The 144,179-nt window shown below is 36.3% G+C and overlaps 11 protein-coding genes across 25 annotated transcripts; 8 read left to right on the forward strand and 3 right to left on the reverse strand.

Moving 5' to 3' along the window:
• The first annotated feature begins 3,569 nt into the window (after positions 1–3,569).
• Positions 3,570–5,016, forward strand: LOC138901232 (uncharacterized). Its single transcript, XM_070188993.1, has 3 exons — positions 3,570–3,674; positions 3,765–4,542; positions 4,919–5,016. Exons 1-3 carry the CDS (start codon positions 3,570–3,572, stop codon positions 5,014–5,016), a joined length of 981 nt encoding a protein of 326 aa, XP_070045094.1.
• Positions 5,017–14,314: 9,298 nt separating this feature from the next.
• LOC104105429 (non-specific lipid transfer protein GPI-anchored 31) lies at positions 14,315–16,692 on the forward strand. Its single transcript, XM_009613729.4, has 3 exons — positions 14,315–14,769; positions 14,959–14,985; positions 16,284–16,692. Exons 1-3 carry the CDS (start codon positions 14,415–14,417, stop codon positions 16,460–16,462), a joined length of 561 nt encoding a protein of 186 aa, XP_009612024.1. The 5' UTR covers positions 14,315–14,414; the 3' UTR covers positions 16,463–16,692.
• Positions 16,693–17,650: 958 nt separating this feature from the next.
• LOC104105427 (uncharacterized) lies at positions 17,651–21,124 on the forward strand. Of its 12 annotated transcripts, none has more exons than XM_070177779.1 (4): positions 17,651–18,317; positions 19,210–19,334; positions 19,443–20,026; positions 20,132–21,124. In XM_070177779.1, the coding sequence occupies exon 4, from the start codon at positions 20,171–20,173 to the stop codon at positions 20,861–20,863; it is 693 nt and encodes a 230-aa protein (XP_070033880.1). In that variant the 5' UTR covers positions 17,651–18,317; positions 19,210–19,334; positions 19,443–20,026; positions 20,132–20,170; the 3' UTR covers positions 20,864–21,124. The 12 variants fall into 12 exon arrangements, with proteins under 12 accessions (XP_070033880.1, XP_009612019.1, XP_070033867.1 ...); XM_009613724.4 differs by having other exon boundaries at positions 19,756–20,026; XM_070177766.1 differs by having other exon boundaries at positions 17,651–19,668; positions 19,756–20,026.
• LOC117279039 (uncharacterized) lies at positions 19,119–19,628 on the forward strand. Its single transcript, XM_033658474.1, has 2 exons — positions 19,119–19,334; positions 19,443–19,628. Exons 1-2 carry the CDS (start codon positions 19,119–19,121, stop codon positions 19,626–19,628), a joined length of 402 nt encoding a protein of 133 aa, XP_033514365.1.
• A 3,953-nt stretch (positions 21,125–25,077) lies between the features above and the next one.
• Positions 25,078–28,182, reverse strand: LOC104105424 (protein SODIUM POTASSIUM ROOT DEFECTIVE 2-like). The gene is made up of 3 exons (XM_009613721.3): positions 26,297–28,182; positions 26,120–26,195; positions 25,078–25,556 (listed from the first exon to the last, which is right to left on the reverse strand). The coding sequence occupies exons 1-3, from the start codon at positions 26,666–26,668 to the stop codon at positions 25,438–25,440; spliced, it is 567 nt and encodes a 188-aa protein (XP_009612016.1). The 5' UTR covers positions 26,669–28,182; the 3' UTR covers positions 25,078–25,437.
• A 134-nt stretch (positions 28,183–28,316) lies between these two features.
• On the reverse strand, positions 28,317–32,634 carry LOC104105426 (uncharacterized). The gene is made up of 6 exons (XM_009613722.4): positions 32,246–32,634; positions 31,865–32,126; positions 31,120–31,255; positions 29,430–29,521; positions 28,618–28,741; positions 28,317–28,544 (listed from the first exon to the last, which is right to left on the reverse strand). The coding sequence occupies exons 1-6, from the start codon at positions 32,331–32,333 to the stop codon at positions 28,476–28,478; spliced, it is 771 nt and encodes a 256-aa protein (XP_009612017.1). The 5' UTR covers positions 32,334–32,634; the 3' UTR covers positions 28,317–28,475.
• Positions 32,635–37,390: 4,756 nt separating this feature from the next.
• Positions 37,391–39,822, forward strand: LOC104105423 (F-box/kelch-repeat protein At1g22040). Of its 3 annotated transcripts, XM_009613719.4 has the most exons (3): positions 37,391–37,577; positions 38,026–38,090; positions 38,175–39,822. In XM_009613719.4, exon 3 carries the CDS (start codon positions 38,237–38,239, stop codon positions 39,653–39,655), a length of 1,419 nt encoding a protein of 472 aa, XP_009612014.1. In that variant the 5' UTR covers positions 37,391–37,577; positions 38,026–38,090; positions 38,175–38,236; the 3' UTR covers positions 39,656–39,822. The 3 variants fall into 3 exon arrangements, with proteins under 3 accessions (XP_009612014.1, XP_009612013.1, XP_009612015.1); XM_009613718.4 differs by lacking the exon at positions 38,026–38,090; XM_009613720.2 differs by lacking the exons at positions 37,391–37,577; positions 38,026–38,090 and adding an exon at positions 37,578–37,718.
• A 310-nt stretch (positions 39,823–40,132) lies between these two features.
• LOC104105422 (BRASSINOSTEROID INSENSITIVE 1-associated receptor kinase 1-like) lies at positions 40,133–51,946 on the reverse strand. Its single transcript, XM_009613717.4, has 11 exons — positions 51,697–51,946; positions 50,938–51,070; positions 50,777–50,848; positions 47,038–47,181; positions 45,974–46,045; positions 45,806–45,877; positions 45,646–45,719; positions 43,803–43,937; positions 43,374–43,715; positions 42,261–42,655; positions 40,133–40,761 (listed from the first exon to the last, which is right to left on the reverse strand). The coding sequence occupies exons 1-11, from the start codon at positions 51,788–51,790 to the stop codon at positions 40,447–40,449; spliced, it is 1,848 nt and encodes a 615-aa protein (XP_009612012.1). The 5' UTR covers positions 51,791–51,946; the 3' UTR covers positions 40,133–40,446.
• A 24,102-nt stretch (positions 51,947–76,048) lies between these two features.
• On the forward strand, positions 76,049–80,794 carry LOC104105421 (beta-xylosidase/alpha-L-arabinofuranosidase 2-like). Its single transcript, XM_009613716.4, has 7 exons — positions 76,049–76,586; positions 77,702–77,989; positions 78,074–78,243; positions 78,340–78,437; positions 78,562–78,912; positions 79,068–79,484; positions 80,013–80,794. Exons 1-7 carry the CDS (start codon positions 76,149–76,151, stop codon positions 80,585–80,587), a joined length of 2,337 nt encoding a protein of 778 aa, XP_009612011.1. The 5' UTR covers positions 76,049–76,148; the 3' UTR covers positions 80,588–80,794.
• Positions 80,795–93,438: 12,644 nt separating this feature from the next.
• Positions 93,439–94,554, forward strand: LOC138901343 (uncharacterized). The gene has a single exon (XM_070189122.1). It carries the CDS (start codon positions 93,439–93,441, stop codon positions 94,552–94,554), a length of 1,116 nt encoding a protein of 371 aa, XP_070045223.1.
• Positions 94,555–121,226: 26,672 nt separating this feature from the next.
• LOC104084522 (uncharacterized) lies at positions 121,227–126,080 on the forward strand. Of its 2 annotated transcripts, none has more exons than XM_018766791.3 (3): positions 121,227–121,439; positions 123,699–123,862; positions 123,961–126,080. In XM_018766791.3, exon 3 carries the CDS (start codon positions 124,016–124,018, stop codon positions 125,918–125,920), a length of 1,905 nt encoding a protein of 634 aa, XP_018622307.1. In that variant the 5' UTR covers positions 121,227–121,439; positions 123,699–123,862; positions 123,961–124,015; the 3' UTR covers positions 125,921–126,080. The 2 variants fall into 2 exon arrangements, with proteins under 2 accessions (XP_018622307.1, XP_009586701.1); XM_009588406.4 differs by having other exon boundaries at positions 121,228–121,439; positions 124,032–126,080.
• The last annotated feature ends 18,099 nt before the right edge of the window (positions 126,081–144,179 follow it).

Below are 144,179 nucleotides of genomic sequence, written 5' to 3' on the forward strand. Positions count from 1 at the left end.
GAAAAGTGATCTCGGACTCAAGATTACGCACCCATAGGGACTTTGTCCTTCGATGATGAGGATGCAGAAGGAGTCATCCAACCTTATAACGATGCGCTGTAATATCCGTACTCATGAATAAAACTAAAATTAAGCGTGTGTTAATCGATCCAGGTAGCTCGGCCAACATCATCAGATTGAAGGTCGTAGAATATCTCAGCCTGCAGGACCAGATCATACCCGCAACTCTGGTTCTAAACGAATTCAATATGGCATGTGAAACCACCAAATGCGAGATAATCTTACCAATAAACGTGGCCAGAACCATCCAAGAAACAAAGTTTCACGTGATCGAATGCAATATGAGATACAACGCCCTTTTCGGAAGGCCATGGATCCACAACATGAGAGTTGTACCTTTGACCCTATACCAGGTCCTCAAATTCCCAACATCGAGAGGTGTCAAAACAGTGTACGGAGAACAACCGGTCGCAAAGGAAATGTTCGTCGTCGAGGAAGCAAAATCAATATCCTCGCCTTCGCCGATAAAGGGATCAGGCTCAGAAGGAGAACGGAACACCAAATAGCAATCATAGATATCGGCTTCGACCCAGCCAGATAATCAGAAGATCGAAGAAGATGATGATCAAAGGATCCCTCGATCCTTCGTGATCCCCGATGATTCCGACGCCACCAAATCAACAGTTGAGGACCTAGAGCAAGTCATACTAATCGAGCACTAGCCCGAACGAAAGGTATACCTGGGAACGGGGTTGAGCCCCGAACTCAGGAAGAAACTTGTTCGATTTCTTATCGATAACATTGATTGTTTTGCCTGGTCCCATTTAGATATAATAGGGATCCCATCGGACATAACGACGCATCGGCTAAGCTTGGACCCTAGGTTCAGACCGGTAAAGCAAAAAAGAAGACCCCAGTCCGAGCAAAAGCACGCATTCATAAAGGACAAGGTAACCAAACTTCTCAAGATAGGGTCCATTCGGGAGGTGAAATATCCCGAATGGTTAGCCAATGTGGTTGTAGTGCCTAAAAAGGGGAACAAAATTAGAATGTGTGCGGACTATAAGGATCTGAACAAAGCATGCCCCAAAGATTCATTTTCGCTGCCCAACATCGATCGCATGATCGATGCCACGGCCGGTCACGAGATCCTCACTTTTCTCGATGCCTATTCCGGGTATAATCAAATCCAGATAAACCCGGAGGACCAGGAAAAGACTTCATTTGTCACCAAATATGGAACATATTGTTATAATGTGATGCCCTTCAGGCTAAAAAATGCGGGGGCTACTTACCAACGCCTAGTAAATAAAATGTTCGAAGAACAAATAGGTAAATCAATGGAAATTTATATTGATGATATGCTAGTTAAGTCCATGCGCTCAGAGGCCCATTTGGCCCATTTGCAGGAAATGTTCGAGATTTTGAGAAAATACAATATGAAGCTCAACCCCGAAAAATGTGCTTTCGGGGTTGGTTCGGGAAAGTTCCTAGGCTTCATGGTGTCAAATCGGGGAATCGAGATTAACCCCGACAAAATCAAGGCCATCGAAGACATCACCATCGTGGACAGCGTGAAAGTTGTACAAAGACTAACGGGACGGATTGCAGCCTTAGGCCGATTCATTTCGAGTTCGTCAGATCGAAGTCACAAATTTTTCTCTCTACTCAAAAAGAAGAACGATTTCGCTTGGACCCCGGAATGCCAACAAGCATTGGAGGAACTAAAACGATATCTATCGAGCCCACCACTACTTCACACTCCAAAAACGGACGAAAAACTTTGTTTGTACTTGGCAGTATCGGAAATCGCCGTAAGTGGTGTCCTAGTTCGAGAAGAGCAAGGTACGCAATTTCCCGTTTATTATATAAGTCAGACCTTAGGAGAAGCAGAAACTAGATATCCGCACCTAGAAAAATTGGCACTTGCACTAATAAGCGCCTCTAGAAAGTTAAGACCGTACTTTCAATGTTACCCCATATGCGTATTAACCATTTATTCACTTCGTAATATTTTGCACAAGCCCGAACTATCAGGACGGTTGGCCAAATGGGCCGTCGAACTCAGTGGGTACGATATCGAATATCAACCCTGTACGACCATCAAGTCTCAAATTTTAGCAGACTTCGTGGCCGATTTCATGACAACCCTCGTACCTGAAGTCAAAAAAGAACTCTTGTTGAAATCGGGTACATCATCGGGAGTATGGATCCTTTTTACAGATGGGGCTTCGAACGTGAAGGGGTCCGATTTGGGCATAGTTTTGAAACCACCCACGGGTAACACTATTAGGTAACTTCCAAATCACCAATGTGATGCTCACCTTGCTTGAGCAACGTGGTTTCTTCACTGGTGCTCCAACTCAAAATGCTCACAAACATTTAAAGAGGTTTGTGGATACCTGTTGGGGGAGCAAGCAAACAAATGTCTCCGAGGATGCATTGAGGCTAAGGCTTTTTCCCTTAACTCTATGGGGGAAAGCTTTAGATTGGTTGGAACGATTACCGAACCATTCCATTCATACTTGGGATGAGTTGGCGGAAAAATTCATTGCTAAGCTCTTATCTCCTATACACATGGCTATACTTTGAGATGAGATTTTGGCATTTAAGCAAGAGCCGAATGAACCACTACACGAGATATGGGAGCGCTATAGAACAATGGTTAAGGAATATCCCAATAACGATATGACGGAAAACATGATTCAATAAATCTTCTATCATGGGATTAACACAACCAACCAATGTGTAGTGAATCAACTAGCCGGTGGGAACTTTATGACTACGCCTTATGCGGAGGCGTGTGAGATTTTGGATGAGATGGAGGAAATGTCATCGGCTTGGCAATCCCGGCCAATGTTCCTCAAGGTGACCCCAATATGATCCACCTTCATAAAGAATTGCAAAACCATGGGCAAACCATTGCCGAATTGACAACTACCATGACTCAAATAGCAAAAGTGTAACTAAATCAAGTGCAAAATCCTAAGCAGGTCAATGCTATGGAAGGAGTGAACATGATGGTGAACAAGTGGAGGACCAATGGTCCACAAGTGCAAAATCGAGTGGAGAACTATGTGTAAGAATATGGTAGTTTTGAGAAAGATGATTCCTATAATGAACAAGAAGAAGAAATGCAATATGTGAAAAAATTTCAAGGGCAAAGAAACAATTTCCAAGGCCCAAGCCAACAACAATAGCGACCTCAAAACAATCAAGGCAATTGGAATTCTAACAATTAAGGAAATTGGAGTGGTGACAACAATCAAGGGAATTGTCATAACAACAACAATCAAAAAAATTGGAGTGGAAACAACCAAGGAAATTGTGGAGGTAATAATCAAGGCAAATGGAATAACAATCAAGGAAACCGGGGGTTGGGTTTTCAAAGGCCCCCAAAGTACCAACAATCAAGCAACACACCTTCTTATCCTTCCCATGCTTCGGGTTCTTCAAACAATGATATAGGGAATATTGAGAATTTATTCAAGCAAATGATGGAAAAGAATGCCGATTCGGATTCCCAACTTGCCTCACACAATACATTAATCCGCAACCTAAAAGTTCAAATGGGGCAAATCTCTCAAGCTTTAAATTCTCGTCCTAAGGGGGCACTACCAAGTGACACCGTGGTAAACCCAAAGGGTGGAAACAACATGGGGCATGCCATGGAGGTTATCGCAAGAAGTGAAATAGGTGGAAATGCACCCACCTCAAGTCAAAGGCAACTTGTTGATGATGATCAAGTGTTGCACGAAGAGTAGATCCCGAATAATGTGGTTCAACCTAATGATGAAGTTCGGATTGATATTGATGATAGTGTGGAAGAGACTCAAGATGAGGTGAAGCCATCTAGGGAAAATATTATTGACATGCCGAAGCCGATAGTGCAAAAGGCTAAGGCACAATTGCCTAAAACTCCACCTCCATACCCTCAAAGAATTGACAAGAAAAACGGTGAGAATCAATTCAAGAAGTTCATTCACATGATGAAGAGTCTCTCAATCAATGTGCCGTTAGTTGAAGATTTGGAACAAATGCCCGATTATGAAAACTTTATGAAGGATCTTGTAACAAAGAAGAGGTCAATGAATTTTGAGACCATCAAAGTCACTCATCAAGTGAGTGCAATTGTACATTCAATGGCTCCTAAGTTGGAGGATCCCGGTGCTTTCACGATTCCTTGTACAATTAGAAATGTCGAGTTTCCTAAATCTCTTTGTGATCTTGGGGCAAGTATCAATTTGATGCCCTATTCGGTTTTCAAAACTTTGGGAATCGGGAAACCAAGACCCACCTCTATAAGATTGCAAATGACCGATCGTACCATGAAGAGGCCTTTGGGTGTAATTGAAGCTATTTTAGTTCGTGTTGATAAATTTATTCTTCCGACGGATTTTGTCATTCTGGATTGTGAGGTTGATTATGAAGTACCGATTATTTTTGTGATACCTTTCCTTGCTACGGGTAAGGCTCTTTGTGATGTTAAAGCCGGAGAACTCATTTTCCGGGTTGATGATGAAAAATTGATATTCCATGTGTGTAAGTCCATGAGGCAACCAAATAGCAATGAGGTGTTTTTTGTGTGGAATTAGTAACCGATATTATTGTTGATGAAACATGTACTACAATCAATGTTGGTGATATGTTAGAGGCCGTCTTGCTCAACTTTGATGACGACGAGATGGATGGCTTCAAGAAAAATCTGAATTCTTTGCAGGGAATGAGGTCGTACAACTTTGCACCCCGAAAATTATCCTTGGATCTTGAAAATGGGACAACTCCTCCGACAAAGCCTTCTATTGAAGAGCATCCTACCTTGGAGTTGAAGCCATTGCCTCCATATCTTTGGTATGAATTTCTTGGTCCTTGTTCTACTTTACCGATTATTTTTTCCTCTTGTTTGACTAACATGCAGGTAGATTCCACATTGGCGGTGCTACAAAAGAGGAAAAAGGTTATTGCTTGGACCTTGGAGAATATTCGGGGGATAAGGACCACCTTTTGCATGCATAAGATTAAGTTGGAAGATGGTGCAAAATTATCCATTGAACATCAAAGGAGACTCAATGAGACTATGCAAAAAGTTATCAAAAAGGAGATTATCAAGTGGTTAGATGTTGGGGTTGTCTACCCCATCTCCGATAGTTCGTAAACTTCTCCGGTTTAATTTGTCCTAGAAGGGGGGCATGACGGTGGTCATCAATGACAATAATAAGTTTATTCCTACAAGAATGGTGACCGGTTGGAGGGTATGCATGGATTATCGCAAGCTCAACAAAGTCACAAGGAAGGATCACTTTCCACTTCCTTTCATATATCAAATGCTCGATAAATTGACCGGCCATGCTTTCTATTGCTTTCTTGATGGGAACTCGGGATACAACCAAATTCTCATTGCTCTGGAAGATCAAGAGAAAACAACATTTACATGTCCCTATAGTATTTTCGCTTTCAAGCGGATACCATTTGGGTTGTGCAATGCACCGGTGACTTTTCAAAGGTGTATGGTGGTTATTTTCAGGGACATAATGGAGGACTACCTTGAAGTTTTCATGGATGACTTATCGGTGGTTGGAGATTCTTTTGATGATTGTCTTGCAAATTTGGACAAAGTGTTGGCAGATATGAAGAAACAAATTTGGTGCTCAATTGGGAGAAATGCCATTTCATGGTCGAGGAAGGCATTGTACTTGGCCACAAAATCTCAAGAATTGAAATTTAATTTGATAAAGCAAAGATTGAGGTGATTTCTAAACTTCCGCCTCCAACTTTGGTGAAGGGTGTGTGGAGTTTCTTAGGCCATGCGGGTTTTTACCTGCGCTTCATCAACGACTTCTCTAAGGTGGGGAACCCGTTGTGCAATCTTCTTGAGAAGGATACTAATTTTAACTTCAATGATGATTGCATGAGGGCTTTAGAATTGTTGAAGCTCAAGTTGACAACTACTCCCATCATCACCGCTCCAAATTGGAGTGTACCTTTTGAACTCATGTGTGATGCAAGTGACATAGCGGTTGGGGCTATATTGGGGTAACACGTCAACAAAATTTTTCATCCGGTCTACTACGCTAGTGTGACATCTAATTTTTGCCCCACATAGGAAATTACTCCTAAAAATAATCCAAAAATAATTTTAATTATTTTTATGAATTTTAGAAGTTTTTCTTTATTTATTTTGTATTTATTCTCATTGTTTATGCATGTTAGGAATATCGTAAATCATAAAATCATAAAAATATTCATTTTGTACCAAAAACTCTCGAGATCGGTAATCGAAGGAGGTCACGTCGAGATAAATTCTACAAGCTTAACCTGGGATTGGAGAAATAAGTATATTGAATACTTAAAGAGCGGAAAGCTCCCATCGGACCCAAAAGACTCTAGGGCCCTACGGACTAAAGTTGCTCGATTCACGTTGGCTTCAGATGGAACGCTATATCGAAGGACATTTGATGGACCGCTGGCAGTATGCTTGGGTCCGGGAGGTACCGATTACATCCTATGGGAAATGCACGAGGGCACTTGTGGGAATCACTCCGGTGCCGATACATTAGTTCGAAAAATAATCAGAGCAAGGTATTATTGGACCGATATGGGCAAAGACTCGAAGGAATTTGTTCGTAAATGTGACAAATGTCAAAGGTTTGCGCCAATGATCCATCAACTCGGAGAGCAACTTCACTCAGTCCTATCCACATGGCCGTTCATGAAATAGGGAATGGATATCGTCGTCCCTCTGCCATCGACCCCAGGTAAAGCCAAATTCATTTTATTTATGACTGACTATGTTTCTAAATAGGTTGAAGCACAGGCGTTCGAGAAAATAAAAGAGAAAGAAGTTATAGACTTTATTTGGGATCATATCGTATGCCGATTCGGGATAACCACCGAAATAGTATGTGACAATGGGAAATAATTCGTTGGCAGTAAAGTAACAAAATTCCTCGAAGATCACAAAATAAGAAGGATACTATCAACACCATACCACCTCAGTGGGAACGGGCAGGCCGAATCAATGAACAAAACTATCATTCAAAACCTAAAGAAGAGGTTGAACGATGCTAAAGGAAAATGGAGAGAAATCCTGCCCGATGTCCTTTGGGCATATCGGACAACATCAAAATCTAGTACGTGGGCGACCCCATTCTCCTTAGTATATGGGTCCGAAGAATCGATACCATATAAAGTCGGTGAACCCAGTACAAGATTTCGATTCACGATGGAAGAATCAAATACGAGGCTATGAATACCAGCCTCGAATTATCGGACGAAAGATGAGAAGATGTTCTCGTTTGATTGGCCACCCAAATGCAGCGAATCGAAAGATATTATAATCGAAGAACCAAGCTCTGTCATTTCAAGCCTGGGGACTTAGTGTTAAGAAAAGTCACCATCAATACACGAAATTCGAACGAAGGAAAACTAGGACCAAATTGGGAAGGTCCATATCAGGTTCTCAAGAATGTCGAAAAGGGATCGTACAGGCTCGGCATTATAAACGGCAAACAGCTATTAAGCAGTTGGAATGTGTCACATCTAAAGCGATACTACTGCTAAGGTACGACCCTTCCATATTCATTTATATTTCAAAACTGACCCCTGCAGAAGTCCGAACAAGAGCTAAGATGGACCCATCGCTTGAAAGCACGCGTTGCACTCTTTTTCCCTTAGACCGGTTTTATCCCAAATGGGTTTTTCGGCAAGGTTTTTAATGAGGCAATCAACGATCGTGCTGCACTTACAACAAGTATCCTAGATCTACGTACAATCGACCTCGAATAGTAGGGGGCATTAGCCCTCAAATATATCAAGTTCTGATACAAGAAAGTTATTTCGCAACAACGGGGTTCCAGTAGGAAACGTTGTAAGAGCCAAAATGGTCAAAACGAACCATGCTCATGTAGTTGGCCCGAACCCAGACGCGATATCTTATATCCAAGAAAAATTCTTCTATTTGGAGATTTATTATGCAATCAGAATTAAGATAAACACGGGCTACATTACTTCGAGTTCGAATCATTCACTCGACGACTAAAGCCTACGGGCGACTTTCATTTCGAGTTCGAGCAAGCACTCACTCGACCATTACGCCCACGGGCTATATTACTTCGAGTTCAAATCATTCACTAGACGACTACAGCCTACGGGCTACTTTTATTTTGAGTTCGAGCAAGCACTCACTCGACCATTACGCCCACGGGCTACATTACTTCGAGTTCGAATCATTCACTCGACGACTAAAGCCTACGGGCTACTTTCATTTCGAGTTCGAGCAAGCACTCACTCGACCATTACGCCCACGGGCTACATTACTTCGAGTTCGAATCATTTAATCGATGACTAAAGCCTATGAGCTACTTTCATTTCGAGTTCGAACAAGCACTCACTCGACCATTACGCCCACGGGCTATATTACTTCGAGTTCGAATCATTCACTCGACGACTAAAGCCTACGGGCTACTTTAATTTCGAGTTCGAGCAAGCACTCACTCTACCATTACGCCCACGGGCTACATTACTTCAAGTTCGAATCATTCACTCGACGACGAAAGCCTGCAAGCTACTTTCATTTCGAGTTCGAGCAAGCACTCACTTGACCATTACGCCCACGAGATACATTACTTCGAGTTCGAATCATTCACTCGACGACTAAGCCTACGGGCTACTTTTATTTCGAGTTAGAGCAAGCACTCACTCGACCATTACACCCACGAGCTACATTACTTCGAGTTCGAATCATTCACTCGATGACTAAAGCCTACGGACTACTTTTATTTCGAGTTCGAGCAAGCACTCACTCAACCGTTACGCCCACAGGCTACATTACTTCGAGTTCGAATCATTCACTCGACGACTAAAGCCTACGAGCTACTTCCATTTCGAGATCGAGCAAGCACTCACTCGAACATTACGCCCACGAGCTATATTACTTCGAGTTCGAATCATTCACTCGACGACTAAAGCCTACGGGCTACTTTTAATTCGAGTTCGAGCAAGCACTCACTCGACTATTATGCCTACGGATTATATTTCTTCGAGTTCGAATCATTGACTCAACTAGTAAGCCTAAGGGTTACGTTACTTCGAACAATCAATCATAGAGACTACGAAGTCCAAATTTGATTGAATTGTTAAGATCCTTGTGAAAACATTTGTAAGGCACATATAAAGTCTTCACAAATCGGCCAAGTTGTCTATATACAAAGATTTCTACATGATTGATTACAAACGTAAAAACATTATGAACTACGCTTCCTGATCATCCTCAGGGGCGTTTGCTTCTCTGTCAGGCTCTTCCCCATCCTCGGATCCGCTCTTGCTACCGTCATCATCATCATCATCGCCATCAGAAGCCAAGGCTTCAGCTTCAGCTTCGAGCTCTTTAGCCTTTTTTATTTCTTCAGTAAGGTCGAAACCTCGAGCGTGTATCTCCTCGAGGGTCTCCCTCTGAGACCTACATTTAGCAAGTTCGGATATCTAATGTGCTCGAGTGTCGGCAGTATCCGTCGCCTCTCGTGCCTCCATCTGAGCAGCCTCGGCATCAGCCCGATACACGACAATGGACTTATCCGCCAAGATTTTCGACGACTCAACCTCCGCATTGGTTTCAGCAAGCCGAGCTTCAAGCTCCTCGATCCTCTAGCTTGAGTCGAACCCTTTTGCTTAACGTTTTGAAGCTGAACATCGGCCGATAATAAGTTGGTCAAAATGATCTCTTTTTCCGCAGCCAGGTGGTCAATAGTCTCCTTCCACCGATTACATTCAGCTTTGATTTGATCAACTTCCTCCCGAAGTGACCCGATCTTTTCAACCTTTTGCTGCAGCTGAGACAATGAAGGGTTAACTTCCACAGTCGATTCAAACCCATACTTTAACAGAACGAGGCTTACCTGCTTATCAAGTTCGGCCTCTTCTTCACGAGCCTTAGCCAAATCCGATTGGAGGTCCTTTATAGCCTCGTCCTTTAGGCTGCAAAGAAGCCGCAGGGCGTCTCTCTCCCCCAAGACCTTCTGAAGCTCGACCTCACACTGGCTAAGGTCGACTCGAAACCTACTAATGGCCTGCACAGTAGGGAAAGAACACGAGTCAAGTTCGGAAAAGAACAAAGAAACCAAGTATAGTAAAATCATTACCCGAGTAATGAAACGTTGGGCCTCTTCTAGTAGAAGAGAAACGTCCCCAATATCGGAAGCATCATAGACTCCAGTAAAGCAATCCCGAAAGGGATCTCCTACACTAGAGCCTCTGCCTATATCGGGGGTCTTCAATTCTCGAGCTTCCTTTAACGCCTCCTCAGAAAAGGTAGGAAGGGAAGGCGAATGACTCGCTGTCATAGCCCCAAGCGAATCGCTCGGGGCGTTCCGATCAAGACTCGGGATCCCGGGGCCAACCCCAACCGGTACAGCCGCCATCGGCTCAGGAGCTTTGGTGACCTCGATAGCTCTCGCAGATCGGATCACCAAAGCCGAGGCACCGCCTTCTTCTTCTTCTTCTTCTTCTTCTTCTTCTTCGTCTTCTTCTTCTCTCAGTCGTTGGACCGAGTCAATCGGAAAAGCAATTGCCTTCCTCCTCACCCTTCGAGTTTTGGGCTTGGGACCCTCTGACCGAGAGGCAGCTTTTCGCTTCTTGTCTTTCCCCGGTTTCGGGACCGGGGACTTGGTTCCTTCTTCACCGTTCGAAGGCCTCAAAGCGGCGTCCTTGGTTACACCTGCATGAAAGGAAATCGGTAACGAGTGGAGCATAAAGAACACTTCGAAGGAAATGAGAAGTAAAACCTTACTGTGGTTCTTAGCCTCCTATTTACCTTTTGCCAAATCACGCCAAGCGCGTTCGGCATAAGATGAAGTCGAGGCTAACTTCCGAACCCAATCCTCGAGGTCGGGCACCGCTTGTGCCATCCAAGGGGAAGTTGTATATCGGGAAGAGGCATCAGAAAAAATCGGGAAAGGATACGAAAAGCAACGTCTTATGAGAACCACTTACGGTCGAAATTCCATTCCTCGGGGAACGACATCTTCTCTTCCGAAATAAGTTCATGGGTCCTCACCCGAATATAACGTCCCATCCAACCCCGATCTTTGTCTTCGTCGATGCTCGACATCAAAGCCTTCGATTCCCGATGATGAAGTTTGATTAATCCTCGAAAGATTTGAGGCCAATACAACAGTATGAGGTGATTCAGGGAAAAATCCAGCCCCCCGACTTTGATGGAGAAGAAGCGGAGTAGGATTACTATACGCCATAGTGATGGATGAATTTGACCGAGAGTGACCTGACATCTTTTGCATAAATCAATGATCAAAGGGTCAACCGGACCCAATGTGAAGGGATAAGTGTAAACACTTAAAACCCCCTCCACATGGGTGATGACGCTCTCTTCGGGGGATGGAATTTGCAACACAACCTCGGAACCCCAGTTGCAGTCTTTTCTAACGGCCTCGAGATGACCCTCCGTTATAGAGCACATGTACATCGACACGTGCTAGCATCGACCCGGGACAGATGAAGGATTCTCAACCTTAAAATCGATCTTCAGAGTACACGGCCCGGGAACGTAGTCATAGGTGGACGGCTCCACCGGCGCCTTGTCGCCGGACGACCGTGAAGAAGAAGCTTTTTTCCTTCTGAGATATAGTTTTCGAAGTTTTGGCCATTGATATGAGAGGAAGAAAGACAAAGAAAAGTGAAAAATTGACGACACCAAAACTCTGGTGTAGATGGCTTTACAAGCGACGAGATAGAAATAAAAGATAAGAAAATTTGGGGGAGTGAATGCGTAAAAGTGGTAAATGTTAGATGGAAGAGTTATTTATAGGCTCGCATCATGACAGTTCTATATCAGAGGTGGCCGACCTCCATCCCACAAGCATTAAATACCTTGAAAGGCTAAATCGATGGGACAACTATCACATACGTCATAATCGATCCCTGTTAAAACGTCAGCTTATAACTCGATCGAACCGCCAAAAATCACATCGATTCTCACCTTATCCTCCGTGAGAAACGAGAGGACTATATGTATACGGTCGAAATAGATTTCGACCTTCCCACGTTCGATCGAGTTCAAGTAGTATGAAGTCGGAGTGGAATTTTGGGAGTGAGCTCCGAAGTCAGTACTAACGAGCCTCGAGTCCGAAGGCTGCTCGAGGAGTCGGCTCGATAACCTTATCGAGCCCGTGACCGAATCGATCCGCAAGGCATTGCTTTGAGGTCGGAAATGCGCGACGCTCATCCCGAAGGTCGAACTCGAGCCAAGACCGAAGGGCTCGACCTAGTAACGAGTTCGAGCTAGTATCGAGCTCACAGACAAGAATCGTTGCAACCGCACCAAGAGAGAGAATCTTGGCGGGAATCGAGGAAGAGACAAATCATCATGGGTCCTCCACTATATGTTTTATTTTATTATTTTTTGTAATGACCCTCTACTATAAAGGGGGAATCCTTGTAAGCTATGGAAGAAGACACAGAATAGATTGGAACAAAAAAGATCTTTTCTCAGATATAAAGATATCTCCTTGTGTTTGTTTTACTTCATCTTATTCATTCTTTTTGTTCATCACTCCCATTCTCATAGCCAAAATACTTGTATTGTTATCTTTGTATCAAAGGATATTACGTATCCTTAGAACCATATATAAATTTAACATTATCCGATTTTTTGGGTAAACATAAATCAAAATTTCCGCCGCATAATATCTGGCAGCGTATTAGGAAAATCCAAAAAATATTCCTACTTTTAAAAAGTGTGAGTGTTAGAAATCATTTCTTCCCATCCATGTTTTCAATTACAAATTCTGTAGAAGAAAAAAGTTATTGTTGGGCGTCAATTTAGGCCTAAAGCGTCTCGCTCATTTTTTCAAATCAAATGTAAAAGAAACTAGACTAACTATATTTTTAATAGTAATTTTATCCTATAAAAAAATTGAGCATGTAACATCATTAGTAGGATTTGCATGCCTAGAAACTTTGCTTGGTCTTTTTGAGGAGACAGTTATCAAAGCCGAAGCCATTTTTGACAGAAACGTGTAATATAGGGAGGGCATTTTCTCTTAATTAGCTGTCTCCAAATATTCCTTACCCTTTAACGCATGAATTGAGCTATTTTTTCATCGTATCTCATGTCTCCAGCATTATTTGCAAGGAGAGCATTAGAAAAAATTAAACAATGGTTAGTGAAGTTTGGCCTAACAGTTACCAAATAAAGATCACTCCGCTGAAATCAAAATTAACAAAGCTTTGATTATACTTCACAAGGTAAGAATAAGATTGCGTATATACATTCTCTCTAAATTCTACTGGTGGGATACGGGGTCTGTTATTGTCAGCTGAAATCAAAATATTTCTGCTTCTAATATGAACCTGTTTCCAATTCATATCTTGGTACTTTCACTATTAATGAGTGTTAGAGTTAATTAATTTGTTGCTAAATACAAGAGGCTTTGGCCTTTTCAGCGAAATTCTAGGGATATGCGGCGTTTCCTTTGCTTTATTATTAGCCGTTGGGAAAGTCCGGCGGAGTTCTTCCACCTTTTAATCAATGTGGTCCCCAAAATAAGGGCTCGTGGGTCATATTTAAACGTTTGCTACTACTATTGAAATATTATGGGTCCGAATATTCACATAATCATAGTCAAGAGAGAGAAATTTAAATCTCCCTCCCAAAGTCGTTGCGAAAAAAATAATAATCGGACTATGAATTGACATAAATCTTCACTTTCACATTGCTGATTTAAAATCAAATTAGATATTAAACAAAGTTAAAAAAAAAAAAAAAAATCTCAGGTGGACAACTAAAGTAGCCGAGAGAGGACAAATTAGTAGTGTGATTAGTTCAAATCTTAACGCTCTCATGATAATTACTGTCCAACTGATTATCTGATAATGTCTATCTCCATTAGTAGTTACGCGCCAAGAGAGTATATCGAAAAACTAAAATCTGATTGGCAAATTCAAACTAAAATATTTTGTAAATCGTACTCACGAAATTTAGCAAGTTCTTCACAATCAAAACGTGATAAGAGATTCAAATCTAAATAGAGTCCTATCCAATATAAACTTCATAAAAATCAAGATTTCAAAATTAAACAATCTCCCAAAACATTGTTAATTAAAGTCGAATTAAAAGATAAGCAACACAAAAAAGATAACAAGGGAAAAAGGTAATAGACATTTAATAGGGTTCAGTAGAAGAGGACACATTAATTTAGGATTCTATACCACGTGTCCTTCATGCTCACATCATGACCCGACCCAAATCCAACTTGACGCGTACCCGCCCCATTATCTTTTTACCCAATTTATACCCTCACTCCAACCTTTTCCTCTGCATTCTTCTGCAACACAAAAACAGAAAAGTTCCCAAAACTTTCTCCATTTCTTCATCAACCACAGCTTTTCTGTTTTCTCAAAAAATGGCTTCCAAAATGAACTCATTCGCTCTTTTTTGCCTTGTTTTAATGTGGGCTTTTTCCTCTACAAGTGTAGAATCAGCATCTCACCAGTCGGCGCCTGCTCCAGCGGTGGACTGCAACAACTTGGTACTGAACTTGGCTGACTGTTTGTCATTTGTTACAAATGGTAGTACAGAGAAGAAGCCACAGGGTACTTGCTGTTCAGGCTTGAAAATGGTGTTGAAAACTGACGCTGAGTGTCTCTGTGAGGGTTTCAAAAACAGCGCTCAGTTGGGAGTTGTTCTTAATGTCACTAAGGCTATGGCTCTTCCTGCTGCTTGCCATGTCTCTGCTCCTTCTGTTAGCAACTGTGGATGTGAGTTTTCCTTATAAACATTTTTTTTTGGGGTTTTTCCGTTGGATTTTTATTAGAAAAAAATTTTCCCTAGCATTTGTGTGCTTTCTATTTCCGACGAATAATCAGATTTTTAACTTAAAATTTATGTAATATTGAAAATATTTGGAGATTGTAATCGTATTTTTTTGTTTTTTTGTATTTGTACAGTGGGTACTGACACTGGAGCTGCCCCTGGTACGTACAGATCTGGCTTATAGTAGTGGTTATTTTTTAGAATTCTTTTTTATGCGGGTTTGACTGTGGTCTTTTTGTTTGGGTTAAATGATTTCTGCAACGTGTTTAAATTAGTTTAAGTATCACGTAACATTCTTAATATTTGTAGACAAAAAAATATAATCTGATGAGTGCTAGGTTAATTGCTAGATCTTGACCTCTAGTTGAATACCCTGTAATCTAACTAATTTGCGCGCCGCCCCCCCCCCCCCCCCCCCCCAAAAAAAAAAGCCCCTCTTCCAATTTTTCGAGATGTAGATGGATAAAGATAAGGAAAGATGGCAATTATTGTTTGAGAACATTTTGTTCCTCATTATTTTGTGCATATTCTTGTTTTATTAGTATACTGTTCACGTGATGTGGTCGTGAGGACTCAAATGTTAAAAATCTATACAGTACATTCAATTGAACGTCTGTTTTGCATAAATCCTAATTCCAAATTTCATCTTCAACAATTGGGTAGACTATAAGATGCAATTTATCTGCTTTAGGTTAGATGCAATATATATAACTATAAAAAATGAATATATGGGAGTGCATTTTGGTTCTATGAAAGGTATGTTTTTTTGTTGTTAATTATTCTCCACGGGAGGTGGTCATAGTGTAGGAGTATAATGAGTTTATCTGCTTCTGCTACACGTTTTCCTTATGATTTGATTTATTAATGGGTAAGCAACATTCAGTTTAAGCTGAACAAACATGCCGAAATGAAAAAATATTTTTCTAGTAAGTGCAGTCTTACGATGTTTGACATTGTAAATTTTGGTTTTCTCCATGCTAACCCACTATAATCCCATTAGTGGAGTCTGGGGAGGATAGTGTGTACGCAGACCTACCCCACCCTGGGGTAAAAAGTGTTTCCGATAGAGCCCCGACTACCTCCCTCCAAGAACTCCCCACCTTGCTCTTGGGTGACTCGAACTCACAACCTCTTGGTTGGAAATGGAAGGTGCTCACCAATAGAGCAACCCACTCTTGTCCCGTAGAGGGGCTTAAATCACTTTTTTTAAACGAGTTGGAGGTGTCTAGATGAAACTTCGTATAGTAGAGGGGCTGGATGACAAAACGGTGCAAGCATGACCATCTATTTGGCTATTAGACCTTTTAATTGGCTGAAACCATGAGAATGTTGCATTTCCTATCTAGAAAGATCAAACGTATTTAGTTTACTATGGATGATGAAGTATAACAATTTGTCATATTGTACCAAGTGTAAGAACAGTTGGCAGTGGATTTAATTCTTTAATTTTCTGGTGCAGCTCTTTCTCCAATTGCCGTATCACCTACCACGTCAGCGGCAGTTGCTCCAACCACTGCCGAAGGTGCTAGTGAAGTTGCTCCGGCACCGGCTCCAGGAAGCTCTGATTCTACTACACTTGGTCTATCCATTGGGCAATTGGTTCTGACCGTAATGGCTGTAGCTTTCTGTTGGTTCTAAACATATTCTAGGATTGTGGTTTTTTGCTGGTTCTAAGCACATTTTAGGATGGCGTTTTGCGGGGAAACAACGGAGATATTGTTGTGGCGTTTTGTTATTGAACCTTTATTGGGTGCACTCTAATTCTATAAGTAGAGGTAGGCAATTTATGAGACCAGCGTAAATAGTGATGACACTGCAGTGTCACTTGTTTTTGTCATGAGTTTTTTATTTGGATGATTTCTCTTTTATTTTCGTTTGTGTTTCATTTAAATTGGTTCTCGATTATTATTGCCCAAAAGAGACTTTTACAAGTGTCCCAGTAAAATGGAGTAGTTTTTGCCTCTGTTTTAAAAGGCGTTTTTTGGGCGAGCCCCGGGGCGAGGCGCACCAAAAACGCCCCGGGGCGATGGTGCGGGGCGAGAGTCTCAAAAGGCGTACGCCCGGGCGTTCGGGGCACATTTTTTTAGTAAGGAGTAAGTCCAGAGATTTTTTCAAATTAAAACAAAATTTGTTAAATTAATAGTTCATATAATATCCAAATTCTCAAAAGTCAGTTTGGTAATTACTCAAAAGGTTTAAAAATGAACTCAAAAGTATTAATTTAAAAGTAAAGACTTTTTTTTTATTGATTTAAGCCTTAATTCATGGGTTTTTCAAATTTTTATCTTGTCCGCTAGTCTTTTAATATCTCCCAAAGAGAACTACATTTTTTTTCATATCAGCAAATTCAAAGTTCAAATTGTAGGCTAATCATCCTTTTTGTGCATACATATATATATATTTTGATTAGTTTTTTGTGGGGATGGAGCACACATATATAAAGTTTTCTTTAATTTTTATGCAATTTTACATGTTTATAAATATTAATTGTCATTATATTATTTTATAAAATATTAAAAATTAAATACCTATGGGGCTTATGCCCCGCTGAAGTATATGTAAAACATCCCGTTTTACGCCCACGCGTTTTAAAACATTGGTTTTTGGTGATGAGAACTGATATTTCGACCTGGAATACCACTTAATTTAAAGCGGGCAATGCTTGGTTATTTACTTGATGTTGGTGCTTTTCCTCTCTCCTTTTGACCTTTGTCTTTTTATTATAGCAACGTGTATGGTGAAAGTTTATTGTTCCCTACTTTTCTTGTGGGGTTTCACAAGCTTTTTATGGACTGGACCCTTGTATTGTCACTGAAGCTTGGTACTCCTTCAGTTTGCTTTTTCATGCATAAGTGAAAGTCCACTTTTCCTAGCTTTTCTGGCGAAGATTTACTATATATGTTGGTTTGGTTCCCGTATTTTTTCTCTGAATATGACTAAGTCAGGATCCTTTTCATGTACTGGACCTCAGCAGTTTGCTTGCACAGGACAATGGTCCAGCAGAATCTGCATCTGTTTGCAGGACTATTCGGAGAGTCCTGGAAAAAGTAGCTCTGACTCGTGGACTTGACTGTATTAGATTACTTTTGTTGTTACCTTTAGGGGTCGTTTGGTATAAAGTATAAGTAAAAATAATGCTGGTATAAAAATTTAATAATATTTTATACCTTGTTTGGTTACCAAATCTGATATAAGTTATCTCGGTATTAAAATTAATACCAGGATAACTTATACCTTCTCAGTAGGTGGGATAACTAATGCTGAGATTATTATCCCCCAACAAAATAGCGAAATTACCAAAATAGCCCTAAAGGTCCTCAAACTTTTTTTCTACATCACTTTTCCCATTCTTTACCCAACATTGGTAAAGCAATGCCTCTACAAATTTCTCTGCTCTTGGGAAAGATTTCTTCTCTTCTTTGGATGCAAAAGCTATGTTGTAGTGATTGAAGAACAACTTTGACATTATCTTCCATTTTGCTTTTCTCACAAGGTTAAAACTTCTATCAAAACCTATTTCTCTTATTCTTTCTTGTTATCATTTATAAGTTCTCTGTTGCATAATTTGGGTACAGTCTTCTTCTCTACCAAAATAGTAAAAATCTGAACTCTTTTATGAATGTTACGTAATTATTTTGCTGAATTTTATTTAGCAAATAATTGAGGAAAATCATAGCCTTTCAAACTCAATATGTAGTGCCGAAAGAGCCGAAATATATGAAAGAGTACTAGCTATATGTGAAAGAGCTGTAATATGTGAAAATCACAGTTGTGGATTGTCCTCTGCCATTTATTAGCCCTTCTCTCTTTATGTTGATGATGAAATCTTAGTTTAGCATCTTTCCAAATATTCGTTGGGTTCATTTGTTTCTCTTTATGTGCTTGAAAATTATAAACTTTTACTCTCAGATTCCTTTTTCTAATTGAATTTTTTTGTATATTAATTCTTTTCATTTTTGTAATGGAAAAATTAGCTTTTCTTATAGATCATCAACTATTGTCCGATATTGAATGCGTTATTATCCTTGAGGAGATATTGTGCCAACAATTTCTTGTTGTGTTTATATTTCTTTTCATGACTATTTATGGTCAATCTATAAAAAGACAACATAGAAATAGGCGTGTGATTAGGTACCGTATGAGTGTTCGAATTCCTAAAATTATGTCTCATTTGAATTGTATCATACATGACAATGATATTGCATGTACTGATAAGTTAAGAATGGATAGAAATTCCTTTCACACTTTAGTTCTCTTAACTAAGGAAATTGGAGGTTAAACTGATAGTAAAAATATGTCAAGTAGTGAAAAGTTAGCAATGTTTTTAAATATCTTGGCTCATTATGAGAAGAATATATCAATTAAGGTTGACTATGTTAGATCAGGTTGGAGCGTAAGTCAAGCTTTCAATGAATGCCTGAGAGTTGTTCTCAGACTAGCTCCATTGTTACTTGTTAATCCCAAACCAGTGCTTGAAGATGAGATTGAAGATCAATGGAGATGGTTTAAGGTATGTGAAATTTCTTTTGAGCATCTATTAATTTATGTAAAACTAAAAAAAATATAATCATACGAAAAGAAATTAAAAGTTTGAGATAATCTATAATTGATTTTATAGGGATGTCTAGGTGCACTGGATGGTACTTTCATTCAAATTAGAGTTCTATCCGAGTACAAACCAAGATACAAAACAAGAAAGGGAGAAATAGCAACTAATGTACTAGGAGTTTGTGATAGAAATTTTAATTTTACTTATGTATTACCTGGTTGGGAAGGATCAGCTACCGATGGTCGTGTATTATGAGATGCTATAGTGCGAACGAATGGTTTGAAAATCCCTGAGGGTATGCCATACGTATGCTTATACACTCAAGTTATATCATAAAAAGAATGCTACATAAAAGTAACGAAATTTTATGTTTATATCATAGGAAATTATTATTTGTGCGATGGAGGATATACAAATGGAAACAGTTTTCTTTCACCTTAGAGAGGGTATAGATATTGGTTAAGGGATTGGAAAGGTGACAATCTGCCACCTCGAAGTCGAGAAGATCTTTTCAATATGAAGCATGCTAGGGCTCATGGAAGATATGTTATTAAAGCATAAGTTTATTAAAGAGTCGAAGTGGTCTGGGGTTTTAATATAGTGATGGAACCATAATTGTTGACGATCCAAAATATTGGGATGAATTTATAAAGGTAATTTATACTTTGCTTAAGTTATTAGAATATTGTTACTTCATATAAGAATTTTCCTGAGTTCGCATCATAGTTTATAACTGACGCATATTTTTTTCTAAATAGATCCAAAAGCAAAAAAGCATGAAAACTAAGAAATAACCAATGTTTGAGGATTGGGAAGAAATTTTTGGCAAGGATAGAGCGACGGGAGAGTTCGCTGAGGGGCTGCTAAATACTGTTGAGGATATTCTAAGGAGTCAAGCTTCAGGACTTTCTAATGACATGAGCATAGGATGGCCTATTGATGTTGATGAAGAAGAAGATGATGATGTTGGTGATGGACCTAATATAGCTACTGGTGAAGCTGAAAATGCTTATGCTGGACCTAGTTTTACTGGAGCATCTGAAAAGGAAGATGCTAGAGCATCTGAACATGAATGTGCTGGAGCATCTGAAAATGAACATGCAGGATTCCAAAAAAATCATAAACAAGGTGAGCATGCTAATAGGTCCTATTATAATTTCAATGAAAAAGAGAAAAGAAAAAGGGCTGTGGAGGATTCTAGTGAGACATTTCTTAAGGGTGTGACAGAAGTTATGAAAAACTTTATTGAAAGTCAAGATAAAAGAATGGGTGTCTTGATTGATAAGATTGGGGATTATGACCAATCCGATATTCGTGGTAAAATTTATTGCATCCTTGAATCTCCCGCATTTGAGTTATACTCTGTACAAAAACGTATCAAAGCTACAATGATTCTCTGTGAAGATGTCAAAAAGATAAAATTATTTTTACGTATGGGTGAACTTGAACGCCAAACAATGATGTTCATGATTGTCAATGGTAAACTTTGAAGTATGGTAAAGTTGTGTATATGTGGTGGCACTAGTTTGATAGTTTTTGCTCGACTAACAACTTTAAAGTTAAACTGTAGTGCTATTTTTGGTATCTCGGGTTATGTCCATACTCTTTTGTTTATGACTGATGGGCACGAGGATGCTATATTTTTTGTGTAACTAATGTCTATTAAATAACTTAACTCTAGTGTAAATGTTAAGTGTATATGTAATTATATTACTATTATGACAATTCTTCAATTTCTCTCTTTAGCTTAACTATGTTTTTGATGCCTCTAAATTCTATAGTTTTGGTTATGTCTTTCTGGCCAACTTGTGGATCTTGTTTTAAACCTCTGATGTGGAATCACAATACATTCCACGAAAATTGAGAAGACCAAGAAATCAGTAGTATTATACATGCCAATTAGCTATCTTACATCTGAAGGAAACATGGATTAAAGTTAGGAAGAAGATTTAGAAGAAGAAATGAGCAGATATATTTCAAACAATTGAAAACTAGAGCCTCAAAAAACTATTTAATACTTGTTGATGTAAGAATTGAAAATTGACGTATGTCAATTGGATAAAGGAGTAAGAAGATGGAGGCTAAATAAGATATGGGGTATTTTTGTAAACAAATAATTTCTTCTTAGAAATTATGCAATGCATGTCATTTTTAATACAACATACCAAACAGTGGATAGAAAACAATCACAGCATAACTAATCCCAACATAACTTATCCTAGCATAAGAGATATTCAAACCAAATGACCCCTTAGTTATTTTTTTATAGTGGTGATATATGAGTTAATTTGTGTGTACTTCGATTGTTTTATTCGGTATTTGCGCTAGGAAGAAATTAGTTTTCAATGTTTGTACTCATTTTGTTAACCGTTAGGCCACATACTTCATTGATCGTGTTAGATTAGTAGATATCTAAAGAAGGAAGCACTTGGATTTGCCTAAGAAGACAACTAGGCATACTTTAAAGTGAAATTACCAGCTATGTCCATTTATAAGTAGCTCATTATGAAAATTGGCCAATTCATAAAATATTACTAATATTAGCCAATTAACTATCTGTAGCAAAAAAGGTCAAATTTTTGCTTTTTTTTGAGTCGGTATTATTAGAATAGATTGGGTACATCTTAAGGAGCTTGAATCTCAGTTTTGGGATGATTTGGTGAAGTTTTGAAATGGTTTGAATTGAAAATTCGAAGTAAAAACTGAACATGAAAAAAAAATGATGTGTATCACATTGTGTATTATTTGTGTATCACATATGTATCATATTTGTATCAATTATGTATCACATGTATACCCGTATGTGAGATACATGCGTGATACATGTGTCGCAGAAGAATTTTTTTAACTCGATTTAATTACGAATTTTGATACAAAACCAGTCCAAATCACCTCTAATCTTCCTCAAATTTTGTATATTGACTTATCTATATGTTTTCAATGAATTTCAACTATACCCATTAAAAAAGTTTCTTTTTTGCTTAGATTTTTGGAATATTGTATTTAGTTTTTTTGTATTTCATCACATTATTTTCTACCTCATCCATGAAATTTCCTTTCCATCTTGCATCTAATGTTGCTAATCACGCTTAAAAATATGGAAGGAGATTTTTGCATATGATTCTTTGAGAGAAAGAACCTTATTTATCTGGTTTTTCAATTTTTATATGTGCTTGGCTAGTTTTGGTAAGTGTATGACTAATGACTAGAGGTTGGTAAGTTGAGACTTATTTGGGACATTTGTGTAAAAATTTTTTAATTTCCTTAACGGCTTAGATTAGTTCTTTGATGTCGGTTCTATTATTTTAATCATAATAAAAAGAAGAAAAAATGACTCTCTATAGCCCCTCAAAATTTTAATAGCACATACTTTTTTCTATTGACACGAAATGTCCCTCCAGCCCAAACATATTACAACTAATAGCCTGAAATATCTATTTTGTATAATTTTTGTATAGTGACAATTTATTTTGTATAATGACAGTCTATTGCATATAAATTGTATAGTGACAGTCTATTTAGTATATTTTTTGTATAGTGACAGTCTATTTTGTATATACCTTCCACCACCTTCCTGCCTTGTACCCTACCACTTATCAAGACATAACTGAAAAATCAAATGACCAATTGCATATCTGAATTAAAAAGTTATAACCAGAATTCTATTCTTCCTTTCATAAGTTTCCTTTTCTTGTAAGCCAAAAAAGATTATAGCTTGTCAAGAAAATAATGGAAACAATTGTATGTCCCTCACAAAATTTGCCAATTGGAAACATTGATGATTGATGTAATTCTCCTTAATTCATACTTCCTATATTTTTAGTGGGAGTATTATTTATTGACACTAAAACTCAAAATTTTTGCAAAAGGAAAATAATGTAATTCTTTGGGCTATTAATTTTGGCCGACAAAGAGCATCTTTAGAAATGAGGAATTTACATAGAATAAAACCTTTCTAACATTTATTTAAGTTTCCTACAACTGCTTTGATAAAATTACATATAATACAATTTATTTTAAAATTTACAAGTTTTCATATTCCTAATATATATCTATTGAGATTATCTCACCTAAAATATATCATAATATCTCTCTCTTAAGATTCTCTCTCATCAAAAAGTATCTATCATATTAATTTTTCCCTAATTTCTCCATTAATGTATTGTATATTGTATATTTCTTGTACAAAATATATATATATATATATATATATATACAAACACTGGACTGGAAAAAAAATATCATTAATAAATATACTACACAGAGTATAATATATATATCATGTATATATTAAACAATATATAATATTATATTATAAAAGATTTGGGAAAACAGGGTTTTGCGTTGACAGGGAGGTGAAGAAGAATCAAATTTGGGGAATCCTTTGAGATTTCTGGATGGTGTATAGCATAGGAGTTCTAATAGAGAGAAATAATTTCGTAAAAAAATTTAAAACTAACAAAGAAATATTTCTTTTGGTAAGGATATGATATGATTGATGCATAATACAAGGGGATATGGTTTGATTGATGCATAATACACGGATAATTAAGGCAAATGGTTGCTTATAGTGGTAATCAATATTAATAAATTGGAGAATTTTTAAGGACAAATAAGGATACGTTTCAAAATATGATTCCCCATTAATAGGTAGTCCATCATATTTTTAGAGTGTATCTTTTATATTTTGTTGTAGAATTTATAATTCTAATACAAGTTGTAGATTATAGAATATTTTATAAATTCCTAAGTAACTACCAAAATTTCCCTTTAGAAATTTGCCGAAAAGAGGTCATGCGAAGAAGAAAAAGTTACTGAAGTAATACTACAAGATTGGGACCAGAAGATATATAGAAAGAATCCAAGGAAAACTAAATGGGAAAAGTGCAAAAAAATTGTTAGTGTTGTCTTCGGCCAATCAGGTGTTTGTGGGTCAGATGTATAATTCGGTGGCTAGCCACTAGGTTACTTTTGAGCTATAAAATATATAATGTAATTTTAGACTACCGAGTATTATAAATTTGACCCGAATGACTATGAATAAATTTTGCTCAAACAAAGAGAAGTCCTTAAAACATAAGGTGAAGTGCATGCATATGTGAATGGGCTTGCTGATTCAGCCTACATCTTCCTACTCTATCTATCATTAAAATTAGGAGGATAGGTTGACCTCTTAACTTTGACGCCACAAAGTTCAATCTAAAAGGAATGTGATTGTTGATCAAAATGCCTCTGCTACGTTGTAGACGTCTCAAGCTTTCCCATCTGCTAAATTTTTGGTGGATAGAGTTACAACAATCGGCTGGGAACAAACTAGTACAGGGTACCATCGACATAAAAAAATAAAAACAAAAAGTTGTGAATTCCTGACCACTAGGATATTACTAGGCTCAAAGACAGGATTGCATATCATTCTCCCAGGGTCAGTTCAAATATATTCCTTTGATTGCACCTATGATACATTTAATGGATAACTCATCATCTAATTACATTGAATTTTGTTGCACTCAAATTGCAATATGAAAATGTACATGAAGTTAACTTGATTTCTCGGTTAATGTTTTCAAGCACTAGAGAGATTGAAAAAGTTCCAATACAATGTAACTAAATTCAGTGTCTTAAATAGGATATCGTCAACACAACTCCAAATATAGCTTCAAACTGAATGCAAGAGCGAGCTAAGAAAAATTGGGAGTTGTCTATATTGTATTAATCTGTAAATTCTCATTTCATTTCTTGAGAGAAACTGAAAAAATAAGGTTAAGTTTGGTGTAATGGTGGACAAAAAAAATTAAAATTAAAAAAAGCTGGCTCAAGTTTTGTATAGGCCAAAGATATCAGCATCAATACTGGCATTGTTCACATGATAGCATTTTAACAATTTTCCACAGCTGACCTTTTCAAAGATGGGACCATAGGATTTAAACATACTACCTAAATAGAAAGTAAATACAAAAATACTTTTGAGGTTTCTTTTTGGCTACTTCTTTTAAACACATTAACAAGTCTTTCTCTCCTGTTCATGTATGCACTTCTCTTCTTCTTCTTCTTCAACAACTATTATTCAGGGCCAAAATTCAGCTCTTTTCACTTTCGATATGCTTTCCAACACACCAACAGGTGACACGTGTCCCATCACAGTTACCCTTTTGCTATCCAAGTCTATGCTGAAAGATGTCACCCCTGCTAATTCAAAATAACTCGAAATCAAACCATTCCCTTTAATAATAATATTTAAATTATATACCTTGCACATCAATTTAGTCGGCTATAACAGCATTTTGGAAGATAAGGTCATATGTAGTAATCATGAAAGGTTAATCTTTGACGAAATACAATTTATTATGGTCATTATTGGACATGATTGCTCATACTATCATAGAAAAGCAGTAGGTAAAAGAAAATTCTTGAAATTGCAAGGGCATGCAAATTGTGCAACTGCTTCGTTATATATAATGGAAAAATTGTAAGTCTTCTGCTTCAAGTTGAAACCTTTTAAGAATATTCAATGTAGCTCGTGATCTTTCTTGGTGACATTATTAATCATTGTCTCCAAAAATAAAAATAAAAAAACCTGGAAAAAGTAATAATGCTATCTAAACTTCTCTAGATGAAAACTGCAGTGATGTATTTTCTTGACTGATTTTTCTAACTTTACCTGTTTTCTATGATAAAATTATCAAGAGGGAGAGGAAAAAAAAAGATTTATCAAGACAAATAGCAGTAGTAGTATCAAGTTTGTATACCTTCCATTTTGGAGAGATGTTTCTTCACTTTACCAGCACAGCCTTGACAATGAAGAGATACTCTCATCACAACAACCTGCATAAATATATGCTACCACAATAAACACACTATATTTTCTTTTTTCCAATGAGTAAATACAAAAATGCTTTTAATTATGATCATAAAAAAAATGTAACCTGGAATGTGTTATCTGAAGAGAGTAGTGAAGGAACAACAATTTGGGAACCTTTTTCTTCATCTTTCTTAATAGTCAAAACAGGAAGAGAGGAAACAGCGCCAACACCATTTCTTGATCTCCTACTACTAGTGGTAGTAGTAGCAGTACTGATCATAGGCATAGAACCAAGTGTACGAGGTACATCCCCTAACCTAGTACATTTAGAGTAGTTGTTAATTAATTTTGCATGTTCTTCCACCAACATTCTACGCCGCGCCGCCGGAACAACAACTGACCTTGAATCACAGCTCATGCACACTGCAGTTGCCACTTCAGGCTGGCACATAAATCCTCTCATCTTCCTGCTGCCTCCTAATTTCTTGTAGTTCATATCCTTTAGCTTTATGTTTGAAAATGTATTTTGTGGTATATTTCCCTTGTTTTGGGGATGTGGAAGAAGTTGGAACAAAGTTTTTGAGGTTGCTGTGAAAGATATATGGTGTATAAATATGGGCAGAAACAGCCTCTCCGTCCTCACAAGTTAGGGGTAAGGTCTGCGTACACACTACACTCCCCAAACCTCACGCTGTGGGATAATACTGGGTATGTTGTTGTTGTTATAAATATGGGCAAAATGAAGTGAAGAGAGTAGAAGTAATTAGGAGAAGGAATGCTTCTCTTTATGACTTATATAACAACCAGTTGGGCTTGGTACTTGCTAGTGGCAGAGTTGCATTACTTCAGAATATTTCTTAATTGAATTTTAAGTTATATAAAAGAGTTTTTATACTATAAGTGTAGTTTAACATATTATTTTATGTTAGTTATTATATTTAGTACTAGGTTGCCAACTATATTTATTATATAGATTTACGTCGAATAACCTTAGAAGTGCTTGATCATATAAATATATTTTACATTGTCAGTGCATAGAACTTAAATTCTTGTAGATTTACTATTCTTAAGCCATGTTTGGATATGAGGGAAAAAAATAAAGTGTCTAAAACATTAAATCGTCTGCCAATTATTGTATCCCTGAAAGAGACTCATGAAAAATAGTACTGCTTCAGTATTTAAGACAAGTTTTTACTTATAGTATAATGAAAATAGCTTTGAATTTGGATGGTCAAATGAATCAGAGATGAACAGAAGAGTATCAGTATTAGTAGTACAATAAATGAGGTAAAGATTTTGGGCAAATACAGTACAACTGAGTTGGAACTTTTTTTTGTTGCTGTCCACAAAGGAGCAAAAGTTTTCAAAGTCAGAGATTTGAAATTTGTCCGGATTCCTGTGAATGGAGCCCCAGAATAACAGATGCAGTACCAAATGCCATCTTAAACTGCTTTGATTCATTCGACTTTCATTAGATAAAAATAATGCACAAAATAGGATATAACACAACTGTTTCTAAAGTTTAGTTCACAATGGTAGCTCTTTACTAAAGGCTGCTAAGTGCTAACTAACACTTTTAGGACATGCTCAATTGAGCACCAAATCCAAATACATATGTATTTATTAGGTGGATACCTAACATTATTGCAACTTGCTTCTACCAAAAATTAATAGTCGTACATCACTTTCCTTCTTTAGTATATGGGGTTATTGACGTTGCAGTATCCCAAAGTCAGATGAAGATGAAGTCGGAAAACGAGTTCCTTTGGGTGGTCCTAAAGATGGATGACAATTATATTGTGATAACAACCTACGCCTAAAAATACTCATGAACATTTATTGGTTGGTTTAAGATTAATAGACACATCCTCCTTTCCTTTCAGATATAAATACTTAGTGAAAAAGTCACTCTCAAACTGACCTACCAAGAAAAGATGTACATATTACATATGTTTGTACATAGAAGAATCAACTCTTACTCATTTCCCTCTCTTTTTTGTTCTAAAGTACTAAATAGCAAAATCTACAGTTTTGTCTGCATTAATCAGCAATACAATGCCAAAAACTCCTAATTTCATCCTCATTAATCAGCTCAGCAGTACGCACTTGGCCATATATGGCGCTAATCCATTGTAATTCGTAACTGACATAACATGAAGTTCTTAAATAGCAGGAGTCAACTTGAGACCGTACATTTTCATATGTACACAGTCTTCGATTAAACAGACTTTGATGGATATAGAGATACATAAAATTACAAAGGACATTGTTAGATTCTGGTTAGAGTTCATACATGCTAAGGTTTAGAAGGCGATGTCACCAAAATAAGCAGTTATGCTCTTCAACCTTCCATGAAGCATATTCTCTTCAATCTGCATAAGGAAACCCAGCTCTAGTAAAACTGTTTAATGTACCATGTTAGCACAACAAAGAGAAGCAGACTACCTCGACTTTAATAGGCGGAGAAGACAACCAAGAAAGCTCTTCAACTTGTTGTAAGTCCACATTACGAGGCAAATACATAATGACATTTGGTGTTATGCCTTGAGCAACTTGGAACAATGAATAACTGCACAAAGTAAAAGAGCTTTTTCAACATGTAACTTAAAAAGTCTCATCAACAAAACACATCCTGATCCTATTAGACGGAAATAAGGTGCATTTGGACTATAGCTCATTAGATAAGATAGGAACATATTAACATAAGGATTGAAAATATTCTCATAGTTATGTTTTTTAATTTTTAATTTTTGGGAAGTTACTCTCAGATTATCAACAGGACTAGAAATACAAGTATTGGTTTATTAAACCATCGACAGCAGTTGAAGATTGGATTAATTATAACCCCTCCTAACTAGACCCAACTTCTCAATCACATCTGAGAAATTTTATATGAAACAAAGCCTGATGATCAAGCTTTGATTCCCACCTTTCAACTGTACCACCCTTTTTGGCATATTTATCTTTATAGAAAAGTTCTTGGGGTAATTTAAGACAAAACTGAGGGGAAACGAAATGAAAAGAAAAAAGGAAAGAAAACAGAAGTTGAACTGCCAAGTGTATAATTGATTTTCAGTGACACCAAAAGCCAAATATATGGAAAGAAAAATTAACATAGCTAAAAAGAGTAGATATAGATTTTACTGAAGAGTGCAACTGATAATGACAGGTCTAAAATGCAACATGAGAAAGTAACTACTAAATAACAAAAACCAGAGTGACATAGAAACAACTAATTAGCCAAATGCAGGACATACCCATTTTTTGGCTTCAGTAAGTCGAGGGTAAAAGTTTCATTTGCCATATATGCTGGACCACCCCATGGAGGTGAAAGAAATACTACGTTCCCCTAGTAAAGAGAAGATGGTAACATTTAGGAAGAGAAGCTGCAAAGGGGAAATTAGAGAATGGCAAGGATTGAATGGGAGTCCCTCAACAACACATTATATTTCGGTCTCCCTGAATTTTATGGACTTGCAATGCTCAAAACCTTACAACAGCGTTATTTATTGATCCTTGGGGAATCTATTATCCAATTCTTTGCTGAGAACATATCGCTTGGTGAAGTACACAAACACATAATAGATGGTCCAATATGCAGCTATCCAACCCATCAAGATCTAACATGCTTTAGTTTCATGCTACTCCAAGGTAAGTGGAACAATAGCATAGCAAGAAGTAGAATCCATCAACAGGTAGTTTAAAATCCTCTCACAGTTTAAAAGTTTAAGGAGATGAAGTGATGCTCCTTAGTAAAGGTCAGCTTTCTGGATTTAGAAGTTTTTTCACCTACTTACGGAACGGGACAATCTACGTCACAAGGCAATTTCTATGGACATCCAGTGTCATAATTATTTCATGCAATTAAGGCTGCTTCCAGCAACAAATAAGCAGAGGCTCCTTCAAGTGACAGAAGCAAGCATTTTTGTGGAGACAAATCAGGAATCCTGGACAACATGGAAACAACAACAGACTTAACCTCACTAGACAAAACAGGATGCTGTATCATCCTCTCTTTTTTTAATCAAGAATGCTGTATCATCCATTTTTGAAAAGCCATGTGATGCCAATGGCTGCCGAACAACCTAAGCTTTAGCCTTGACACAATGGTAAAGGTGCTCCGGGATAGTTTGCAAGACATAAATGTCTTTAAATCATTTTAGTTTTCAAGATAGTAAAACTAGGTGAGGACATAATTTTAAAGCTTCACATGACAAAATACAAATGTAAGGTACCAAAAATCACATTTTTGTTAATCTAAGCCGTGTTTATCATTTTTTCGATCAGAGCCACATCTAGACCAAAAAAAGAAAGTGATAATTAAACTGCCTAACAGAAAGAGCAGTTAACGCGGATCTCTAAATTAAGAGTTCCAAATCAGTAGTGCATCATGATTATAACAACCAAACACAGCTGTCTAGTTATCTAAATACCAGTAAGGACAGCCTGAAGCATAAAACGGCTTCCCTCTTGTGCACGGGTAAAAGATTTGCATTTGACCATTCCCAAACTGCAGGGTATAGAGTCTCATGCTGCCATCAGCTAAATCCTGACAGTCCCATACTGTTCCTTTTTAGAATCTTAATATCCTAAAAGGATAATATTGAGGCAGCATGAGCCTCGTACCAAATGTGAAATTCATGAACAAGTTAAACACTGCTCTATATAGAAAGTTAATCTAACAAAACTAGTGCATGATCCACTTATACAAATAAACCAACTTACATTCAATAGGATCCAGCTTATCATTCTACTGACTCCAGCTAGATAAAGATACTATAGCTTTTAACAGAGAGGATGTACGTATACCCACAATCGACAAGGAGAGAGAGAGAGAGAGAGAGAGAGAGAGAGAGAGAGAGAGAGAGAGAGAGAGAGAGAGAGAGAGAGAGAGAGAGAGAGAGAGAGAGAGAGAGAGAGAGAGAGAGAGAGAGAGAGAGGATGGACCTTCAAGGATGGGGCCAGTTGGAAAAAGTCTCCCACAATGAAATCAATACGCTCTTCAACACCGTATACCTTTGCATTTTCAAAAGCCAATGCAACTTTTCTAGGGTCAATATCAATTGCAATGACATGATGACACCTATGTATGAGATCATGGGAGATAAAGATATTTTATGAGTCTAAGAACCATAAAAATCATTAGACTATCATTCTCTTATCAATAGCTTCAAGAAGATGTTTCTCAAGACTCATCTGATGCAAGTAGCTCATATAGAGCAAGTGCACTAGATTTATGACCAATCACCTTAAAAAAATTGCATCTCTGAAAGAAGCAACAGTCTTTTTGAGTTAACATTGTAGTAAATGCAATTTATCTAAAAACAAATGCTTGTTTTGGTTAGTGTTTCTATCTGTTTTTACTACTTCTTTGAGACTAGACACAAGCAATTCAACCAACAGAACATTTCAACTTCTAAACCTATAATCTCACAGAAATAAAAGTCTACGAGATTGACTAAGATATAATGAACTCTTATATACAAAACAAGTAAGGAATAATTCTCATTTTTGCGTATACTAGGTGAATTTCCACTTGAACAACGCACAGAGAATAGAGAATGGCAGTAGAGGAATTAATTAATGGGTTCATTTCCATCTTTTATGTTCTTTGTATTAGAGGCAGACTAAAAGAAGACCCCAAAAATAATTGAAAACAAAAGGACTCGGCAAGAAACACTACACTACATACATAGTTGCAAATTGGATAGCATTGCCACCAACACCAGCGAAAGCGTCAATGACGACACCGCCGCCACAGCGGGCGGCATGCCTGACGGCAATCTGCTCCGGCGTAACTGAAAACCAGCCCTCTTCATCCATCTTAATTCCTTCGTCATATCTTAAGAAAAGATCATATCTTTGGACCCAATACTTCTTCACCAGTGGGATTAATCCTTCTTCTCCTTTAACACCTACTGCTTTTTTACTTCTCCGTTTTGCTTTTAACTTGACTGTGAAAAGAAAAAAGTTCTCACGATATTGGGGAATGATGAAAGAAGTTGGTTTCCAGATTATGAGAGGATAAAAATTAGCAATGTAATTATTGATTCTACTAGCCAAATGGGGTTACCTCTTCTCTTGAAAAACCTGGGTTTACGTTTTCCCGCAGAGCAACGGCGTTTAAGTAGCGCTGCAACTTCAGTAACCACACTACTCATTTTGGTGTTTCTTTTAAATCACACACACACATACACACACACACACAGAGAGAGAGAGAGAGAGAGAGAGAGAGAGAGAGAGAGAGAGAGAGAGAGAGAGAGAGAGAGAGAGAGAGAGAGCGAGACTGCAAATGTTTATTCAATGGAGAATTTTGAGAAATCAAAGCTTTCGAAACGAGATGACGCGGGGTGGGGTTCTTACAATGGAGAACTTGGGAAAAGGAAAAGAAACAAGCAAAAAAGGAATTATAGCGCTCGACTGCTTGTAATGAAAGTTTTGGTGAAAATGGTATAAATGAACCCTTATGTTTGGGAGTATGTTTAATATAGTCCCTTAAGTATATTATTAAGCAGTTCTGATTTTTTAAGTTTATCAAAAGTGCGTTTTTTAGTTTCAGTCAAATATTAGTAAATTCTTATTGTTAGATTTAATGAAAATTATAAAATAACAAAAAACATTAAACACTTAACGAGAACTCATATTTAGATGTGCAATTTTGTATAATTTTTTATTCTTCTAGTGTCATGTGCAGTTCTTTTAGGTGAATTATATATTTTTTGTTTATTTCTAGTGTCTGTTACAATTTAGTGTTACAATTTCAGCAATTTAACGGGACTTTGTTAATAATTAAGTTATTAAACGAAGATAAAAAAATGTTCACTTTTGTCAAATTTAAGAATTCAAAACTGCTCAGGAATATATTTTTTATAAACCATTTTTGTTATCTTCTCGAAAGCACTTTTGGTAATAACTTTAAATTACAGTTTAAGTTTTATCTGGAACTAAAGAGTAATTGGTAATTTTGTTTCCCTCAAAAATAGATAATAATTAAATTTGTTTGTGGTTTAAGGATGTGTGGATTAATTCGATACAAACGATAAATTGTGTAAGATTAAACGGATAAAGGAAGTAATAAATTATCAAACCACTTGAGGAGGGTGATTCTAGACTTAACAACAACCTTAATGAAATATCTGCCCCCGATCTCGGACTCACAATGACCCAGCACTAACGAACAAGAACTAGAACTTTAAATAACAGAGAAAATAATAGTATATTACCTTGATATGCGTGTTACACTGTCCCTAATGAATAATCAGACCCCCTCCCTCCCCTCCCCTCCCCCCTCCTATATAGTAGGGGAGTTTTACCGTAAGTATAATTCTACAAAAAGTAAAAAATCTTCTGCTTAACCAATCACTGGTATGTGTCAATACGTGCCGAGATCCACGCCGTGATATTCGGCTGGTCACGGATATCACGGCCTTTTGTTGGTTGTGCTCGGTTACCTGGTAGTGTTCTGTGAGGCTTTTGGGATTCGAATCGAATTCGGGGTCATGGCCCCTATACTCCCGAGGCCGGGCGCTTTGCCCGGACCCGGGCTCGAGGGGCTCCTGGTCTTGATTCTGGTTCCCTTTCGTTACGTCTCTTGCGCAACTTTCATAAATGACTCTATTCATAGAAATACTAGGGGTGTCTATATTCTTGATTCCCCATGTGAATTATTATTATATCTTCTGTTTATGAGTCTCAGAAAAATACATATTTGATAAAGTATCCGAAAGGCATATTGATTTTTATGACATCCCGAGAAATCTTATTAACGAATTTCTTATGCATTTCATGCATTTATACATGTACATTGACCCATGACCGGATGGCGTTATATATGCATATATTATATGTATATGGGATATGGAAAAAGGTTATGGCATTATATACGCACCACCGCCTGATCAGTTGGTATATGTTGATGATGTTGCCCACAGTGGCCTAGACGATATGATGGGATGCCCTCAGAGGCTTGATGATGATATATATACACCTATACCTATGCATGACACGACATTTATATGTACGTGCATGACACTATAAATGTTTCAAAATTTATAAAGTTATCCAGACTTACAGGTGGATTTCATTATTCCATGTTTCATCTATGTCTTTTATGTACTGATTTTCACGCCTTACATACTCAGTACATTATTCGTATTGACGCCCTATTTTTCGGGGCCTACGTTTCATGCCCGTAGGTGCAGGTAGGCAAGTTGACGGTCCCCCTTCTTAGGATCCTTGATCAACGAGAGTTGGCGTACTCCACTTGATCCGGAGCTGCTTTTGATTTTGGTACGATATGCTTGTATACATATATGGGTATGACGTGGTTCAGTCCCGTCTTTGTACAGTTGTATTTCTATTAGTGGTCTGTAGACAGTTATGTATAGTGGGATAGTATGCGGCCTTGTCGGCTTCCAGTTTTGGGTATATAGTTGTCTATAGCAGCCTTGCCGGCTCGTTCCACTGTATTCCGTATGTATATGTATATATATCTTTTGGACAGGTTTCCCTCAGGTATGTTATTCATGTTTATATCTTAAACGCATGCTTAAGGATGTTTGACATGTAGGATTCAGGCACCCATCACGGCCCATCGATTTGGGTTGTGACAACGATATTCGGCGGGTCACGGATATCACGACCTTTTGTTGGTCATGCTCGGTTACCTGGTAGTGTTCTTCGAGGCCTTTGCGATTAGAACCGAACTCGGGGTCATGACCCCGATACTCCCGAGACCGGGCGCTTTACCCGGACCCCAGCTCAAGGGGCTCCTGGTCTCGATTCTGGTTCCCTGCCGTTACGTTTCTTGCTCCGTTTACTTCATCGGAAGACGAGGCCTATTATGGGCTCGATTTTACCCGTATACAAATTTCAACCAAAATAACTAGTTATAGTAAGCATGAAAGGGTTAAATTAAATGAAATATATTCTTTTTATACGTATGTTTAGAAAGTAATTACCTAAGTTTCCATTTTATCAAAATAGGAGGATAGGCAAAACTTAGAAATTAAGCTCTATTTCTTTCCATTTTCTTCTTCCACTACTTGTTGTAGCACCCTCATTAAACTGACCCTTGAAGTAACACTACTTCGATCTTTTCTCTGTTTTTCTTCTATTTTCATTTCAAATTTCTTCCCCTCTTTCTTCCAACATAGCAAATCCAAGAGGAAAACTTAAGATTTAATTGTAAAGTGAACTAAGTGTTAGTTTCATTCATAATGTTGGCCTATTAAAAAGTTACTATCTTTTGTTGTTAGAAAATTGTAGTATTAATTATTTTTGTGGTAATTACCTTGTAAAACATTGGTCAATAGTACTATTTCAGCATGTGTGTGTGTCCTTGCTAATTCGATGGTCACTTTTCCCTTAAATTTTTCTATTGTTTGAACTTCAAGCCAGTCATTTTTTGCGCTTTTTTTTTTTTTTTTTTTTTTTGCTTTCTTTGAAACATATAATCCAATTCTTTCATCTTTCTTCGTGTATGGTCAAGATTGAAGACAGAAAAAAGATGTTGAAGTGTGGAGGAGGAACATGAATTGTAGGTTTGAAAGGTGGGTGAGGGGTTGAAGAACAAAAGCAGACTAGTTGAATCTCTTAGTTGTTACCATTATGCAATAGAAACTAGTAATTCTATTCTTAAAAGATAACAAAACAGGCAACGACCTTTTACTACTATCAATGGTTTATATTTCTATTTTTGGTTTAAATTTATATATTACTTCTAGTTAGCAATTTAATTACTCAATATTGTGGAATTGTCCCATTCCCATAAGTGTGAACTACCAACTACATACCATTAAAACATCAACTTCATGGCTGATCTGGCGGTGTTGAAAGAGTTAAGACAATGACCCTACAATTTATTTATTTTTTCGCTTTTAAAAGAAACTTCTCATCTTTGGGGAAAAAATAGGAAGCAAAAAAAACAAAAAGAAGTTTGATAAGAAAACGTAAGATTGGATTAGGTAAATATATGGAGTCAAGATGCAAAGTCTGGAGATAGGTAAAGTACTGAGGTTATCACAAAACACGTATAGATATTAGTCATAGATTGTTCTTATATTTTTTTTAATGCCACATGAGAATTATTAATATTATCATTACCATTTGTCATTTTCATTATTGTTCTAATTAATGACGAACGCCTGCTAAAGGAGCATTATTCATATCATAGTTCTAGAAATTCAAAAATTGGAGATCTTGAAAGTAACGAATTAGTAATAAAGTAAGACGCCAAAGAATTGTTTAATAATTAATGTGACGTGGTCCAACATAAACTACGTGTACCGGCAAATCATTATCCATGTGTGTTTTTTACTCTATTTACTTTTAATTTTTATGTACTTTTCTTCTTTGTTTATATGTTTTTATATACTATATTAGAAAAACTTTAACAGCTTTAAGAGATTCTTTTCTTAAATATGATGCGTAGTTCCACAATAAAAACAGCTTAAATTAAGCTTATTCTAAGAAGGAATATTATTTATTTAAGGTTAAAAAACTAGAAGTCTACTGACAACGTCCATGATAATTTTTATTTTTATTCTTTATTTTTTGCTTTGATTAATACTCCATCGTTAAGAAAAACATTATTGTATACTACTAGTGGTGCTTTTTTTCTTTCTTTATCCAAATACTCCATTAGTTAATTTAAAAAAAGTCTTGCTGGACCGTAGCAATATGAATGCAGTTGTCAATTTGCATTTATCTACCTCAAGTCCTCAACCAAATAATATGTCTTAATCTCAGACTAATTGGATCAAGTTATATAAATACCTCGGAACTCGGAATCACTCAACTAGAGTTAAGTTTAAATTAATCCATCATACATAATATTCCATTATACTTGGTATGATGGACTATATGAATCTTTATTCGAGTCTGAATCCTTTTATTATCACATAATTCGTGTCTATTTAACTACTACTAAAATTGCAAATACGTAATTAAAAAGGGAAGAAAAAGAATTTTAGCTTTCTTTTATTTTATTTTTGTTCCTTAGAGGTTGTTTGGTGTAATGTATAAGAATTGTAAGATTAGTTATATATTAACGATTTTAAAAGAGTAATTATGTCTTTATATATTTTTATTCATATATTAAAAATTATGATAATTGTAATGCCATAATTTATTATGTATACAAATATTAGTTATATATAATTGGAAAAACACTAACAAAAAATTAATTAAGCTAATACATCCTACGTACAAAGGCTACAGCGACGGGCGCTGTGTTATTTACAGAAAGAACATGAGACAATGGCTGTAGAAGAGAGCTCAATTATCTCTGAGAATTCCTTCCCCTCGGGGCCCTTTGTCCCCACCACCTTATAGTACCGCCTTCAAAGCTCATCAGCCAAGCCCTAATTTTCAGTTTTTTCAACTATTTCTTCATCTTTGCATAGGTAAAAATTCTTTCTTTTGGGAAATTTTCTGATTTCCTTTATGGGTTTTGATGTATTGATGTGATCCTTCAACCCCTTTTCATTTGGTGTGGTGTGGCACTTTCTGGAGGATTCTAATGCAATAAAGATTCAATTTTTGAGGTTTTTAACTATTTGGGTTCTTACGCTGTTTCTTGGATATCTGTGAAAATCCTGCAGAGTTTGTTGATGAATGATGCTTATCTGTCTGAGAGTAATTTTCAGCTGTTTGTTAGTTAATATTTCTGTTGTTTCATGCTGAATTTCAATTTCTCGAAAGCTTAATGCAATCTTTTAGTCCAATTTCTTTTCAGTCTGTATTTACCTTTTTTGTTTGCCCAGATAGCATGTTGTATCCTTACTAGGTCCAAACTTCATTTTTCCAAAGTTTCTTTGTTTAATATAACTTCTTGCTTATTGGAATCTATAGGCCTGAACAGAGGATAGTGGAAATAGAAGATTAAAATTGCTGACCCTAACTAGTTTGGGACTGAGGTCTAGTTGATTGATCTTTTTCATTCTTTCCCTTTCCCCTTTATGATGCTAGCTGAATTTTATTGATTTGTGGCATTTTAATAGAAGCATGCATTGAATTGGTGGGTGCAAGTTATCAAGGTTGCAGCATAAAAGGGGAAAGACTAATGGGTGGCGTATTGAGTCGGATTAATAACAAATCTAATGTGGGGGAGCTCATTGAGGATTCCCAAAGTGTATCATGCAAGAGACAAAGGACATCTGATAGCTTCTGGGAGCATAGTCCACGATTGATTCCGAGTCTACCCGATGAGATATCTATTCAAATCCTCGCCAGACTTCCTAGAATACACCACTTAAGTGCAAAATTAGTTTCACGGAGCTGGAAAGCTGCTGTGATGAGCTCTGAACTTTATAGGTGTAGAAAAGAACTTGGAACGACCGAAGAGTGGCTCTATCTCTTGACAAAGACTGACGGTGATAAGCTTTTGTGGTATGCTTTTGATCCAATCTCCATAAAGTGGCAAAGGTTGCCACCAATGCCTGCAATGACAGTCAATGATGGACCTAAAAGTGGTTTATCTGGACTTCGGGCGTGGAACATGGTGGGTTCGAGTATTAGAATTGCTGATGCCATAAGAGGTTGGCTTGGTAGGAAAAATGCTCTGGATCAAGTTCCATTTTGTGGGTGTGCTATTGGAGCTGTTGACGGATGCCTCTATGCACTCGGGGGATTCTTTAGAGCTGCGGCCATGACATCTGTTTGGCGGTATGACCCTATTGTAAACTCTTGGAATGAAGTAAGTCCCATGTCGATTGCGAGAGCTTATTGCAAGACGGGTGTCTTAAATGGAAAGCTTTATGTAGTAGGAGGTGTTACTCGGGATCGTGGTGGACTTACTCCCCTTCAATCTGCTGAAGTATTTGATCCTCATACCGGTATTTGGTCTGAAGTCCCGAGCATGCCATTTTCAAAAGCTCAGATGCTACCCACTGCTTTTCTTGCTGATCTACTCAAACCTATAGCTACCGGGATGACATCTTATCAGGGGAAACTATATGTTCCTCAAAGTTTGTATTGCTGGCCTTTTTTTGTTGATGTTGGAGGAGAGGTGTATGATCCTGAAACAAATGCATGGGTTGAAATGCCAATTGGCATGGGAGATGGCTGGCCTGCTAGGCAGGCAGGAACAAAGTTGAGTGTCACTGTTGAAGGAGAGCTGTATGCATTGGATCCTTCTACTACTCTAGATAGTGCTAGAATAAAAGTTTATGATCATCAAGATGACACATGGAAAGTGATTGAAGGAGATATACCTATTAACGACGATTCTGAGTCTCCTTATCTTCTTGCTGGTTTTCTTGGAAAGCTCCATGTGATCACTAAAGATGCAAATCACAATATCATGGTCATGCAAGCTGATAGGCAAAATCATTCAGTTCCTTCTCCATCAACCTCATCAAATAAAATTGTACATGAAGTTCCAGAACTGGTTTTAGGATCTGAAGCGAATATGTGGAGAGTTATTGCATCGAGAAGTGGTGGATCTGTTGAGCTGGTTAGCTGCCAGATCCTTGATGTATAGTTATGTTACACAAGGTTGCGATTCCCCTTGTTTTGATGTTGCCTTTCTGTATTTTCCATGATGTACGTGAAGCTGAGTCTTGAGGAAACAGCAACACTGTATATTGCAGCCTCCAAACATATATATATTTCCACAGAGATAATATAATTCAGCTAAAGTATGTTGTATGATCTTTGTGCATGTCTGATCAGGTACTTGTTTTGTGGTCAGCAGAATTGATCCTTTAGGCACTTGATTTATCATGCAGCCATGGAAAGAAGATGAATTATATGTGTGCGCTAATGTAAAGATGCTCCTCTTTAATCAGCTTTGATAAGGGCAATATGCTAATGGTGAATGAAATTATACTGTTTTCGCCAATCATCTGTTCCTTCTGAGTTCTCAAAAGATAGCATTGCACACTAGTTCTCAAAATTTTCTTTCCCGTTATCTGGCATTCACCAATAAACTTTCTTGAAACACAACCTGGCAGGCAACTGAAATTTTAATACTGTAAAGTTGTGTATTTATTTGTCCAAAAAACACCCACTATCTGATACATCCAGAAAAAGAAAATACATTTGTGCTTCCACAGCCATTCCTGCTGTGGATTAACTTTCACATTCAAACCTGTAAAAATGACTCAGTATACTATAGACATTCTGATGTCATCAAAATTCCTGACACAAATATAAGCTTAAAAATGAAAAGGAAGGAAAATAATATGCACAAAGATGAAAATTGGGCAATTACAAATACAAAGAGGATAATGAGTCCTATATGTGCTGCTGGCAGAATTGCAGAAAGATGGATCATCTTGGCCCTGATAACTCATCAGGTCGTAGATTATATGTGGAGTCTGCGATAATCCAATCAGTGTGAGGGTGGTGAGCGGGAAAGTCCTGACGGACCATCTCCTCTTTCTGCCATTCTTCCCACCTCTCAGCTAAGCCATCACCTTCAAGCATTCTAACCACTTCTGACATCTTTGGACGTTCCATTGGCGAGCTCCCTGTACAGAGAAGAGCTACCCGAATAAGCTGTTCCACCTCTTCTTCTTCGTAATTACCCTGAAGATCTGCATCTACTAATGTTTCATACTTCTTGTCCTTCAGAAGTCCCTTGACCTGAAATTTCAGCCAATGTTTTGAGGTCAACTAAGGTACATAACCATTCATTCATATGACTGCCATTTACAACAAAACACCTCATCGCGTCACTAAATTATTAATTTCATCAAAATAATAAGAAAGCATTCACCAAAGAAGCTATGGGAGACTGAGAAGACAGAAAACCGGAGAGCATGAGGCTCCTGGTTCTCTGCTCATATTTGAATCGCGTTGAATTTCCCAGTTCAGAAGTCACTTTATTTAATTTCCAAGTTCGAGTAGCAACTTGTCTTTCATTTTTCTAATAGTTCAAGTTACTTCAACCACAGTGAGAGGCTTGTCGTCCTCTCTCTCTCCTCAAGGAAGAGTTCTTTTTCTCGAGGATCCTCCCAAAGGAGTCCCCTCTCGCCAAGTGTGTCTTTACCTCACCTACATTCCAATGCAACACTAACCAAATACAGAGGAAATAGCCAAGCAATTCAGTAAAAAAAAAAAGAAGAATATGTATAGTTCTCTCTGCATAAAAGCGACAGTCAATTTGGCATGGAAGGACTATCTGAATCTTCCGATGCGGGGATATGCAAGATAAGTGTTTCTGCTAACCAAAGGGGGAAAGAAATTTTCACACTAAAGATCAGTTGTCGAACAATCTGCTATTTTAAGATAATAAAACTTATCCACCCTGACCGCAACGCAAATGTGACAAACATTTTAGCAAAAAATGGTTAAGTTCTAGAAAAACAAAAAGAATACAGAGTGCATAAATCCAAGTCACATGCATAATATTATTTTGGAAACCTGGATGTTTTGAATGATCTAATATCAAAAATAACTGAAATCATACATGCTAAACTGCAATGTAAGCCCTACTAGAGCTCACAATAATTTTTTTATAAGGTAAAGCTCACAATATAAATTCATACTTATTACTTTAGACACAAATTCGCAGCCTTGAGACTTGAGAGAAGAAAGAAAGAGAGCTATGAGCTTGTATTGTGTGTAAAGACCGAGCGAGATGAGGAGAATCTGATATTTGTCGTTGAGGGGAGTATAGTGGATGTGGGTTAAATACAGGGGTACGGAAGGGAGAAAAGGACTGAAATGGGATTGGGGATATAAGAGGGAAAGGCAGGGGAAGGGAAGTGACAGTTTCGCTTACTCGCTTATCCGCTCGTCCCCATTTCGCGAAGTAGGGTTGTTGTCTGTATGATTTGGAACTAATGATAAGAAATGATGTAGGTTTCACAAATCAGCTTTTCGTCATATTGGGTACAGAAACGATGGTGTTCTGCTTGTAGGGAGACGAATGCAGGAAAGTGGGGTCCCCTCTCACCTATGCTCACTTCCATTTTAAAAGTCAGTTGCACGACAAAAACTGGCAATTACAAAGAATATCAAGCTTTGACTTATAAAAGAGGAGAAAAATGATTGAGGTCTCCAGAATTAATCAGAAAAGATCTACAGATAAGCTAGAATTAGAACAACTAGAGCATGTACAGAAGTTAGTAAATGCTTACCCAATCTAGCAACATGACATCATCATCATTTGCAAGTCGAGCAAGATCAAAAGCCCTTTGCCCAGTTATGAGCTCTAGAAGCATAACTCCATAGCCAAACACATCCGTTTTCTCTGAAGATTTACCAGTGGATAAATATTCAGGGGCAATATGCCCAATTGTACCACGTACAGCAGTGGTAACATGAGTATCCTTGTAGTCCATGAGTTTGGCTAACCCAAAATCCCCAACAACTGCTTCATACTCCTCATCCAACAATATATTTGCAGCTTTGACATCACGGTGAATGATCTTAGGGTCGCAATGATCATGCAAATAAGCAAGGCCTCTTGCAGATCCAAGTGCTATACGCTTCCTTATTGACCACTCAAGTGGTGGATCTGATTCTGGCCGCTCTACAAGAATGTCAATTTCCCCATAAGAACAAATTCAGGATGTTAAGTAAACTAGTGGCAATTTCCTATTTTGGCTTGAACAGAATTTACTTATTGGTATCGTGTGCTTCAAGCACAGATGAGAATTACTTTCTATTCCTGACCCTACGAATTTAGATGATAAAACTTGAATAGATATCATAACGTTTGGTAGGATATCAAGGATGGCAACACTTGTGAAATTGCTTGATAGACAACAACAACAACAACAAACAACAACATTCCCAGTATTTTCCCACAAGTGGGCTCTGGGGAGGGTGAGATGTACGCAGCCTTACCCCTACCATAGAAAGGCAGAGAGGTTGTTTCCGATAGACCCTCGGCTGGAGAACGAGTGACAAAAGTAATGGCAACAAGAAGGAAAAGAAACATCAACTTCACACTAGGATTTCGTACTCATCATTATAACTCACTAACTACTAATACAACCACTACAATCAAATAATGTCAAGTTTACACAATGATCTACACCTCTGCAGTAACTTCTTCCAATTTATCACAAGACCATAACTTTATTCCAAAAAAGAATAAATAAACATTTTTCTGAGAATGAAAAAAGAACAAATAAATAAATATTGTTATTGGTTTTTAGCTTTTTCGAGTGCTTGAGCTGATGTATTTTGACTAAATGGAGGAGGAATAGAAAAAGAAATACAGAAAATTCCAGACTAAGTGATACCTCTTAAGCGCGAAGCAACACTTCCATTCGCCATGTATGGATAAACAAGCAACCGTTCAGTTGCTGTCATGCAAAAGCCCAATAAACGAAGTAGATTTCGATGCACAGCCATGCTAATCATTTCTACTTCTGTCTGAAACTGTAACTCCCCGCCTTGAGTACGCTCTTCTTTTAATCTTTTAACCGCAACTAAAGAGCCATCAGCCAACCTACCCTTGTAAACCTTGCCAAACCCTCCTCTACCAAGTATATTCTTGTTGCTAAAATTGTCTGTTGCAACTTGTAATTCGCGCAAGGAAAACCTTTTGAGTTGTCCAAGATGAACTTCTGGATCCTCCTCAGCTGCAAAACAAGGTAAAATTTTGAGAACACAATAAATTAAAATTAAAAGCAAAAAACTAATTCAGATGTTTGATTGAGGCCTCCCACCAGGAACATCAAAGAAGTGGTCTTGTGGTTTCCTTCGACGCCACCACGCAAGCAAAATCGCAGGAGCTGCAAACAGAAGAGCGGCCCCGGCAGCAACTCCTCCAGCAATCGCCCCGGTTGCACTGTTGCCCACACCTAGGAATTTCCAATTTTTAAGTTGTTATAATTGTTTGATGGATGACTAAAACTTAACACAGACAGTTCTAAACTTTTAAGAAAAGGGATATTGTAGGAATATGTTCTTTTTAAATTGGCTCACACCTAGGAATATGTTGTGAAGCTAACGTGCAAACAAAAGAAAAAAGATGCAGATTTAGGTTGATATCCCTCAATTTATTTACATCAATCTGGTAACTGTTTGCTATTCGGCCTCTTCGTGGTGGTGGTTTATGTACAGCACTAACAGAAGACAAGGATAACTTTGGACGGCATTCATGGTCGGATTTTTCTCCCCCAAGTTGCTGGTAAATGCACGGCATTCATGGTCGGATTTTTCTCCCCCAAGTTACTGGTAAATGCACCACAACTAAATTCTCACCAAAGCTCTGATACTATGTGAGAAACAAGAGATAAGGGGAAAGAATTTGAGAGAAAGCATGACGATAAATTTCTTATGTTTGGGTCCTTTTATAGTCACAACATTCAATGTATATAGTTACATCCTGGAGGTCGTACACTTCTATATCACATGTAAGTCTAATCTATTTACACAACCTATCTAGCAGTAGATAATCCCAAATATCACCTGTAAAATACTTATCTCACTTATAATCTGTTTGGTCAAACTTTTGAAAGGTCAAAAGTGCCTTATATAAATAAAAAAAACTTATTTTAGAGAATAAAGGTGTTTGGCCAAGCTTTTGGCGAAGAGATAAGTGCTTTTGAGTGGCAGAAGTAGTCTTTTAGCTTTAAAGCAGAAGCTCAAAAAGTAGTTTCTCCCAAAAATAATTGCTTTTGATTTTGTAAGACAAAAATACCCATATCAAAAATTTATAGTTACTATTTTTAATTAGTACGTAACTTTCTAGTTTTCAGAATTATCCATTAAAGTTTCATATTGTTATTTTATCCATGTCGGTTATACTATCAGAAACCTAACGAGAGAAATGGTTAAAGTAAGACCATTAAATACATAAGATTATGGGCGCTGTTGGAAGTAGGATTTGATTCTTTAAAAAAAAGGTTGTTTTGTTTTATTTTTTGAGCCAAATATAAGATTCAACGCACATTTTGCTCTATTTCCTTTGACATCATTATTATGAGAGTACCGGTAATATTCTTTACATGATTTTTTTTTTTTTTTTGTAATTTTTGATTTAGATTTGCTTCTCTACTTATTTTGTAGGCATATTCCATAAAGAAGTTAAATTTAAGAGTTGGTAAACTAATAAAAAATAAGAAATCATAATATGCTTGCTCATTCATTTATTTAAATAATATTAATATTTTAAATAATGCTCATATCTTATTAAATACTACATTACTTTATTAACATTAATAAGTGTTTTTTTTTTTTTCAAAAAAAGCACTTTTAATAGAAGTACTTCTCAAAATTAGCTGATTTTGATAGCTTGACCAAACATGCTTTTAGAACAGTAACAATTATTATAATGTGCAAACGAATAGCTTTTAAAAGAAAGATCTTGTTAGGGGCTCATTTCTTCCCCAAAGCAGTCAGCCCTTCCCCTTCCTTCTTCCCAATATCTCCTCACTCCTAGTGATCAAAGGTAAAGGTCTTTTACCAAAGAAAATAGGAAAAAACGGGGGGGGGGGGGGGGGGGATACCAGAGTTGTTAACCCATAAAAAGCATAAATTAGTTTTTGATAAATTATTTCAACAAACCTGAAGAAGGGGGCGTCGGAGAAATAGGAGGAGGTGGAGCAGCTGGAGGAATATCCAATTGATTATTAGCAAAACTGAAATATAGACACTCAGATGTTAGATTTTCTTTATCAAGATTCCAGTGTCAGAACTTAAATATAAACTAGTGTTTTTTGCAGACCTGATAGGAGTGAAAAGCGAAAAGGAACCATTGACTGGAACAGGTCCTGTTAACTGATTGTTTGACAGATCACTGCATTGAGAGAAATGACCATTAGCACCTAAAGAATTAGAAAACACTGATAGTGAAAGGAGCACATGATAAAAAGGGCACCAGCTTTATACTTACAGCACTTGAAGTGACATGACTGTGGTTAGCAACATGGGAATACGTCCATTCAAACTGTTATTGTTAAGCCTCCTTCAATTTGGCAAAGAAAAAATAAGAAAAAAGTTAGACCAAACTTTAGCAGACAGGACTCAGCTGATTTATCAGTCCATTTGTACCATATAGATGGTAAGTACTTGAGTAATGAAGAAAAAATAGGAATATCAAAAGATGCAACAAATTCATGTCCAATATCCCAGAAAGCTTTTTGACACTGTTTGCAGGTTGAGTTTTATGTGTGTATATGCAATCGTCAGGAATTATCAACATTCTCAGGGTTTCATGTAATAAGAAGAATAGCATGTAAATTTTCTATCCTGTTAAGCAGCGGCAGTGATACAGAGCGGCAACCGCAATTTTATCGACCACTCATATCCACCTAACCTTTTGCCAGCCTATATAAGGGAAATAGGAACAATGCCTGCCAAGAAATAATGGACAATTGCGAACAAAGTGTGATGCACGGGACACAAATTTCATTGTCAAGCACTGGTGTCAGACACACATCGAGCAGTGTGAGTCTAATCCTGTAACTTTTATTTGAATTCTCGGACACGCTTGTCCTTCATTCGGACACCCTAAGACACCCAGTTTCGGTAGTGCTATGAGCTGCTTCAAGTTTTCTTCTTCCGCATCCTCTTCCTCTCCCTCTATATGAATAATATAAGCCACAGAGAAAATCTATGTTTAGAAATTATGATACTGTCTCCAATTGGCCTTGATACTCCAGGTGTTTGAAAATTTCATGTCTTCATGCAGACATTTCTGCCACTTGGCCAATAAAGAGCAAGTCCATCCCCATTATCCAAATAACTAAACAAGAGAAATGAAGGTTCGCTCTGACAGCACAGTTTTGCTCTAAACTATTAGCAACTTTCACTTTTGCTAAAATAGTAGGTGCCATTTTTGAGTAAGCAAAATCTTCAGAAAATAAAAGCTCAAGGCTTAAGAAACTATTCAGCAAAAGAAAAGAAGACCAAAAACAAACACACAGTAAAAGAGGCAAAAGGATGAATAACTCGTACAGGAAACGTAGTTTCTGAAGCTTGCCCAATGTGTCAGGGATTGGACCATTTAACCTGTTCAGGTAAAGATCCAAGCTCACCAAATTCGTCAAATTCCCCAGTTCAAAAGGAATTCTTCCACTTATATTATTACTATAAAGTTCCCTGAAATTAGGAAAAGAGGTCGTAAGCAATTAGTTCAGCAACTTCCCGACCACACAATCTGCAAAAATAAAGGGCTATCACATAAGCCATAACATAGCAATGTAGCACATTAGAAGTTAAGAAGTGCATCCACACACTACACCTTTTGAGAGAGAAAAAGGAGGTTTTGAAGTGAAAAAGAGAACATTTGCAGCGGAGGGGATTCTCTCCATGGAAATAGTATTCAGTACTGCTTACAGCATCTCTCAGTTCACTCACTCATCTTGCTACTTCAAACAAAAGTTATGAAAGGAACCCATCCAACTTTTAAGCTATTTCACAGGAGACTCTTTTACAGTACTGCTTTTACAATCTACAGATAGGGTTATCATCATGATAAAGGAAATGAAGAAGTCTCCAGACCAATTTGAGAGTAGCATAATCAACTATCAGCTTAGCAAGCAAGAAATGAAGCAATAAGTAGAAAGTTTTAAGTATTCTATGTTCAACAGAATCACCAGCATATGGATTTGTTAAAATCAATATAATTGAAGCAGAAGAGGCGTTTTCCGATCAGCTTCCATTGGTCGACCAATTCAAAGGTGCATAAGATATAAAATTTGCTAACCAAAGTGGAAGTACAATCACGACACATTTCTTATGAATTAACTCAGATAAAATATTCCCAACCAAAATAAAGAAATGATACATTTTGGCATGAGAATTTGGAAAACATGGAAATTATTAACACTAGAAACTCATAGCCTAATAGTGCAAACTCAAAAGGACAAATAGAATGTGTTTCTACTGTCAAATAAATCCCCTCCTTCTCAGTCTAACTAAGCTTGGACAACTGAAGTTTAGAAAAGTGCATTATAAGTACTTGTTTTATAATAAGAGAAGTGAATTCACATAGATTGTTAATATAGAATAATAGCTGAAATATCTGGAAACAGGGACTATCATTGCAGTAATTTAATTCTTGAACGTTGTAACTTTGCCATTATTGGATGAGGAAGAAGGTAGAGTTTTGTTGGATGAGGGGCTTATCCGTCGGAGATGGCAGACCTACTTCCATAGTCTATTGAACTGGGTGATTTGGAACTCTCCGGGAGTCGTTGTGACTTTGGGTATTGTAGGCAGATTAGAGTTGATGAAGTTGAGGGGGCTATGCGTAAGATGAGCAGGGGCAAAGCGACTGGGCCGGATGAAATCCTGGTGAAGTTTTGGAAGAGTGCGGGCAAGGCAGGTTTGGAGTGGCTCACTAGGTTATTTAATGTCATTTTTAGAACGAAGAAGATGCCCGAAAAGTGAAGGTGGAGCACGATGGTTCCTGTATACAAAAACAAGGGTGATATCTAAAATTGCAATAACTATCGGGGTATCAAGCTGCTTAGCCATATTATGAAAGTCTAGGAGAGAGTGGTAGAGCTAATGGTGAGGAGGAGTGTGTCTATTGCCGAGAACCAGTTGGGTTTATGCCGGGTTGTTCGACTACAAAAGCCATCCACCTTGTTAGGAGATTGATGGAGCAGTATAGGGAGAGAAAGAAGGATTTGCATATGGTGTTTATCGACTTAGAAAATGCATACGATAAAGTTCCGATGGAGGTTTTATGGAGATATTTGGAGGCTAGAGGTGTACTTGTTGCCTACATTAAGGACATGTATGATGGTGTAAAGGCCCGAGTGAGGACGGTGGGTGGGGACTCGGACCATTTTCCGGTTAAGATGGGATTGCATAAGGGGTTGGTACTCATCCCTTTTTTGTTTGCTCTGGTGATGGACGTACAGACGCGCCACATCCAAGGGGAGGTGCCGTGGTGTATGCTATTTGCAGATGATATTGTATTGATTGACGAGACGTGAGACGGTGTGAACGCGCAATTAGAGATATGGAGGCAGACCCTGGAATCTAAAGGTTTCAAGTCGAGCAGGACCAAGACAGAATACTTGGAATGTAAGTTCAGTGGCGAGACTCAAGGAGGGGAAGGGGAGGTAAGGCTGGACTCGCAGGTCATCCCTAGGAGAGGGAGTTTTAAATACCTTGGGTCTATTATTCAGAGGGATGGGGAGATTGATGAAGATGTCACACATCGTATTGGAGCGGGATGGATGAAATGGAGACTCGCTTCCGGTGTTTTGTGTGACAAGGTGCCACCGAAACTTAAGGGTAAGTTCTACAGAGCGGTGGTCAGACCAACGATGTTATATGGGGATGAGTATTGACCAGTTAAGATCGCTCATGTCCAGAAGATGAAGGTAGCAGAGATGAGGATATTGAGATGGATGTGCGGGCATACCAGATTAGATAGGATCAAAAATGAAGTTATTCACGACAAGGTGGGTGTGGCCCTATTGAGGACAAGATGCGGGAAGCGCGGCTTGGGTGATTTGGTCATGTTAGGAGGACGAGCACAGACGCCCCGGTGAGGAGTTGTGAGAGGTTGACATTGGAGGGCCTACGGAGAGGTAGAGGTGGGCCAAAGAAGAGGTGGGGAGAAGTGAGTAGGCAAGACATGGCGCAGCTTTAGCTGACCGAGGACATGACCCTTGATAGGAAGGTATGAAGATCGAGGATTAGGGTAGTAGAGTAGGTAGTCTAGAGTGTTCATAACAGTAGTATTGGCACGCAATCTCGCTTTATGTTGGTAGTAGGTTTGTATGACTAACCGTTGTTCTCTTTCATTATCGATCACCTTACTGTCTTGTTATTTTTATTCTACTTTTATATGGCTTTTTGGTACTGTCCCTTCTTGTCTATATTTTCATTAATGTGGTGCTTATACTTTTCTGAGTCGAGGGTGTATTGGAAACAACATCTCTATCCTCACAAGGTAGGGGTAAGGTTTGCGTACACACTACCCTCCTCATACCCCACGGTGTGGGATAATACTGGGTATGCTGTTGTTGTTGTTGTAACTTTGCCATTTGAGAGGAAGTATCATGTAGATTTAGACAAATTAAAAGAAGTACATCATCTTGGATCTAGGGAATATGTAGGTATATCCACTAGATACATTCTAGTACCTGTAGAAAAAGATGAACATTTTCTCTTAATTAGGGTGCGGATATCAAGTCAATGGAGCAAATCAAAGTTCCCTGACAAGTTCAATAATGTTCAATAATCTATACATACAAGAAACAACATATCTTATCGTGCCCACTCAACGCACATAAAGCATCACCAACATAACTGAAAGTGGTACTCACCATATCATAATTTCTCGACCAGAAGAATACAAAATAAGGATTGTCAGGGTTGAATATAATTAAAAGCTACTGCACCATATACTAGTGAAAATTGAATGAAGAAGAAATTAACCCTTACAATTTCCATACTCCCCGTCCTTGACTTAGATCATTCATGATATTTGAATAGATTTATCAGTTCCTACGAACAGCTATACACTAACATTAACTTTCTTGGTACCTATTTAGGATTATTTCAAACTTATCCAATCACAATCTACTCAGTACAAAAACACTAGTGACTTAACACAGGTATATAGATGCATATATCACATGTCCATTATGACAATTTGCTAATAAACTACAAGCCAAGGAAACAGAAATACTACAGAAAGTCGGTTCAATTATCACGAAAGTTAACTTACAAGTACTGCAAATTCGGGAGTTGACCAAGTTGTGGAACGAGTTGACCCGACAAATTTGCATTTCCAAGATCACTGCATGTAAAACGAACGGAGCTAAAATTGATAAATGAACCCCATAGCATGAAAAATCAGGAAAGAACCTAGGTTTTTCTGTAGCTTACACTCTAGTTACACTATTCTCACTGTTGCAGGTCACATGAAACCAAGTACAAGGATTGACAAGGGTTGGATCCCAACTCTGTAAAACATTGTTAGGATCAGCCAAGTTGGTCTTCAGCGCATTCAATGCATCACCTGTCTTACATGAAGTGGTTAATAATCAGTAATTAGCTTATCCATGTACCTCCTTAGTAATTAATAAGCATTAATAGTTCATCACTTTATAAAGGCTGTTTCTTCAATAAAATTAACCTCCTTATTGTTAAATAAATAGCTTATCCAAGCACATTAAACTAGCAACTTTTCTATTATTAGTTATACTCAAACTGGTCTTTTTTCTACCACCATCCACCCCCACCCCACCCCCCACCCCGATTATTAGTTATAACTAAAGACTGTTTCTTCAATAAAATTAACCTCCTTATTGTTAAATAAATAGCTTATCCAAGCACATTAAACTAGTAACTTTTCTATTATTAGTTATACTCAAACTGGTCTTTTTTCTGCCACCCCACCCCCATCCCCTAAACAGGAAAAAACACATATCTAAGCAATAACTACAAGACCACAATGATTCACAAATTAAGCTCAGAATAAGATTAATTAACTGCAATTCAACTGTTTAATGCAATGAATATACCCACTTTAACTCCAATTATTAAACAGTCAATCTGTTTAAGTAAAGAAAAGGCAGAAAGTCAACATCTTTTCAACTTAATATGAATCAAACAATCTGAAAATGTAAACTCAAAAGAACAGACCTTCAATATTAGCGGAGACAGGAACCAACAGCAGCCCAATTAAGCAAAGAAAAGCTGACACAAAGCCCAAGATCCCCAATATCCATTGATCCATTATTCCACCCAGTCCAATTCACCACAACCGCCACCACCTAAAACCTAGATTTTCTTCATTACAAATCACTCACAGCTTCACATACTACTCCACATCTTCAGCAGTCAAAAACCCAGAAAAATTAATCAAAACCCTAATCCCAAAAGAAGCAGAGAACACAGTACAATTGAAGCAAACGTCACAGCGGGATCAACAAAAAGTTTCAAGAAAATATTTTTTTTACTTTCTTGAACTTTCTTGGAAAATTGAGAATGGCATATAAATCACAGAGATTGAAGAAACTGTAATAATCGTTCTCTTTCTGTGGTTCTTTTTTTTTTTTTTTGGGGGGGGGGGGGGGGTGTAAAGTTCAATAATAATATGGAATAGTAGTATATAATAAAATTCAACGGTCTAAGGGGAAGAATGGTGATAGTCGTCGTTGCAGAGGAAGAGGGAGAGTTGGTCAAAGGTTGTGCTTTGCTTTCACAGTTGTCTATTCTATTTGGAAAAAAAGAGCATTAATAGTGCCGTTCGGTTTAACATTTTATACACTTCAGTTGGTAAATTTGACCCAAAGAGATTTTCATATAAAGGAAAAATATTATAGTTTCAGAACCAATACCTTAAAGTAAAAATTGCACTATCACCAAATTTGGTCGTCTCATTTAACTTATAACTTATACCCACTTTTTATTTTTATTTTATCTTGTACTTATTTTTTAAATAACTTCATTCATTTTTCTACTTTTTCTTCTTCTACTTCTTCTTCGGGCGACAGTAATTTTATATGATATTTGTGAATATATTTTAAGGTAGTTTGTGATATTTTACCGTGATGAACTGTTATGACGCTTTATTTTTTACTATTGCTTAGGGTTTCTTCTTCTACCTTTTCTTAATTGCAAAATGGGCTCGTTAGATTTATTATTACTTTGACAAATTGATGATTGGGGTTTGTTCTTGATGATATTTGGAGGTTTATGTTTCAAATTTGAGTTCATTTGGAGTAGATTTAGATATTAAATCGTATATTTGATTGTTAAAATTCAAATAACAAATTTTTGTTTCTGGGCAATTTGCACTTCATGCCTATTTGACCTTAAGTGCATGAAACCATTGGTTGCACTTTAGACCTATTTGGCCTTAAGTGCATCTCAAGTGTAATTTTTTCACTTCAGACTAAATTTTTTTTTTTTAACTTCGGACTTGACAAGTCTGAAGTTGATCGTAAAGTGGGTAAGCTTGCAAATATTTTTTGCAAATTGGTATAGATTCAATTGTGACCTCAAAATCAGGTATAGATGCAAAGCCCCTACCTTAAACTACTTAAATTAGTTAAACTATAGATTTATTACATTTAGGGTGTGTTTGGTACGAAGGAAAATGTTTTCCATGAAAAATATTTTCATGATAAATGAGTGGTTTTATCACTTATTTTCTCATGTTTGGTTGGTGATTGAAAAACGTTTTCGAAAAAAAAATTCTAGTGTTTGGTTAGAGAGTAGAAAATATTTATTTTGTGCTACTCTCATCATCCCCTTCCCCAAAGTCCACATGTTTCCCGTGCCCCTCCCCAAAAAAAAACCTAACTTTTACCGAACTCTAATTTTTCAAAAATTTAATTATTCTTCTAAAAATTCACACAAAACCAAAGAAACTAATGTGCTACTTTACTTTTTTACGCAAAAATAATGTTTGAAATTTGTGCTCCGTAGCTAAAAAAAAATATTCTTTTCTTTGTTGATAAAGAAAGTACACTTTCTAGAACATGAAAATAAAGTACTCGTTTTATTGAAAGAAAATAAAATATTTTTTCTACATCATGAAAAGAAAATACTCATTTCGTTGAAATGAAAGAAAATATTTTTTCTACATCAGAAAAAAAAATACTCATTTTGTTAAAATAAAAGAAAATATTTTTTCTGCATCATGAAAAGAAAGTATTTTTTTAATTAAAATAAAAAAAATATTTTCTTTATATCATGAAAAGAAAATACTAATTTGTTGAAATAAAAAAACAATCTATCTATAACATGAAAAGAAAGTACTATTAGTAATATTTTTATTTAGGATTGGGGTGAGGGGTGGGGCAGGGGTTGGGATGAGTGGGGTTGGGTTGGTGGGGGGTGGGGATAGGGAATAGGGTGGGGAATGTTGAAAAACAGTTTTGAAAAATATTTTCTCTTTCTCTTGATAGAAAAAATATTTTTTAAACTTTTAAGTCAACAAAATATGAGAAAATTGGAAAATATTTCCCGAAAAATATTTTTCTTCGTGCCAAACACGCCCTTAGTGTCTTGATCACACGATACTAATTATTACTCACTTTGACCTACAACAACTATAACAATAATAAAGTAATCTCATCGATAGGTATGGGAAAAGTAGCATATATGTAGACTTTACCCCTATCTTTGAGAAAGTAAAGAGATTGTTTCCGGTATAACTTCGGTTCAAAAAAGATAAAAGGTAAAAAGGATAAAAAGGCCTAGGAAGGATAAGAAGTAAGGAGTAACAACCAGCAACAACATCAGCAAACCAGTCAGAAAACCAAAGCGAAAGAAATAATAAGTAATAACAAAAATATAAGAATAAGACAATACAAGACTAACAACTAAGTTGTGCACTAAAACTACAGGTATAAACAAGACAAACGATCGGCTATCTAACTTTGTACCATAATCTTCGACCTCAACTTACTTTGACCTAAAAAAGAAAAATAATGTTCCTTTCTATCTTATTTTATTTAACACATTTTTATTTTTAATATGTGGCAAAAAAGAATGATATAATTTTCGATTGAACATCTATTTAAAATTAGCATCCCAATTTTACACAAATTTGAATCTACTCGATATAAAATATATTTATATGCGAGAGAAAAATTAAAACATCTAAAACACCCTGTAAAGCGATTTTGATACTTGCATATATTTATCTTATCTGTCAAATGTCTTATCTTATATAATTAGTTTTAGATGTTTTTATTAATTCATATTTGTGATCGTTTAGTTTTTAAAAAATAAATTGTTTTGGCTATTTAGAGCAACGTGTACATTTTAAAATAAAGTTTAGCAAGTTCATGATGCTTTGGTTGTTACACAAGGTTTACAAATAATTAGCTTTGAAATTACAGTACTAGTTAAGACTTGATAGAATATGAGAGGAGCTTAATTAATGTACTTATCTAATTAATCCTTACTATACTAAACAAGAAACTAAAGAGATTATTTTTTATTCGAGATTACCGGTCGATTTCGCTGGTATTTGCAAATTATACTAGCTATATAAAATTTTAGAGGCTGATATCCAGATCAACCTTTATCAAAATCAATTCCCTTTTATTAATTTCTTTTAATATTAATCTTTTTTTTCTTATTGTTTGTACAAGATTTGAAGTTTATATTAGAAAAGAAAAAAAAGGGAAAAGATAATATTTGAGGTCGAAGTTAGAAAAAGGTCCATGGAATTTCTATTTAGGGGTCGTTTGTACATACAAAATTTTTCACATTTTTTCGAAATCAGCGTTTGGCCATGAAATCTTCAATTTTCACTTGAAGATGAATTTCAGAATATTTTAAAATTTTGAAAAAATTCAAAAGGCTATTTTTCAAAAAAATTCACTCCAAATCACTTACAAAAATTCAAAGACAGCCCAAAATTGTATTCATGTTCAAACACAACTCTAACTTTCGAATACTATTTTCACTTAAAAAATAATTTTCATATTTTTTTTTTTGGAAATTTTACAATTGTTATGTTCAGACGCCCACTTAGTTACGTATAGCCTTTTTAGAAAGAAAAAAGAAATATTGTGAAAGTATCATTTTAGATGATATATAGACTAATTATTGGTTTTTCTATTTTGTTGTCGTCGTTAAGCTAAAACGGTAAGTTTGGGGTCAAAGACGCACGCCCAATATTCAATAATGGGGCCAAGCCAAGAGCCATAGTGGGATGAATAGTGTAGGAAATAGTATTGGAAAGCAGCTTTGTTCGTGCGAGTCAGTGTTTGGCTTTATGACAGAATTTAATGTGTTTTTGTTCCATTTGTGGAAAAATTACCCTACTGCTTCTTCCAACTCACGTTCCATATCACCATTTGTCTGTTTTTATTTCTTTCTTAATTCTTATTTCCAGTGGTGAAATTAATTGAAACTTTTTGTGTCCGTTGCATTTATTTTGTTTCCTCATTCGTCAAAACTTCTGTTGGCTGTAAGGCACCATTTTTTGGATTATATACTTAGGTTTGAACAGTCTGGACATTTAATCAGAGTCGTAGCAAAATACTCGGTCGAATATCAATTTTCCAGTCTACTCACGGGCACGACAATCAATTAAGTAGATGAAGGAAAAAATGGATAAAAACTTACCCGTTTTTACATCAACCATATTAATTCACTCTTATTAAGTGAATTATTATTGAGGAAAAAATACATATTAAAGAATATAAGTAAAATTTATTTGTAAACACATCACACAATGCATTCGATACGAAAAAACTTTACACGCATATTATCAGGAATTGTTATCGCTAATTAACCAAGTGATCATACAAGAATTTCATGTTCTATGCCTCGACGGTTAAAATAGGACAAAGGGAATAAATACAATTCCTTTGTATAAAGATGAATATCATTGAATAATCGCAATAATAAATATTGCTTGATATGAAGTGGGATGCAACATGACTTTCATATTTGAAATGTATTATCGCACCTTTAGTTGATGTCAATGGGGAGTGAACAGACTTGTACAGCTCGTGAATAAGCACGGGATCAGGATGGTTTGCTGATTTCGTGGTGTTGACGGAGCTTCTACGAAAAATTCTACTGGCTATCTAGTAAAAGGTCGAATATGCGAATGTGGCTAGTAATTCAGAATGTTCACGAAATGTTTAACATGAGGATTTCGAGAAAATTGGCAGGTCGATTGTGCAGGCTCATGTATATGAGGAAGGAGGAATAATGGTGGGTTCTGAGGTTATATAATTGTAGCTTCAAGCTAAGTGGGAGAGCCCCACCGTCTACGATTGGATTGCATGGTTGCCTACTTGTGAGGTTTCGGATTATCGGCATATTGGTGGGTTATTACGACTAAGGAAAGAAAATATCAGTGGTAATTTGAGCACAGAATTAAAGGAATGTGTGCTATACTTGGGCCTTATCGGTTCATGTTTAGTTTTAAGAAGACTCAGAGTTTCTACTTCTGGTGGAAGTAATGTACAAGGGAAAAGAATTCAGTTGGGTGCTTCTTTGATAGGATGTTCACATGCTGGCAAGAGTGCTAGAGTTTGGCTTATACTCGGGACCAAGACAGAGTGGGTGACTTTCAACAGTGGTCCTGGTGGATTCAAGAATTTGAGTACAGTGCCTAAGGACTTGGAATGTTCTATGTTATCATTGGGTATGCGGTGCAGTACTAGATGAAGGGAATAAGTAGCTCCAGATTCACGGAAGGTCTTGCAGAACGAGTATATGGTTGGATCGGGTGGCACGCCGCTACGGGTATATAATTGGATCGGGTGGCATGCCGCCACGGATATGTTATTTGGATCGGGTGGCACGCCGCCACGGGTATCATGGTTGGATCAGGTTGTACGCCGCAACGGTATCATGTGTGAATCGGGTTGCACACCACAACAGTGTGTGTTATTGAGTATAGTTTCCCATACCTATTATTGTGTGTTTTGCTTCTCATTTTCTCAAGAAGGTTCATGACATCTTTCCGGTTGTTTAAATTAGTTGTGTGGGTTGAATAGATATTTTCAGAGTTCGTTTTCTTATGTATCACATTCGAGTTTGTAGCTTGTTGGTACATTGTGGCATCCTATGAGACTTTTGGCTCTGAGCAGCTTGTACTAGGTGAGACAAGATTATTGGACCTAGGATTAGTGCGATCAGATTTATATGAAACATATTAAAGAGTAAATATTGTTATTCAGTCCAGAATGAGGTAGTGGTTCTTGTCGGGAGGAGAGACTCCATAAATTGTGATTCGACAGGTAGTTATGAGTTCTACACGTCTTCTCTGTCGTGGCAGTATTGTGAAAGTTAAAGCAAGGCTTAATTGATGGTGAGGTACACTACGGGCTTCGGGTCACTAAAAATTTTAGTTGTTGTGCCTTGGAAAGATTGCCTTAGGAAAATGAGTTACGCGGTGCATAGTAAGAATACAGTAAGGGTATACCATCATGTGTAGGTACATCATGTAGTGAAGGATACGGTATTCGTATGCTGGAAACGGACATGGTAGAGAATTTCAGATATTGGAATTTGGCCCTAAGGCTTATTTGACTAGATAAAAGGGAGGATTTTCAGGTTTGCTCGAACAAATGTGCTCAACTTGGTTGTGGTACCACGGGTAGGTGCACGAGGTGTTAAATAATAATTTCGGACAAACTCCAGAGCAGATTTTAGCACGTTCGAGGACGAACGTATGTTTAAGTAGGAGAGAATGTAACGACCCGACCAGTCGTTTTGAGCTCTAGCGCGTCATTCAATGGTTTGAGACCCTGAGCAGCTTCACTTCAGGTATTATGACTTGTACGCGTGGTCGGAATTGTTCATTTTAAATATTCAATTTAAATAAATCGTATCTTGCTCAGACCAATAAATGGAGCTGAGGTTATAGTTAAAGCCGCTAATAGAAAATCGAAATAACTAGTTATAGTAAGTATGGATGGGCTAAATTAAATGAAATATATTATTTTTATACATATGTTTAAAAAGCACTTACCTAAGTTTCAAAATTTTCAAAATAAAATAGGAGGATAGGCAAAAATCTCAATTTCAATTGAAAGAATAAGTTGAACGAAAAGTTTTTGATTTATCTATCATTATAGGCAGACATCACTAACAAAGATAAAGTGACAGACATATAAAAGAAATTAATTCATCATCTGTAACATCTATCCATCCCTCAATTTTAATTCCGGGAAGTTCGGAGTTGATTTGGGAAGAAAATTCTAATTTCGGAAGCCTTAAGTTGAAGGAATTGACTAAAGTGTGATTTTTGAGTAAACGACATCGGAATCGGGATTTGATGGTTCCAACAGGTTCGTATGATGATTTTGGACTTGGGTGTATGCCCGGATCGGTTTTTGGATGATCGGGGAGCGTTTCGGCGCCTATTGTGGAAGTTGGCATTTTGGAAGAATTTCATAAAAATTGGGTTGAGGCGTATTTCAATGTTATCTATGTCCGTTTGGGATTTTGAGTCTGGGAATAGTTCCGTATGGTGATTCTGGTATTGGGAGCGCGTCTGGAAGTGGATTTGAAAGTCCGTAGGTCATTTCGGGGTCATTTGGCGAAAGTTAAAAATTTGAAGGTTTTTGGAAAGTTTGACCGGGAGTGGACTTTGTGATATCATGGTCGGATTTCGGTTTCGGAAGTTGGAGTAGGTTCGTAATGTCGAATGTGACTTGTGTTTAAATTTGAGATCAATCGCACGTGATTTGAAAGGTTTTATGGTAACCTCTTTAAACACTTTCTTTACTACTTCCATTTACAATATCTAAGCGCAGCATATATAGAATTGTTGTTGTCCTTGCTGATAATGCTGTTAGTTTTAGTTTTTTAATATATTTTGTGAACTTTTTATTTGATCTTGTTCAGATTTGTACTAAAAGCGAGCAAAGCCAAAGTTAGGGGACAGATCATTTCCTCCCTTCTCTTATATAATATAAAATAAAAGATGTCAAGTTAGGCATGCATGTGTGTTTCACTATGGTTTTGATTGTTCAAAGACTTTTAAGGACAATGCTTCTTAAAGTTAAGCACTCAAATAAATATGTCCTAAAAAGGGTATTACACTTTATACAAAAGATCTGACTATTCAATAAAGCTTGAGGGGCCATTTTCCAGAAGAGTTAAATGAAATATAGAGAACTATACAAAGACTTGGGTTAAATTAAATAGAAGTCACTATTTTAGCATATTAATGCCTTGCTAAATCAACCTAATAAAGGCACAACAGTCAAAATTGGTGCCTTGAATATTGGATAATCAGAGACTATAGTAAAAATGAACAAAGGAAGTACATTATATTGTGCATAGTTTATAATGATTAATTGCAGTGAACATTAAACTTGGTCATGTTTTGCTGAAATTGTTATTTGTAATATTCTTTAAGTTTACGTCGTTTCAAATTGAATAACATAGTTTTTAATATGTTTAGAAAATACTAACATATATATTACTGATTCACTATCAAACTCAACAAACCAACTGCTTCGAACTCAAATTTTGGAATTCTTAAGAAATGTTACGCAATGTTCAAATATGCTCACTTAGAAGCATGTAAAGTTGTCTACAGAATTACTAATATAGCTGCTATTTGTTTACCCTTTATTTAATTGAAACTGTTTAGTATGTCCTCGTCTTTACCATTCTATGTAGACAAAAATCCAGCTGTTTTCTTATATTAAAAAAATGTGTTTGTTTGGGGGGGGGGGGGGGGGGGTGAAGGATTATATCGAAACCTTACCAGTAAGTCCAAGAAGATACCTAAAAATGATAAAGACTTATCAAAGAAGTTCAAAGAAAATCCAAGACATCGACCAGTATCCGTTAATTAAGCGATAAACCACAATTTAACGCAATATGTGACGTGAAAATTCAAATTTGGATAACAGCCGCAATATTCAGTCCATATCAATTAGTTATTTTTCCTTTCGTGGGACAAATGCCATATTAATTATCTACATTATTCGGTCTATATCAATTACATTCATAAATAGTCATATCCTTATTAAGTACTTTTTCCAACATAATCATATAATTATGTTTCCAATAGAAAATTACAAAATTTTCACCACCTACAGTCACAATTGCCGGGAAATTTAATTTTCCGATGCAATATTTTTTTACTCCATATTTTCTATTTTCTTATTTTAATTAATAAATACTAACCTAATGAAAAGATGACCGACCCGACCTAAATTCATCTGTATAAATCAATCAATCAACAACAAAAACAATCAATGAATTGGAAAGAATTTATCACAAGATATTACTCCACTTCCGATGCATTTAGTATTCCCACCGTCTCAATTTATGTAGCGGTATACGGATTTCGAGAGTTAAACGAGTTTTTCTTTAACTGTGATTTTTCATATAATTTTTAAATATTTTGAATTATTAATTAGTATACTTGTAGAAGGTAAAATTATAAACACCCATGGTCCTTTACATGTGCTAGACTGCTAGTTTTATTTTTTCTTGGTGTTGTACGTATTTTACATAACATTGTTTAACAAGATATTGTGAGAAGAGCTATACATGATCTTGAAATTGTTCAAGTTGCTACCGAAAAAATAGGTCTCAAATATTTAAAAAGCATATGAAAATATTATGGTAAAAAATACTTATTTGACTTTCGAAATTCTTACAACCACCACATAAATTGGGATTGAAGCATTAGTAGTTATCACTGTATTAGAAATAATATATTGTGATAAATTCTTCTCAATTAATTGACATTGATTAATACATACGTGTACGTGTTTTGGGTCATGCCGGGCCCCTTTTAATTAGGCCAATATTTATTAGATTAAAATGAAAAAACGAAAAATATGGAGTAAATAATTATCGCATTGAAAACTTGAATTTTTCAATAGTTATGAGTTTTTGTGTTAGAATGGTGAAATTTTTGTGATTTTTCTGTTAAAAAATATAGTTACGTGATTGTGATAAAAAAAAAATACTCATAATTATGTGAGCATTTGTACAATTTACTCCAACATATTTTTAATATTTTTGTGGGACAAGGTTCCAAGTTAGGTGTCCCTTCTAGTTTGGACTAAGGGTGGCAAGTGGCAGGACCGGCCCAGGACCGCGGGCCAAATAGGCCAAACGGGATAAATGAGCTAGGACCGTTTGACCCGGTTTTAGTGGGTCTGGGCCGATCTCGTAGGTCGGTCCTATGCTTTGGGCCCGCCATGCCCGGGACCAATTAGCCCGCCAGGGACCGGGACCAGACCGGTCCCTTAGCGGACCAAACGGTCCCAACGGTTATATTTAAAAAAAATATAAAAATAGCCGTTGGGCTGCCAAAAATAGTCGTTGGCTATTTATAAAATAGTCATTTAACCCCCCAACTTTGTTTTAACCCCAAACTTTTTATAATTATATTTTTTCCTTATTTTCAATTATAAATACCCCTTCATTCTTTCATTTTTCTTACAAAATCATCAATATATCACAATCTCTCTCTAATTTCCTTCTATAATTGCTATTATTGCTTACTTTATTGTTACTAAGTGTATAATATATAAGCTATATTCGATAATATATATATATATATATATATATACACACTATATATATATATATAGTATATACATTTTATATACTATATATATATTTTATATATACTATATATATATTTTATATAAGCTATATAAGATGTATATATAGCTTATCGAATATAGCATATATATATATATATATATATATATATATATATATATATATATATATAAAAGCTATATTCGATATTAAATATTGAATATTAAAATTTAGTATGTTAAATAAAATTTAGGTCACAATTCTATAATAAAATTTACAAAGCATTGCTTTAGATATTTTTTTTTAATATCCTTTTGTCTCTAATATCTATTTAATTTTTTAATAAAAAAATCCGTTGGGCCCACTTAGCCCATTTAGCCCATTTAGTCCGCGGGCCAGAATCGTTTAGTCCGGGACCAAACGGTCTCGGTCCTGGGCCGATCCCTACAAAAAGACCGTTTAGCCCGGGACCGTTTAACCAGTTTAATTTGGGACCATTTAGACCGGCCCGTTTAAGTCCGGGACCGGCCCACTTGACACCCTTAGTTTGGACTACCAAAAGGAAAGTTGAAGTTTAACATATATTTAAATAAAAGCGGGTTCAAAAGTTAAAATAAAGTCATTCCCCGAAATTTAAATTTTCTTTAGAATAAAGTAGGTCTTGATATATCTTTTCTAATAAAATAATGTAATCGTATTAATAAGTGAAAAAAGGTTTATACTAATAAGATCAGTCTAAAACAAAAATATATAATATAATTAATCATTGGAAGGAGTAGTTCAAGACTTAAAAGTAAGGGTGGATTACACATATTTATTTTGTCCATTTGTATAAAGTTTGAAAATTAGGTCCAAACGTCTCTAATTCTTTCTCCCTGGCTTTTCACTTTAAACAAAGTGGCGCACGTGCATGATGATGTTCGTCTGCTATTGAGTAGACAAGTTAAACATATTCAAATAACACAATTATTTTGAACGTTCCATATGATACAACCACCCAATAAACGTGTAATGATGTCCCCCTTGGAATATTTTTAGCATAGTTTAGGATTTAAATAAGTCACTTTGATAGGGAAATGCTTATTTACCCAAAGGATAGCCCGATATACCTGCATTCACGCAAGGTTGGAAAAAGGAACGTGACGTGATTAGTCTACCCAAATTTAAGTATTAATAAATTTTTCATTAGTTGAACCCGTAACCTATAAATCACATGAAAATAACTTTACAGTTGTTCCAAAGCTCCCTTTCAAAATGCTTATTTACATACATGTGATGCATAAACCAAGCTAATGTAGGATTAGCACCTTTGTTCTTGAGTCGTATTGTAAAAGAAAATTCAGTTTAATCTAAACTCTATATTTGTATTAGAAGTATACCGTTCCAATAGCACAAAAACTATGACCAAAGTCAACATTAGATTAATTTCATTAAGTTTTGGAGCCAAGAAGTCGCAAAGTAGGACGTGATATATACCTCCAAGCACATGGATCACGGCAAAATCCTTGACCTTGATCAGGTCATTAGTGGAAGTGGCACAGAAGACTTACTAAAATTTAGTTTCATTTCCTTGCTTCGATATCCGTATTGCTATCCAAAATTCAGTATTCGACTAAAACAGACCTACTAAAAGAGTAAAGCATTCTTTACCAAAAAGTTTTTCATTTTCAAACCTCGAATATGTGGGCAATGATGGAGATTAGATCCCAACCAATACTATCGTTAGTTTCTCGTTGACTCAACTCAGTAAACTTTGTGACTTGTCTGCTTGGTAAAGTTGGAAGAAGACAAGTAAGAGTGACTTGGTAATTCTACATGTGCAACAAAAACAAAAGCCCATTCAATTCCACAAGTAAATCAATCAAAGTAAATTTTACCACTTATAGCAAAGGCATATACCCTATTTATTATAAATCAAAATTATTTTAAAATATTAATTTTTATAGTTACCTTTTATATTTTATAGCAAAATAAGTATTTATGGTATATACTATCATTGAAACATTAAATACGCTATTTTATGTTTTTTCTCTCTTAGACAGTTGGACATACCTATTTTAAAGGTGATTATCGTTACTGTATTCATGAATACATGGCGCGAATACATGCGCATACAGCTGGACTGCCCTGATTCTAGGCGCTTTTTATTGTTGTATTCATGAATACAGCAGCGCGAATACATGTGAATATATGCGCATACAGCTGGGTTGCCATGATTCTAGGCGCTTTTTGCTGTTGTATTCATGGATACATGGCGCGAATACATGTGAATACATGCACGTACAGCTGGACTACCCTGTTTTTAGGCGTTTTTTGCTGCTGTATTCATGAATACAGCGGCGCGAATACAACGACTACACTACCGTAACAACTGAATAGTAGCTATAGGAAGTAATTATGTATATGGTAGTTATAAAAAGTTAATAGCCACTAAACAATAGTGGTTTCTGAAAATTCCTCTAAATCAAATCCCTTGAGGTTTGGTTACCAGCCCAACTATTTTGCGGCCTTATTCATTCAATTTTTGTTTTAGCCCAAAAAGACTGATGTATTAAGCCCAAGTAGGAACAAGGATATTTCCAAGGTCTGTATTTCCAGTGAATTCCGCAGCCTTCAATTTTATTGGATATCATTCATTGAATTTACAGCCTTTTTTTTTTATATTAGAATATTAATTCTGCATATATTTATTTTATCCTTTTTTCTGCAACATATATTTCCTTTCTTTCACTATAGTAGAGTTTTAAGACTTTTCACATTTATCTTCCTACAAATGTCTGACATAGCTGAGTTTAAAGTTATCCAGACAATATGAAAAAGAAAAAACACACACAAAAAATGCCTGATCATTGTTTGCTAAAAGAATGCCTTTTTTTTTTTGGGTGAAAGAAGAGGAGGAGAGGACCTTATTAGTTGTATTTAATCAGCTCATTACATCAAACTTAATGTTTATGAAAATTAGTCAAATCAAAAGTTACAAATTTGTTTTAAACATCTAAAAGTTTTCCTCATATTCTGGATATTCTAATTTTAATCATAAGCTTGATGGTTTGACTAAACTTTTCTCAGTCTATATTGTAAAAAAAGAATATGGAATTTTTACTTTTAAGTGTCTTATTTTTCACTCTCTTTTTTTTCTTGTGAAGGGAAATGGCATAAATTTGTCTATAAAAGTTCCCTTACATCCCAAGTTAAAATCATAATAAATTGGAAACCCACTTTGGATAAGATTGAAGCACTCATAACTTACATATCTCTGTCACTCTCTCAAATAATTGCTTCTCCAGACATAACCACTACACTTGCTTTTCCATATAATGCACTTGATGAGAAAATCTAAATGATCATTGATGAGCCCTGCATTTAATTATTTGGGCCTAAACAATGGGCCAACTAAGCAAAGCAAGTTTTTCTACTTTCTTGTCCCCAAAAGTGGTCCATTTCTTAATATAATTTCATGAAAAACATACATTGTACATGGATTTAGACTAGACTAGAGTCATTAAGACCCTATAATTACTTGGCTGTGCCTAAATCATCCATTTGAATCAAGAGATCAGAAAACACAAAATATATAATGATGAAATCGACTGGCTAACTACTCACCCAACAAATCAATCAACCAACTCCTACCCCTTATAACCCTAAGAAGAAATGTGAAAAATAGAAAAAGGAGGTGTTTAGATTTATACGTGGTAAACATCCTTTGCCTCTAACTCTGAGATCGCAGGTTCGAGTCATAGAGGGAGCAAATAGGGAGCCTCGGGAGGCGTAAAAAAAAGATTTATACATTAGATTTCCTATATGTAGGTAAGTGATTAGTTGAAGAAAAAAAAGACTGTTAGTCAAAAGGTATGAAAATCTCCATGTTATATTCACCTGCTCTTACCTATTTTTCTCTTATAGTATGAGCTAATTTCTAACGGTCTTTAATAGTATGTTTCAGACTTTTCAAGTTTTCAGTAAACAAGAAATCTGATAATCAAGAAAGCCCAAAGAGATCTACCTAATCCCCCTTTCAATGAACTTACAATAGGTTAATTATTAACATGGTGCTAATTTTCTATCGTGTTTAATGAAGCTGTTAAATGGTCGGTCAGGTCAACTTTTAAATGAATTGATGTGAGCTACACTTAAACCTTTTGATAAATGAATTACATTTAAATTATTAAACGGATTACTCATATATGGGTTAAATTTGAAATTGTACCTCGATGAGACGATAATGGCATGTAAAAGTTTTGGCCTTTGGGCAGTATACTTGTGATTTAGCCAAAGAAAAAGAAAAAGGAAACCAAAATAGATACAGAAGCATGATCAGTGGGGTCAATTTTGGGCAGAAGTTTCAGAGAAAAGATGGAAAGGCCATTTGAGGATTTATGATTGGGTTGTTTTGAAGAGGCAATGAGTTTGAGGTTTAACCAACATTTAAGGTGATTGTGCCCATGAACTGACCTTAACTATCTAGGGCCCTAAAGTGGCCAACCAAGTTCACTTCCTGCTCCTTGCCATGCCTTAAAAGTTCGTGGAAATTAAAGCTACTACACTATTTTTTAAAGTCACGAGTTCGAATTACAAAATAAGTCACTGATCCTTATATTAAGTTAAATTGTCTATATCATATCTTATTGGGGTGGGATCTTTTATAAGAATATTGAATAGTTGTGCTATCTTTTTTTTATTAGTGCATCTTTTCATGATTGTCACTTTTCGGAATCTGCCTCCTTTTTTTCTAAATAGTAATCAGAGAATTAAAAGTAGGGCGTTATTTTCAAAAAAGAAAGTTGCTTATTGGATAATCTCGAAACTCGGCTTTAGCTTTTGTCTTAAATGTAAGATTTTTCTCCAGTAGCTTTTTAGTTGAGACTACCTCCCATGTGACAACAACCTCACCATATGTTTCTGCTAATTGCATTATTTTCTTCAATTAAGGATTCAAATATTAAATTTTATTTCGATTTTGAATTCAAATTTCACAGAATAAAACACACACACATATATATAGAGAGATTCTTCCTAAAAGTTGATTGATCTGGTTCTTAATTCTCCACAAAACTAGCCAAAGTGGTCGTTCCATAACTATTTGTAATTTGTTCTGCAGTTACACTTATGCTTGTTGTAAAACTTATCAAAATACCATTCATAAAGTCATTCAAAAAAAAAGAGGGAAAAAATAAAATAAAATGGGAACCCAACTACGCTGAACTAGAGGGTTGCCAATTCATTATTACTATATGAGTAACACAACAGTGAAATAGAATTATAAGGAGATTGAAAACAGCATGTAAATTAAGATTCAACACTAGAATTATTATAGATCTAGCTACTATATATATTCCTTTTGCTTCAAGTTTACATTTCCTGAAAATAATTATGTCCAAACAGCATGGACCTCAGCAATGAGAATTGGAAGGTTGCAACAGTAGAGGAGTGACTATTTGACATTGTACTAAGTTTAGATAATTAATTATATTCTCTCTGTATTAGAATGTACTTCACATTCTTTTTAGTGTATCATTATTTCTAGATGTCAAGTAATTGCAATTTCATCTACTGTCGGAGTGAGGAAATTATTGTCAGTTATTTTGTATTTACAATCAATTAATAAAATATTGGTGTAAGCACTGAAGACCATAAATTTCATACTCGTAGTTTTTCATATCCAATATGAGAAAGTTTGTCTTCAATTATTGACCAGTCAACGTGACATCTTTTAGAGGACCATAAGATATGTCCCTTATCCTTTTCTTCTTCCAGATATGTACAATACCATTGCTTTTCTAATTCTCTGTCAATATATACATAATTGAAAATAAAGAAATTGTCCAACTTTTTCTTCAACCATTAAAATTGCGCTGATATTTCGCTTACCGTGATCATAAAGATATTGTAATCCAATTATTAGGTGAACAAAAGTCGATCGTTAGTCTTTACTGCATATGAGATTTTTTCCACTTTGCTCGATATATCCTTATATATTCTTTTGTGATAGCAAACAATTGAACCAAACAGATATAGAAGAATCATATTGAATTAGCATTTGCGTACGGATTGATACTGTACTTTTTATACATACAGATAGTTTCCGGGTCAATTTACGCGTAATTTCACTATTTTACCGGAATTTGCTATAAATCTCACCACCAAAACCAAAACTTAGCTTAGATAAGAAAACACTACCTACCTTTTTGACTTTTTTGGTCTATATTGGGATTTCAACCCTAGATTGTAATGATTTTCATCTATCACATCATTGACGACTAGACCACACCATAAATACTAAATATAGTATTGTTACTATATTGTAGATAAATATCTAAATAAATCTTAGGACGCGTTAAATACGTGTATCTTGCAATATTTCTGAATACAATTTGTGACTTTCTTTTCTCTCTCTTTTTTTTTTTTTTTTTTGTATGGAAAAATACGTTACTTGCTTTCAACTGAAGTGTTCTCGACATGATATTGTTAATAGAATCTCGATCAAGCTACTTTGCTTCACCATGGACTTAAAACATTATATTCTCCACCTTTTGTTCGTATTTTTCCTTTAAGTTTATGATTGCTCATGAAATCCTTCATATTTTTCTTTTTGAAAAGAAAAAAAGTTCACATGTATTTGTGTCTTGTTGTTTGAGAAAAATCTTTAGAGCTAGATTATAAAAACAAACGGGTTGATTGAAGACAAACCAACTGAAAATGTCGGTGAACAGCCTTTTAATTTGGCTGGTTTCTACACAAAACCACCAAATGACATCTCTGTGCTTGCTAAAAGAAGTCACAATAATATACTTAAGTTTTGTTGTACATATTAATGTGTGTATCAGCACATAATTTTAGTTAGAAATCCATATTATTACGAGATATTAAATTTTTTGGTCTAGACTTGAGTCAAAATGCAGAACAATATCACATAAAATACATAGCATCAAAAAAGTATCAAAAATTAGTTTAATTACATTGGTGTATGCAGGATTTTGCACAAATATATCGACCCATTTTGAATAATGATCTTTAACTATAAAGGTTCTAAATTCTAATGCTCCTCCATTGAGTCTAATGAAGCCCTAAACATTTGACAGTAATCTGCATCATATATATGGTTAAATGATTTGAATTTTTACTTGAAAAATTGGAACCGATAACATCACAATTCGATTTGTATGATTACCTTTGTGCCACCGTGATCTGTCGGAAGACTACAGTGGCATCACCATTAAAATGGTCAATTTTGTCATCAATTTGGTCCGTGATAGTGACGGCCTCCTATCAGAGGCGGATCTAGAATTTTAATTTAATGGGTTCAATATTTAAAGTTTTTATTATTGAACACATTATATTTTTAAAGTTATGGGTTCATATCTACTGTTTATTATAATTTTAATATTTTTTACACATAAATTATACTCCGCGACGAAAGTATTGGGTTCAGTTGAACCCGATAACTCTATGTTGCGTCCAAACCTGCCGCATGTGTCTCTTCTGTGTCACATGATTTAATTTTTAATTATATTTATAATTTATATAAAACCTCCAAATAAACAATATTGGATGTCGTCAGTCAGATGATTAAGGGTGACTTTGAAATGACTTCTTGCTTAAGCAAATTCTCACTGTCATTTCTCTGATAATGACTTTATAGAACAAATCGACGTTACTAATAATAATAATAATAATTAGCGGAACCTAATTGAATTGTGCCAAAAGAATGTGACACGAGTAGCTAACGCCAGATGCCAATTACCAGTAATGTCTTATCTGCCTACCTTGATTTATTTTATTCTGTTCATAGAATTGAGAAACTAATCAATAATATTGCGTGTAATATTTTGTATCATCCTAACCATAAATATATTAACAATTATTGCATCTTTAGCTTGTACTTATAGTTTCTTGTATTATTCATTATCGGTTAGTAGTGCTTTAAAAATTTATAATCAGAAGTCAGGGTATTATTTCTAGTTCTTGTGTTATTCCAATTTCCAACTCGAATAATGGAAAATAAAAAAGAAAATTTCTTCATTACGATTTACCATATGAAAAGCAATTGATACTCCGATAATGTTGGGGAAAGATTTGTTATCTGATTAAAAAAGAGGAAAATATTAAGATGGATAACTAGCTAAGTGCTATATAAACGAATCCACGAATTATGAATGAGATAGGGTTGGGAATTGAAAATTATATAAAAAGTGAAAAAGAAACGATGCTGGATCCCATCTCACTTTTTGTCCGGTGCTATACTGCAATCAAATGAAAATAGAAAATGGACTTAAACTGATCTGAGAATCATATCATGAGGAATATTAATTAATATAATACGCCTGCTGGCCTGCAAATTGTGATACTCCATGCAATTAGACAAAAGTAGGACAATTTGGATCAAGTCAAAATTTGACGTGAGAAAGATGAGCCTTAGTTGGATCTGACAAAGAAATTTAATAGTTTGGAATATTAGGAGCTAGGACGAAAAATAAAATAACATTAGGAAAGGGAAATTTCTCACAACACAAGGGAAGAGAAAAATAACGCAATTTCTCATACTTTTAATTGCGTATGAGAAAGTCCTGTTAGCTGTCAATTGTCAATTTGTCATACAATGACATTGATTCTTACCGTTGAAATAGGCTGGTGTATAATTTGGTAAATATTGAATTCGAAATTTTTGGTATTTGGTTTTCGATATTTTGGTATTAGGTATGATATTTTGGTATTAGTTATTCGGTATGGTATTTGGTTTAATTTTTAAAAAAAATAGTATTAGGTATGATATTTGGTATTTTAAAATGAAATACTGAATACCGATACCATATCGAAATATATATTACATTACACAATGCACATATTATTAATTATAACATAAATATAAAAAATCTAAAATTTTACTTTCCTTTATTCTCTAAGTTCATCGATTAACTCTAAGCAAGTAACAAGACATTTCTAATAATCAAATTTATTCCTTTATGTACAATTTTCTCTCTCTGGGTTGATATTTGCTGGTTTTGGATAATACTTTTGTCAACAATTTTTTTTAGTTTTGTACTTTTGAGTACTTTAATTAAGAATATTACGGTCTATGACTCTATGCACTAATTAGTATTCAAACCGAATAAAACGACGTTATCGGACCGAATAAACCGAAATCGAAGAAGAAAAATCATACCGAATTTAATTAGGTACGGTATTGGTATAGCATTTTAAGAAACCGAATACCGAAATATTTAAATACCGTACCGTATCGACCGAGGAACACCTCTATGTTGAAATTGTCCTTTTTTCATCAAAAACTTTTCTTTTTTAGTTTTTTTTTTTTTTTGTTTTAAAAAAAAAGCTTTTTACAGTTAAAGTATAGCTAAAGATCCATATATTGCAAGTGCACCCATAAGCACTCTATTTAACCGCATAATAGTATGCACTGATATAAACTATCTTTACGGCCAAAGAAAAAACAGGAAAAACAAAAAACAAACGAAGCGGAAAGGAAAGCCTATTATCCGACGTAAGCAAGGGTTGATATTTATAAAGGCATTATCCATTTCTACATTTCTATGTCACGTGTGTGAATCTGCACAGTTGGCACTATTGTCCCTTTTGGCGTAATTCCTTTGACCTCGCGCCACCCACTGTGCTATTCCTTATTTCTTACTACATTTTTTTACCCTAAAAACTTACCCACATCCACCAAACTAATACAAACATGACATGTGATTGCATATTGACTCTATCACTTAATAATAATAATAATAATAATAATAATAATTAATTAATGTATATTTTTATTTCATTAACGCTTAACCATGCTAAGTTGAATTGATTTGTTATAAACACTCGACCCTATTTTGAGTTTCTTAAGTAACTTCTTAATTCTAAATTTAATAGGATGGGTTTTGATTGAAGTTTGTAATTCTAATTTGGAGAGACAATAATCTCTTTTCTTTAGGAAAAGTCTAGTTCGGTCCCGGAAAAGTGTTTACATAATTTCTTGCAGTTGGTGAACAATATTCATTACTTCATTGGATGAACTTTCTTTGAGCTAGTAGAGTTTAATCTCACGCATTAATCAGAGTGACAGTAAAATTAGAGTTTTTAGGGAAACATATTTTGTTCCAAAAAAGACATAAAAAAAATTGACAGCTGTGGAAAGATTTAAAAAAGGTGGAATGGACAGAGGAGAAGAAAGTTACCCCAAATGTGAGCCAACCACTCAATGAAAATTTCACGGGGCAGTTGTCCTCTAATACTACAGTACCACTCCACCTCTATATGCCCTACACTCCTAAATGCCCACTTGACACTACTGGGGACCACATCATACAACTTGGCTGTTTGGCGGTTTTTTACCTCTTTTTTATTTATTTATTATTATATAAATCTCAAATACCGGTAAAATATTGTTAGATCCCACATCCATCACTATTTTAAAACTGAATATTATGCTAGACAGATCATTTTAGGATTATCGCTTAAATTTTGATAAAAAGTGCTGAAAAATTAACCTCTAGCCAATATTTTGAAGTATGTTGGTTAGAATTTTGGGAAGCGTTCATGGTCCGGGTGGACATAGTTTGGTCAAATTCGAAATTCGAATTTTTTGGTTTGGATTTTCGGATTACGGATTGCATTTTGGATTTAATTTTTAGATTTTTTAGGTTTCGCATTGGATATTGGATTTGGTACTTCGGATTTTTAGATATTCGAAAATCCAAAATTTTGTACTTATATTTAATCCATTATCCATATGTCAATAATAATAAGTTAAATACCTTACCCATTAGATATTATCTTATATACTCAATATTAATTACTAAGTTACTGTGAGAATACTTTCTATTTGGACATGATTTACTATTGCTACTTATTATCGGCCGTATTAATGTCTCTGTTGTATTTTTTTTAATAATAATTTTATTTCTTGAATACTTTATTTGGATGATTGCGATAAGAATGAGTAACTTTTCAAGTAATTTAATATGAGTACTTCATTTGGATATTCGTTTTTGTAAAATGTAGAAACATCTCAACTTATACGCTCAAACCTGAAAATTTATAATATCCAAACCGATTAATCCGAAATCGAACTTAAAAAAACCGATCTAATCTGAACTTATTTGGATTGGATTTGGATTGCCATTTCTTCAATCCAAAAATTAAAAAAACCAAACCGAAATTTTCATATCCAATACGAACTACCCAAACGCCCACCCCTAGTCATGGGCTCCTCACAATCGCCATAATTTTAAAGCATCAGGAAGTCAACTACAATGCTAAAAAAAAATATGGTGATTAGTCAAGATATGGCCACAAATCCTGACAATTACCGTAACTTGTTAAAAATTTGGCGAGCGTGCTTTAAAATCTGACGTCAAACTATTTTTCTAAAACTTTTATTATCGGGGTTAAACAAATTATCACTGACATAAAAGTATCCTATTTGTATCATTCCCCAATTAAAAAATGAACTCGCATCGAAAAATACTCATCTCGCGGGCTAATTTTTTAAGTTGAATTAAACCCGAGGTTTTATGCTTAGTTTGAACAAAAATTGACGTTATTAACTTATTTTTGTTCAATCGAGCATTTTTTTTTTTCATTTTTGTGATGCAAAAACAAATGGATGAACTATCATAAAATGTGTTCGTACATTTACATACCGGAGGACAGTTTCCTTTGTTTATTTTCTAACTTTAACTAGAAGCATAATTTTTCTGACTCTATTACTGTTGCTCATTTCATAACAAATATTTGTTGAAAACACTAATATATAGAGTGTCTTGGAAGTCTGTATCCTCGGACTTTGGCTTGTCAATGACGTTGTATACTTTATGATGTTCTTATTGCAATAATATAGTATAGTATAAGCTTTCTTTGACCCAAAAAAACATTTAAAAAGAACTCCAAATAAGAAGAAGATTTTGGTGTGCATCTAATTTTTCGTGTCTTTAATTACTTTAGTCGTTATATTGTTAATATATGCACTAGCTCTTGTTCCACTTCTATTTCACATAATATAATTTTTTAGGTTTTACATAAAATAATGCAGATATTATTTAATACCACCAACAAAGGCCAATTGATATTGCATTAGTTAATGAATATTTTCTTAATCCCTCCAATCAGAAAATACGAGACTACATGAAGCATATGAGTATTATATTTATGTATTCATGTAAAAAGATATTTTTGCAAAAGGGATTATTGAATGAATTTTTTTCTCTCTCTCCTTCTTTACTAAGAAAACGTTATCCTTCGAAACAAAAGGACGACATCATTAATCCTATACAAAGGAAAACATTTAAGAAGCTTTGAATTATATATAAACCATTAGTCAAGGAAGAACGTAAATATGGTTGGGTGTCCTTGCCTTCTGTTATTATATGTCTACATATATATAGTATTGTCATGCCCATCGTCAATTAGAATATAAACAATTATTAAGATGCATATCCCAAAAAAATACATTATAGATAAGGGACAACCGTGAATCATTTGAAAGATCGAGCTTAATTAACAATAATTTCCCATGGGATTGGACCACTTAAATTAATTTTAATCAAACGAAATTATTTGAATCATAAAGCATATGCTCTTACAAACCCATGATTGACAAACAATCCTAACAAAATTCATGTAACAAGCAATCTACACATGGAAATAACATTAAGGAGATTTTGTACGGTAAACCAGAAAAATTGCACGCATCCATGACAAAATAGTCTTCGCCATATTGTTTACTTTTACCCTAACTTCATTGAGTTTTTGAGATTCAAACTCACGAGTTTAGAATTTTAAAGTGTAACATTTTGGTAATTTTGTTATCTTAAAAGACATTCATGTAAATCACTAAACGCTAGCTGTAAACTTTGACAAATTTAGCTAACCATTATTTTCTCCATCATTCCTTGGCTGCTAATCAACACACAACCGAAATAAGTACAATTAGTGGCGGACCTACCCTTAGGGTAGGGGTCACTTGCCCGGTAATTTCGAGAAAAATATATGTATATATATCTTAAATAACATATATTTTTTTCGGTCCACAATAAGTGATCATTTAACTTTGTCATACCTATTAAGGAAATACGAATTCCTAGAGAAAAAAGGATGTATTCACTAAATTAACCTTAATTAATTGTTACTTGACGAATATGTAAATAAGGGTAAATTTTGGAAAGATAAAATCAATTCCTTCTTGATTATGTAACTGGATACTTATTTTGGACCAAAATAAAAAGGTGCAATGACTACTTATTGTGGACCGGAGGGAGTATATATGTTGATTGATATCATAAGACTCAAAGATTAGGCAGTTTCATTTGGTTGATTTTGAGGGGCACAACTTGAGTTTTAGTGTGCTGTGTGCGTTCGATTCCCACTCCACCATTTGTTAAATTTTTATTTGATAGTGGTGACACTGCCACTTTCAAATCCTGGATCCGCCTTCGATCCCCCAACTTTCACTAAAAAACCAAACTTATTAATGGAATATAATACATGAGTTTAATTATTACATATTAACCGGGTAAAAGAATTGATAATCGTCTCTTGCAACATATATATTAAAGTTCACCATTAATCTTTTTTTTAACGTAGACATAATTAAAATCCATAATGCATATGCATCAACTATCTAATTAATCATTTTCTTTTATCGATTTCATGTTATAACCAAAGTAAACCTTGAAACCCAACGAAATCTCTGTCTTCACACTCTCCAAGGAACTTGCAAACAAAAAGTCCATATAGAAATTCAGAAAAAAATCTTTTCACCGACCCCTATCTTACCAATTTTGCAGAAAATAATTGGACAGTAGAGAAAGAAAGAGAGCAGATTCTCTTTATATATTTCTAATTTCTAAGGTATAATCAAGTCACGATAACTGGACCCCATTAATAAATTTTTATTTTTATTTTTTCATTTATCCATCACGGGTTGCTACAAAACAACATGCGTTTGCTATTATGTCTATACAACTCTTCTTCTCCTCCTATAAAGAAACCAAGATTTGCCTCTCATTTCACAGCTTTTCTTCTTTGTTCTTCATTTTCAATTTTTTTTCTTCTTTTCTTTTCTTTTCTCTAACAAGGCAATGACCTTGCCGTATAATAATAGGATGAAACAACACTCTGTTTTGCTCTGTTTCTTCTTTATTCTGAGCCATTTTGCCTTGGAATTCAAGCCAGTTTTGGCTCAAACATCTCCTGTTTTTGCTTGTGATGTTGCAAACAATCCAGGGGTAAAGAACTTTGCATTTTGTGATGTATCATTGGATGTGTCAAGCAGGGTAAATGATCTAGTAAAAAGATTAACATTGGAGGAAAAAATTACTATGTTGGTGAATACTGCTGGAAGTGTGAGTAGACTTGGAATTCCAACATATGAGTGGTGGTCTGAGGCTTTACATGGAATTTCATACACTGGTCCTGGAGTTAAATTTAATGGTGTAGTTCCTGGTGCCACTAGCTTCCCTCAACCCATTCTCACTTCTGCTTCTTTCAATGAGACTTTGTTTGAAACCATTGGAAAGGTAATATTATTGCTCCTTCTTCATCATTATTTCTTGTTATTGTTAGATTGGTATCTTTTAGTGTTTATCTTTATATTACTGCACTTTACTGTCCTAATTTTTCAGCATCCTAGTTCCACTGATTATGCGCGCTCACCTTTAATTATTTTTAAGCTAACCTGACTATGTGTATAGAAGTAGTTGAAGTTTTTCTTCTTCTTGAAGATTTAATTATTAGCCATTTCGTAATAAATGCTTGATTGGTGATTTGTTGTTCATTAGAAAACAAATAACCTATTAACTTCTAACAAGATAATAAAAAGGTGAAGGCCAATTTGTAGACGTACGTCGCCATCATGGCATTATCTTAAGACCACTCTGATTTTTTTATTCTTTAAATCATAGATTGTATTTTTTGAAGACGGCACTAACTTTTGTCCAATTTTATGACTAATACATGTTCATATGTCGTCTTGTTGATGCTAAAAAGATTTGCCGTGTGAAATTAAAAAGGGCCAATGAACAGATCCTTTAGAGATTTAATTTTGGGAAGTAGGATGAAGTCATTTTTCGCATAATGGAATCTTAAATCAGCAAAAAGGCAGTTTCTTTAATAATTGAGAGGACATGATAAACTAGGATATATGCAAATATCTTTTGTTGGAAAAGTTTATCCATTTGGGCATGTGTTTTAGAAAGAATTCCAGCTTGCAAAATATTTTATTTAGTCACGTAAAAGATTGCGTTAGGTTCAGAAGTTTGGTTGAGATGTTTACATCTTTTTTGAATGACCATAATTGACAAATCCATGCACCAACCAATCATTCATTAACCTGTCAATCATGCTAAATTTCCTATCCAACCATATGGTTATGATAGGGATATGTTATGCTGTGATTACTGTCCTTTTTGAAAGGAAAATGACTGGTCTTGGTTAGATCTTGATGTGATCAATGTTCAAAAAAGCAGTTGGAAGTTAAAGATTAAAAAACATAGATTTAAGTTATATACAATTACAGTGTTAAGATTTATTTTACACTAGTATGTGGTAGCATGTTAATTACCATTTTTGCTGATTACTAATTTATGCTTATGAGCGCATACAACTTGAACTCAAAAGATAGTAATGTTTACAGGCGGTATCCACTGAGGCTAGAGCAATGTACAATGTTGGTTTAGCAGGCTTGACATATTGGTCACCAAATGTGAACATTTACCGCGACCCTAGATGGGGAAGAGGCCAAGAAACACCAGGAGAAGATCCAACACTCGCCAGCAAGTATGGTGTAGGATATGTTAAAGGTTTGCAGCAGCGCGATGATGGTAAAAAAGACATGCTCAAGGTTGCTTCTTGCTGTAAGCATTATACAGCTTATGATGTTGATGATTGGAAAGGAATCCAACGTTACAATTTCAACGCTAAGGTATTGCCCTTTTCTTGAAAACCTGCCAAAAATATTTAGTCATGATACTCAAAAGCATTGTGTTCTTTTTGTTGTGGTGAGTAGGTAACACAGCAAGATTTAGATGATACATTTAACCCTCCATTCAAGAGTTGTGTTGTTGATGGAAATGTAGCCAGTGTGATGTGTTCATACAATCAAGTCAATGGCAAGCCTACCTGTGGTGATCATGACCTTTTGGCTGGTGTTATCAGAGGACAATGGAAATTAAATGGGTATACTAAATGTTTCATATTTAGTGGAGTATTATAGTCTTTCGAAAAATAATATTTGGAGAAATTCATGAACTCATACAAGTATGGTACATACAGATACATTGTCACTGATTGTGATTCATTAAATGAGATATACTGGGCTCAACACTACACCAAGACACCAGAGGAGACTGCAGCTTTGTCTCTAAATTCAGGTTTACCATTTTCAGCCCCTTTTAGTTGGACTAAATCAACGATAACATTAGCCCTAAGCACACATATATAATGTGACATACTTCTTTTGACCATACTAAATCAAGAACTTGCTCATTGTGACAGGGCTGGACCTGAATTGTGGATCTTGGCTTGGTAAATACACTCAAGGTGCTGTAAACCAAGGACTAGTAAATGAATCAGTTATTGATAGAGCAGTCTCAAACAACTTTGCTACGCTAATGAGACTTGGATTCTTTGATGGTGATCCGAAAAACCACGTTTATGGAAACCTTGGTCCCAAAGATGTGTGCACACCAGAACACCAAGAGCTAGCTCGTGAAGCTGCAAGACAAGGAATTGTCTTGCTTAAAAACAGTGCAGGATCATTACCTCTGTCCGCCAAATCCATCAAGTCTTTAGCAGTCATTGGCCCTAATGCCAATATTGGCTATACCATGATTGGCAGTTATGAAGGTAAACTTGGATACTTTCCTCAAAAACAATCCCATTAATGAAATGAATTTAAGTTCTACACACTGACGATCTAAAGATTTGTTACACAGTCAGTGTATATAACTTAAAAAAGTACGTACTAGTTTATTTTACTCAAATTTCTTGAGAACTTGCAGGCACTCCATGCAAGTTAACAACTCCATTGCAAGGATTAAAGGCATCAGTTGCTACAGTTTACCACCCGGGCTGTTTCAATGCCAGTGTGTCTTGTGTCCCAGCACTAGTTGATGATGCCAAGAAAATAGCAGCTGCAGCTGATGCAGTAGTATTGGTAATGGGATCAGATCAATCTATCGAAAGAGAGAGCAAGGACAGGGTAAATATAACACTCCCTGGACAACAATCACTTCTTATAACTGAGGTTGCTAGTGTTTCAAAAGGACCTGTAATCCTAGTTATCATGTCTGGAGGTGGTATGGATGTACAATTTGCTGTTGATAATCCTAAAGTTACAAGCATTGTTTGGATTGGTTTCCCTGGTGAAGATGGCGGTGGTGCCCTAGCTGATATTATCTTTGGATATTACAATCCAAGTAAGTTTCCTCTTTCCACAGTAAACTTCACCAAATCAAGATCAAAATTTTCTTTTTTATGAGGTTTAGTTCATCAACACTGCATAAATGGCCTTCATAGGGCAACCCTCTCCCCACCTTATGGTGTTTTAAAGGCAAGTCGATGATGCCATAAGTCAAACGGGAGGGTAAGGCGAGAGTCCTTCACTGCGCTATTTAGAGAGGGTAATATATCCTGTATAATAGCATGGTCTGATCCCACTGTTAATAGTCAAAGTGTGGGCGGACTAATTCAGGAAAAACTCTTACCATGTGCCTTTAGTACCTAATTTCATGCATATATCCTGAGATGTGAGGTTAAAGGAGAGACTTGCAGCAACGACAAAAGTTGTTTCGGTGTTCAAGCCGTGAAATCAGTCACTAACGCTTGTGTACCGAGCTGTCCATTTTTTTATCCGGTGAGGTTAAGCCTCATTAAATCAAGATCTTAATTTTAAACACATCCCCGTATGACTAAATGCTTTATAAATTTTGTTTGGAATCTTGCAGGTGGAAGGCTTCCAATGACATGGTATCCACAATCATATGCAGACAAAGTTGATATGACTAACATGAACATGAGGGCAGATCCTAAAACAGGATTTCCTGGAAGAAGTTATAGGTTCTACAAAGGTCCAACTGTTTTTAACTTTGGAGATGGATTAAGTTACTCTGACTACAAACACCACCTAGTACAAGCACCAAAATATGTCTCCATTCCTCTAGAGGAAGGACATGCTTGTCGATCGACGAGGTGCAAGTCCATTGATGCTGTTAATGAGCAGAGCTGCAGCAACTTAGGATTTGACATTCACTTGAGAGTTAAAAATGTTGGGAAAATGAGTGGAAGTCACACAGTTTTCTTGTTCACTTCACCACCCTCAGTTCACAATGCACCTCAGAAACACTTGTTGGAGTTTCAAAAGATTCATTTGACACCACAAAGTGAAGGGATTGTTAAGTTCAAGTTAGATGTTTGCAAACATTTGAGTGTAGTTGATGAGGTTGGAAACAAGAAAGTTGCTTTAGGATTACATGTGCTTCATATAGGAGATTTGAAACATTCCTTGACTGTAAGGATTTAAAGAAATCCTCATGGTCCTATTTATTTACCTTTTTGGATAATTTGTTCCTTTTTCTCAAATGGGGAAAGGGAAAGTATCACAAGATGAAGAATATGAAATTATCAATCAGTTGAGGCAATTGTAACAAAATTTCTTATTTTGTCTAACTGTCCAACTTATGTAGAAGAAAGAAAATGTTAAAACTTAAATGAAGTTTCTTCTTATTTATTTCTTATTCTTTTTATTCTCTCTTTGCATTTTTGTTTGGTATATCTACATTACAACAAGACATTATGAAACAAACACTATGGATTTGAGGTGTTCCAATGGTTCAAGATGTGTAATATGCAATAGAAAAGAAGATTAACATAGATAACCAATATAAGAGCAATTCTAAAGATTTGTTTGCACTGAGAAAATTCATGTATATATATTTAACATCTAGATTATTAATAAATCAAAGTATTATTAATAAATTGAAGTATTATTATTATAACATAATAGCATAATATAATGCTGACGATAATGTGTATGTCACTAGGTGTTAGTATTTCGTTTGTTACTCTATAAAAGAAACTTGACATAAGTTGAAAAACTGATGACTTATATAGTTCGTTTAGGCAGGGGCAAAAATCATACTAACTAAAAATTAGCCATAATTTCAAAAGTAATCGAGATTTGTCATTTTTTCATGTGAAATAAAATCTGAATAAAAACACTCTTAAGAATCCGAAAAAATTTGGAGTTTGAATTTTTTACATATGAGATTTCATCATAATGTGATGCATTCATAATGTGTTGGAATTTCAACATATTGGAAAGATTATACGCATGAGTTCCATAATCCAACATATTATGTTTGAACTTTTCGTGTTTTAACTAGGATACTTTTGTCCTGATTTTATCTCCATCTTAAATAGTTGCTGTTTTTTAATAACTTTGCAAACACTGGCTATTTTTTATTTAACTACCCATAAAATGGCTATGCAATGCCATTTTGACTGCATTAATTTCCTTTGGGCCTTTTTCGAATTTCCGCTACAGGTTTGGAGCTTCGTCCATTTGGGCCGTTTCCAGGAGGAGGGCATCTTTGGGCTTTGGCCCAGGTTATAGAAAAGAAACAAAAAACAAAATATAATTGGGCTTTTAACACATTTGATCGATTGATCAAAGATAATTACGACTGCTAGTGAAATATACAAAAAAATATAAACTAATTATTTATAAAATAAGTATGTTAATGTATATTATACATTAATGTACAAAAAATTATATTTTTTGACTATTATTTTGGAGAATGGCTATACAATGTGGATTTCTAATAAAAAAATATCCTCAGTTATCCGAACATTTGCCAGTGGAGTTTTTTTCCTGGCAAGACCATATTACCTTCTGTATGTGTTGTATGTAAATTAAACCAATTATATGATTTTCGACAAAAATAAACTCTAAACAGAATGTACAAAATTATTTAAAACCTTACTTGTCTTGAAGAATGAGCAAGATAACCTCTCCAAAGCCCAATATACCAAGCAAAATAACCTCTCCAAAATAACAGTAAAGAAGAAGATAAAAGTGTATGTATATGAAGTTATCCAAAAATTGGATATAAGTTAAACTTTTTTCAAAAAGTGGGTAAAAATTCAATAGGTAGCGCGCCACATGAAAATTTTATTTAATTTATTGACGGTGATAAGTTGAGAAGGCAATTACGGCCCATAATTATGAATGGCTCAAAAGTATGGGTCAAAATTCATATAACATAGTCAAGGTTCATGGATTTCGATTTAGTAACACCTTATGTAACTTTTTTGGTGTGCTGTGGTTAAAAATGACAAAGTAATTGGACCATTCAGGCCCACTAGCCTACGATATAAAAAGAAGAATTAACCCAAATAGCCGTCCACCTGATTATCGAGGCGGGCTATCAAATTTCAGATGAAAAGGCCTATAAAATCATTGTTGATTTCTTGCCTACATTGATAGACGCATCGAGTGTAAAAACAAAAAAAAAACGTATTAAAAATAGGCAAGGTACCAAAAATTCTACCCTCCAAAGTAAGAATTATATTGTTGTTAAACAATATGTTGCAGATTAGAGAAAAAGCAATAAACTTGCAATACGGGTTTGTATTTGTAATTCTCCGTAAAGTTTCATCATCAGACATGATAATGTGTTTGATGAGATAGAATAGACAACCAATACATCTAAATGATTGAAGAGATAAAGTTTGTTACCTTCAAATGGAAACAGTCAATTTCTTGGATTTACTTATCAAGTTGTCGTTCGCTATCACATTTTTTTGCCATCGATTGAGCAGATTAGACAAGAGTGTGTTTTGTATTTTGTGTGTTAAAAATAAGAAAGGTTTCAACGAGAGAATTAAGAGCTCACTTGTTAAAGTGGTCTAAGGGACAACTTTGGATTTAGAGTGGGGATATAGTTCATTTTTTTTTTTACGAAAATGAAATATATACTACTCTTCTTGTCTATATAATCTGTCTTTCAAAGATGTTTATACACTTTTAAAAAAGACATTTAATTACTTAATTCATAAGACTGCATGTTTGTTTTGAACTTACTATCATTTATCTTCCCTTAAACATCTTGTTTGACTAAGACATCACTAATTAATTTGTGTATTTTTAAACGATTTACTGACAATATATAAAATTTTATAGTAGGGTATTTGCCTTATTTTCAAGTAGCCCTTTTTGAATTCTTTTTATTACCTGAGGAATGAGGAAGGGAGAAAGGTAAAGAGAATACAACTGTAGAAGGGGGAAACTTATTACGTAGTCTAGCCCTTAACTCCATCCCTACGTATATCATGGACGAAATTATCTACGGTTATACTTTAAATTACTAGCTATGTACACTCGCAAAGATGAGAAGAAATAATTTGTAATCTACACGGCCTGCCCTTATTCTAAGCTCCCCACTTCGAAACTGACATGAAGTTCAACTCATGAGACCGCATCGCAGCGAAGTGGAGCAACCACAACCCGAAGTTCCTTACCTTAGCGGAACGATTGGCCTAAACCCTACTTCTCTTTCACTGCTCGGGTTATAAGCTACGTTTCTCTTGGCTTATTTTGGGTGGTGTATCTTTAATTAAAGTATTCTATTTCAGACCTAACATGCCCATTAGATTCTTAGTTCAGCTGAAGTCACATCCTTTATTAGGTTATATAAGTTGGTCCCTATAAATTACAAACTGCCAACTGAAAGGAAAGAAGAAAAATAATATAAATAATTAAAAAGAACTATTAATTATATATTCGTCGGCAGACAAACAGCCAAGTCAGCCAGTTGGATTCCCATTTGAAGAAATGAGTAAACATTTATAGTACGAAATACATATAAATAGGTATATTAGTTGTTATGTTTGCATGATTATAGTTGCAGGATAAAGGTTGTAACTTAAGAGTTAGAAAAATAAGTACTTAGAAAAGCCAAAAAGGAAAAGAAAAGAAAAAGATATTAGGTCATTTTATGTTTGTTCCATCATTGTGGAAAGGCTACCTAATTTTATACCAACTCACAGAAAAATCAAAGCCATTAAAGGGACCTGCAAGAAATTAACAAGAGACGATATTGTTAACCTTATTTTTGGCGTTTTTAATTATAAGCAGCAAACCACCTTGTGATGATGAAAACCATTTTCATAGTTTAATTAATTAATGATACTTTGAGAGATTATACCCCGAACAAGGCACATAGAAAATTGCAACTAAACTATTAGTAATTAATCCCAATATATTGAACTTTATTTTTCTAGAAAAGATTATGTCACTTAGATCCCATCATCCACAGTTAAAATGAGACCTTGTTTTGTTTCACAAGAGAACATCAATTTGAGGACCACTTAACCTAGTCCTAAATCAACAAGAGAATACATTGACCTTAAATTATTTACTAGTTAATTATGCTATTTTCTTTTGTCTTTTTTCCTTGGGTCCTAATTGAAACGGAAAAGGTCCAAATATGCTTTTGTACTATACAAAATTGAGCACATTTGCCCTTCGTTAATACTTTAGCTCAAATATGCCCTTACCGTCACATAGTTGGTCCATATATGCCCTTAAAGTTACACAGTTGGCCCATATATGCCCTTTTCGAAACAGAATTCACCTAAACTAATTAACTCTTTCGTTAATTGTATTAAAGTGTATTACAAACACTATTTCCTTTTATTAGTACTTTTTTTTCTTTACCTTTCTCTTTTCTTTCTTCTTTTTTCTTTTCTTCTTTTTTTTTTCTTTTTCTTTCTCCCTTATCCGATTTCCTCCATTAGTGATGTCTTCTCCATTTTCGTCACCAATTTCACTTGACAAAACTCATGAATTTCTATTACTAAGAAAATTCTCCCATAAGAATATTTTTATAGATCATATGTTTGTCAATTTTTTAATTTTTACTGAACATATATTTAGTTCTTAAACATTTAACAAAGTAAGATTGAAATAATATTTATGTAACAAAAAATTCGAAAAATCCAACAAAATCGAGCAATCCAAACCGATATAATGGGTTTGGTTTGGTTTTTATAAAAACCGAACCAACCCGTTTCATGTACACCCCTAATTTACATAGTTAATAAAAAAAATAGAAAATGTCCAGCTGAAAAAAGATGAAAAAAACTAACAACTCAAATTTATAACACTACAACTTGAACTCTAGACTTTTAATCATTAAATTATCTTTCTGGAAACAATTTAAATATTTTGGTCTTTTGAGTATTGTTAAATGTTGAGATATTTTTATTATTTTAAAGTTTAAATCATAGTTTTTGGAATAATTTAATTTCGTTATTTAGAGGGCCAGTGAAATTGAAACTTGATTACCTTATGGAAGAATTTTCTTAGTAATTAGAATTCATGAGTTTTGTCAAGTGAAATTGGTGACGAAAATGGAGAAGACATCATTAATGGAGGAAAAGGATAAGGGAGAAAGAAAAAGGAAAAAAAAGAGAAGAAAAGAAAAAAGAAAGAAAAAAAAAAGGCAAAGAAAAAAAAGTACTAATAAAAAGGAAATAATGTTTGTAATACACTTTAATACAATTAACGAAAGAGCTAATTAGTTTGGATGAATTCCGTTTTGAAAAGGGCATATATGGGTCAACTGTGTAACTCTAAGGGCATATATGGACCAACTATGTGACGGTAAGGGCATATTTGAGCTAAAGTATTAACGAAGGACAAATGTGCTCAATTTCGTATAGTACAAGGGCATATTTGGACATTTGCCCAATAATATTGCAAGAATGAGAGTGAGGTCAGGGGCGGAGCTACTATATTAGGTATAGCTTCGCACGAACTTCGTGCTTTTTGCTTAAACTTTATATTTATATTAAAAAATTATTAAATTTGTATAACTATTTAATTGCGAATTCCATAACTAAAACGAGCTATAAATTCGCGCGATTGCAAGTTCATAATTTAACATATAAAAAAAATTAAATTCTGACATGTCCTCTAAATGAATGAGGTAGTTCGATAGTTCGATGATAACGTCAAGCGCATTATTAACTCCTAATTATTTTTTAGTTAATCAATGGTGTTAGTTGGTTTAGAAAGTAATAGGGTTTACACAGCCTATCCACGGCTTCCCACCAACTTGTACTATTATATTACAAATAATAAGATTCTTCCTTATTATATGGGAATTGTCCTTCTCAGGTTTTGGTGATCACAGAAAATCGATTCTGATTCTTCATTGAATATTCCACAACTTGGGATAAGAAAGTCGTCTGTGGCTTACGTTTGCATTTTCTTGAAGATTCTACGATTTCTATATTGCCCAATCAGAATACTTAATGAGGGATACTATAGTAGCAATTAATTATTACACTAATACTCTTAAATTTATTATTTTGGGGCTTTGAATTGTTGTCATCTAAGGGTTACACATGGTTGTGCACGATATACGAGCGACAACAATAATTGATGATCCTAACTTGTAGTGCATTTTAACCAAATATAACAATTTCGTGTATGTGTGTTTCGAAAAACACACTTATTTTCAAGTTCAAATAAAGGAAAAATGGAAAAGAAAAATTACATATAATGAGACGGAGTTATAGTTGAGAACAAATCATCTTACTTTAATGAGATTGAAATTGTGAACTCTTGTGCATTGAATTTTCATCAGAAAGAGTCAACTGCATTAAACCATACATTTAATTGGATTCAAATTCAAATATACTCAAATAAAAAAGCCTCTTTAAAAGGGGAAGTAATTAGTAAAAGAGCCCTTTTTCCTCCTTTTTTATTTCTTACTCTTTTCAAAAATGTTAGAAATACCTTGTTAACATAGACCAGTATGTTATTCCAGTCAAATAGTACCAAAATGCTGACACCCATATTTCTTGATTAAAATTGAAAATAAATTCTAAACTTTGGTTATTGGGTTTTCCTTTCATTCCTGTCTTGATTAGAATCCATTGGTATGGAATCAGAGATGCATCTTTCTCTGTGGGCCAGCGGGGACCTACTGCTTACGTAACAGGAGTAAATCTTTATCTCCTAAATTCTAATAATAGACTTAATCCATATACTGATAGATATTGTAAAAAAGAATTTTATTACATCAGGTTTTTAATAGCCCATATAAAGTTATTGATGACAAGTTGTAACTGTTTAGTACTAGCTGCTAACATTAATAAAAATATGATAAGTACAATAAGTTAAACTCAAATTTCATTATTTCTTTTTGTCACCTTCAAATTCAATATTTTGCTGACGGCATGCCCTTTTGTAATTTGGAACATTGTTTAATTATTGTAGGAATAGTAACTATATATCTTCCGATTGTACTCCATCCGTTTTCTTTTGTTAGTTAAGTATATTAAGAATAATTTTTTCTTTTTACTTTTTTTTTTTTTTAACTAATCAAGAGAGATTCATTATTTTCTTCAAATCTTACCCTTAAATATTAAGTACCCATACTTCTTAGTCATTACTTTGTTGACAAATTTTTTATTATAATTAATAAGAATAATTTAATAAAATAAACTTTAGTAATAATATTTTAAAGGAAGTGCAAAGTTTCATTGAGTAGTAAAGGAGAACGGATAGAGTATTATTTGTACGCACCTCCTACGTTGTAGCCAAATACGCATGAAAATATAAGTTTTGTTTGTGGGAAGCACTGGAAATTTATGCTCCCTCACTGTGTCAACTCTTCTTGGGAAGTCCTACTATTCTATATCTATACTATATTAAAAACATGAAATCCCTTAGTGAAATGTCGTTCGTCTTTTATACCCTTAAAACTTAATTTCACACAAGACAAATTAGTCATTTCATTATTTCTCCTAATTTTTTTAGGACTTTAAAATCACCTAATTTTTTTCTTATTATATCTTTCCTTAACCCTTAACCCTTGTCTAAGTATATACGTAAAAAGTCATAATATTTAGCAACATGTAAAACATTAATTATCAAACCTAACGTGAGTAATTTTCCATCCAAAGAAAAGCTAAACTTTCATTGTTAGATATCCTCCGACAAATATAAGAAGTATAAAAAGAAATCAAAAAATTAATTTTACACTCAAAATAATTAATTAATTATTTTTCTAATCTTTAGAACTTTAAAATTAGCTAAAATTTTACGTATTATATTTTTCTTATTTGAACTATATAAAAATCTTAATATATGGAATTATCTGACGTGTAATATATTTATTAAATCAAAACTAGCGTGAGTATTTGCCATTCAAAGCAAAGCTAAACTTCCATGGTGATATCCTTCCATTGTGATATTACCATTATTTCAGTTATCGTTTCTCTTTTACTATAATTCAAGGGTCTAAAAAAATAATTATACCAATTAAAATTTGAATTATTATAGAAAAATAACAATAAGCATTAATTTTCTACCTTATTTTTTGTGACATTTATTTTATATTACCATTCGATTAAAATTTCCGTATGATAACTAAACCTAGGTACGATGTCTTTTTTTGTTTTTCATATAAGATGGAGTTCATATTAGGTACATAAGAAAATATAATATATATTTTAAGGCAGCAAAAAATTATATATTCAACTCTGTTTAAGCTACGAAACCAATGCAGAACCCATATATTAAAGTTATGATAATGTTTTAGAATAATTTTGTGTGACATTATTTTTTTCTTTATTAAGTTAACATCTAATATGATCAATATTAGTTATTTTCAAGAATTTGTGATTGTTAAAATTTATTTTATAACTCAATTATATAGTTGAACAAAATTTGTGCTATTCTTAACTTGTATACTCATTGATATAAAGTACATAATCATTTATTGAATCTAGTTTTTAAATATTTCACAAAAAACTGATGAAGAAAACAATATTATTCGAGTAGGAAAGGAGTTTAGAACTGTTTAATTTTTTTATATTATTATAAAGGCACGAAGCCCCAATGCGAAAAAATACGTTTTCATGTTAAGACAAAATAATTAAAATTTTGAATTAACTAATTAGTAAAAGACTTAAAAAAAATTTCTTTTTCAAAATCATCATGTAACTAAAATCATTTTTCGAGTTGATAAAACTTTCAAGGTACATAACTATGTTTTTATAAAAAGAGTATTGGTAGTAAAAGAAATAAGAAAATAGAGCAAAATTAGTTACAATATAGCATTAAAGGTCAAAGTGCTAAAAATGCAAACATAAAGCAATAAATTTTAACAACATAAGACAAAAGGTATTAAAAATATTATCATTATTATTTTTCTCTCTTTTTATAATCATTTTAATAAATGACAACTCCCTATATTTACGTTATTTTTTTATAAACTATTAACTCTAATATTAGAGTATTTTTTAAGATTTTATATTATTATTTATTTATCGAGCTAACTAGCTAAAAGGGATCAATGTTCATCATATTAAAGAACTTACACTTGTTATTTTATTTTATTCAATAACTCACATTATTTAATATTTTTTTGTAATTTTTTAAATTATATATTCATTGATATAGGGTACACGCGCAAAGTATGTACCCGAGACTAGTTAGAGAAAGACAGGAAGAGTTTATAATTTGATGTTTATTCTAGCTTGACAATACGCTTCTTTATTTTAAAATCAATATCTTGTATATTATTGAGTTTATAACTTTACCCTTTAAGCCAAGGGAAAGGGTACTGAATTATATTATTTCAACAGTCTTTAGCTTTTCATTGTGGTCGATTGGCCATTTCACGCTACCGTACAATTGTTCGAGAATTTTATTTTTTTTTCTTTGAACTCTTAGGGATAGTTTGGTACAAAAGATAAATAGTAATCCAACCATAGAATTTGAGATTGTATTTATTTTTATGTTTAATTTTAGGTATTAGTTAATCTCGAGATAAATTTTACATTAAAATAGTGGGATTAGCTATCCCACCCTACCATGTGGAATATCCCACCCTATGAGATATCCTTATTTATATTACATTTGTACCGAATGACCCTTTAGATATGTCATTTTTCGTCATACTAGATTCATATCATCATGAATAGTTATTGCGGTCACAAAATACTACTTAATTTTATTAAGTTCGGCAGACAAAGTGCACAAGTTTTAGAATAAATTTTACGATATATAAAATATCAAATACTTAAAAAGGTAGATAATTTTGTAATTAGTACGTATTTATAACTAGTGACATATCTTTCTCCGTGGAATATAGGCAACACAACAAGTCAAAATTAATTGTTCATCAGAATATGAATGATTGTTGAGATTTATCTTAAGCTTCCCATTAATTTGTAACTACTGTACCAAGTATATATCATGTTTGTGGCAAGTATATATCGGCCCTTGGGATGTCGTCCGTCCCTGAACCCTCCTGGATGAATACAGAATGTTTTGTGAATCGAGCTGCCACAAGTTTAATGTATTAATACCATGATACCCATATTAATTGGTGTATAGTCTTAATGGATTTAGAATTTGATTTGGAATGAGTTATTAGTGCTAAGGGCAAAATAGAAAAAATAAATTATTTTTCTCTTGATATGCGAAAAGTAACAAGTAAAAATAAAAATTTATTTTTAGAATACTTAGACAACTAAAAAAAAAAAAGAGGAGGGCCTACAATTTTATTTTTTTTATTTTGATGACAATGCCAACTATAAAGATCAAAATCGGGCAATTTTTGGCTTCTTTGGTGTTTGACAAAATGGCATTGTATTCCGCACTATTGGCTTTGTCTTCACCCAATTGTAAGTAAATAACTTTACTTAGACACAATCTCTACACTAGTTCAATAATTCTCGAAACTACAATTATTGCCGATGAGAAATCTAAAGCTAACAATAAATTGGCTGAAAATATTTAATTACATTTAATATTTACATCAATTTTGATAAATACATTACATATATATAAAGATAAATCATTAATACTTAACTATGATTAATAACAGTACGATAAATTTTAATTTTAATTTGACTTGAATATGAGGTGCATTTTTCCTCCACAAACACTATGCGTAAGGCAATTAAGGAATCTACCAATCATACATCGAAAGCTGGCATTACAAGTTTCCAGTACGGTGGATGCAGCAAATTGGAGGCCCTCAATCATTTGATTTGATATGTTCAAGTTCAACTACAAAGTCAATAATTCCCCCCACCTCAGCAAATTCAGCCTCTTATATCAGAATTGTGTTAAGTTTATCAATGATTTATTTATACGAAATTAGTAGGTTCCCTTATACAAGTGATAGTGCGAATGTCCCAACAAAAGCTAATTATAGTCTTCTAAATGTTTAATTGACTTGTTTCAACCAATTATTAAAATTAGGTATTTACAATAATTTAAAGGAAAATTAGCCTTTAAACAACAACTTAAAGGTTTAATATGATTAATCAAATGATTCATATGAATTGACGGGTTATCATCTTCCTTGAGGATGACCTAAATCCCAGCCGACAAAATATGTCTTCTCTCTCTTCGCTCCCCCAAATCCTTAATCCACTGCATCCCTTCCCCCCTCTGACCACCGGAGATCACACTGGAGAACGGCTTGCCCTCCTCATCAACCCAACATAGCCAAATTCAGCACCAACTAATTATGCCGCAGCAATTGCAGAACAAACAAATGGTGGAATGAAGAAATTAATAAGGCTAGAACCCAGACCGTACGAATTTGTGGATGGTAAGGCTAGGGTAATTTTTACCGAGGAAGAAGATGACCTATTGGCAGAGAAGTGTCGGCTCACAGTTGTAGGGAAGTTCCCTCGAACCCGTCCTCAAATTGACAAACTCATAGATGAATTCAAATGACTTGTGCCTCTGAAAGGATACTTCAAGATTGGAGTTAAGGATTGGAGGCATGTGTTTATTGATTTCATAGACGAAGAGGATTTTAAGCGATTTTATGGAAGAAGATCAATGCCAATTTGTGGCATGCTAATGCGAGTCCGGAGATGGACTCGAGGTTTCAAGGTTGATATAGAGTCCACCTTAACACCGATTTGGGTGACATTACCAGACATTCTATGGCATTATCATGATTGGCCTGCGCTGGAGAGAATTCTGGATCCAATTGGCACTTTAATTACCTTAGATAAGGCCACTCTTGCTCGCACTAGACCTACTACAGCCAAGGCACGAATTGAGATTGACTTGACACGACCAAGGCTTAACGAGGTTGAAGTTGCACTGGTTGATAACTCTGGTGAGATACAGACCTTCCTACAACCAGTGGAATATGAACAAGTTCCGGACTTTTGCTTCTTTTGCAAGATGAAAGGTCACTCTGATGCTGAATGTAGGATGCAACATTCTAAAGAGCCAATCCAGGCTCAGTCTAAGGATGGAAAATTGAAAGAAACAGTTCGAATCGATGACGAAAAGAAGCAAGAGTGGGTGGAAGTTACAAATTTCAAAAAATATTCGGCTGAAAAATTTAAGAAGAATGCTGAGGAGACACAAGATGCTACGCAGAATGCTACAGATCCCTTGAAACTAAGCAATGAGTTCAGTCTTATGGAGGTCATAGATACAGAGAATCATGAAGGAGAAGAAGACTCGCTGATGCAAGGCACTAAAGAAGGGATTGTCGAAGCGGCGATGGATCATACCTCATTGTTAACGAGCACAAATAGTGTTGAGATAATTACAACAGTACATAAGAAAGGGAAGAAGAGTAAAGACAGGGAATTGAAGAAGTATACAATTAAAAAAAAATCAAAAAAGGGGATGAAGAATACAACTAAAGTGGTAGAACATGTGGAAGAACAGTTTCACGCAGCTGGACATGAACTAGTCAATGTCACTAAGAGCCAGACGGATAAATTAGCATCTAAAAAAAGACAAAGATTCAAGTCCAGGATTGCGATACATGATATTCCAGAAGCAAATCTGTCGGAGCCTAACAACGGAGGTATTGCTTTTACACCATTGAACATAAATAATGAAGGTTCACCTGAAGCGAGCCAAAAGAATAAACTGAATACCGAACTCGAGATTGAAGTGCAAGCTGCGACTCCTAGTATGTACTCAAAGATGGGAACAGGAGTGCCGGAAAGTAATGGGGAACGAAACACAACTGAAGCACAATTAGAAACTAGGAAAATTGGAAGCCACCTGGATGAGGATATGCTTCAATTTCAGAAGGTGGATGTTGAGGTCAGATCCGATGATGAATATGTGAGATGACCTCTCAGGGCATTGGACTTTGATGGAGCAGATTCATCACAGAGCGTACAGAATAGGATTACAAAGTTTAATAATTTATGCCCTAGAGGTGGCCAATGTGCAGGTGAGTCTACGACACATCAAAATTCATCCAAAGCTCCAAAAATAAATAAGAAGAAGTCAAAAAAACCAAGCCCCAAATGTTTTCCATGATTAGTACATTGTCATGGAATATTAGGGGCATGAGGGCCCAAAAAGCATCCGAGAGACTAAAAACTCTCAAGACGCAACATAATCTCACATTTATTGCATTACAGGAACCCATGACTAAATCTTCTAAAATTGAAAGATTTCAATTCGAGCTCGGGGTTCAACATAGTTACTATAACCGCAACAACAAAATATGGTTGTTCTGGACAGATGACCATATTTTGAATATCTTGGAAGACACTGAACAACAGGTAACATGTACGATTAGTCATCACATGAGTCATGCACCTTTGCTTCTGACAGTTGTGTATGCAAAGTGTAAAGCTCATCAGAGACAAAAATTATGGACTGAATTGACAACAATAGCAGATAGAGTTCAAGGAGTGTGGGGAGTAGTAGGAGATTTCAATGTGATCATAGATACGATGGAGAAGGAGGGAGGCAGACCCTATCGAATAGAGAAGAGTATTGATTTTTTATCTTGTATCGACGAGTGTGGATTACAAGATACAGGATTTTGTGGCCCTAGGTATAAATGGAGTGATAATAGAGGAGCACCTAAAACTATATGGAAGAGGCTCGATAGACTCTTGTTTAATATAGAATGGTCGGATGAATTTTCAGAAACTTCAGTAGAGCATCTAGCAAGAGTTTGCTCAGATCATGCACCTCTTCTAATCAATTTAAAAAAAGCTTCTACAATGCGTCCTAAGTATTTTAAATTCCTGGACTTTTGGACTAAATATGAAGATTTCTTATCCGTAGTGACTGAGGAGTGGCAGAAGACAGTTCAGGGCAATACTCTATGGACGCTACATCAGAAGTTAAAAAGAGTGAGTAGAAGATTGACTGTATGGTCGAGGCAAGCATTTGGTGACATATATGAGGAACCGAAAATGCTTGAAAAGCAAATAAATGACCTGGAGACAATGCATATTTTTGATACTACACCTGCACATAGAGCAGAGCTAAATGAAGCAAAGGCGAAGTATGTGAGGTTTTTAAAAATACAAGAAGAGGTGCTAGTACAGAAAGCAAAGGCTCAATGGCTGGAGGAAGGTGACAGAAATACTGCATACTTTCATAGTATTATAAAAGGACGAAGGAAAAGATTATCCATACTAAAAATACAAGATGATGATGGGTAGTGGAGAGAGAGAGAGAGAGAGTCAAATTGCAGAAGCAACTATAGACCACTTTCAGAAGATTTTTAATCATGGAGTAGCCTAAGATGACTTCTCTGTACTAGAATGCATTAATCCAAAATTATCCGAGGAGGATAATGAGATGCTAACTAGTATGTCGACCTTGCAGGAAACCAAAGATAGTGTATTTTCCATTGATCCTACTAGTGCTCCAGGACCAGATGGACTGAATGCTCTATTTTTTCAGAAGTGTTGGCCAATTATTGCAGAAGATGTGCATAATGTTGTACTGGAGTTCTTTAATGGGGTAACTATGCCTAGATTCTTTACTCATACTTGCTTAGTCATGCTACCGAAGGTTGAATTCCTACAGAAGTTGTCAGACCTTGGACCAATCAGTTTATGTAATGTCACTAGTAAGATAATATCTAAGATTTTGAATGCGAGGCTTGTGCAAATACTTCCAAAAATAATTTCAGCAAATCAGTCAGGCTTTATCAAATGGAGGCAGATATCTGAGAACATAATGTTGGCGCAGGAAATCATTAGTGGCATCCAAAATCCTCAGGGATGCGGTAACATTGTCATGAAACTTGATATGGACAAGGCATACGATATAGTATCGTGGCAATACCTTTATCAAATGATGAGGAAACTAGGATTTTCAGAGCAATGTGTAGGTTTGATTCGAAGGCATATATCATGTAACTGGTATTCGATTATTGTTAATGGCCAGAGATATGGTTTCTTCAAGTCGGAGAATGGCTTAAGGTAGGGGGACCCTATCTCACCCTCATTATTTGTTATCACTGGCGAGCTTTTGTCTACACTATTGAACAATTTACATAATAATAGAGACTTTACTGGTTTCTATATGAATAGAAGGGGACCGCAGGTAAACCACCTAGCATTTGCAGATGATATTATTTTATTCTCTAGTGGTAGAAAGAAAACAATCAAACTATTGATGAATACATCGGCTACCTATGAGGATACATCTGGTCAATTAGTAAATAAGACCAAAAGTTGTTTCTTATTGGCTCCTGGTGTGATGGACAACATGGGTACCAGAATAGCAAGATGGACTCGAATGCAACAACAAAGTTTTCCAATTAAATATTTGGGATGTCCATTATTTGTCGGACGACAGAGGATTTCCTATTACTCTAAGATGATTAGCAAGGTAACTAGCAGGATAAGAGGCTGGCATACCAGGTTGTTATCTCCAGGGGGTAAAGCGATTTTGATTAAACATATACTCCTTGAATTCCCTGTGCATTTGATTTCAATAGTACAACCTCCTAAGGGGGTACTAGTTCAAATTGAGAAACTCCTTGCCAAATACTTTTGGTGTTCAGCGGATGGGACAGATAGGCACCATTGGATTTCTTGGTCTAATCTTTGTTACCCACATGTGGAAGGCGGAGCTAACTTTAGGTCGTTACATGATACTTGCAAAGCATTTTCTGCCAAGACATGGTAGAAATTAAGGACCGGTAATTCTTTGTGGAGGGAGTTTATGATGTCCAAATATTATGGAAGATATCACCCTGTAATAAAGAAACCAGGTAAATGGGCATCACACACCTGAAAATAATTATGCAAGATTAAAGATAAAGTAGAGGAACAACTGATGTGGCTAGTGGGGGATGGCAATGTCTCTTTTTGGTATGATAATTGGACATCACTTGGTCCACTCTGTAATTTTCTAGGGGAATAAAATAGACCCAGAGATATCAAGTTGAGAGAGGTCTTCATAAATGGTGAATGGCATGAAGAAAATACTGGATTAATATGGCCAGATGCGGTCAAGATTGCACTATTGAATGTGAATTTAGAATTGTATCCTGGCAAGCCTGACATGCCAATATGGTCACCAGATAGCAGAGGTGAATTCACAATATCATGTGTATGGGGCATATTTAGACAAAGAAGGGGCATCTCAACTACGGATTCTAAGATATGGCATAGAGCAGTTCCTTTTAAAATGGCTTTCCTCACTTGGAGAGCTATCCATGGTAGATTACCTACGGATGAGAGAGTCGCCAGGATGGGTTTTGCACTAGTAGCTAGGTGTTTCTGCTACAGGGCACCATCTGCAGAAACTACTGAGCATTTAATTTGCTCGGGAGCTTTTGCAAAATCCGTGTGGGCTAATTTTTGTGCTCCTTTTGGTATTGATTGCATGAATACTCAGTTGTTACAACTGCTACTTTCATGGTGGAACATCAGAGTGTTAAACACAATTGCTTCTTTTATTACCAAGGTGTTACCACAGATCATAATATAGGAATTGTGGAGGTCTAGATGTGTAAGCAAATATGGAGCGGAGCTCCCTTCTATCCACAGAGCTATTTCCATGATTTCCTCCAACCTTTCATGTATAGTCAAACAGAAGTTTGGCCAACTTCAAATGGAAACGACATGGGAAAGGCTTCAAAGTATTTTTGATCAACCAATTAACCACAGAATGTATAAAACGGTGAGATGGACAAAACCTCCTCCTGCGTATTTCAAGATTAACAGCGATGAAAGTTGTGTAGAAGGGAATTGTGGGGCTGGAGGGATAATCAGAGATTGCAATGGAGTTTTCATCATGGCATACTCCATCTACCTCGGGCCAGGGACGAGCAATTGGGCGGAGGGATAAGCCATGTTGTTTGGATTACAACAGTATTTAGTAAGGGGATTTGACAAAATTGAAGTTGAAGCTAACTCGAAAGTGTTGGTATCTGCCGTCAATGAGGAATCAGGTACTCCATGGAGAATACTTCAAACTGTCGACAAAATCAAGACAATCGTGCATGAACAAAGAGTAAAGGTTAAACATTGTTATAGAGAAGCTAACAAGGTCACAGATAAATTGGCATCCATCAGTCATATACATCGGCAACGTATAATATTTTCTGAATTTTCTGGTGTGCCAAAGCAAATTAGGGGACTTCTTCAATTGGACAAATGGGAACTGGCCTCATTTAGAATCAGGCAAATGAAAGCTTCGGAAATCCACTTTGAGCCACCTTGAAGAGTAGCAGCATGTAGTAGTAGAAGTAGTCATTTTTTTCATGCAATTCTTAACACCCAGTCATAGAACCACTGTTCAGGTTCTCAAATACTATGAAAGGGTCAGGTATTATGTCCCCCCTTTGTCACGATCCCAAATTCCCTCCGTAGGGTGTCGTGATGGCACCTAGTCTCTAATACTAGATAAGCCTATCAATGCGGAATAATAATAAATAAACTATAATTCAAACAATTTCAACTCCCAAAACCCGGTAGAAATAAAAATTTATTCTCAATGTCTCTATATGTCAAGGCCTAAATAAAATATAAGGAAGCAACATAAAATGATAGAAGGGGACTCCGGAGTTTGCGGACGCTGGCAGATATACCTCGAAGCTTCCGTGCGCAGGTAACTCACTAACGTCTAGGCTGGTAAAATGTACCTGGATCTGCACAAAAAGATGTGCAGAAGCGTAGTATGAGTACACCACAGCGGTACCCAGTAATTGCCAAGCCTAACCTCGGTAGAGTAGTGACGAGGTTAGGTGAGGCCCTATTGGAATATAATAATGGCATGGTAAAATATTTATCAATATAGTAAAATAATATGACATTGAAAATGAATCAAATAGTATGTCACATTTAATGACACCAAATAATTGCAAATAATATCTCATGGAATCAAAACAGAATTTTCTTCAACTTTATGAAAATCACAACAATTAATTGAAGGCAACTATGGCCATAAATCAATATCAACAAGGGCACTACCGAGGTATCGCCTCGTAGTCCCAAATTATAAATAATTTCACAATATCTCATTTTCTTATATCACCGCGGGAGCCTTCACAATTTATTTAAATAAAATATTTTTTCCTAAATAGCATCCCGCGTTTTCGCCACCCTTATCACACCGCATGACTTCTAGTAGTCACCCCTACTAGCCACGCGTATCAAGCCACCCTTATCTCACCGCATGCGTTTCAATACCCAGGCCTTATACCACCGCATGCGTATCAATATCACAATATATCACAATTTGCACCTCAAGTGCCCAATATTTCATTTTTCCACAAAAAAAATCAACAATATTTTTCAATAATAAAGAGCTCACGGCTCATGCCAGAATAACCCATAAACAAATCTTACCAAAATATTCAAGAATAAATAGTTCAGGAAAATAATATTTTAAATTTTTTAATACGTTTCTTCAATATCAAAATTAAAAAATGTCAAATACTTCATATTAATAATATTTAATTTAAAGAAAATCAACCTTCAAATAATGCACAGTATAAAAGAAACCAAGTTTCAATTAAACAGGTAAAACAATTAGCAGAAAAAGGCAAACAAATTTAAAATATATATCACAGATCAATGATGAAGAATATAACACGATAATATAATTTAATAAATGCGCAACAATGATCTACACAATTTTAAAAAAATAATCTTTCACATTTAGCCCGTGTACACACTCGTCACCTTGTATACACGACTTTCAACACATTTCAATAATCACATTAATATCAATTCTAGGGGAAATTTCCCACATACAAGGTTAGACAAGTCACTTACCTCGGCTTGCTCCAATTTAATCAAGTATTATGCTTTTTTCTCGATTTTTCGACTCCGATCGACTCGTATCTAGTCATAATTAATTCGATACAGTCAACAAAAATTATAGAAATCATTTTTATAAGTAAATATTACATTTTTTTTTAAATAAAATCCGAAATTAGCTCAAAATTTGCCTGTGGGGCCTACATCTCGGAATCCGGTGAAAGTTACGAAATATGAATGCCCATTCAACCACGAGTCTAACCATACCAAAATGACTAAATTCCAATAACGATTCGACCCTCAAATCCACAAATCTATCCAAGAGGGTTTTCAAATTTTTTCCAACTTAAATCACCAATTATGTTAAAAACAATGATGGATTCGGGTAATCTAACCAAGATTGAGTTAAGAACACTTACCCCAATATTTTTCCTTGAAGATATATCAAATATCGCCTCTGCTCAAGCTCCAAGTTGTTAAAAATGACGAATGGGACGAAGCCCCCCTGATTTTATAACTTACAGATCTGTCTAGGATGACCTCGATGATGGGGTCCGATTCTGGACCTCGATCATAGGAGTTTGATCATGGGGAGTACGATTAAGGGGAGTCCGATCATGGGGTCCGATCATGGTCCTCGACCCTGGTGCTCGATCACAGCTATCAATCCTGGGTATCGATCATGGCTTCGATCTTTATGGCCTTCGATCACTGGCCTTGGTCATAGCCCTCGATCCTGGGCCTTCGATCAGTGGCCTTCAATCACTGGCCTTCGAGCTTGCCTTCGATCATGGATCTCGAGCCTGCCTTCGATCCTTGGCTCGATTTCTGGGGGGTCGATTTCACAGCAGAAGAAAATTTGCAGCAGCTGTTTAAGTCCTATTTTTTAGCTGTTAACCATCCGAAACTCACCCGAGGCCCTCGGGACTTCAACCCAATACACCAACAAGTCGTAAAATATCATACGAACTTATTTGAAACCTCAAATCACATCAAACAATGCTAAAATCATGAATCACACATAGATTCAAGCCTAATGAACTTTGAAACTTTTAATTTCTACAAACAACACCGGAACCTATCAAATCAAGTCCGATTGACCTCAAATTTTGTACACAAGTCACAAATGACATAACGGAGCTATAAAAATTTTCAGAATCAGATTTCGACCCCGATATCAAAAAGTCAACCCCTCGGTCAAACTTCCCAAAAATTCAACTTTCGGCATTTCAAGCCTAATTCTACTACGGACTTCCAAATAAAATTTCGATCACGCTCCTAAGTCTAAAATCACCATATGGAGCTGTTGGAATCATCAAAATTCTATTCCGGGGTCATTTGCACATAATTCGACATCCGATCACTATTTGAACTTAAACTTTAAATTTTTCATCAAAATTCCATATCTCGAGCTAGGGACCTCGGAATTTGATTTCGGTTATACGCCCAAGTCCCAATTTATGATACGGACCTACCAGAACTATCAAAACACTGATCTGAGTCCGTTTGCTCAAAATGTTGACCAAAGTCAACTCAGTTATGTTTTAAACATCTAATTCACATTTTAATCTATTTTTCACCTGAAAACTTTCCGGAAAATTTTTACGGACTGCACACGCAAGTCGAGTAATGGTAAATAGTGCTTAGATTACATAATTAATCATTAAATTTAAAGATAATATTTTGGGCCATCACATTCTCCCCCTCTAAAACAAACGTTCGTCCTCGAACGGAGTTAGAAAAAGTACCTGAGCTGGTGAATAAGTGTGGATAACAGCTGCGTATATCATGCTCGGCCTCCCAAGTCATCTCCTCGACCAGATGACCCCTCCACTGAACCTTCACGGAAACAATGTTCTTTGACCTCAGCTTTCGAACCTGCCTATCTAAAATAGCCACTGGTTCCTCAACATAAGATAGATCCTTGTCCAACTGAACCGAACTGAAGTCCAACACATGAGACGGATCGCCGTGATATTTCCGAAGCATAGAAACATGGAATACCGGATGAACCGCAGAAAGACTAGGTGGTAGTGCAAGTCTGTAAGCCACCTCTCCAACTCTCTCAAGAATCTCAAAAGGCCCAATATACCTAGGGCTCAACTTGCCCTTCTTCCCGAATCTCATCACACCCTTCATAGGCGAAACCCGGAGCAATACCCGCTCACCAACCATGAATGTAACATCGCTAACCTTCCGATCCGCATAACTCTTCTGTCTAAATTGGGTTATACAAAGTCGATCCTAAATCATCTTAACCTTTTTCCAGGGCATCCTGAACCAAGTCTGTTTCCAAAAGTCTAGCCTCGCCTGGTTCGAACCAACCCACTGGAGACCGGCACTGCCTACCATACAAGGCCTCATACGGAGTCATCTGAATTCTTGACTGGTAACTGTTGTTGTAAGCAAACTCCGCAAGTGGTAAGAACTGATCCCAAGCACCCCCAAAATCTATCACACACGCCCGAAGCATATCCTCCAGTATCTGAATAGTGCGTTCGGACTGCCCGTCCGGCTGAGGGTGAAATGCTGTACTCAACTCTACCCGAGTACCCAACTCACGCTAGACTGCCCTCCAAAACCGTGAGGTAAACTGTGTGCCCCGATCAGAGATGATAGATACTGGTACCCCGTGAAGTCTGACAATCTCGCAAATATATACCTGAGCCAGCTGCTCTGAAGAGTAAGTAGAAATCACAAGAATGAAATGAGCTGATTTGGTCAGCCTATCCACAATCATCCAAACTGCATCAAACTTCCGCTGAGTCCGTGGGAGCCCAACAACGAAATTCATAGTGATCCGCTCCCATTTCCATTTTGGAATCTCTAACTTCTGAAGTAATCCACCCGGTCGCTGATGCTCATATTTCACCTGTTGACAATTTAGACACCGAGATACATACCCCACTATGTCTTTCTTCATCCGCCTCCACCAATAGTGTTGTCTCCAGTCCTGATACATCTTTGCAGCACCCGGATGAATAGAGTACCGCGAACTGTGAGCCTCCTGGAGAATCAACTTACGCAAGCCATCCACATTTGGCATACATAGCCTGCCCCGCATCCGTAATACATCATCATCTCCAATAGTGACTTCCTTGGCATCACCGTGCTGAATTGTATTCTTAAGGACAAGCAGATGGGGGTCATCATATTGGCGTTCCCTGATACGATCATAAGGAGAAGACTGAGAAACCACACAAGCTAAAACTCGACTCGGCTCGGAAACATCCAATCTAACAAACTGGTTGGCCAAGGCCTGAACATCCAAGGCCAAAGGCCTCTCTGCTACCGGTAAATATGCTAAGCTGCCCAAACTCTCCGCCTTATGACTCAAGGCATCGGCCACCATATTGGCCTTCCCAAGATGATAGAGAATGGTGATATCATAATTCTTAAGCAACTCCAACCACCTCTGCTGCCGCAAGTTAACATCCTTCTGTTTAAACAGATGCTGTAGACTCCGGTGATCGGTGTAGATCTCATAATGGATACCGTACAAATAATGCCGCCAAATTTTTAAGGCATGAACAATAGCTGCTAACTCCAGGTCATGTACATAATAATTCTTCTCATGCACCTTTAACTGTCTGGATGCGTAGGCAATCACCCTACCGTCTTGCATCAACACTGCGCCGAGACCAATACGCGACGCATCACAATACACAGTATAAGATCATGTACCTATAGGTAATACCAATACTGGAGCTGTAGTCAAAGCTGTCTTGAGCTTTTGGAAGCTCTCCTCACATTCCTCGGTCCACCTGAACGGAGCACCCTTCTGGGTCAATTTGGTCATAGATGCAGCAATAGAAGAGAAACCCTTTACAAATCTGTGATAATACCCAGCCAAACCAAGGAAACTCCGAATTTCCGTAACTGAGGATGGTCTGGACGAAATCTGCACTGCTTCAATCTTCTTTGGATCTACCTTGATCCCTTCACATGAAACTATATGACCCAAAAATTCCACTGAATCAAGCCAGAATTCACATTTTGAAAATTTTGCATATAACTTCCTTTCTCTCAAAATCTGAAGCACCGTCCTCAGGTGTTGTTCATGATCTTCCCGACTCCGGGAATACACCAGAATATCGTCAATAAACACAATGACGAAGGAATTAAGATAGGGTTGAAATACACTATTCATTAAGTTCATAAATGCTGCTGGGGCGTTGGTCAGCCCAAAAGACATCACAAGGAACTCGTAATGACCGTACCGAGTCCTGACAGCAGTCTTCAGAATATCTGGCTCCCGAATCTTCAACTGATGATAGCCTGAACGCAAGTCAATTTTAGAGAATACCCTAGCACCCTGAAGCTGATCAAATAAATCATCAATACGTGGCAATGGATACATGTTCTTCACTCTAACCTTGTTTAACTGGCGATAATCAATACACATCCGTATAGAACCATCCTTTTTCTTTACAAATAAGACAGGAGCACCCCACGATGATACACTAGGCCGAATGAAACCCTTATCAAGCAATTCCTGTAACTGTTCTTTTAATTCTTTCAACTCTGCTGGGGCCATACGGTATGGTGGAATAGAAATGGGCTGAGTACCCGGTAATAGATCAATACCAAAATCAATATCCCTGTCGAGTGGCATACCCGGAAGATCTGCTGGAAATACATCAGGAAAATCCCTTACTATAGGAACTGACTCTACAGTAGGAGTATCAATACTAACATCTCTCATATAGGCTAGATACGCATCACACCCCATCTCAACCATTTGTAGAGCTTTAAGAAATGAAACAACCCTGCTAGGAACATGATCCGAGGAACCTCTCCACTCTAGCTGCGGTAGACCCGACATAGCCAATGTCACAATCTTGGCGTAACAATCAAGAATAGCATGATAGGGCGACAACCAGTCCATGCCCAAAATAATATCGAAATCCACCATACTGAGCAATAATAAATCAGCTCTGGTCTCAAAACCACTAATAACAATTAAACACGACCGATACACACGGTCCACAAGAATGGATTCACTCATGGGTGTAGATACATAAACAGAAGAACTCAAGTAATCACGTGATACGCCCAAATACGGGGCGAAATAAGATGACACATAAGAATAAGTGGAGCCTGGATCAAATAAAACTCATGCATCTCTATGACAGACCGGAATAATACCTGTGATAACAGAATCAGATACATCGACATCTGTCCTAGTAGGAAGGGCATAATATCTGGCCTGGCCTCCCCCTCTAGGGCGACCTCCACCTCTAGCTGGCTGTGCAGGTGGAGTGGCAACTGGTGTAGTAATCATGGCCTGAGAAGTCTGAGGACCCTGTGGAATAGGTGGGGCCTGAGAAATTTGTGGAGGTGCACCCCTCCTAAATCTGGAGCAATCTCTCATAATATGGCGAGTGTCACCACACTCAAAATAAGCCCTCGGAGGACGTGGCTGTTGGGACTGGCTCGGGCCTGATCGACTAGACTGTTCGCTGAAAGCACCCCGTACATGAGGTACAGAAGACACTGGTGGTGCATAATATGGAACCTGAGGTCTGGGAGTAGTCGGAATACCACTGGAAGCTGGAAGTGTTGAATGAATAGGATGACTCACATAACCTCTACCATGACGGGTTGCAACTGGGGTACGAGAATTATTATATGTTCTAGAACCTGGGGGTCTCTTAGCTTCCCTCTCTTCCCTCTCCCTAGTCCTCTACCTTCCAATCTTCTAGCAATTGACACCACCTGTTGGTATGTGATGTCCATCTCTAGCTTTCGGGCCATACTGTATCTGATACTAGGGTGAAGACTCTCAATAAATCTGCGAACCCTCTCTCGAACAGTAGCAACTAAGGCTGTTGCATGACTAGCCAAATCACTGAATCGGACCGCATACTCTAACACAGTCATATAACCCCGGCGTAACTGCTCAAACTCTGCGCGCCATGCATCCCTAAGATTCTGAGGAACATACTCCTTTAAGAACATATCCGAAAATTGAGTCCAAGTGAGTGAAGATGCTTCAGCGGGACTATCCAACTCATATGCCCGCCACCACTTGTAGGCTGCTCCTCTAAATTGGAATGCAGTGAAAGAAACCCCACTGGAATCCACAATACCCATAGTATGAAGGATACGGTGACATTCCTCCAGAAAACCCTAAGCATCCTCTGAAGCTAAACCGCTGAAAGTGGAAGGGTGGTACTTCTTATACCTCTCGAGCCTGAGCTGCTCCCCCTCTGAAACTGTTGTCCTAATATCAAGCCGAACTGGGACAACTGGTTGCACTGGTATAACCTCTGGGGCATGGTCAACTTGGGCACGTGGCTCTGGAGTACGGGCAGCGGGAGTCTGTGCTCTTCCCCCTGCCTGAGATGTGGCAGGAGCAAGTGGAATTAATCCTGCCTGAGCTAAAGTGCCAAACATGCACAAAAGCTGGGCAAGAGTCTCCTGAAGTGGAGGAGTAGTAATAGGCGTCTCAGGTGCCTGCTCTCAAACTGGAGCTACTGGTGGCTCTGGTGCAGCAGTTCGTGCAGGTGCTCTCGCTACACCACGTGGTCTTCCTCGGCCTCTGCCCCGACCCCGGCCTCTTGCGGCTCCAACAGGGGGTGCGGGTGTTTGATCATCAGATCCGGTCGTGTTTGTCCTCACCATCTGTGAGAGAATAGAAAGACAATTGTTTAAAATTTTGAAGTCAACAAATACGCACGATAAGGAATCAAAGAAGTGAATATTTCCTAACAGTTCCATAGCCTCTCGAAGATAAGCATAGACGTCTCCGTACCGATCCGCAAGACTCTATTAAACCTGCTTGTGACTCATAACACCTATGAACCTAGTGCTCTGATACCAACTTGTCACGACCCTAAATTCCCTCCGTAGGGTGTCGTGATGACACCTAGTCTCTAATACTAGATAAGCCTATCAATGCGAAATAATAATAAATAAACTATAATTCAAATAATTTCAACTCCCAAAACCCGGTAGAAATAAATCACAAGCTTCTAAGAATTTATTCTCAATGTCTCTATATGTCAAGGTCTAAATAAAATATAAGGAAGCAACATAAAATGATAGAAGGGGACTCCGGAGTCTGCGGACGCTGGCAGATATACCTCAAAGTCTCCGTACGCAGGTAACTCACTGATGTCTAGGCTGGTAAAATATACCTGGATCTGCACAAAAAGATATGCAGAAGCGTAGTATGAGTACACCACAGCGGTACCCAGTAATTGCCAAGCCTAACCTCCGTAGAGTAGTGACGAGGTCAGGTGAGGCCCTATTGGAATATAATAATAGCATGGTAAAATATTTATCAATATAGTAAAATAAAATGACATTGAAAATGAATCAAATAGTATGTCACATTTAATGACACCAAATAATTGCAAATAATATCTCGTGGAATCAAAACAGAATTTCCTTCAACTTTATGAAAATCACAACAATTAATCGAAGGCAACTATGGCCATAAATCAATATCAACAAGGGCACTATCGAGGTACCGCCTCGTAGTCCCAAATTATAAATAATTTCACAATATATCATTTTCTTATATCACCGCGGGAGCCTTCACAATTTATTTAAATAAAACATTTTTTCCGAAATAGTATCCTGCGTTTTAGCCACCCTTATCACACCGCATGACTTCTAGTAGTCACCCCTATTAGCCACGCGCATCAAGCCACCCTTATCTCACCCGCATGTGTTTCAATACCCAGACCTTATACCACCGCATGCGTATCGATATCACAATATATCACAATTTGCACCTCAAGTGCCCAATATTTCAGTTTTCCACAAAATAAATCAACAATAATATTTTTCAATAATAAAGAGCTCACGGCTCATGCCAGAATAATCCAAAAACAAATCTTACAAAAATATTCAAGAATAAATAGTTCATAAAAATAATATTTCAAATTTTTTAATACGTTGCTTCAATATCAAAATTTAAAAATGTCAAATACTTCATATTAATAATATTTAATTTAAAAAAAATCAACCTTCAAATAATACACAGTATAAAAGAAATCAAGTTTCAATTAAACAGGTAAAACAATTAGCATTAAAAAGGCAAACAAATTTAAAATATATATCACAGATCAATGATGAAGAATATAACACGATAAAATAATTTAATAAATGCGCAATAATGATCTACACAATTTAAAAATATAATCTCTCACATTTAGCCCGTGTGCATACTCGTCACCTCGTGTACACGACTTTCAATACATTTTAATAATTACATTAATATCAATTCTAAGGGAAATTTCCTCCACACAAGGTTAGACAAGTCACTTATCTCGACTTGCTCCAATTTAATCAAGTATTATACTTTTTCTTCGATTTTTCGACTCCGATCGACTCGTATCTAGTTATAATTAATTCGATACAATCAACAAAAATTATAAAAATCAATTTCATAAGAAAATATTATATTTTTTTAAATAAAATCCGAAATTAGTTCAAAATTTGTCCGTGGGGCTCACATCTCAGAATCCGGCGAAAGTTACGAAATATGAACGCCCATTCAACCACGAGTCTAACCATACCAAAATGACTAAATTCCAATAACGATTCGACCCTCAAATCCACAAATCTATCCAAGAGGGTTTTCAAATTTTTTCCAACTTAAATCACCAATTAAATATTAAAAACAGTGATGGATTCGGGTAATCTAACCAAGATTGAGTTAAGAACACTTACCCCAATGTTTTTCCTTGAAGATATATCAAAAATCGCCTCTGCTCAAGCTCCAAGTTGTTAAAAATAGCGAATGGGACGAAGCCCCCCTAATTTTATAACTTACAGATCTGTCCAGGGTGACCTCGATCATGGGGTCCGATCCTGGACCTCGATCATAGGAGTCCGATCATGGGGAGTCCGATTAAGGGGAGTCCGATCATGGGGTCCGATCATGGTCCTCGACCCTGGAGCTCGATCACAGCCATCAATCCTGGCTATCGATCATGGCTTCGATCTTTATGGCTTTTGATTACTGGCCTTGGTCATAGCCCTCGATCCTGGGCATTCGATCAGTGGCCTTCGATCACTGGCCTTCGAGCTTGCCTTCGATCATGGATCTGGAGCCTGCCTTCTATCCTCGGCTCGATTTCTGAGGGCTCGATTTTATAGCTGAAGAAAATTTGCAGCAGCTTTTGCAGCAACTTTTGCAGCAACTGTTTGAGTCCCATTGTTTATCCGTTAACCATCTGAAACTCACCCGAGGCCCTCGGGACCTCAACCCAATACACCAACAAGTCCTAAAATACCATACGAACTTATTTGAAACCTCAAATCATATCAAACAACGCTAAAATCATGAATCACACATAGATTCAAGCCTAATAAACTTTAAAACTTTCAATTTCTACAAACAACACCGGAACCTACCAAATCAAGTCCGATTAACCTCAAATTTTGTACGCAAGTCATAAATAACATAATGGAGCTATGAAAATTTTCAGAATCAGATTTCGACCCCGATATCAAAAAGTTAACCCCTCGGTCATACTTCCCAAAAATTTAACTTTCGGCATTTCAAGCCTAATTCTACTACGGACTTTCAAATAAAATTCGATCACGCTCCTAAGTCTAAAATCACCATATGGAGCTGTTGGAATCATCAAAATTCTATTTCGGGGTCATTTACACATAATTCGATATCCGGTCACTATTTGAACTTAAACTTTAAATTTTTCATCTAAATTCCATATCTCGGGCTAGGGACCTCGGAATTTGATTCCGGGCATACGCCCAAGTCCCAATTCACGATACGGACCTACCGAAACTGTCAAAATACTGATCCGAATCCATTTGCTCAAAATATTGATCAAAGTCAACTCAGTTGTGTTTTAAACATCTAATTCACATTTTAATCCATTTTTCACCTGAAAACTTTCCGGAATATTTTTACGGACTGCACACGCAAGTTGAGTAATGGTAAATAGTGCTTAGATCACATAATTAATTATTAAATTTAAAGATGATATTTTGGGCCATCACACCCTTTCTCAAATGTATCCACTTTTAAGACCACGCAGGAATAAAGTAGGGATCATTGATTTTAAAAAAAAAAATAGGTTCCCTTATCATAGTTCTTTCTACAATCTAAATTCGATGCAGAACAAACTTCTTACATCAGGATCCGCCAAATTTACTGTTTCCTCAGCAGGGCGGCTCAATGGGAAGACCAATAAAGTCTTTGTTAGGCCCTCAAAATGTCAAGACCCCAAAAATATTTAATAATAAATTTTATTATTTTATTTCGTTTAGACTAGTATTATAGTTGATATTTTAAAACACACACACACACACACACACACACACATATATATATATATATATATATATATATATATATATATATATATATATATATATATATATATATATATATATATATATAATACAAGAAGATTGTCTACTTATTAACATTAGAAATATTTTCAACTTTCAATTAAACTATTCAAATTTTTAAATTGGTAAATGAAATTTTTTACAACAAGATCTAAGGTAATATATTGCAAATACATGGCTAACATCTTATTAATTTGAATGAACCATTATCAATATAAAGAATAATATTACTAAGTGAAATTGAATATTTTTTATATAAGAAAACAAGACTCCTTATAAAACATACAACACTATAAACAACAGTTATAATAAATAAGAAGGCCACACTAAGTTTTACACATACGTGTATATAAATATAAATTTTATTAAAAAATGTTTAAGGTCTTTTATTAAAATTTGGTTTTAGGCCACCAATTTTATTGAAATACTAGTGCAGTAACCAAACCCTCTGGACTAGTGCTGGAGCCTTAACCTGAGCATCAATACTCTGATCCTCCACCTGATCCGCAGGTGGGTCCGCTGAAACTACCTTAGTGCTACCACAGGCTCTGGTGGGTACTCCACCTCTAACTGTGAATGTGCGACCCTTGAGGGGAGCCTTGGCTCTGCCCCTTCCGGCTATAGCCGGTGGCACTACCTCTCCCTCGCTTGCTATTAAAGTGCGCGTTCTCACCATATGTAAGAGAGTAGAAGAGAAAGCCTTAGATTTAGACCCATCAACACGATAAAGAATGAATGCACCAAAATGACAGGGGTCAAGTAGTCTGGTTCTTGGATTAGCTTTTCATCTCTTTCCTCTCTTGTTTTCAAATTTTCCTACAATTTGATTAGTGATAATAATGTTACCAGAAATAATTGAATTCAAGTTTTATACTTTGAATTGTGACATTTTAACCACCAGAATTGATTCTTCATTTTTATATGCTCACGTCACTCCACTTAAGATCGAATTACTTTTTCTGATGACCCGATAAGTCATCTTATATTTTAGAACCTAATTCTATATTTTGAGGTCTCAAAAATCTCATTTTAACCTTTTTCGATTTGCGCGCGCAGTCCGGGTATTCTTCCAGAAGGCTTATATGTTAAAAAAAACTGATAAAAATAAAAATTTTGCCTTAGAAATTTATTTAAGTTGACTTCGGTCAATGTTTTAAGAAAACGGACCCGGATCCATATTTTAACGGTCCCGGTAGGTCCGTATCGTAATTTGGGACATGGGCGTATGCCCGGAATCGAATTCCGAGGTCCCTAGCTCGAGATATGGAATTTTGATAAAAAATTAAAAGTTTAATAATTTTTAGAATTGACTGATATTTGGTCTTGTCGATACCGGGTCTGTATTTTAGTTCCGGAGCCTGGTACAAGTCCATTATTATGTTTATGACTTGTCTGTAAAATTTGGTGAGAAACAGAATTGATTTGACGTGATTCGGATGTTCAGTTGTGAAAATAGAAGTTTTAAAGTTTTCTTGAAAATTTTATTTGATTTGGTGTCTGATTCGTAGTTCTAGGCATTGTTTTAGTATTTTGTTCGCGCGAGCGAGTTCGTATGAGGTTTTTGGACTTGTGTGCATAATACGTTTGGAGCCCCGAGGGCTCGGGTAAGTTTCGGATAGGCTACGGAAGCTCTTTGCACTTAGAAATCTGGTTTTTTTGTGCTTGAGCTGTTATCTGGTGTGTTCTTCTTCACGTTCGCGAAGGTACTCTTGCGAACGCGAAGAGTAAACTAGGGCAGGGTGATTTTCTTTATCGTGAATGTGGTAGCTGGATCGCGAACGCGAAGCAATGGGGGCCTTACCCTTCGCGAACGCGACCAACCTCTCGCGAACGCGAAGCTTTAGGGACCTGGGGGAGGGGTCAGTCATTCTTCTATGCGAACGCGAGCATGGGCTCGCGAACGCGAAAGCCACTCGGGCTGCTGCTCATAGCGAATGCGAAGAAGGACTGGCGCCTAGACCTTAAAACAGAACCAAAACTGGATTTTACCCATTTTTCATAAACTCTCCATTAGAGATCGACCTAGGTGCGATTTTGAAGAGAAAACTCAACATCAATTCATAGGTTTGTACTCTTTAGCTCATTTTCTTCCATTTCTATCATCACCCATTAAATTCCTAACCCTAATCTTTGTTCTTTCATGGTAGAAAACTAGGGATTTAGGAAGATTTAGAGGGGGAGGGGTTGCAAATTGGGGATTTAGACCTCAATTTGGGATCGGATTTCGAAACTAATTACATAATCGGGCTCGAGGGTGAATGTGTGAATGGATTTTGGTCCGAATCTTGGGTTTTGACCAAGCGAGCCCGTGGTCGATTTTTGACTTTTTGAGAGAAAGTTTGGGGAATCTAAATTTATGCATTGTAATTGATTTCTTTAGCAATATTTGATATTATTGAGTCGTTTATAGATATATACGAGTGGTTTGGAGGTGGATTCTAGAAGAAAAGCGGTAATTGAGCATTGGGTGGCCTTTGGAGCGAGATAAGTGTCGTGGTTAACCTTGACTTGAGGGAATGGAACTTGTTTGTCTATTTGCTATATGTTTAAATATTGGGGAACAACGTATATGTGAGGTGGCGAGTACTTATGCGTTGTAGTCGGGCTAAAGCATGCGGATGGGGCTTGGTTTCTTGCAATTATAGCTTCCTTTGTTCATGTTATCCATGTTTGGACTAGTATTGTTAAATTGATCGTTCTTATCATGTTTATGGATCTTCTGGTGATAATTGAGTATTGATTCCGAAGTTGAGGTTGATATTGTGGAATCAAATGTTGAAGTAAGGCTTGTACTTGTTATTCTATCTCCCTATTGTTATTTGTTCATTGCATTACGGTAAGGGAGAGTGTTAATGCACGAAGGGTAATGCCGTGCCATATTGTGAGTGTTAATGTATGAAGGGTGATGCCGTGCCATATTATGAGTGTTAATGCACGAAGGGTGATGCCGTGCCATATTGTGAGTGTTAATGTACGAAGGGTGATGCCGTGCTATGTTATGAGAGTTAATGCACGAAGGGTGATGCCGTGCCGTTTCTATTGATTTTATAGTGAGGTTGAAAGTAAAAGTACGAAGGGTGATACCGTGCATTTTTCCTTTACTGTGTTTACTTGTTCTTATTGGTTCATAGTATATTTACTGTTCAAGTTATCACATTGCTGTAGTTCTCTATCTCGTATTCCCCTCAGCAGGTTCCCCCTTTCAATAGTACATGTTTAGCTGTTATTTGTACATATACTGTTAAATTGCATAGGTTTGTTATGTAGGTGTCTTGTCATAGCCTCGTCACTACTTTGTCGAGGTTAGGCTCGACACTTATCAGTACATGGGGTCGGTTGTACTGATACTGTACTCTACACTTCCTGTGCAGATTTTGGTATTGGTCCCAACTGATCGAGAGGCGTAGCAACTCGGACTGGTTTATCGGAGACTCAAGGTAGATCGGTTGGCATTCGCAGACCTTGAAGTCCCATCTATCTTTTCACTTCTTTTCTTTTACTGCTTCTTTCGTTCAAACAGTTGTATTTCTTTTAGACTTTTACATATAGTAAATTCTAGAAGTTCATGAATTGTGACTCCAGATCCGGGTGGTAGTAATTAATGAAGTTTTTATATTATTCCGCACTCGCTGTATTTTATTTTAGCTTATTTGTTGTTATTTATTGAATTGAATAAGGATTGACTTAATAATTCTCTAATGTCGGCTTGCCTAGCAAGTGGAATGTTAGGCGTTATCACGGTCCCGACGGTGGGAATTCCGGGTCGTGACACTTCTGCCATGTGTTGCCTATTCTTCCACATTTTCTCTTGGCATTTTGGGTGGTATATGTTAAAGTTTTTTAGAGTAACATGACCATTCAATTGCTAGTTCATCAAAATTTACCCTTTTTAGGTTATTAAATTTTTTCTTAATTTGTTTTTGGTTTCTACTTGTTGTTTCAAAAGAAATGAATTCAATCGATCAAATAGAAAAAGAAAACTAATAAATTATATCAATAAACTTACATCAATGATAGGCAAAACGTCAATATTTTTTAAAATTACTGGATAATTACACAAAAAAAGTTTGTACTCGTGGGATTTTCAAAAGCGCAGAGGAAGTGGTTATATATCCTAATGTTGGCATTTTTTAGTTGCAAACCACCTTTTTAATGATGTAAACCACTTTCGTATATAGTTTAATAACAGTTGGGATATCTCAAAGGCCCAGAGCTTTGCAATTCATAGAATTAGTAACATCATTATCTTATATAAATTCTACTTAAGCATATGTAAGGCCACCTCATATATCAAAATTATTTGTACACAAAAATATGTCACCTATATCCCATCACAAACAATTAAATGAAACCTAATTCTTTTACACGAGGACCACACACACACAGAGCATTGTCCTACTATACCATTTTAACAAGAAAACACTTTGTCCTTTACATCCTGTGCTAATTTTGTTTTTATCAGAAATAATGTTGCAATAAAGAGGGTGAGATAGGTCACTTTCATATTTCAATACTGATGTGAAATGTATTATTATATAGGTATTGTTTCGATAAATAAGGATTTCTTATTAAAAAAATATGAGTCTTTCTGTTTCAAGTTCTGGTGATTATAAATAATCGACTTTCGTCTTGGTTTGCGTCAGCATTGAATATTCCACAATTTTTTTTCCAACAATGTTCCACAAGTCTGGGCGTAGAAATCGTCTCTGTTTCTGTCTGTAAATACATTGAATATTCTAATATGAATCTTCCAATCAAATGATTGTAATTATGAATGTAACACTGGGGAGTTTATTTTTGGCAATTTAATATTACTATCTTACTGTTTCTCTAGGGTTTGACTTGATGCGCACCGTATGCCTACGTCATTTTCATTTATAATTAAAGAGCCGAGTTAAAATTTCTTATTTTTTGGCATTTTAGAGGCTTTGTTGGAGTAATTTAAGCAGGTTCTAACTTCAAATTTACTCCAAGAAAGCCTCTAAAATACCAAAAAATAGGAAATTCTTTTATCGATTTAATAATTTCTTAAAAAACTAAAGTATTTGATCCACAACATTATGTATGTAATAACCCGAAATATTTTTATATACTTATTAATTATGAGATTGGAATTAACTTTATTTATAGCTATTGGGTCAAATACTAATATAGTGAAATAATGTAGTATTAAATAATTGGTTAGTGGGCTAATTGCATAATGCAAATTAAGAATTAGAAGTAAGTAACTTTAATTTATTATTTAAAAAGTACACATGTGGGCCAAGCCTACTCTTTTAATGCCCTCACGTGAGATTTTCTTAGCACACATTAGATATACTAGGGCTTATATAGGTTAGCAGCGTGAGTTTTAGAGCTTCAGGTAATGAGATTACTTTGGTTCAGTAACCTATACTTTGAATATGTATTGTTGTGATATTTTTGGTAAGATTAATTATGAAAATAATGAACTAATGATTGATAATGCTTAGTAGTCATAATGAAAAGACATGAACTACTATTTGAATTATAAATTGTTCGATGTATGTAATCTTCCTTAGAAGGAATTTGGATAATCTGGTAGTATATCTACTCCTATCCGATACAGTGGTGTATTCAATTGCATATGGAGAATTATAGTCATCATTAGCCCATATTAAAGATTAAGCAATTAAAGGATAGATTTTTTATTGTACAATTTTTTAGAAGAATTATGGCTTCTATTACTACACAATTTCGATCCTTTTGCTGGGAGTCATAATGATTAGGTTCAATGATTTGGTAATGATAATAAAATATAATATTAGATAATGTATATAGTAGTTGATGATTTTACGTGAGCCAACAAAGGTTTCGACACTGTTAGATTTATAAGCCACTGTATTGTTTCTTATTTATACTCTATAATTATTATTTCGGGACATGAATATTAGTATACCGGATATTTATGTTAAATATTGAGTTTATATTGAAAAATTGAAATATATTTTTACTTTTAAAAATATATATGGTATTTGATAGGTGGAATACTAAGATTCAACTCTAAGCTTGAAAGTTAAGGATATTGAGATTTGACCCGATTAGCATAATTAACCTTGTTAATTAATATTTTGCAAAGATTGAGGCCGTTTGGTTGGCGTTCTAGACGTTGCAAGGTTGGGGAACTTGTCGTTAGCGAGGTAAGTGAGACTTTAAGCTTTGATGCTTATTTTTCTAAAACCCATTTCGAAAATTATTTTGTCTGCCTGGTCCATGAGTTGTAACAAGCCTGCGCTTGGCAGAATCGGTAGTATTTGACTAGCCGCGGGTATATTATTTTATAGAAAAAAAATACTAATTTTCTTATATATGTTTTTTTGGTGGTGTGATAGGCTGTGAGCCATGATATTGGGGTATTGTGTATGCCTTTGTACATCACTCGAGCATTGTGTATGCTTTTGTACATCACTCGAGCATTGTGTATGCTTCTTGATATATTTAGGGCATTGTGTATGTTTCAGGGAGTATTGTGTATACTCCGTTACTTATTTGAGGCATTGTGGTGCCGTTTTGGACTCGTATAGGTGTTAGTTAATTTCTTTCACTACAGTTATAACAATTCCTTAGTGTGTAGTGTGTTGAGATATATGTGTTCTTGTTAGTTAATTCTTATTAACTGTTGGTACCTATGTATTGTGTTATTATATAAATATTATATTTAGTATATTGTTCTTGTTATGGTATGTTTGTATTTTTTAACACTTATTCCAGAGGTTCTTAAAGTGGCGGGTTGAGAATCTTATTGGGTTATATTTACGTATAATCGTTCCTTACCTGCATGTCCATGCAGATAATGTTGTTGACAATGAAGCTAGCAGTTGATGACGAAGCTAGAGTTGATCCAGCTGTTGAGGTGAGCCACCACTTTGTCCGTGGAGGCTACCGATGGAGTCTTTATTTATTTTTATTTATTTCAATTAGGATTTGTGCGCCTAACTCTGAGCGTTTTTGAAATTCTTTAGATGCTCCATGGTCTAGTTTGAAAATTGGGTAAGAGTCTTAAATCTATATTTGAGATATTAATCATTTGTAATTGATTATTGGCATGCATGGTTGCACTTATTTAATTTATTAAATGTTGTGAATTAATGTTTAATGTATAAAAATTTGGTTCGCCTGACGTGTAATGTGTGTATAAAAATCTGGTTTGTCCGGCGAGTAATATGTGTCAGGTATGTCTAGGGGTAGTTTGGGACGTGGCATATATAACGTGAGGATTTATATAGCAACATAAGACTTAAAATCACTCTGAGCAATTTCACCCAAATATTACCAAAGAAATCGGACTTTATTCACTGTAATGAAGAAGAACTTCAAAAACTTTGGTTTAGGGGTAGTTATTGGGTTTTTACATTGATTGCAGAGGGATGTTAGGTGTCAACTACAATCAAGAATCCCATCCCATTGGTTATATGGAATCAGAGATGCATCTTTCTCTGCAGGTGCAGGCCAATGTGGTGGGGACGAATGCTTACCTAAAAGATAATCATTTTTTAGTGGAATGAAGCCCCACCACCCCTCCACCAATAAATTGAATTATTTTCGCCAAACATTTTGCTGACGCCATGCCATAATCCAATAATTAGAAAAATAATTTCTAATTAAATTAAGATTTGAAAAATACCTAGTAGTAGTAGTATTAAATCACGTAGTGCTCTATTATTTGTACAAACTTGTAGGTATTTTGTAGTCAATGTACACTTTACAGTACTGAAACATTTTGTTTGTTGGAAGCACTAGCAATGTGTGCTCCTATAATGTCAACTCATCTCCAAAGTCCCACGAGAAAGGAGGAAGAACGATAAGAATTGAACTTACATTTATTATATCGGAGGCTAATGTCAATATCATTAGACCGTGATTATTTTTTAAAATTGTTTGATGTTTACTCCAATTGATATTGCCTCTTTTTTTGTTTTTGTTTTTTTGTGGGTCAATCTTCTACATTATAGAGTAGAGTTTACCCTTTAAGTCGGAGGAAAGGGCAGCGAATATATTATTTCAACAGGTTTTAGCTTTTCATTATGGTTCATTAGCCAATTCACGCTATATATCATACATTCGTCCAATAACTTTAGTAAATTGTCGATCGCAGATTTAACATTTTTATGTTACTAAATTCATAGTACCTCTATGAATATTGTTTTTGGCTAGCAACGTTCTTCTGAGAGTTTATTGAATTTAGCTTGGCTAAGCGATAATATAATTATGAGGTCTAAAATGGAAATAAAATGTTGATCAAATTGGAATATGAAAACATGCTTCTACTATCCAAATAATGGCCAGCATCATAAACAGAAATATTTTAAGAACTTAACCGTGACATATTTTCCTATTATTGGCATATATAACATACCATATATAAATAAGTCAAAGTTTTTTTTTTGTTTCAAAGTCAAACGTCCAAAAATTATCAAAAAGTCATCAGAATGTACATAAATTGTTGTTTTTGCGTTTTAAGTTTCCTATTATATTGTACAAATAGTAACATATCATATTTGTGGCAAATACTGTGGTTTACTACGCGTATGTGGTAAAAATTGCATGGGGCGCACTATTTGGTCGCCGATTTTTAGCTTGTACCCGTTTTATTTTTTTGTTTGATCCCGTACCAGTTTTTCTTTGTTAAAAGCGTTTTTAAAAAGACGATTTTGCCCTTCTTTAATAAAAGACTACTTTCAGCAAAATAGACCGAAGTTTCGGATAAAACTCGTGACAAAACTGTAGATTGTAGGACAAAACTTTAGCATGTTTTGGTATGAAATTTTTGCAAATGAACTAAATAACTTCAGTATGCATTAGCAAAAAGTTAAGCATGTTTAGACTGAAGTTTCGGATAAAACTCATGACAAAACTGTAGACTGCAGGACAAAACTTCAGCATGTTTTAGTATGAAATTTTAGCAAATGAACTAAATAACTTCAACATGCATTAGCAAAAACTCATTAGAAAATTATATACTTCAAGACAAAAACTTAAACATGTTTAGTCTAGAGTTTTAGCAAATGAACTAAAATACTTCAGCTTTTTTAGACTGAAGTTTCGGATAAAACTCATGACAAAACTGTAGACTGCAGGACAAAACTTCAGCATATTTTGGTATGAAGTTTTTGCAAAAAACTAAATAACTTCAGCATGCATTAGCAAAAACTCGTTAGAAAATTACGTACTGCAGGACAAAAACTTAAGCATATTTAGTCTGAAATTTTACAAATGAACTAAAAAACTTCAGCATGTTGAGACTGAAGTTTCAGATAAAACTCATGACAAAATTGTAGACTTCAGCATGTGTTGGTATGAAATTTTAGCAAATGAACTAAATAACTTCATCATGCATTAGCATGAAGTTTTAGCTTCAGTGAATTAGCATGAAGTTTTAGCTTCAATATAAAACAACTTCATGCTACATTAGCATGAAGTGTTAGCTTGTATTTGACTAAAACTTCAGACTTCAACGTGAAACAACTTTTTTCTATATCCTTCACGCATTAAATTAAATTTGAAGTTTTGAAAAGTTTTGAAGATCTATAAGTGAAAACTTCATGCTATATCCATCAAACAACTTCATGCAAGTGTGATTTTGTAGATGAATCTGGTTCAAGTTTTTGGTTTTTTGATAAAGCTGTTGAGAGGAGAGGAGGAGATCTTTTTTCACGAATGAGGTTGCAGATCGCGCAATTAATGTGTGATGCAGGTTTTATATCTTTTGTCAGGAGTGTAACTGTCATATTATTACGGTTTTTTTTGTCAGCTCGCTACCAAATGAATAATTTTTAAAAATAGGATACATATTAAAATGTATCATAAATATAGGGTACGACTGCAAATCCCTGCGTGCGTATGTGGGCGTACACAATCTCTTTTCTCTGAGGGAAATCCACAGGTTTAATGTATCAATTTTTCTAAAAGTACCTACAAAGCTATAAGGATCAAAGTATGACCATGCATTTTCTGAATAAATGGCAAGACATTTTCCGTAGGATAACTAAATAACTCAGAAGAGATAAAACAAAAAACAAATTAAGAGTTGTTCAACTTGGTTGGATCCATAAGAGCGTACATGAGCAAGAAGAATAGCAGATAGTACCTCGTAAAACTAGAGACAGCCAACGTTGCTTCTGTAGGTTTACTGTACGTAGCATGAGCTTGGATGATATATGTATTAATTTTAATTTTAACTGCTAAATTAAAGTAAATTTTATTGATTTGATATAAATATACTGTGTTAGTACATTTATACCGGTTTCATATATTTACTACTAGAGCGGCACGGCAAACGTAACCCTAATATTTTTGGTAAATTAATATACTCCATTGGTATCAAAGCTTATAGTGAGTGGTAAATATAACAGTCTCACACACAACAAATGCTAACCAAATTCTCACTATATTCTCTTTTCTCTTTAAAAAAGACACGCGTCATAATAATAATGTATGGATCATTAGCTAGGTATTCAATTAACGTGTATAATTGAAGATATAGATGCTCCTATAGTCGTATGCGCAGTACGTTAGTTGGTTCTTATCGTTCAAACTGCGGCAATAAGAGTTGGAATCCCATTGGTCTAATTTGGATAACTACAAGGAAAATATATAGATCTATGCCGAACGCAAGCAAAATTAAGGGAAAGAAAAGATTCTTGGAATCGCAATTATTGTGGGGTGGGGGTGGGGGAATCAACGAATGTGAATTCTCATTAGCTGGCAGTAAACTAGATTCCAAACTGTTTCCTTTTGGATGCTGCGAATGGGGAATGAGGAGGCCTCGTGCCATTATTTTTTTTTAATTGTTGTGTGATTGACGTCATACCGAAATTTTGGTCAGTAGGCCTTTAATTGATACTTAAAATAAATTTTGTATTCGAATTCATTGTTTAAATCAAATTAAATAATTTAATTTTTTATATTAAAATATAATGTGAAAAATATATGATAAAAATTGATTATTCCGTACACATAGGATATGGTCACTTATACAGTAATTTGTAGTAAATGAAGTTTACAGCAAGTCATGATAAGGTTAAAATGATTTAAGAAAGTAAGTAAACATGTCAAATTTTTAACGACAGAGAAAAAGAGAAATGGTCCAAAATAAATGAAACAATCTGGGAATGGAAGAGTATACAATTACGAAAATGCCGAACAGGTTTTTTCTTACGTCAGGAGCCGCTAACTAGAAAACCGTACTATGGCAGCTGCTCTATAGATTTTTTCGGGTAAAAGCTCTGAAATATTTTGGGTATGACACGACAAATTCACATAGACCACAAATTTCCACTGATATTGCTTATGTCATCTGAGTGTGACCTTCAAATTATAATTTTTTTGTAAATTTACAGCTAAACCCTTGCCCTTTGTTCCCTTTTTGAACTTCAATTAGGGCAAAATGGTAAATAAATAAAATGTCTCTATCACTTAAAAGTAAGCAGCGTTCATATCAATGAGTCGTTTGCTTAAAACCGTCCACAGAATACAGTTGTTGTGCTATTGACGATAAAGAGCATCAATATGGTGAAATATTTGGAATCACTTCATAATTAGAATAATTTTTTTTTATTAGGAGGTACCTTTTCTCTTGTGTAATCTTATCAAATAAAATTTGGAGTTAATGAAATCAGTAAATTTTAAATATCAAATGTTTTGAGCATTGAAAAAAATAAATAAAGGGCAAAATTGGAAAATTGGAATCCAACAAGAATCCCTTTGGGTGACGTTTGATCAATAATAAAGAGGTTGACATATCAAATTTAGCTCTATTTATCAAAACAACACCGAAATTATTGTCTTTCTCTTCTCTTCTCCTTTTCTTATTTTTCTTTTTACTCCACTTTGTTGGAGCTGAACAAGGTTTCAGTTCTTCAGTTTCTCTTTCTAGTTCTAGAAGAAGAATACTAAATTCTGAAAGGATGGCTTCAATTGATTCTTGAAATTGTCAGCTTTGCTGAAATGGATATTTTCTCTAAAGGGTATTTTTCTTGAATTCTTTATTTTCATTCTTCAATCTCTATGTTCTTTTTTTTCTTCTCATTTCAATACCTTCAATTGAGTTATATTTGTTTTGTTGATAATTCTGTGTTGGCCTATATTGATTAATTATAGGAGTGAAACTCATTAATTGCTGTTTTATTATATTTCCGTTTACAGTAGCTCTGCCTTGCTCTGTTTTATTGCTCAATATTCCTGCATAGACAGCTAAAGTTTCCTGGTTTTTGCATTTTTAGTAGAACAACCAAATTCTATTTTTCTCCTTATTATGTATAGAAAGACTTGACTTTTTCCTTTTGTCAGTTGCAGTGTGCTTAAATTGGAAACTATGTAATTGAATAGCTTTCCCTTTTTGGTTCTTTTTACCTTTGCTCGTGCCTACATCTTTTATTATATCTAAGTCTTGTTAAAATACTTAATTGATTAACACGGCCAACGTTTTGAATCTATGTTCTTGGAGTTTCTGTTGTAGATCCCGTTTTCTAGTGGTTGGTTTTCTTTCATACTCAAGAGGGTGAATGAATTCAAGGAAATCTTGGAGTTAACATACTTTTTATTGGAGATGGCCATAAATTGAGTTGCAAGAATGAGTCTTGAACAATTTGCTTCCTTGTCAATATTAGTTTTTAACATCTTTCTTTTACACCTCAAATTCCAATCAAAAGTATGGAATTATATCCTCTTATGGTATAAAACAGTATAATAGCAGCACGGCAAATTGCTACAAGTGTGGAGATATATCAGATTTGTTGATCAGAGAGTGGAGAATTTATTCCTTTTTTTTCTTCTTCTTCTTTTGGTGTGCAGGATTACAAGTCCTATCAATCTGTTAGAAAATAGGAAAGTATGGTGTAGCTAGCACTGAAGTTAAAGGTCAACCCCAAAGTGGTTTTAAACTGTACCTGGCAAAAGAAGCAAGAAAATAAAAGGATCTTGTTCTGTGGTAACTTAAGTGTTGTAGTCTAGGATCTTCAAAGACATGAGATAGAAGGGTTGATGCCTGTGCTGGGAAATGGTTTATTGATTAAAAACACTAGAAAATGGATACCCTAACACTCTTCTTAAAAGTATTAAATAACTCTGACGATCCTCAAAAGTTTTTGCTCAATGCTACAGAGTTATGAACCTGGTTAGATTAAGAGCAGCCATCTTGTACCATTTTCAATACTTACAATTTTACTAAGTTATGACTGCACGGATAGCATGACACATATCATGCTTATATGCCTTATTTTTAGAAATCCTTATTATAATCCAAGAAATGGGCATTTAACATTCTTCTTAACAGTTTTTAATGGTAACATTTGACACCATTAAATCAATATATGGTCCTTAAAATTGTTTCCCAACGTTTATTGATTTATGGGACTGGTAGAATTAAGTGCCGCTGTCTTCTATTCTCAGTGTAGGTGACTTTAGGTCACTTGCAAATGCCCGGATATATTTGATACTCTCATGTATCCTGTTATGTAATAGTTTTAAAATTCTTTTGTTTTTTTCAGTGCACTGGGTATGTTGTTGTTTGTTTGTTTGTTTTCTTCAGTTACAATTGTATATTGAATTATTTGATTCTGGATATTATGTGTTTGAGGATTCTTTCTCACATCTTTAGAGAAGAGATCTTCCTTTTTCCACACTTCAAGGCATGAAAGAGTAGAAATTCACTTGGAAAAGGAAGCACCTTAATACCCTATACCTTTAAGAATTTGAGGCCCTCTGTTTGTGATGTAACATATTCAGAATAAGTTTCTAGGCCATGGAAAGATTATGCCGATTCTATAGATGACATTAATGGTGAGGTTGATGTGGACTGTTGTGAAAACTTCTTAAGTTGTAGCAAGTAATATACCTTGTTTGTAATGCTAGCACTTATTATCTGAATTCTTTAAATCCTCCTTCCTACCTCTATCTTTCTGCCCTTTGATTCTGTTGTTATCTCTCTTTCTTTCCGCACGTATTACAACATTCAACTTTCAAATGTCAATCTGAGCTCTTTATTATTAACTTTTATATATGTGGCATGCAACTTGTCCTTGATATGTTAACAAGAGAAAAGCAGATAAAGTTGCAATTTTGCCATCTGTATTCTTGTTGTTTAAGTCTTTAAATGTATCTTCATGACGGAATTGACATCGCTCAAGGATGTGATTCTTCAAATTATGCTTGAAGGGGGAAACCTTTCCATCTCCCATATCTTTTGTATTTCACGAATTCTGACATCCCGTTTTCTGTTTTTTCAGGTTTTTCAACTAAGACTCTCTACTGTGAGACATGATCTGCTATTGTCTTTTAGTATCTTCCTCATCAGTTTGTATATAAGAGCATTTACACAACTCTTGATTCCCCTCTACAAGATTAGATAAAATGGATCGATCAGACACATCAGGGTTTGTGAGTGGAGGAGGTAGCTCATTTAGGACTTACTTTACTTGCTTTCTTTCTTTTGATTTTTGGGTTTTCTCCATTAATATGTGAATAAATTATTCAGTTAATTATTTTCAGGTCAGCTTTTCCCTAATATAGTTTGATAACATCCAATGATCTTAATGAGAAAAATATGTGCCTTGTTCCAGATGTCGAGCTCACACGGAGTGATACAACATTAAGATTGGATTGCTTTGGTTATGGAGGAAATGAGTTTATCAGATTTGGAGGCAGTGGAACCAGCAGTAGAAGCCATGTTATGCAACAGAATGCTGTTGATGATGGGTTTAAATTGGTACTTGGTTTGGGCCCAACACCTACAATGTTTTCCGACGATTATTACCCTGGTGGAGCTAATAAAAATAAAGGGTTTACAGCCTTGCTGAATCAGGGGCTATCATCTGAGGGTGATTCAATCCTCAAACTTGGCCTCTCTGGGAGTACTGATGAAATTTCCAATGCACTTGATTTTTCTGCTATCACTCAGAGTACTGCTGGTGCACCTCATCATCTCGATCAGCTATCTTCGGGTGGAAATAGACCAGCGATCCCTGTCCTGGATGAAGGTTCTACAACGGCCAAGAAGTCGGGTGGATACATGCCTTCACTTCTTCTTGCTCCAAGAATTGAAAACAACCAACTATCCTTCCAAAACAAGGAACTTTTGGAGCTGGGTGCAAAATCGCATTTCCATCTCCCTGAGCTGAGCTCTGAACCTTCTTGTATCTCTGATTACTCAATGAGTACCATGTCCGAACCAACGACAATGGCTACATCCTCACGCAAGACAACCAATCCCAAGAGATGCAAGTTTCCGGGGTGTCCCAAAGGAGCTCGAGGAGCAACAGGTCTTTGCATTGGACATGGCGGAGGACAGAGATGCCAAAAACCTGGATGCAACAAAGGTGCTGAGAGTAGGACCGCCTACTGTAAGGCCCATGGAGGAGGGAAGAGGTGTGATCACCTGGGATGCACTAAAAGTGCAGAAGGTAAGACCGATTACTGCATAGCACATGGCGGTGGGAGGCGCTGTAGTTTTACTGGAGGTTGCACCAGAGCAGCACGTGGCAGGTCAGGCCTTTGCATCAAGCACGGTGGGGGGAAGCGGTGCAGTGTGGAAGGATGCACTCGTAGTGCCGAGGGGAAAGTTGGCTTGTGCATTTCCCATGGTGGTGGACGCCGTTGCCAATACCCTAGTTGTGCAAAGGGCGCACAGGGAAGCACTTTGTACTGCAAAGCACATGGTGGTGGAAAGCGTTGCATATTTGCTGGCTGCACCAAAGGAGCCGAAGGGAGTACGCCTCTTTGCAAAGCACATGGTGGCGGAAAACGGTGTCTCTTTGATGGTGGTGGGATATGCCCCAAAAGTGTACATGGAGGCACGAATTTCTGTGTTGCACATGGTGGTGGGAAGAGGTGTGCTGTTCCAGGATGCACTAAGAGTGCTCGAGGGCGTACAGATTGTTGTGTTAAGCACGGAGGAGGGAAACGTTGCAAGTTTGAAAACTGTGGAAAGAGTGCTCAAGGTAGTACTGACTTTTGCAAGGCTCATGGTGGTGGTAAGCGTTGCAGCTGGGGAGAGGGGAAATGTGAGAAGTTTGCTAGGGGAAGAGGAGGGCTATGTGCTGCTCACAGCAGCTTGTTACATGGGAGGAATGCAAATAAAGGAGGCATGATTGGACCAGGACTTTTCCATGGACTGGTCCCTGCTGCCTCCCCCGTGAAGACCACTTTTGAGAAGAACAATCGTTCCTCTTCTATGGTGAGCATGGTCTCAGATTCAGTTCATTCACTCGGGAAGCCAGCTGAAAGGCAGCAACTTATACCACCACAAGTATTGGTTCCCTTGTCAATGAAGGCCTTATCAACTTGTTCTAACCCCTTAACTTCAGAGAAGCAGGACGATAGAAGCACCGACCTTGGGATTGGAAGAAGCAACACAAACAACAACTTTGAGTTTGTTGTCCCAGAGGGCAGAGTTCATGGTGGTGGCCTAATGTCATTGCTTGGGGGAAATTTGAAAAATGCAATAATGTGAAGCAGTTCACTTTGCTATTGGTGAATTGGTACTCTCATGAACTAGTATTCATTTCTTTTTTGAACTGTGTATAAATGTTTGTATCAGTTTAATGGGACTCATCTGAGAGTGTTCTGTTAAGTACATAGGTTATGCTATTGTTACTTGTAATTGTCATTCAGATATCGGTTTCGCAAAAGTTCAGATTTTCTTTTAAAAATAATTAGAAGACCCAGACTGGGTATGTTATATTACTGGCAGAAAACATAAAAACTGCAAGTTGGGGATTGGCAGAAGCTCACTTATATTTAATACCTAATTGGTGGACATATATTTGATAGTTGCTAGCTCTATAATGATGTTGCTAATACTACAATTGTATAATTCTGTGGTAGTGTCAGTTGCATTAGTGAACTTAGACATTTGCAATGTTCAACTATTCATCAAAGTTTCTGTCCGCAAATTAACATTGTGAGGATTAGAAGAAGTTTATAAACTCTACTTTTGCATGTGTATATGACATATCAGCATCTTTTCATCTTTTTGAAATGATTATTAGTTATTTACTTATTTTGATCATTCCTGGAAAAGTGAAAATCTCTTTGACATTATTACTATTTCAACCAGTATAGCCCTTAAAATAATGAAAACTGATAAAACAAGATACTGCACAAGATATTCATACAACTAGTTTCACATGGATATAAGTTTCTCTTAGGGCAAGAAAGGGAAAGCCCGAATGGTGAATCTAGGTTGTGTGGCATGATTGGGTGGATCAACTGAAGATAAGATGAAGATATTGGTAGCTGCAGCCCAACTTGAGCTAGTTTATCTCAGCACCTGGGCTCACTTCTACCTATTCTTTTTCTTATATTATATTTTAGGGAGAAGGCCCAAAATTGCCCATATACTATTGATTATTGTTTACGTCCCTACTGTTAACAATCACTTTTTAAATTACCCCTAACCCTAACAACTGTCCACTGTGACAGCTGACCCCTCCAACTTTTTGTCCATCTCAGCTGTCGCATCTGTCACGACCTATTTTCAGAACAAGCCGTGACCGGCACCCGGTCGCTAAATTTGACCGAGCGACTCATCTGCGCTTATCAAAACTATAATAACCTCAAACTTTAAATGCAACAAGGCAATACTTTAACCAAATACTTTTAAATAATTTGAATATCTAAAATAAAACAATTCCAAAATTTTATTCGTAGTAACTTGTAATGACCCGACCGGTCGTTTTGAGCTCTAGCGCGTCATTCGGCGGTTTGAGACCCTGAGCAGCTTCACTTTGGGTATTATGACTTGTACGTATGGTCGTAATTTAATTTCGGGAAGTTCGGAGTTGATTTGGAAAGAAAATTCTAATTTCGGAAGCCTTAAGTTGGAGGAATTAACTAAAGTGTGACTTTTGAGTAAACGACCTCGGAATCGGTATTTCAAGGTTCCAACATGTTCGTATGATGATTTTGGACTTGGACGTATGCCCGGAGCGGGTTTTGGATGACCCGGGAGCGTTTCAGCGCCTATTATGAAAGTTGGCATTTTGAAAAAATTTCCTAAATTTGAGTTAAAGTGCATTTCAATGCTATCGATGTCCGTTTGGGATTCTGAGTTCAGGAATAGTTTCGTATGGTGATTCTGGTATTGGGAGCGTGTCCGGATGTGGATTTGGAGGCCCGTAGGTCATTTCGGAGTCATTTGGCGAAAGTTAGAAATTTGGTTAATTTTGAGAAGTTTGATGGGGAGTGGACTTTTTGATATCGGGGTCGGATTCTAATTTCGAAAGTTGGAGTAGGTCTGTAATGTCAATTATGACTTGTGTGCAAAATTTGAGGTCAACCGGACGTGATTTGATAGGTTTCGGCATCGATTAGAGAGGTTTGAAATTTCAAAGTTCATTAAGTTTGAATTGGAGGGTGATTCGTAGTTTCGATATTGTTTGGCGTGATTTGAGGCCTCGACTTCGTTCGCAATGTGTTTTGGGACGTGTTGGTATATTTGGGTGAGGTCCCAAGGACCACGGGTGGATTCCGGATGGTTAACGGATCGAGTTTGGACTTGGAAGGAAAACTGAAGCATCTGTCTTCTAGTGTAACCGCACCTGCGAGGTTTTGGCCGTAGGTGCGGAGCCGCAGAAGTGGCCAACAGTGTCGCAGAAGCGGTTCTGGATGGGGTAAGATGGGACTGCAGATGCGGTCGAGTTCCGCAGAAGCGGGACCGCACCTGCGCACGTGGAGTCGCAGAAGCGAAGGCGCAGAAACGTGTAAGGGGCGCAGATGCAGGGGCTGTTGGGCCGAGCTTGAACCGCACCTGCGATGGAATTTCTGCAGGTACGGAGCCGCAGGAGCGGCTGTTGGACCGCAGAAGAGAGAAGTTGGGCCGGGCAGTGTCATTTTAAAGACGAGATTTGGCCATTTTCCTCTAATTTTCTTTTGGATGGACGATTTTTGGAGCTCTTGGAAGGGGGAATTTCGTCATCTAGTCAAGGTAAGTGATTCCCACATATTGTGAATTAAATACATGATTTATATAAGGATTTAAACAAGGAAACTAGTAGAAATTGTGGGAGTTTTGGTAGAAAACCTAGAAATTATATTTTTGGATTTTTACCAAGAAATTGGACGTGGAACTTGGAATAAATTATATATTTGAGCTTGTGGTGATATGGGTAAGGTTTATCTTCGAAAATTTTCGGAATCCGGGTACGTGGGCCCGAGGGTGATTTTATCGACTTTTCAAGCGGAGTTAGGAATTGTTATAAATTGGATTATAAATAAGTATTAGAGTGTATATTTATGGATTTGCACTTTTTTGACTAATTTTGGAACGTTGGGCATCGGTTTGAGTTATTGGAAGGGCTTGGGAGCCAGTGATGGAACTTCGGAGCGAGGTAAGTCTCCTTTCTAACCTTGTAAGGGGGAATTTACCCCATAGGTGAATTAATCTAATATGTACTTCTATTTGTGGGTGCTACGTACGCACGAGGTGAAGAGAGTCCGTGCGTAGCTACTATTATGCTTATTTCAGGATAGTTTAGGACCCAAATCATGCTATACTTGCGATATTTGCAATCTTATTGTTAATTTAAATTACTTAAATCATATTGAACTTGGAAAATGAATTTTTAAAAGGTTAAACTTTATTTTTCTTGACAGTTAAATGAGAATTGACATTTCCTTGGATAATTGCTCCTTAAAGAATCCTTGATTGACTGTTGAATGTGTTTATCTTTTGTGGAGAGGGTCGAACGCCTCGGCAGATTAAATAGATACATCTATGGTTCGCGCCATTCGACCCTCGGCAGTACACAGTTTAAATATTTATGTTGGAGCGGACCGTACGACCTCGGTATGATTTGCGCATGATTGACCTTGATTGCTTTGGAATTTACAATAAATGATATTACCTCCTCGGCCTGAGATAAATTGTTAAATAATGGGAAATAAATTTGGAAATTTCTTATGAACAAAAAAATTATTTACTTATTTCACGACATTGAGCTTACAACCGTTCTATGTAATCCATGCTTATTTATATCATTGACGTTTTATTTATAGCCCATAGTAAGTGTCGGAGCCGACCCCTCGTCACTACTTCTTCGAGGTTAGGCGGGATACTTACTGGGTACGCGTTGATTTACGTACTCATACTATACTTGTTGGACATTTTTGTGGAGGTGCATATATGCTTAGTGGCCTTGTGGGTGCAGAGGCGCGGTTATTGCAGGGATTTAGGTGAGCTGCATTCCACGTTACGAGTTCGCAACCAGCAGAGTCTCCTTCAGAGTATTTATATTTTCCTGTCTAATTTGTATTTCGGACATATGTTGTATTTTATTTTACATTCTTAATTGAGGCTCATACACTTGTGACACTGGGTTTTGGGGCAATTATGGGTTGCACGGTATTGGAATTGTTAAAAATATTATTATTTATTTTGTAAATTTCATCTTTTACCATTTAATTGAAGGAAATATGATTTCAAAAATATTAAAATGAGAATCAAATTAAGTATTTATTTTTGGCTTGCCTGACAGCGGTGTCCGGCGTCATCACGACCTTTAATGGATTTTGGGTCGTGACAACATGGTATCCGAGCACTAGGTTCACTTAGGTCTCACAAGTCATGAGCGAGTCTAGTAGAGTCTTGCAGATCGGTACAGAGACGTCTGTACTTATCTTTGAGAGGCTACAAGACTGTTAGGAGCACTTTCCTTCTTGATTCCTCATCCTACGATTCGATTCCTTTGAGGCTTATGCCTTCATTTCCTTCCTATTCAATCTTGTGCGACGTGAAGCGCTTGTTATAAATTTGAAAATCGAGGAATTTTAATGGAACTACATATAACGACCCGATCGGTCGTTTTGAGCTCTAGCACGTCGTTCAGCAGTTTGAGGCCATGTGCAACTTCACTTCAAGTATTATGACTTGTACGCGTGGTCGGAATTTAATTTCGGAAAGTTCGGAGTTGATTTGGAAAGAAAATTCTCATTTCGAAAGCCTTAAGTTGAAAAAAGTGACTAAGATTTAGATTTTAGAGTAAACAGCCTCGGAATCGAGATTTGAAGGTTCCAGTAGGTTCGTATGATGATTTCGGACTTGGGCGTATGTTCGGATCAGGTTTTGGATGGCCCGGGAGCGTTTCGGCACCTATTGTGAAAGTTAGCATTTTGGAAGAATTTCATAAATTTGGGGTGAAGTACATTTCGATGTTATCGATGTCCGTTTGGAATTTCGAGTCTGGGAATAGCTCCGTATGGTGATTCCGGTATTGGGAGCGCGTCCGGAAGAGGATTTGGAGGTCTGTAGGTCATTTTGGAGTCATTTGGCTAAAGTTAGAAATTTGAAGGTTTTTGAGAAGTTTGACCGGGAGTGGACTATTTGATATCGGGGTCGGATTCTGATTCCGAAAGTTGGAGTAGGTCCATAATGTCAATTATGACTTGTGTACAAAATTTGAGGTCCATCGGACGTGATTTGATAGGTTTCGGCATCGAATGTAGAAGTTGAAATTCTAAATTTCATTAAGCTTGGAATGGAGTGCGATTCATAAATTCGACGTTGTTTGATGTGATTTGAAGGCTTGACTAAGTTCGTAACGTGTTTTGGGACGTGTTGGTATATTTGGTTGAGGTCCTGAGGGCCTCGGGTGGATTCCGGAAGGTTAACGGATCGAATTTGGAATTTGAAGAAGGGCTGAAATAGCTGAGCATCTGGTGTAACCGCACCTGCGTGAAGAGGTCCGCAGGTGCGAGCCCGCAGGTGCGGGAAAATGGCTCGCAAAAGCGGAAGGGGCCAGGCTGCTGAGAAACGAAGGAGTGGAAAGATTTGCGCACCTGCGAAGGGGCAGGTGCGAAGAGAGCAGCGCAGGAGCGGACGCGCAGATGCGCCGCATGGAGCGCATGTGCGAGAAATGTTGGGCCGAGATATAGCCGCACCTGCGATGGGATTTCCGCAGGTGCGGGACCGCAGATGCGGCCAAGGCACCGTAGGTGCGAAGGTCGGGCTGGGCAGAATACTTTTAAGCGGGGTTTTTGCCATTTTTCTCCCATTTTCATTTGGTTTGGGCGATTTTGAAGAGCTTCAAGGGGAGAGTTTCAGCAAGCAACTCAAGGTAAGTGATCTCCCCTTATTATAAGTTAAATACATGGTTTGTATAAGGATTTAAACATGAAAATTAGTATAAATTGTGAGGTTTTTAGTAGAAAACCTAGAATTTGGTATTTTGGATTTTGACCCCGAATTTGGGCATGGAATTGAGAATAAACTATACATTTGAGTTCGTGAGGTTATGGGTAAAATTTATCTTCGAAAATTTTTGGAATCCGGGCGCGTGGGCCCGAGGGTGATTTTTATTGACTTTTCGATCGGGGTTAGAAATTATTATGAATTGGATTATATTGAGTATTTGAGTATATATTAATGGGTTTGCATAATCATTGGCTAGTTTTGGAGCGTTGTGCATCGATTCAAGTTGTTTGAAGGGCTCGGAAGCCGGTTATGGAACTTCAGAGAGAGGTAAGTCTCCTTTCTAACCTTGTAAGAGGGAATTAACCCCATAGGTGAATTAAATAAATGTTTGTACCTAATTGTGGGGGCTACATACGTACGAGGTGATGAGAGTTCGTACGTAGCTATTATTATGTTATTGTCCGGGTAGTTTAGGACCCGTATCATGCTATACTTGGAATGTTTGTGCCCTTACTTGCTAATATACTCACTTAGACATGATAGAAATTGATAAAAGAATTGTATGAGGTTAAATTCACTTACTTGAAGGTTTGTATGAGATACTTGACTGTAAATGAGAAACTTGTGTTTTCTTGAAAATAATTGTTATTTGTGGATCGGGTCGAGCGCCTCGGTAGTAAATAGATGCATCTATGGTTCGTACCATTCGACTTTCTGGCAGTGCACAGTTTAAATAATTATTGGATCGGCCGTACGACCTTGGCATGATTTGTGCATGCTTGTATTGCTTGTCTTAAAATTTATAAATGACGATATTGCCTCCCTGGTCTGAGATAAACTGATAATTTGATATGGCCTCATTGGCCGGAGATATAATCGTTAAATAAATGGGAGATAAAATTTGGAGATTCCTTAATTATGAAAGAACAGTTTACTCACTTCAGAATAATGGGCTTGCAGCTATATTAATTAATCCATGTCTAATTTAATGATATTATTCCATTTACTTATAGCCCATAGTAAGTGTCGAAGTCGACCCCTCGTCACTACTTCTTCGGGGTTAGGCGTGATACTTACTGGGTACACGTTGATTTATGTACTCATACTACACTTGCTGCACAGTTTTGTGCAGGACACATATGTTTAGCGACCTTGTGGGCGTAGAGGCGCGTTTGTGGCGGGGACTTAGGTGAGCTGCATTTTATACGACGCACCACAGCCAACAGAGTCTCCTTCAGAGTATTGTATTTTCTTTCCTGTCCAAGTTGTATTCCGGACAATTATTGTATTTTATTTTAAATTTCTAGAAAATCTTATGATACCGGGTTCTTGGATGATTATGGGATGTTCGCTATTGGAATTGGTAAACATTATTATTTATGTATTCTGTAAATTCATCTTTTACTAGATAAATTAAAGTAAATTTACGATTTCAAAAATATTAAAATGAGGATTTAATTAACTATTTAGTGTTGGCTTGCCTGACAGTGGAGTCCGGTTGGGCTATTGTCGTCGCCTTGCGGAAGGCCGTTCTGTCGTTGCAGCTCAGTATCAGTATTACCTAAGGTTTTGAGGTTTGGCATTGATTGTTAGGACGATTCGTGCATTGCTATCGCACCGTATTTGTGTAATGGTAGGATGCCTGTCTATGCATCGAAGCAGTGAATGACTTGGAAGGAGGTTTACTCAGTGCATGATTCAGAGATCCAGTATTTTATTTCCGGCAAAGGAAAGGCAATCGGACTATGAATGTTTAGGTTTGGGTTGACGGAATAACGAGACTTGGTATTTCGAGCATGGTGGAATCTTTATATGTGATGTGGTGTCGTCGCCCTGGGTTGAATGTGTTAAGTTTTCCGATGTTATGGTCTTCATCAATTTGCCTTCGGGGTAGGGTAGTATGAAATAGTACCGGGGAAGCGGCTGTCAGAGATCGCAGTGTGCGGTGGTTCAGGACTTAATCGGTGGTACAGGTGTTGAGGGCTCAAGGAAGGTGATCTTCGAAAAGGTTTAAAGTTGGTGGCGATCGATCGGTTCAAGTGCTACAGAGGTAGATTTTGATTTAAGGCAACAACTGGGTAGCGAAGGATGAGGAAGAACATGTGGGAGGTGTCTTGCGGTGGTTAAATTTTTAGAAGGCCAAGTGTGAGAAACAGAAGCCGGGTAGTTGCTTAAAGGAGAGGGTTTGACCAAAGTGGGAGAGTGGCAGAGTATTAGATGGGTTATGTGGTAGGATAGCTACACGCCTTGGGAAAGGTTTAGAGTGATTCGAGATTTCATGGTGGATAGTGACTAGGTCTATGGACTTAATTTGGAATATTGGATATTATACTGGGGAGAGTGGATACGACGGGAAGGAGTTGCATGATAGGAAGAATACAACATGACTTTGGATGGGAATGTACTGTCGCACCTTTTAGTTGATGTCCATGAGGAGTGAACAGACTTGTACAGCTGGTGAATGAGCACGGGCTCAGGATGGGTTATTGATTATGTAGTAAGTGTACCCAGTGCAGCGAGGTTGGAATATGTCGGCATGTAATTTCCACAGGTGTGTTATCTCCTGTGAGCAGGTCAACGGCCGCATGGCTGACGAAGCTTCTATGAAGAATTCTACTGGCTATCCGGTAAGAGGTTGAATATGAAAACGTGGCTAGTGATTTAGAGTGTTCATGAAATGGTTAACAGGAAGATTTTGAGGCAAATTGGCGGGTTGATTGTGCAAGATCATGTCAATGGGGGTAAGGAGTCTTGGTGGATTCCAGGATTATGCAATGGTAGCTTCGAGCTAAGTGGGAGAGCCCCCACCGCCTACGATTGGATTGCATGGTTGTCTACTTGTGAGATTTCTGGTTATCGGCATATTGGTGGGTTATTACGACTAAGGAAAGAGAACATCAGCGGTAATTTGAGCAAAGGATTGAGGAATGTGTGCTATAGTTGGCCTTATGGACTCATGTTCAGGCTTTGGGAAGATTCAGGATTTATGCTTCGTGTAGAGGTGATTTACAAGGAAAGTGATTCAGCCTGGTGCTCCTTGAGAGGGCGTTCATAGGCTAGTGTAGCCTTGGAGTTCGATTATATTCGGGACCAAGTCAGAGTGGGTGACTCTCAACAACGGTCCTAGTGGATTCAAAAGTTAAAGTGTGGTACCTAAGGATTTCGAGTCCGTAGTATGGTTAAGTATTGAGCTGTTGCAGCAGATTATAAAAGGGGCTTGGAGTGTTATATGTTATCTACGGTATGCGGTGTAGCAGTGGAGGAATGGGAGAAAATAACTTCGGAATCATAGGGAAATTATCAGAATGAGTGTACTCATTGAAGATGCGAATATGTGCACAAGAAAAGTATGTGATGGTTCGTGGGTTTTGGAGACAACGTGGTCTCGTGAAATAAGGTCACTCAGGATGAGTGCGGATTTGGGTTCATGATGTTTTGAATGGAGCTATTATTATTCCGAAGGCAAATCCGAAGTAAATTAGAAGAAGTGGCTCGGTTGGTAATGGTCGAATCAGCACAGTTATGGCAGTGACCAGTTTCTCCAGTGTGAAGTTGTACACGTGATTTGTGGTTGTACACTTGGGCTTGAGCACCACCACAACTTGGTTGATTGGGGAGGTATTCGATTCATATGGCCTGTTGTGTGAAAATGGATCCCGGAAGGGACATGGTGGATTAGACCACTACCCGGGGTTATATTTTCTGCGGTTATGAGAATTCAGTCACATGTTGCAATGGTTCTCCTGAAATGAGTTAAGTGAGAGGTTCCTATATCATGAAGTATGTATTTTATTAGTGGTTCAGGAGTTATGATGAAATTCTTGTACTCTTGTGCATTGGCATGATTAGGTGCAGTGAGTAGCATGGGAATTGGAAGCTGAGGATCAAGGTTGCGGTTCGGTGTTGACAAGAATGTCACGAGCTCGGATGGTCAGGGAAGAATTTAGATGTTTAGAGTAAGCTGGTATTGTCTTTAGCGTCACCCGAGATCGGTGTCCTGTGTAAGAGGCTTTGTGTCTGATTTGTGGCTTCTTGATTTTCTTTACAACATTAGTGTGGCCGGTGGTATGGATGTGCAGACTTGTTACCTGGTGCGGAAGGTCATGGGAGCGTATCCCACGGGAAGATTGTATAAGTGTGACATGTAGTCACCTGATTGATTAAAGATTTGAAACCAAGTACGGAGATTTGGTACTATCGCTAATGTGAGAGTTTAGGCCTGAAAGGCGCTTTTTTCAGTTGGTTGTGAATTGTGGAAGTTTGTTCTGGATCTGACAGATGTTCTTATGTGTCGTGGGAAAAGAGGTCATTGTGGATCCTTGAAAGGTTATTGGCCAGTGCGGTACGATCAAGATCGACTTGAGGTATGTGGATGGATCTAAATGTTAATGTGGGCTCTATATCAGGCCGGATGTGTTCATTTCAGGATAGCGCTGTTTTCGGAGAGTTTTTCGGGCCTTGGATGTTATTTCTGTTATCGGCCCTTCCATGTAGTCTCTATTGTGCCATGTGGGTTGTGAGGCGGTTTGATTATTTGCACTCGTATCAGGATCCCATATAGTTTGTGGTGTTATATGAGCAGGATGGCTCTCGAGATGCTGGTCATTTATTGCACCTTAGTTGTGCTTGAGTTTATATCATATGGCGCTACCCATCTCCCCAGGAATTTGTATTATGCACTTGGCGTGCTTATGGTTGATATTCGGGTATTTCGTAGGTATAAGCGTGTTGGCTTGATGGGTACTTCCCTATTTATTGCCATGTGTGGATCAGGTGGCACGCTGCCACAGGTATATGGTTGGATTGGGTGGCACGCCGCCACGGATATGTTGTTTGGACTGGGTGGCACGCCACCACGGGTATCATGGTTGGATCGGGTTGCACGCCGCAACGGTATCATGGTTGGATCGGGTTGCACGCCGCAATAGTGCGATATTAAGTACAATTTCCCATACCTATGATGGTGTATTTTGCCGAGGAAGGTTCCTAACATCCTTTCGGTTGTTTAAATTAGCTACGTGGGTTGAGTAACTCCTTCCAGAGTTCGTTTTCCTTATGTACCACATTCGAGCTTGTGGATTGTTGGCACATGGTGGCATCATATGAGACCTTTGGTAGTGTTTGTGGTGGCTTATTACTGGAACGTCTTGTACTGGGTGAGACGAGATTTTTGGGTCTGGGATCAGTGCGATTAGATTTATATGAAACATATTAAAGAGTAGATACTGTTATTCTGTCCAGAATGAGGTAATGTTTCTTGTCGGGAGGAGAGACTCCATAAATTATAATTCGGCAGGTGGCTATGAGTTCTACACATCTTCTCTGTCGTGGCATTTCGAGAATTGGAACAAGACTTATATGTGTCATGAGGTGTGTTGTGAGCATCAGATTCGTGGGATTTCGGCTATTGTCGTAAGAGGATGTTATTATGGTCATGTGAATAATGCGGTGCATGATGTGGATTCAGTGAGAGTATACAATCATGTATTGGTACATCGTGTAGTGATTGAAACGGAGTTCGTATGTTGGAACAGGCTTAGTAGAGAATTTCGGATGTTGGAATTAGGCTCTAAGGCTTATTTGCCTAAATAAAGGAGAGAATCTTCAGATTTTCTCAAGCTAATGTGCTCAAATTAGTTGTGGTAGCACAGGTAGGTGCACGAGGTGTTAAACAATGATTTCAGACAACCCCATAACAATTCTTAGCACGTTCGAGGGTGAACGTATGTTTAAGTGGGAGGGAATGTAACGACCCGATCGATCGTTTTGAGCTCTAGCGTGTCATTCAGCGGTTTGAGACCCTGAGCAGCTTCACTTCGGGTATTATGACTTGTACGTATGGTCGAAATTTAATTTTGGGAAGTTCGGAGTTGATTTGGAAAGAAAATTCTAATTTCGGAAGCCATAAGTTGGAGGAATTGACTAATGTGTGACTTTTTTGTAAACAACCTCGAAATAGGGATTTGAAGGTTCCAATAACTTCATATGATGATTTTGGACTTGGGCGTATGCCCGGAGCGGGTTTTGGATGACCTGGGAGCGTTTCAGTGCCTATTATGGAAGTTGGCATTTTGGAAGAATTCCTTAAATTTGAGTTGAATTGCATTTCAATACTATCAATGTCCGTTTGGGATTTTGAGTTCGGGAATAGCTCCGTATGGTGATTCTGGTATTGGAAGCGCGTCCGGATGTAGATTTGGAGGCCCGTAGGTCATTTCGTGGTCATTTAGCGAAAGTTGGAAATTTGGTTAATTTTGAGAAGTTTGATCGGGAGTGCACTTTTTGATATCGGGGTCGGATTCCGATTTCGGAAGTTGGAGTAGGTCCGTAATATCAATTATGACTTGTGTGCAAAATTTGAGGTCAATCTGACGTGATTTGATAGGTTTCGGCATCGATTGGAGAAGTTTGGAATTTCAAAGTTCATTAAGTTTGAATTGGAGGGTGATTCGTAGTTTCGATGTTGTTTGGCGCGATTTGAGGCCTCGACTAAGTTTGTAATGTTTTTGGGACGTGTTGGTATATTTGGGTGAGGTCCCGAGGACCTCAGGTGGATTCCGGATGGTTAACGGATCGAGTTTGGACTTGAAAGGAAAACTGAAGCATCTGTCTTCTGGTGTAACCGCACCTGCGAGGTTTTGGCCGCAGGTGCAGAGCCACAGAAGCAGCCAAGAGTGTCGCAGAAGCGGTTCTGGCTGGGGTAGGCTGGGACCGCAGATGCGGGATCACACCTGCGCACGTGGAGTCGCAGAAGCGAAGGCGCATGAGCGTGTAAGGGGCGCAGATGCAGGGGCTGTTTGGACGAGCTTGAACCGCACCTGCGATGGAATTTTCGTAGGTGCGGAGCCGCAGGAGTAGCTGTTGGACCACAGAAGTGAGAAGTCGGGCTGGGCAGTGTCATTTTAAAGATGAGATTTGGCCATTTTCCTCCAATTTTCTTTTAGATGGACGATTTTTTGAGCTCTTGGAAGGGGAAGTTTCGTCATCTATGTCAAGGTAAGTGATTCCCACATATTGTGAGTTAAATACATGGTTTATATAAGGATTTAAACATAGAAACTAGTAGAAATTGTGAGGGTTTTGGTAGAAAACCTAGAAATTATATTTTTGGACTTTTACCAAGAAATTGGACGTGGAACTTGGAATAAATTATATATTTGAGCTTGTGGTGATATGGGTAAGGTTTATCTTCAAACATTTTCGAAATTCGGGCACGTGGGCCCGAGGGTGATTTTATCGACTTTTCAAGCGGAGTTAGGAATTGTTATAAATTGGATTATAATAAGTATTAGAGTGTATATTTATGAATTTGCACGTTTATTGACTAGTTTTGGAGCGTTGGACATCAGTTTGAGTTATTGGAAGGGCTTGGGAGCCGTTGATGTAACTTAAGAGCGAGATAAGTCTCCTTTCTAACCTTGTAAGGGGGAATTTACCCCATAGGTGAATTAATCTAATATGTACTTCTTTTTGTGGGGGCTACGTACGCACGAGGTGATGAGAGTCCGAGCGTAGCTACTATTATGCTTATGTCCGGGTAGTTTAGGGCCCAAATCATGCTATACTTGCGATATTTGCAACCTTATTGTTAATTTAAATTACTTAAATCATATTGAACTTGGTAAATGAATTTTTAAAAGGTTAAACTTCGTTTTTCTTGACAGTTAAATGAGAATTGACATTTTCTTGGATAATTGCTCCTTAAAGAATCCTTGATTGACTGTTGAATGTGTTTATCTTTTGTGGAGAGGGCTGAACGCCTCGGCAGATTAAATAGATGCATCTATGGTTCGCGCCGTTCGACCCTCGGCAGTACACAGTTTAAATATTTATGTTGGAGCGGACCGTACGACCTCGGCATGATTTGCGCATGATTGAACTTGATTGCTTTGGAATTTACAATAAATGATATTACCTCCTCGGCCTGAGATAAATTGTTAAATAATGGGAAATAAATTTGGAAATTTCTTATGAACAAAAAAATTGTTTACTTATTTCACGACATTGAGCTTACAACCGTTCTATGTAATCCATGCTTATTTATATCATTGACGTTTTATTTATAGCCCATAGTAAGTGTCGGAGCCGACCCCTCGTCACTACTTCTTCGAGGTTAGGCGGGATACTTACTGGGTACGCGTTGATTTACGTACTCATACTACACTTGCTGCACATTTTTGTGCAGGTGCATATATGCCTAGTGGCCTTGTGGGCGCAGAAGCGCAGTTATTGCGGGGATTTAGGTGAGTTGCATTCCACGTTACGAGTCCGCAGCCAGCAGAGTCTCCTTCAGAGTATTTATATTTTCCTGTCCAATTTGTATTTCGGACAGATATTGTATTTTATTTTACATTCTTAGTTCAGGCTCATGCACTTGTGTCACCGGGTTTTGGGGCGATTATGGGTTGCACTGTATTGGAATTGTTAAAAATATTATTATTTATTTTGTAAATTTCATCTTTTACCATTTAATTGAAGGAAATATGATATCAAAAATATTAAAATGAGAAGCAAATTAAGTATTTATTTTTGGCTTGCCTGACAGCGGTATATGGCGCCATCATGACCTTTAATGAATTTTGGGTCGTGACATAACTACTGAAATACTGCAAAGTTATTATCAAAAATGCCTGAATCTTAACCCACCGACTGTGCCTATGAAGCCTCTACTGATAAACTGATGCACTGCTCAAGACATGAGATTTCCTGGCCAGTTCTCCAAGTAAACAAAAAAATAGCTAAATAATGACGACTCAAAGGAATACTCCACGAACAAATGCTGAGCCCACCAATAGCACTGGAAGTGAGGGTAGTCCTAACCTTTAGACTGTTCGCCTGTAAAATTGGTTCCTACGTTGTACCGCAGACCAACGCAACTTCCCAAAAGAGAACGCCAGTACCATCCATTGTACTCAATGAGTCTCAATGACCCCCTCCCCCCCTCCCACACACACACTAAAGCAGAGAATGATACTTAATAAAATATACACTACAAGCAAAGATTCTAAATGCATGTAAAACATAAGCTTCTAAGAACAATTCTAAAATAATATCATAACAACAGTTTATGAATATTCTAAAAGAAATTCTTTTATTTTTCTTTCTTATCTAAAAACAATTATATTACTTTATGCTTCGGGAGTTCCAACTATTCTGACTTATTTCTATCTTAGTCACCGTGTGATCGGCACGAGTTCGATCCCAACCTAATCGAATAGGCCCAATCCATGAGGTGCCACTCACTTCATGGATCGCAGCGCTCCTGTATCATACCTTAGCCTGGCTAGACAAATTCTCAGCAACGAGACCCTCGGCTCGTGTGCTCCCTACTTTGGCCCAAGAAGTTTCAGGAAGTCAACGCCTTGCTAAGGACCCTCGGCCTGGATGATGAGCCCTTCTCAGAATAGAAGATACTCCCAAAAATCTTTTCTTTCCAAAACTTCTTCTTGTGACTTTTTAAGTCTAAATCTTGTTTGAAGTGATCTATCAATATTCATAATAACATTCTTGAGTGTATACATAGCATAAGCATGAAATAAAATTATTCAAAGTATTTTTAAAAGTTCTATCTATCTCTTGAAACTTTAACATGTAAGATCATGTAATAAAGCATAAAAATATAAAAAATAGACGCTTATACTTCTCGAGTAAAATATATAAGCTTTAACTAGAATATACTTAGTCAAAATGTACTCACTCGTTCCAATTAAGCACATGTTGACTCTTTAAAGCATTTTATCAAATACTTTGTGGGCATATTTTTGTGAGTAGAACCATTTTAGTAAAGAGTTATATCCACTAACCGCAAAACTCCTCGAGCCAATACGTAGGCTCCAGTCCAATTATATCCGTCAAACAATCGATTCTACAACAACCAGTGCATTTTAATTAATTTCAAAGTTTCACACCTAAACATTGAACTTACTATTGATAGAGAGAAAGAAGGGAATTAACTATCCAATTCTTATACTGTAGGATAATTGAGAATAGAAAATTTTATATACCTGCGTTCAAGAACTATTTATTTGTAAAGAAGCCTAGAATTTTCGTTGTCTGTGTGAATAGTTTGCTGCCTCTGTTTCTTGTCCTTAAAAGTATTAATTATTAGTTTGTTGCTTTGTATTCTTTGAAACCCAATCCTTTGTCCCCCTTTCGTCCAAGGCTTTAAGCCTTTTCCTTGCCCTTATGTACAGACTACTCTATGGGCTTTAGGCCCAAGTTTAATTGTCTTGCTTTTTTTTTTTGATTTAACAAGTATTTAATGATACTCACTTTTAATAATTAGCAATATTAAAAATTAATGGAGAAGTAACTCAAAAAGTCAATCATAAAGGTTTAAATCTATAATAGAAGTATAATTTTTATGCACTCAAGCAAGATTAACAAAAATTGAATTCTATATTGAGCGTGTCTTGAAACATTTATAGATTTGAGGAATATTACAATCTTCCCTTCTTAAAAACATTCGTCCTCGAATGTTGCTTGGGACTTATTCTTAAGCCAACAATCATTCATTAAGTCCTTGAACTTCTTATGTTTTTTAGCACTACTCACCAGTATTTTAAAGGGCGGGGGCATGAGGCGGGGCATTATACTTGATATGGGGCGAGGCGTAAGCCTCGAGGCGGGGGGTGTAAGCCCCATGGATCTTTAAAATTTTTAATTTACAAATTGATAAAATAATATAATAACACAAAAAAATATATAATATAAATTAAAAGTTTAAAAATTAAATGAGAATTAAAGAAACTCATAAAACAATATCTACCATGATTCTTAAGTATAAATAATGCATACAAATCGCGTATAAAATCTTAACTTTCATACAATTAAAAAATTACAATTTCTTTAAAAAAATGATTAAACTCCACATTTTACTTTCCTAAAGTAAATAACCAATTAATCTTATTAGTACCATAATTAAAATATTACTCCTTCATGAATAAATACAAATTAGTTTAAAATATCAAGTTAATAAAAGTCTATAATTAGGAGAGACATATGAAGTAAGACACGACCAATAACAAGTAAAGATATAATTTCGCAATACTATGTCGCATTATTAGAGTTATACTCAATCTTCATATTTCTATCGATGAATAGAACTTTAATCATTACTTTGTTAAAGAATTTTGAGGGTCAATGATGTAAATTAGAAAATTCGACACGTAATTTGCGTTAGAACTATTAGGCGAGCCCGAGCGTTAGGCGTTAGGCGTATTTAGGGCGCATGGTCGGGTGCTTGGAGCGTAAGTCTCACAGAACTAAGCCCCACACATGAGCCCCAGGGCATTTTGCAAGTACCTCGCCTAGGGGGCGAGTCCTAGAAATGCCTTTTAAAACACTGCTACTCACTTTCCCAAGGGACTCAAAATTTTGGCTTAACTCCCTAAATTTTCAAAAATTTTGGCAGAGTCTCCCCTGTAAATTGGACTATCCAAAAACTATCCATGTCACCAATACCACAACTACACCAATAACAACCAAATATACCATAACAGGTCATTCATAGGCACCATACACAGCTCATAAACTAATTACTCACACTCCAGCAAGGAGGTACCACAATAACTAACCAAAATCTAAAGCACAATACTTCAGCCAAAAGTAAATCACTTTAACGATTTAAATGTACTCTGACATGGTACTAAATTATTTAATAACTAAATATACTCTGATATAAACTAAATTACTTCAACAACTAAGCATAATCTAGCAAGGACATAAACACATGCTAACTTGTATTTAATAAATAAAATCTAAATGTCAAGCCGAACCTAGGTTTACATACCTTGTTCCTCAAATAAATAAGGATATTTCTTGCTCATATATTCCTCAGCCTCTTACGTAGCCTTTTTTGAATCGTGATTACTCCACAAAATCTTTACCGATGTTATATCTTTTGTTCTCAACTTTCTTACTTGGCTATCGAGAATTTCTATAGGTACCTCTTCATAAGTCAAGCCTTCTTTAATCTACGGTATCTGCAGGTATTATATGCGACTCATCTTGAATGTACTTTCTAAACATAGACACATGAAAGATAGGATGAACATAGGACAATTCAACGGGCAACGCTAGTTTATAAGCCACTTTTTCCTTCCTTTCTATAATCTCATAAGGTCCGATAATCCTAGGACTAAGCTTTCCTTTCTTACCGAACCTAAAAACACCTTTCATTGGAGACAATTTTAGAAATACCATGTCACCTATATTAAACTCTAGGTTCCTGTGCCTCTTGTCGGAATAAGACTTTTGACAACTCCGAGCCATTTTTAGTCTTTCTCTAATCAAATGGACTTTCTCTAAGGCTTTACAAACAAACTCCGGGACAATCAATAGCACTTATGCTGGTTCAAACCAACCCACTAGAGATCTGCATCTGCGCCCATACAACACTTCATAAGGAGCCATACCAATATTGACTTGGTAGCTATTATTGTAAGCAAATTATATAAGTGGCAAGTGATCATCCCAATTACCTCCAAAATCTATAGCACATGCTCGCAACATATCTTCGAGAGTCTAAATAGTCGTTTCTTTCTGACCATCAGTCTGTGGATGGAAAGCGGTGCTCAAA

This window comes from Nicotiana tomentosiformis, chromosome 1 (genome assembly GCF_000390325.3).
Source record: "Nicotiana tomentosiformis chromosome 1, ASM39032v3, whole genome shotgun sequence".
NCBI classification, from domain to species: Eukaryota; Viridiplantae; Streptophyta; class Magnoliopsida; order Solanales; family Solanaceae; genus Nicotiana; species Nicotiana tomentosiformis.

What these genes read in the sequence shown, in the direction of transcription:
- LOC104084522 (XM_009588406.4), top strand. Translation starts at nt 123,823, where the DNA reads ATGGATCGATCAGACACATCAGGGTTTGTGAGTGGAGGAG. An exon ending in AGGGTTTGTGAGTGGAGGAG is followed by an intron (nt 123,863 to 124,031) that starts GTAGCTCATTTA and finishes GCCTTGTTCCAG; the next exon opens with ATGTCGAGCTCACACGGAGT.
- LOC104105424 (XM_009613721.3), bottom strand. Translation starts at nt 26,668, where the DNA reads ATGAACTACAAGAAATTAGGAGGCAGCAGGAAGATGAGAGGATTTATG. An exon ending in CTTCAGATAACACATTCCAG is followed by an intron (nt 26,196 to 26,296) that starts GTTACATTTTTT and finishes ATATTTATGCAG; the next exon opens with GTTGTTGTGATGAGAGTATC. An exon ending in ACATCTCTCCAAAATGGAAG is followed by an intron (nt 25,557 to 26,119) that starts GTATACAAACTT and finishes TTGAATTAGCAG; the next exon opens with GGGTGACATCTTTCAGCATA.
- LOC104105422 (XM_009613717.4), bottom strand. Translation starts at nt 51,790, where the DNA reads ATGGATCAATGGATATTGGGGATCTTGGGCTTTGTGTCAGCTTTTCTT. An exon ending in GAGAATAGTGTAACTAGAGT is followed by an intron (nt 50,849 to 50,937) that starts GTAAGCTACAGA and finishes TTTTACATGCAG; the next exon opens with TGATCTTGGAAATGCAAATT. An exon ending in GTCATGTCACTTCAAGTGCT is followed by an intron (nt 45,878 to 45,973) that starts GTAAGTATAAAG and finishes CTCTCAATGCAG; the next exon opens with TGATCTGTCAAACAATCAGT.
- LOC104105427 (XM_070177764.1), top strand. Translation starts at nt 20,171, where the DNA reads ATGTTTGAGGATTGGGAAGAAATTTTTGGCAAGGATAGAGCGACGGGA.
- LOC104105423 (XM_009613719.4), top strand. Translation starts at nt 38,237, where the DNA reads ATGGGTGGCGTATTGAGTCGGATTAATAACAAATCTAATGTGGGGGAG.
- LOC138901343 (XM_070189122.1), top strand. Translation starts at nt 93,439, where the DNA reads ATGAGGGCCCAAAAAGCATCCGAGAGACTAAAAACTCTCAAGACGCAA.
- LOC117279039 (XM_033658474.1), top strand. Translation starts at nt 19,119, where the DNA reads ATGTCAAGTAGTGAAAAGTTAGCAATGTTTTTAAATATCTTGGCTCAT. An exon ending in ATCAATGGAGATGGTTTAAG is followed by an intron (nt 19,335 to 19,442) that starts GTATGTGAAATT and finishes TTGATTTTATAG; the next exon opens with GGATGTCTAGGTGCACTGGA.
- LOC104105421 (XM_009613716.4), top strand. Translation starts at nt 76,149, where the DNA reads ATGACCTTGCCGTATAATAATAGGATGAAACAACACTCTGTTTTGCTC. An exon ending in AGCTTTGTCTCTAAATTCAG is followed by an intron (nt 78,438 to 78,561) that starts GTTTACCATTTT and finishes TCATTGTGACAG; the next exon opens with GGCTGGACCTGAATTGTGGA. An exon ending in CATGATTGGCAGTTATGAAG is followed by an intron (nt 78,913 to 79,067) that starts GTAAACTTGGAT and finishes GAGAACTTGCAG; the next exon opens with GCACTCCATGCAAGTTAACA.
- LOC104105426 (XM_009613722.4), bottom strand. Translation starts at nt 32,333, where the DNA reads ATGAGTAGTGTGGTTACTGAAGTTGCAGCGCTACTTAAACGCCGTTGC. An exon ending in CAGGTTTTTCAAGAGAAGAG is followed by an intron (nt 32,127 to 32,245) that starts GTAACCCCATTT and finishes TTCTTTTCACAG; the next exon opens with TCAAGTTAAAAGCAAAACGG. An exon ending in CTCCGCCTATTAAAGTCGAG is followed by an intron (nt 28,545 to 28,617) that starts GTAGTCTGCTTC and finishes TTCCTTATGCAG; the next exon opens with ATTGAAGAGAATATGCTTCA.
- LOC104105429 (XM_009613729.4), top strand. Translation starts at nt 14,415, where the DNA reads ATGGCTTCCAAAATGAACTCATTCGCTCTTTTTTGCCTTGTTTTAATG. An exon ending in TTCTGTTAGCAACTGTGGAT is followed by an intron (nt 14,770 to 14,958) that starts GTGAGTTTTCCT and finishes GTATTTGTACAG; the next exon opens with TGGGTACTGACACTGGAGCT. An exon ending in TGACACTGGAGCTGCCCCTG is followed by an intron (nt 14,986 to 16,283) that starts GTACGTACAGAT and finishes TTTCTGGTGCAG; the next exon opens with CTCTTTCTCCAATTGCCGTA.
- LOC138901232 (XM_070188993.1), top strand. Translation starts at nt 3,570, where the DNA reads ATGGGGCAAATCTCTCAAGCTTTAAATTCTCGTCCTAAGGGGGCACTA. An exon ending in ACATGGGGCATGCCATGGAG is followed by an intron (nt 3,675 to 3,764) that starts GTTATCGCAAGA and finishes CACGAAGAGTAG; the next exon opens with ATCCCGAATAATGTGGTTCA. An exon ending in AAAATTGATATTCCATGTGT is followed by an intron (nt 4,543 to 4,918) that starts GTAAGTCCATGA and finishes ACTAACATGCAG; the next exon opens with GTAGATTCCACATTGGCGGT.